Genomic DNA, 144179 nt, shown 5'->3' on the forward strand with positions numbered 1-144179 from the left:
GTAGTTAGGTGAATGTTCACAGGATTCTTTTTCTTTATTTTGCAGAGTGCTTCTATGGGAATGTGAGAAAGGGTCATAGAAACTGGGTCAACACTGCCACACCTGGAATTCAGATAATTTACTTAAAATAAAGTGTTATTTTCCATATACTCTTAGCTTCATGGATCCGCAGTTGGTTGAATTCACAGCTGTAGAACCCACAGATACAGAAGGCCGATTGATTACTGGTGAGATAAATCAAGGTTCAGAGGAATATGTAACTTAATGAAAATTTCAAGTTAGGAGCAGCAAAATCAAGACTGAAACCGAGATTCTTTGATTTTGTGTGTGCTGATCTTCCCACAATATCATATAAGTGTCTGATCTTACCAGCTAAATGAGATGAGTTCTAGCACTCTTGCACCCTTGATTTCTCTGATATATATGGTAAAACAAATAAATAAGCAAGCAGAACCCATGGAATTATTTGTTGCTCACTGCCTGACAAAGAAATTCAAACACTTTGCAGAGACTATATTTCTCTATGAACTAAATTAAAGAATATACAGATTCTTTTCTGAGGAGCACCAAATGACATAACAGATTAATAACTTTACAGATTTGCAAAACATGCAGAAAAACTGATCAAATGCACGATTCTCAATTTGTCATTTCCATAGGCTGAGCACATAATGATTCCATTTTTACTCAGTACAAGCATTTTTTGAGGAGTCTACAATAATAGGACCTACATATTTACCTTTAATGACTTACCTGAATGCAGAAATGGCACTTGGGCATTCTGGAAAATAACTTCTTCCAATATCAGGTTTATTACGTGAGCAACTTGCAGAAACTGATCAGTCCAACGGTGATGAAATTTTCTAGCATGTATTCATAGTGTTTGTGTGATTAAAGTGGGAATACTCTATGCTTTAGACATCATAGGTAGTGGAGGAGATTTTCCATAGCTCTGAAAATATAATTGCTTGGCTTGTGTTTTCATTACACATAAGTCCACCCAACTCACATTAGCAGCAATACTAGCACCTGACGGAATTTGTTAACCAGTTGAAAATTAAATCACAAAGTAGACCATTGCACTAGGAAATCTTGGTTCATGGCAAAATTAATCTTTCTTTCACATGAGGAATCTGATGCCTTAAATAGAAACTAAAAGTGAAAACTGCCATTTTCTCTCACAGAATAAAGAGGACACTTTAACTAGTCTATACCACTTGTAAAGATGCCACAGTTGAAATCCTCCTTTAAAGGGTATATTAACTTTGACAGTCTTAACGTTTCTATTTCAAATTAAGTGTCTGTATGGGGCAAACTTACACATGTTGAAATGTTTCCTAAACACAAAGTGTGATTATATTTATTTGACATTTTCTCAGCAATATGTTTAACATATATACAAATGAGAAAAAAATTTAAGTCAATTCACATAAGTTATATCACTAATAAAATTTTTCTAGCATTTAGCATGTCTGGAGAGTATCATCTCCAACATACTTTGTCAACTGAAATGATAAATAAAGCTTAATCCATTGTAACGATGCTATGCTAACTAAACATTGTGACTCATTTGTTTATACTGCATTAAATTTACTCTCTTGTAGTTGGGGAGCACTCCCCCACCAAAGGTCCAGCTTTGATTGTAGACCTTGTTTGGATCATTCTACTCTCTACACTCAAATTTCCAATTGCTTTAATTAAATTTAAATTCTTTAAAATGCCCAGAAATATGTGTTTCTCTCAGATATCTCCTCTCATGTACAAAGTTGAGACAGGCTTTGCCTAGTCCTTGATTGACACAGAAGGAATGAGAAGAGTTTAGATTCATTGGCACCACCTGTTGGAATTTCTTTGTATGCTGTTTAGTCCTGTTGTGGTTTCTTTCCTAGGCTAGAACATTACTGGTTAATTGGCTATAATAGTACAAATATTTCATATCCAGGTTAGATACAGTTAGATGCAAACTTGATATCTAAATATTGAATGATCCATTGATACATATTAAGATATCTTAAAAGGGGGAGGGGCAAGAATTCTGCTTCTGTACCTTCTGCTGTGAACTGGAAGTTTGTGTCCCCTCAAAATTCATGTGTTAAAATCTAATCCCCAATGCAATGGTGTTAGGAGGTGGGACATTTGGGAGGTCATGAGGGTGGAACCCTCATGAATGGGATTAATGTCCTTATAAAAGAGATCCCAGAGAGATCCCTCACCCCTTCTGCCACATGAGGACACAGTGAAAACACGGCTGCCTATAAACCAGGAAGTGGGCTCTCACCAGACACCAAATCTGCCAGCACATTGATCTTGGACTTCCCAGCCTTCAGAACTCTGAGAAATAAATTTCTTTTATTAATAAGTCATTGTTAACAAAACAATAGTATTTTGTTATATTAATCCAGGTGACTTAAGACACCCTCCCAACGTAAACAACTATAACACTGGTTGAAATATATTACAAAACCATTTCTGACATTAGATAACTGGCATCAAAGTACAGTGATCATTAAGAAAAGAAAAATATGAAAAGTTAATCCCACATTTGCTTTGGCATTCAGACTGCAAGCAGTTTTCTTATTATGGCATAGGGAAGTAGTACTCAAGCAAAACAAAATGAGAGTTTTGTTAACCTGAGAAGACAAAGATAAGAATTCTTAGCTGTTGATTCAGATGAAATTTTGTGTGTCAGGATACTTAGAAGGAGAAAGTGTACAGAGAGGAACCCTGAAGTCTGCACATTGGTTCTCTTGAGTCCTTAGCTGGGACTGAGCTGTACATGCACCAGGCAAGACTGTTGTCATGCATAGTGGAGTGTGGCTCCTGGAATGAGAGCTGCACAGAGTTACAGAGATCACACAGCTCAAATATATGGAAATTCCAGTTCAGCCAGAATAGAAAGAAATGACTGACCAACTTAGATATTTAGTGTAGACCCAAGAAAGGTGATGTTTTGGGAATCAGGAGCATGCCCTAGAAAAGGGAACAAACCCTAGGACAAAAGAAAAATCCAATCCAGGTCTGCTTTAACAAAGCATAATTCAATCCTGATAAGATCAAGAGGATGTTCCAGTAATTTAATGGCTGTCCAAAAATACTCAACACTCTTTAAAGGAAGACAACCTACCTCACACACTCTATAACAAAATATACACAGTGTTCTGTATATAGAAAAAAAAAGAATTAATCATGCAAATAAAAACCAGAAAAATTGACCAACAATCAAGAAAAACAAAAAGCCAAGCAACAGAAACAGACCCTGAAATGACCAAGATGTTGGAATTAGCAGACAGGATGTTAAAACTCTTACTGTAATACTATTCAAGAATTTAAAAGAAAATATTAACATAATGAGGGAACAAAAAGGAAGTATTATGAGAGGAATGGTAAGTATAAATAAGAACAAATGGAAGTGGTAGACTAGAATAGTATGATGTCTGAAAATGAAAAAGGTACTAGATAGGACTGGGTGGATTTTGGAAGTTCTAGTCTAGGATGGTAGCAAGAGGAGTCCTCTGGACCCCCTACCCAGAAAAACAAGCATAACTGATGAAAATTATTAGAAAAACCAAACCATTTAAAGCCTTGGGAAATTGTCCTAAGGCATATAGGAAATGAAAGGTTATCAAGAATATCTACTTAAACTCTATAGAACAGGGAGCGTATGTGGCATTTGAACTGCAACCCACACTTTTCTTCACTCTGCCCAGCTCAGCAAGATGGAAACTCCACTCCAGGTGGTTGCAGAACACAGGTCTTCATCTTCCTCTGGGTCCCTGTTGAGGGATATAGTATTGCTATGATCTGAATGTTTGTGTCCCCCTAAAATTCATATGTTAAAATCCTAATCCCCAAAGCTGATGGTAATAAGAGGTGAGACTTTTAGGAGACACTTAAATCATGAGGGTGGACTCCTCATGAATGGGATTAGAGTCTTTATAAAAGAGGTTCCAGAGGGATCCTTAACTCCCTTCCACTGTGTGAGGATACAATGAGAATTCTGCAGTCTGGAAGAGGGCCCTCACCTGATCATGTTGGAACCTGATCTCAAACTTCCAGCATCTAGAACATGAAAAATAAATTTCTGTTTTTATAAGCTATCCAGCCTGTGGTGTTTTGGATAGCAGCCCAATGGACTAAGACAAGTATCTTCCTGGCATGGGCAGGCCACTAGTACTTCTCATTACTTCCACATATATGTTGCAGAGACTAAATTCCAGAGGAGCACAGCTGCAAGGGGATCACTTCTTCCACCAACATCCCACTAACAAGACAGAGGCTCAACCTCAAGCCTGGCATGCTGAGAAAACTGAGACCCTCATGGCTTTCACCCCAGTTCATTTGTCGGGTGGGATCCAATGCCTGGAGAGGCTAGCCAAGAATACCAAAGGTTCCTCAACTCACCCAGCACCCTACTATTAATGCAAGACTGTGAGAGAAGTGAGCAACTATCCTTGCCCCAGATCCAGAGCCATGGCTCAGAAATTTTGCCCAGATGAAACAACAGACATAAAACAGAAAGCTTCAAAAATCTCCCCAAAGGAATTAAGCTTCTGGGGAACAGAGTGTGAGAAAGTTCAAGCCAAACAATGCTTTCAGAAGCAGTGGTGGTTTTGGTACTAACCAATTAAGAGGAGGCTGGTAGCTTCACGAAAGGTACAAGCTAAACTATAGGCCAGTTAGTTTGCCAGTGAGAAGAAGTAAAAGAGACAATGAAGAAGAGCCCTCTTAGGGTCAGAACAAACCTCAAACATTGACCTCAAAAACTACCCCTGCGAAGGAGTCTGAATCTAATTGGATCAATCTGTGGAGCAATGTATTCACCCGAGCATTGCCGAAATCAAAAAGGCAATCATCTGGAATTTAGTAGAGCATAACAGCTGGAAGCAATCAGGGAAAGAGAAAGTCAAAGAGAGCTTTGCTAAAACTACTCTCATCCCAGGGTGACTGTGCATGCCCCAAGGCTGCACTTTTTGAACAGCTACATCAGAAGCTTACACTGCAGAGCAAATAGAATTCACTAACATAGCCCAGTCAGTCACTAACAAATATTAATTCTAATAGTTTTTAGTAGATTCGGCAGGAATTTTTGTATAAAAATAGGTCTTGTACAAAGATAATTTTACTTGTTTGTACATAAACATAAAAAGTAAAAAAGCATGCAATTATCTCAATAGAAGGAGAAAAAATTGACAAAATGCAACATCCATTCATGGGAAAACTCTTAGCAATGTAGGAGTAGATGGAAAGTTCCACAATCTGATAAAGAGATCTATGAAAACCTGTAACATACATCATAATTAATGCTAAAATTGAACTCATTTCCCCTAATTTTAGGAAAAAAGCTACTTCGTATAACCAGAAAAGGGTACCAATGGGAAAAGAAAAATTAGAACCATTTTTATTCACAGATGACCTTTTGGTTTATGTGAAAGTCCAATGGGATCTAAAATTTTTACTACAAGTACAATTTAGCAAGGTGATAGGATAGAAGATTAATATACAAATGTCAATTGTGTTACTATATACTATGAAAAAATAATTAGAAAATTAATTTTTAAATGCTATTCAAAAGAGCATCAAAAAGATTTTCCAGGAGCATAAGGTGGAGTGCATAGGCTCCACAAATTGTTTTGTGCAGGTATGGCAAGATGCTACTGTCACTTAACCTGCAGTAGCAGGTGAAATTTGAGAAGTAAGGAGATGGGAGGTCCACCAGGGCACATCCAGCAAGGAGAACTTCCTTTTGGAGTAGTCTCTGTGGGTCATACACTTAGAGGGCTTTTTGAACCCCAGCTCCCAGCCTGACATCATTAAAACACTTTGCCCAGAAGTAAAAAAGGCTGGACATTACAAAGCCTGTGCCTTCTTTGAGTTTGAATATGAAGATATTGCCAAGATAGTGACTGAAACAATGAACAACTACCATTTTGGCAAAGAATCTTGAAGTGTAAGTTTATGTCATCTGAAAAATTACCCAAAGAAATTTTTAAAGACTGGGATGTTCTATTTTCAAAGACATCATATACTACCAGTGGAATAGTAGAAGAAGAAGTGAATACTTAAACAGAAGCTCAAAATGGAGAAGGAATTTAAAAACCAAGAAAAAATAGGAAAAAAAGAGCTAAATTAGGAATAAATTGTGATCTTCCTTCGCTGGTCTTATGGAAAAAGAAAAAAAAAATATCTCAAGGACTGGTTATCAGAGCTCTATGAATTGCCAGGTTTTATCAAAGATAAAGAGGTTTTAGGTATTCTGACCCTCTGAAGATGATTATGGATAGCCAGGGCCACACAACAGTTTGTACATCAACACTGATGGAGAAGTGAAAATTGCCAAGTGGATGAAACAGAAGGTGATGATGAAATAGTTTTCAAACAACCCATATCTGATATAAAAGAGGAAATGCCAGGGATATAATCACCTTACACATTCTGGAGCATAAAAGATGAAGAGAAGGCCACCAGTATACATTGATATGCATTCTGAATACATTATATATATTTCTTCTGAATATGTGATCATTTTGTTATTAGGACTGATTTCTTACATTTTGATATGTGCAATGAAATGAGACCATTGGCAAGATTCGGGGAATAGAAATATATTGTTGTTTTGAGTAAATAAGGGGAGTAGTAAGTAATTTTATCTTGCCCACCCTTGCTGAAATGCAAGGATGCATAACCGGCTCACAGTGGCTAGGCTCATGCTACCTCTTTGTTCTGTTGATCTCTTCTAGCTTCCTTTGCAGATTTCATAGCTATTCTTAGTTACTCCACTTAGATAGAAGCCGTACGTTAACTGTAGGCTTCTGTACTAAACTGCAGCCTCTGTTGTCACCACCAATCCTGTTTGACATCTTTACATCACATGGTCTATTAAGCAGTGTACACTTAACCATGAATGGTACTTAAGAGTCCAATATCCGATGGTTAATTTAGAAAGATAAATTAAGCTGGAGAGTGAAGAAGCATTTCAGTACTACTACAGATTCATTTATTGTATATGACTCATTTTTACTATTATGTTTTTGATGAGCTAGCATGGATCAATAAATACCATTTTATAATTGTAGTTACTACTATTTTGTAATAGTTACATCAATGTGGAATTACATTCCAAGATTTAAGCACTGCCCAACAAATAAAATTTTTTCTACAATTTATTTGAATGCAAGTGGGACTAAGAAATCTTGAAATAAGATAGTAGGATTTTGCCTTCTCAATTAAAAAATATAGCATCGAAAATACAATACAGGAATACTTCATTTTATTGTGCTTCACTTTATTGAGGTTGCCATGTATCACGTTTAAAAATATATATTTATTGATTTATTTGGTAGTGCTGGGTCTTAGTTGCAGCAGGTGGGCTCCTTAGTTGTGGCTTGCGAGCTCTTAGTTGCAGCATGCATGTGGGATCTAGTTCCCTGACCAGGGATCAAACCCGGGCCCCCTGCTTTGGGAGCACAGAGTCTTAACCACTGCACCACTAGGGAAGTCCCTGTACTATATTTTTTTACAAATTGAAGGTTTGTGGCAACCTATGTCAAGCAAGTATATTGGAGCCATTTTTCCAATAGTTTTTTTTAAGTTAAGGTATGTACCTTGTTTTTTTTCAGACATACACTATAGCACATTGAATAGACTTCAGTATAGTGTAAACATAACCATTATATGCACTGGGAAACTAAAAAAATTGTGTGACTTGCTTTACTGCAATGTTTGCTGTTTATTTTTTTTAAAAATATTCACCTTTTATTTAGGTTGAAATAAACTATACAAATTGATTTTCTTCACCAAAATAACAGCAATATTTTCTGTATTATTCCTAGATAAACTACAGAACACTTATTTTTGTAGGTTTTCTAGGTTTTGCTTGTAAATCAAGATGAGGCAGTAGATACAGTCATGGAAGAAGACAGAAGAAAACAGACAAATCAGCTGTCAGTATCCGTGGCCTCTGATCTTGCCTTGACCACGAAACAGAAGTGTCCAACATATACCTGCCAAGAATCTTATGAAGATGTAGGCTCAGTAAAAGACTGTAAACAGCAACAACAAGATGTGGAACAACAATGGCAGACTCTTCCATTCAAACTTTAAATATAACTTGTTCCTTTAACTTCATTTGGTAAAGACAACATTTACACTGAAATCTTTGTTTGGCGAGTTCACGTTTCTCAAAAATATAGAACGCTTCACGAATTTCTGTGTCATCCTTGTGCAGGGGCCATGCTAATCTTCTCTGTATCATTCCAATTTTAGCATATGTGCTGCTGAAGCGAGCACAGTGTTTGCTGTCTTGCGATGGTCTGGAACCAAACCCGCAATATCTCCAAAGGTATGCCTGTTTTTAGGAATAAATTTGCAAAAAAGATGCATAATCTCTTTCATGAAAATAACAAGACACTGCTGAGAGAAATGAAGATTTAAATGAAGGAGCAGAAAAAATTCCATGTTCATAGATTGGAAAGTAATATTGTTCACGTGTCTTTTGTCCTGACATTGATCTATAGATTCAATGAATTGCATGGTGTGACTTGTCAAGCGGATTCTAAAATTTATTTGGAAATGAAAAGGACCTAGAATAGCAAAAAGCTATTTGAAAGAGAAGAATACAACTGCAGGACTTATGCCCACTTGATTTAAAGACTTACCATAAACCTACAATAATCAAGACAGAGTGAGTTTGCTAAGACAATAGACAATACAATCAACAATACAAAATAGGGAGTACAGAAATAGACCTACCTGTATATAATGAATTGACTCTCAAAAATGATGTCAAATCTACTAAATGGAGAAAGAAAATCTTTTCCATAAGTAGATAATATTGCAACAATTAGATTAATATATGAAAAAACAATTAAGGTCAAGTCCTACCTCACACCATACAAAAAATTAACTTAAGTTGAAAAGAGCCCTAAACTTTAAAGCAAACTCTATAAAATTTCTCAAAAAAGACATAAAGAATATCTTAATGATGTGGGGGCTAGGCAAAGAGTACTTACAGACACAGAAAGTATTAACCATAAAAATTTTAAAAATGGATAAATTAGACTTTATCACAATTTAATATTTCTACTCATCAAGAAATACTAGGAAGATAATGAAAATATGTTCTCACATTCTGGGTAGAAATTTTAGATAGATAGATAGATGATAGATAGATAAATAGATGATAGATAGATAGATAGATATTTCATCTATCTCTCTGACAAAGACTTGTATCCAGAATTTATAAAGAACTCTGACAACTTAATAATAAAAAGTCACATATAGCTATAGAATATCTATACCCATAATAGAAGTACTATATAATTGCCACAATGGTGCTACTGTTTTATAAAGTGTTGAAATGCTAACAGACAGAGGCAGTTGAAAAACTAGAAGGCTACTGTAGCTATTTGAATGCCTGAAGTTATAGGTACTTTTCTCCAATTATTTTTAAAATGTGAATGATGTTCCCAAGGATATTAAGAGTATCACAGTGAAATATTTAAAAAAAAGGACCACAATCCCTCCAAGTAAAATTCCAAATTAGCCAGGAGTGAAAGGGTAGAAAGGACTCTGAATGGAGAGCTGAGATAACTGCGTTTCAGGACCAGCAACACTACTTTTCTACTGTGTGAGTTTGACCAAACCAAAGCCTCACTAAGCCTCATTTTCCTTTTGTGAAACACGGAATTTGGACAGTAAAACCCCTAATATTCCTTCCAAATCTAAAATCCTATGATTCATTCACTCATTTCATGTATTTCTCGACCATTTGTTGGTAACTACGAGCTATATTTGCTAAGCACCATTAATACACAAATGAATCAAAGAATCTCTACACTTACCAAACTCAATCCAGTTGAAAAGATACATATAAACCACTAAAGACATTTACAGGTGGCTAACGGGATTCAGATCCAAGCGTTGCTCAAGCAGGAGCTGAAAGTGTTGGTATGTCCTGGAGCAGCAAATGGTCACACATGGAAACGCTGTGGTGTGTGCCAGTCCACGGGGTGATGGAGCGTCAGTAGGGGGGAGTGATGCTCTCAGAGTGTGGGTTACACCAAGGAGCTTGCACTTCATCCCCTAAAGTCTTTTGAGAATCTTCAATATTTCTTTTCTTCTTTTTTAAACAAACATCTATTTTGAAATAATTTGCCTAGAAATATACTGGGCTGATTAAAAATTATTTGGCAGTTTTTTAAAAGTGAATATATTCTTTAAAACACTATTTTTAAAAAGTTTCTATAATGAATCTACTCCATTTTGAGATATTTGGTTTCCATCCTAGAAATATTTTTTCCTTTCTTTTAAATCGGCAGAGTGTCATTCAAAAAATGCTGACACACCGTTAGAAATACAAAGCTTTTCCAGGCAGTTTGACTAAAAGACATGGAGGAGAGTTAGCTTGTCTAACTAAAAAAAAATAAATACAGTCTTCTTTGCTGAAAGTAACTATCACTCTCCTTTCCCTTCCCCTTTGTGACACAGAAGAATATGCAGTTCAAGTAAGATAAAAATAAATTTTAAATAATAATGTTTTCAAAAAACATATGGTTGGATCTGTGATGATTTTCGCACAACGAAACCTGTTCTTCTATTTCCATTTATGCTGGCAAACTCACAGTAAGTTAAACTGGCAGAAACTTCAGCAGGGTAACATTTTGGGATACCAACATAATAAATATGAGTTGGCTAAATATTCAAGCAGACAAATTAAATGTATTTTGTTTTGACTATTACTGAACCACTTGAGCTATAATACACAATGTGCAGTATATTTAAATATACCATTTATGGGCTATCTTTGTATTGTAAGACAATGCTGCACGTAAGCACTTATTTAGGCCTACATTTTTTTTTTTTTTTTGCTATACGTGGGCCTCTCACCGTTGTGGCCTCTCCCGTTGCGGAGCACAGGCTCCGGACGCGCAGGCTCAGCAGCCATGGCTCACGGGCCTAGCCACTCCGCGGCATGTGGGATCCTCCCGGACCGGGGCACGAACCCGTGTCCCCTGCATCGGCAAGCGGACTCTCAACCACTGCGCCACCAGGGAAGCCCTATGCGTACATTTTGAAATATATTTGGAAATACATTTTCATTGTTCACCTCACATAGTGTTTTTTTTATAAGATTTTAAAAATATTTATTTATTATCATTTATTTTTGGCTGCATTGGGTTTTTGTTGCTGCGCGTGGGCTTTCACTAATCGCGGCGAGTGGGGGCTACTCTTTGTTGCGGTGCACAGGCTTCTCATTGTGCTGGCTTCTCTTGTTGCGGAGCACGGGCTCTAGGCGTGCGGGCTTCAGTAGTTGTGGCTCGTGGGCTCAGTAGTTGTGGCTCACAGGCTCTAGAGCGCAGTCTCAGTAGTTGTGGTGCATGAGCTTAGTTGCTCTGTGGCACGTGGGATCTTCCCGGACCAGGGCTCGAACCCATGCCCCCTGCATTGACAGGCGGATTCTTAACCACTGCACCACCAGGGAAGCCCCACACAGTCTTATAAAGTCTTCGTAGTAGCCAATGGCCAAATATAGGAATAAAGATACAATATATATATTAGGATTTGATCAGAGAAATAGAAACTATTGCTAGGTATTTTAAGGAGGAAGGGGTATAATACAGGGAATTATGGTCTTACACAATTATTGCAAGGTCAAGGAAACTAAAAATAACATCAAATAATCAGAAAGTAGAAGAATCCAAGTAAACCGCCACCAATGATGTATGCTGCCCACAGCATTGCAGAAGGACACCTGACAGCCACTGGCAAAACCCCATACCTGCCATCTGCAGATGCCCAGCTGCTCCTGGAGAATAGTGGCCTCTCTATTTTCTACTTCCAAATCTCACACAAATGGTTTCCGTTGGCAGAATTTAAACCAACCCCCCACTGGCCAGTAAATCTAGTTAATGTAGCTTCCAAACTGTCAAGCCCCATGTTACAAGACACAGTTTAAAAGAACAGGGATCATACTACATATCAAGACGCAATATCTAGTTGGTTCTCCGTATATCTGTGTTTAAATTTCCAAATAGCAGCGATGTTTTTCTTTTCACTGACCTGCTGCAGTCATTCCTCAGTCTAATGAAGATGTACTCACTCTCTCCCTCCAAAGGCAAGGCATGAAAATTCAAATGTCACTGTACCCATCTCTGGATATTTGTTCTTTTTCAGCTCAGTCACAATCCCTATTTAATATCCTATAACTTGCAGACTAAGCTAGAGATATAACCACAAACACTCCTTACATAAACTAGTAGGAGAAGATGAAGGAGAAAATTAACTTGGCTCATATAATATATACATAATATAGCAAGCAAGAATATAAGCACAATTACTGTAGTCCTTTCTGTGACTGATCATAATGCTATAATTGGTTTAGAACCTACTTTTTCTATTACCTATTTCATATTCACTTTGTCCTTAGTCAGCATTGAGGTGGTTATGGGCTTTTGCTGGGCAGAGTAACCCTAAACTTCATTCCTGATTGGTCCAAGCCATTAGTTGGGTAGCTCTGATTTTTCATTAACAATATTGGAAGTATTAACAGACCCACTCAGATAATTCCTGAATTTCGTGTACATTTTTCATTCCTTACGGTAGCATCAGTCCTATTTCCCCTTGTTAATCAGGATTAGTCATCCCAGTCAGTACAGTATTTCCTTCTTCTGTTGTTATTTCAATGACATTGGAAATCCAATACGGCCAGGTTGCAATCTGAGATTCAAGTTAAATATGCTCCCTGGTAGAAATTCTCCATTCTTAGGAACCAAGATCTCAGAATCTGCAGAGCCCGAGTTATGGGGACAGGAAACATAACTTTTGACAGAACTTTATTTATTTTTATTTATTTTAATTTTTTTGCAGTACGCGGGCCTCTCACTGTTGTGGCCTCTCCCGTTGCGGAGCACAGGCTCCGGACGTGCAGGTTCAGCGGCCATGGCTCATGGGCCTAGCCACTCCGCGGCATGTGGGATCCTCCCGGACCGAGGCATGAACCCGTGTCCCCTGCATCAGCAGGCGGACTCCCAACCACTGCACCACCAGGGAAGCCCCACGGTAACTTTTGATTAGCATTCCCACGGAAAACAAATATTTTCATACTTTCTGTGCATTCTGAGAGCTCCATTCTTATACCTTCTTGTCACCTAATTCCTTCTAAAGCTTTGACCATCTGGACAGATTGTTAGATATCACCCATGAATTAGTATAGATCATTATCTCTGGTCACTCTCCTCTCATGCACAATGGAAAGTAAGGCGACTGGAGTTCTTTGAAAGTATTTCTCTTCCCTTTTACCTCTTAGGGCATCCCCTGAGGGAGCTATGAATCTGCAACAGTCCAAATATGACCAGTGCTAGCATGTCTCTTGGAACCAGCTTAAACCAAGGGCAGTTATTTTATTCCTCAGTCAACTGGTTAGAGAAAACTCCACATGAGGATGTAGTGTGAGTTGAGGGAGAGGTAGCAATATATTAGGAATGGTTTCATGAGAATTTGAGTGATCAGCACATTAAATTTTTAGCCTTTGTAACCTACTGATGTTGTATGTATGTCGTTCCCAGTTGAATTGAAGTGTTTCCATACTGGCCCATCATTCAGTGCATTCTACAATATATCAAGTCATCTTGATATGTCAAATACATTATTTCATGCTCATGTGATCATGAGTTTCCTGTGATCAGACAATTAGTCCCTATGAGGGCCCAGTAGCAAACCAGGAATTGTTTCTGAAAAGGAGAAAGTTGTGTGCAAAGGAGGTTTTGTTTTTGCTCTAAAACCCTAGGAGTCTCTTCACAGTGGGTCTCCTATGGGAGTGCGCCAGTGACTCCTTAGAACATTCCTGTTTGCATCATAGACAGTTTAAGTTCCATTGGATCTATAGGTCATAAGCTGCAGTTGACAGAGTGGCCTGGACAAGTTGGCAGCCTTGAGGAATGCTTAGTAAATGCATCAGAGCAGCTCACTCAAATAGAGTATCCAAAATCCAAAGACGCTCCCAAGCATTTTATTTCTTTCTCAGGGATAAGGAGCAAAAGGTTCAGCAACTTGTCTTTCATATTGAATGTGATACATCAACGAGACCAGACCACTATGCCACTAAAAACCTCACTAAGGTGGCAGGTCACTGAACTTTAATGGGGTTATCCCTCATCATCTGTCATACAAGTGTCTTAGCAAGGCATCTATGGTATTGTCTACATCCTGCTCGTTAGATGTTATCATCAATAGAGTGGACAACCTTAATGTGCTGTGGGACAGTGACACAATGATTTTGTGGATTGGATTATGACAGATAACTACAAAACTGACATAGTTCTGAGATAGATCAGTTAAAGTGTACTACTGTCCCTATAAGGTGAAAGCTAATTGCCTCTAATTTTCTGAGTCAGTGTACGTAAAAAACATTTTATAGATCAATAGCTGAATACCAGGTTCCAGTAGTTGCTGTAATTAGAGTGAATATCAGCTTCCATTTAAAATAATCCCTTTATTCTCCAAGATTCATCTGTTTTTTCACAGGCTAATTAGGGAAATTAAGTGAGGGATGTAGTTAGACTGAACTCTCTGCCACCTTTCAATGCTTTGATGGTGATATTAGTCTTTGCAGTCTCCCCAGGGATGTGTTGTTGACTTTTGTTTGCTTTGATAGTGGTTGTAAGGTTTCCAATTGTCACTTCCTCCTAAAATAGCCCTGTCTCCGTGAAGGAATTCTGTCACTTACTATGTCTAAATCAAGTAGGTAGTCAGGAACAAGGAAAATAACCTCTGTGGTTTTGCAGTTCCGCTGGGACCTCCATAAGTCTCCTCTGACAGGTGGAACAGAGTTGAATTTCAGTTTCCCATTTCATCTCAGGGAAACTGTCCAATAAATCTCCAAATGTCCAGGTAACTCCATTTTTCAGTGCACAATCACTATGTTGAAAAACCAAATGTCTTGTGAGGAAGGCTAGAAGGCAGATTTACAGTGAACGTATGTGGCAGTGTCACAGGGTCTCCTCTCAAGAGAACATGGTCTTCCTTTAAGCAAAGCACTCTCGGTCCATGAATTGATTCACATCTGGGAATGGATTAGGGGTGAGGGTGCAGCATCACTTTCTACTGTGTTGAATTAAGACCTAGATTTTATTGGATTATATACTTTAAGTAACACTTTAGCAGGCTTCCCATTTTATTTTTCAGCCTTACAGACACCATAATCAATTAGCCACTGCCAAAAAATTTGCAAATCAAACAATTTTGATTACCGCCCCAACTTTGCAGCCAATTTCAGTAACAGTCCCCATTTGTTCCTGGTGCTTGAGTGTAGCCAGAAGCTTCTGCTACTCTGGGATGTCCTTATTTTTTTAAGTATAGCACTATTTCCTTGATAGTATCTCCCACCATCAGTCCTGATTTGTGAAGATCAGTCACTAAAGGCCTCAAGGATGTTTTGTTCTCCTCATCAGTATATTTTTCCAAAGTCTTTAGGAAACAATTATTATCTGGATCCTCACGGGACACATGGTAAGGGAGCTAATTAATTACTTGCACATGATAAATTCGTTCCAACATTCCTGCCTCCTTAAGCCTTTGGGTTCCTTCCTCTCCATTGTGTCAAGGAAGTTCTGATATCTCAACTTCATTTAGTGTAGGATGACTCTGAGTCTAGGTTTCAATCAATCAATCAATGAAACTGTAAGAGTCATTCCAAGCTATCTGAACCACATATTAAATCCAGAAACCCTTGTGTGTACAATGAATAACAATAAATTTGACCTATATCAATGTTATGTTCCTTATTCCCTGGTGTTAACGGCTTAGAATCCATTCCTCACACATATTCCCTGAGTTTCCCTTAATATAAATTAGCAAAAAGTTTACAGTTCTTTTGGTGTGTATGCTATCTCCTGTTGGCTCTCAATTTGTACTCAAATCCTTGCCAGTGGGCTCTAATTATGGGCTAGAGACAGGGGAGACATTGGGAGTAGGCTGCGAGGAGAATCCCATCTCTTTGTGCACGATGGTCTCGGGTTAAGTCATTGTAGGATCATCAGAGAAGGGGAGGAATGATTGAGGAAGCAGCTCGGCAGTGGCACTGGCTTCTAGAAAGGGGGGCTCAGTAATAACAGCGGATCAAAATATTCAAAATCATTAGAATCCATACAAAATCCATACATTCCAGTTCCTGGGATCCCACTCTTGCCTAATCCCTAATTTTCACAAAAGAGACATGATGAAACTGTGAAATCAATTGGTGTTTAATTTCTATGACCTATAGGATCAAATCTTAAGCCTGGTTTTTGGATACTTTGGTTCTATGACTGTAAGAGCTGAGAAATATCTTTTATTAAGGCTCTCTTCTTCTTTGAACCATAAACCTGTCATTATCTGACTCACCTTTCCATTGCAGTACGCAGCAATCAAATGATTCCAAAGTCAGGATAACAATCATTTCCACTATAATATTGTATTGGAATAGCTATTTCATCTCCCAGTGTCCTTCCTTTCAATAGTCATGGAGTTACAAGTGTCTTCAGATGTTACTTTAAGCAAATGTTTTGTCTCTGTATGCTGAGAACTACCAAAAGCCCAGTTTTCACTGACAATGAGATAATTACAGCCTTCAAATCTAACCCAGTCAGATAACCAATTCCAGATTCCCTTCTATGAGGTTCTGTAACTGTATCAAACTTTGGTATCAAATTCTTTGTCCAAGAGCTTCAGTCAGGAAACTGGAAACCATTGTTGATATGCGTAGGCATTAGAGGCTTGCACAGTCATTGGGAAAGTCAGAGGAGTGAAAATCAGGGAAGCTGCTACTAGCCAGAGATCAGAATGCTGGGATCCCAGAAAGCAGGCACTGGATGAGCTCAGATGCCAGCAGCATGGCAGCAGGTGATTCTAAGAGATCACCAAGAAGCCATTGGCAACATTCTGCCACTAGAGAATAGAAGCTTCTCTTCTTCTAACTCCCAAATCTCACCAAGAACCTCTAAACAGCAAAGTCTAAATGGAACCCTGACAAGGAAGTCTGGGCTTTCCACCCCTGCAATACATAAAAGTGTTTATAAAGTAGGGATGGTACTGAGTTTCAACATAGCGTTTCTGACACAATGACAGTGGAGAAAACATAAGGTCTCAGGTATTGAACTTCTTTTCAGAATGTCTCAAATCAAATGAACTAATCATAATCAAATGTGAATTCAATTCTATAATTCTAGATGGGTGAATTTGGTCAATATTCTTAATCCTTAAACTTTCATTTCCTCCCCTATAATTGGAGTTAATTATGTTGAATTTTCTTAATTTTGTTGAGAAGATTTAACATGCATACAAAGAGTCTGAAACAAATGTAAGCAATTATTATTGAATAATATGATATAATAATGTTTCACTTAAGTGAATGTTTTACATCTAAACACATTTCTATGCATATTATGTTTTGTATCTTAATAAAAAACACAGTTTTAGAGCTGGGAATAACTTATTATAAATGATATAGGCAGAAAAACTAATATATATATAAATAAGAAAATTCCAGGTAGAGTGAGACTAAATATCATATCTCTAACAATGTATAGCTAAACTTAAGCCATCTGCTTTGCAGTATCTTATTTTATTTATAAATATAGATTTTTGATGATATCAGAACTATGTTTTTGTGAGCAGTTTATGTACAATCTGGACTAAAGTAAAATAATTAATTTTGAATGCCTTGCCTTAGAAAAATAATACCATATGGATCATGAAAACATGACTTATATTAGTTTTAAAGCCAGAAATTAAGTAGACATTAACATTGATAATTCTGATTCAAGATGTGATATTTATTCCAATTTAAATCTCTTAAGAGATTCATTCAAGAGTTAAATGGGCAAGTTACATGATATCTTCAGGCTGTGTTATTGAAAGCAAGATTGATAAGTAAAATTTTATATTTTCTACCTCTATAAGGAAGACTTTAATTGATGTTAAATGTTTTGCTTTATTGGAAACTTTCCATTTTATCACCCATCTGATAATCTAAATTAGTCATCATTGAGTTGTAAACAGAACTACATGTTTTATAACTTTGTTCTTTTTTCTTGTGTTTAAAGTTTTTCTAATTATAACAGTAGTCTAAAATGAAAAATGAACAAGCATGTGCATGTAACTAATTGTATAATAAACTTTTACGGTCAGCTATTTAATTATCCCCCTTTCCTATTTTAAGCTTATTATCTCTAGTTACATGCTCCAAACTTTGATCAGGGGAACTATGTTTCAGTGTAATGGATTTTTTTTTCTTTAAGAAAATGGCAGCAAAATACAAAGGACATTTACTGTTTTCTGAAGGTGACTTTTTATTTATTTATTTATTTATTGCAGTACGCGGGCCTCTCACTGTTGTGGCCTCTCTTGTTGTGGAGCACAGGCCCCGGACGCGCAGCCTCAGCGGTCATGGCTCATGGGCCCAGCCGCTCCGCGGCATGTGGGATCTTCCCGGACTGGGGCACGAACCTGCGTCTCCTGCATCGGCAGGCGGACTCTCAACCACTGCACCACCAGGGAAGCCCTGAAGGTGACTTTTGAGTGGAGGAAATGTTGCTTACTGATGTACAAATTGCCCCTTATTTTTCTACTTCACACATGTATTCGTTCTCCAATGACATTAGAAGAGAATGTGTATTGGAAACATATCTGTCAATATGCATTTCCAGATCAAGTTGTACAGAGATAAACGTGTAACCCTGTGATTGGTTTGTTTCAGGATCTAATATAATGTCTAAAATATATGTCATCAGTGAATTAGAAATGGACATATACTCTCAGAGAAAAGAGTGCAATGCTAATAACTGACAGACAAAACTTCATTTTAAGATAAAAATCAGAAGAAAACATAAACAATACACTCTTTGAAATTGGTTTTAGCAGTATTTTTTTGGATCTGCCTCCTCAGGCAAGGGAGACAAATGCAAAAATAAACAAATGGGACCCGATCAAACTTAAAAGCTTTTGCACGGTGAAAACCACCAACAAAACGAAAAGGTAACCTACTGAATGGGAGAAGATATTTGTAAATGATATGACCAATAAGGGGTTAATATCCAAAATATATGAAGATCTCATACAAATCAACATCAGAAAAACCAAACAACTCAATTAAAAAGTGGGCAGAGGACTTGAATAGACATATTCCAAAACAGACAAACAGGTAGCCAACAGACACAAGAAATATGCTCAGCATCCCTCATTGTCAGGGAAATGCGAATCAAAACCACAATGAGGTACCACCTCACACCTGTCAGAATGGCTATAAGACCACAAATAAGTGCTGGCGAGGATGTGGAAAAAAGAGAACCCTCTTGCATTGTTAGTGAGATTGTAAACTGGGGCAGCCACTATGGGAAACAGTATGGAGATTCCTCAAAAAATTGAAAACAAAGCTGCCATATAATCCAACAATTTCACTTCTGGGTGTTTACCTGAATTAAACGAAACCACTAATTTGAAAAGATAATAGGCACTTCTATGTTCATTGCAGCATTATTTACAATAACCAAGGTATGGAAGCAACTTAAGTGTCCATCAATAGATGAATGGATGAAGATGTTTTATATATATATATATATATATATATATACACACATACACACACACACACATATGTATACATATATATTATTTATATATATAAATAATGGAATATTACTCAGCCATAAAAAATGCAATCTTACCATTTGCAACAACATGGATGGATCTTGAGGGTATCATGCTAAGTGAAATAAGTCAGACAGAGAAAGACAACATGTGATCTCATATGTGGAATCTAAAAAACAACACAAACAAACAAAACAAAATGAAAACAGACTCATAGAGACAGAGAAAAAATAGGTGGTTGCCAGAGGGTCGGGGGATGGGACTGGGGGTGAAATAGGTGAAGGGAATTAAGAGGTACAAATCTCTAGTACAAAATAAATAAGCCACGGGGATGTAATACACTGCATAAGAAACATGGTCAATAATATTGTAGTAGTTTTTTATGGGGACAGATGGTTACTAAACTTATCATGGTGATCATTTCACAATATATGCAAGTGTCAAATAATTAGGTAGTACTGAAACTAACATAATATTGTACAACTATACTTCAATTAAAAAAAAAAGTCATTCCTAAGAGGATCAAAATCTCTGTCCTCATATCACATAAATAGAAAGCTAATGATATGAATGAGTCCTGACATAAGGGATGAGTCCCTTGGAATTGACAATGATTCTTCTAATGATTCCAAGTTGATTGCATCTTGTTTCTCTAACTAGTCCATATATGCTCTAGAATTATAGAGAGCATTATTTTTTACTCCTTAGTATAATCTAAATAAGAGAGCCATTCTTCAGCCAAACTAGGGGCCACTGGAGCAATATATATTGTGCTTATTTCCAGCTCCTTACCCCTATTAATTTAAAACTAATGAAAAAGGCAACCTCCAAGTTGGGGGAGGGTGAGCATAGTTATAAAAGGCCCTTCTGAAGACGTGTTTCAAAGAGAGGCTTGGCAATTCTATCCTCTCACCTTAGTAATGATAGAGGTTGGGACTTATATTTGTCCAGGTAATCAACCCCAATTGCCACAACAGGTAAGTTTGAGGAACTTAACACACGAAAGGTTTAAATTTGCATCCATGAAGTCCAGGGCAGGTCCAGGGGCCCATCCTGTCCCTCTGCCACATTGATCTTCCCAAGTCACCATGGCAAGAAAGGAGAGAGCTGAAGAATCTTGAGGGGTATATTAATGGGCCAGGCTTAGAAATGACACAGCACTTCTGTCCATATCTCAATGGCCAGGACCAAATGCAATGGCAAGGGAGGCTGGGAAATGTGGAGGAGCAGAAGGGTCAATTATCAATTACCCAATTCTCATGCCTAAGAATAAATAGTGTTATAAATTGTGTTTTTTTTTCTCTCTCTCTCTGTCTTTCTCTCTGTCTCTTTCAAGTATCAAATAATGAGCATGCCATTTTACTTTGGATTTACACTTGGGAACTTTCAACCCGCTAAGTCCTTTCCTCCCACTAAGGGGAGGTAGGTGGTGGGATTCCTCAGGTATCACACAAACCACAGTCAGCCGCCGTGCGCAATTGTTAGATGTTTTCTATATATCTGCAGGCCTGGCTCTTCTGCTGCCCAGAGATGTCCTTATGCCATTATCTTCCTAGCCGAGGAGTAATGTCACTGGCTCACCCGTGCTTCTGGCACAGCCTGCCCAACTTTGTTTCTCCATAGCTCCTAAAAGGCTACCATTTCTTAAAGACATCTGTGCCACGCAATGAAACCTAGCTGCAGGGAACTATCTAGTTTTTTTTCCACAGCAGTGGTGCAAGAATGTGTCCCACTACAGCCTTGGCTTACTTTGATGGCCGTTCAATTTCAGTCCCCAAATGTGTGCAAGAATAAAGGATAAACTCGGTCCTCTTTCTTCCTCTCTTCTACGATGGGAGAGGAATAGTACTCTCTCTCAGAATCATAAGCTACACTCTGTTCTCCTCCCAGTCTTATAAAGCGACTCAGATTCTCTCAGGAATGCAGTCTTTTTCATGTCCACTTATTATCAACCACTTCTTATAGGGTTTGACAGCAAGTTTATCTCAAGTTTTGTGGGTATTTCCTAGGGAATTTGCTACAACGGCTGAAAAAATTGTGTTTACTAAATTTATAGCATAGTCTAGGACTTTTACATTTGCTTAAAAGCATTAATTTCTGCCATATTAAGAGGAGGTTTTCCAGAAAAGTCTTGTTGATGTTCAAAATGTTCTTCATTTCCTTTATTTTAGAATCTTCTAGCTTGATGTAGGCTAATTACACGGGAGAGTATGACAGAAGAAGTGCAATTTGGAAACTTTTGTTTTATAAAGATCTCACCTGCAGGACTGATATTTAATACTTAGCTTATCTTCTTTATCTTGGAATTGGTGAACCATTTTCACCAGATGGTGAAATCCTTAAGGGTAAGAACCATACCTTCTTTACCTTCATGGGACTCAACAGAACATAGCATTGTTCTGTGCAAATAATGGAAATTAGGTTAAAATCATAGAAATAATTAGAAAAATAATTTCCCAACTATTAACCATCTTCATGCCTTTAGTATTCCATAAAAAGACTTAGTAGCATGTGTGTGTGACAGAAAAGTAATGTTTTTGACATTGAGATTAGATGTCTTTTCTGTATTGTTTACTATTGTATCTCTATTACTCATACCACTGACTGGCATATATCGATAGCAAGCTCTCAAGGGTTAAATGAATAAATAAAAAGCAAAGGTTCATTATCGAATAAGAAACATTTTATTTTGGATGAAGAATATCTTAACATTGCCACCTAACTATTTGCATTTCTTTGAGTCATGCTTCACATGGTATCTTGATCTATATTTACTTAAAAAAATAAAAATGATATATGTTTAAAGATTTGTATAACTACTCTAAATAGGTTTTTAGGAAAACTGGTAATTATTGATGTATCATCTTTCTACTTCTCTTTTGACTCATACTTAAGGAGAAACTTCTAAATTTTTGTTTATTTCAAATCTAAAGACATGAAGCTGTAAAACAAAGGTATTGGGCTTACCCATTAACAGGAGTAAGAAATCACTCAGTCTTCCAAGAAAATAATTAAACATCCTTTCAGAAATTAAATCTTGTACCTGCAAATTATAATATGCAAATCAAATATCACACACTACTTTAATCATTTCACATATTAAAAAAACTGGAGCACAGAAATTTCTGGAACTTACCCTGGCTTTGTTTCCAGGCTTACAAACTCATTTTTTGACTCTGTCTTGGTAATTTCATAGATGAGTCCTTTGGTCACCTCTTCTGCCTAACCCAGGACCTCTCACTGGACCCTGAATTTTCAGCAGCCCCTAACTGCTCTGGGCACGGCACAACTCAGCACCCAGCCAGAGCCTTGCAGGGGATAGGAACTCAGTAAATGGCTTTTACTTGAATTGAGCTGCTGTGATTACTAGATCATTAATGATTGTACAGAGGAACTTCTATTTTCCTTCCTTTCCTTTCTGTCCACACTTTATAAAGGGAAGAATCAAGAAAGGTTGTTCATTCCATCCAGATAAACATATACATGCAAGGATCACACATATTTTAAAAATGTAAAATAAAATGAGAGGGGGGAACCAGTTCCCTTTTCATCATTCAGAGATTTTAAGAAGTATGATGTTTCATATTATAATGAATAACAAAATTGACCCTAAGTGGAATTACAATGGTTTAGGTTTCAGGGAGACAAAATAGTTCTCAAATTATTTTTCTTCTGGCCCTGTCAATCAACCGGAATCCGATTTATCCTTCACAGTTAATTTTTTAAATCAGGATGATAAGCAAGTGTAGATCCCGAAGTTATCTTAAATTTCCCCCTCTCCCTAACCCTGTTATCTAATCAATTCCCAGATACTGTAAATCTTCCTTAATATCTCTTAAGCCTTTCCCACTGCCACTGCTTTATCTCAGAACCTTATCGAATCTCAGTTGATTTCTAGCTCTTCTCCGTGAATCCAGTTTCATTTCTGTCCATTTCAGCCTCAAATCTACATCAAGAATGATTTCTCTAGACTCACAATCAATCATGTCGTCTTTGACTTAAAATTCCTCTGTGTCTCCAAGGAAACCATGCAATGAGTCCCCTGGTAAGACATGTCAAAAGAGGTTCCCTAGTAAGCCCTGGATAGCGGTGCTGTCTGAGGCTCTGCGGACAGAAAACGAACAGAGAAAAATGTTACGATGCACGAAAACTTTCAGTGCCCAAAGATAGGGATTACTTAAATAAATAGGGTACATCCTAAAGGTGGGTTGCCATGCTACCACTAAAATTCATTTTGAAAATGAATATTTGATAATCTATGGAAATATATTCTTAAGCTAGTCTTATGAGAAAAGAAAGCATGTTATTACTTCAAGGTATTTTCAAATTCAATTTATGAGCTTGATAGTACACAACTTGGTAATAGGTTATAGGTTTTAGGAAGAGGAAACTTTCTGAATTGAGCAACTAGGTCATTATAAGTGCCATTTTGCTGAGAAAAAAAAGAGAGGAGTAGCAAGCATCTAAGGGAAATGTTAAGTTCCATTACTGAATCCCTGACATTTCTTTTAAGACTTTGAAGTGGGTCACAGAGAGACTACAGCTACAATATCCCCCCTTTAGAGTAATTGTGTCATTCAAAGGGTGAAAGTCACCAGCACCTTTCAGCTATAGAAGCATGGTAGAGTTCAGACAGACTGGACCAGAATGTCTTGGTCCCAGTGAACTGTCCAAGTGAAACCATTAACGTTTCAAGTCCCAACTCTGCCTCTTTTTAGCTTCCTGACATGGGGCTACTTCACTAACCAGCCCCCACCTCATTGCCCTCATCTACCCAATGCAGATGATAATAGTACCTACTCAGAGAATTACTGTGGCAAAGCACACAGACCAGTGATTTTCAAAGGGGGCAATTATATCCTCTGGGGCCGTTTGGCCTTATCTGTATACATTTTTGGTTGTTGCAACTGGGGTGGGATATTCTACTGGAATTTAGTGGGTAGAGGCCAAGGATGCTGTTAAACAAGCTACCATGCACAAGGCTGTCCCCTCCTGCAACTCCACCCAAAGTCAATAGTGCCTAGCATTGACAGAACTTGTCATATAATAAACTCAAACAGGATTAGCTATTATTATTATGTTCTTAGCTCATGTACCTCTGGATTTTCTTTTTATCTCTGCTGACATTAACAAAGCAGAATTCTTATAATGTGAATACTTCCTTTGAAACAGTTTCCATTTCTTGGTCAGCAAATAATTTCATTCTTCTTCCAACATATAAAGCACACTCACTGCCATCTCCCAGGAAGAAAACACAAAATTCCATCTTGTCACTATGTGCAGTTCAATGTCCAGGATCTGTGGGTATCATGCAGTCCTACCCAGATGTGTCACTGGTCCCCTGGAGACTAAAGAAGCATGCCCACCACACACCCCAAGACTGAAACCTGACTCAGTGCTTCTCAGGCTGTCTGTGAGGAAGAACTAACCTTGCTCCCTTGTTAATTTTTTACCCTAATCCATCACAGACTGATACTTTAAAATCTTAACATAAATGAATTACTGGAAAATATAAAATGAAAAAAAGACATGCAAAATACATCTTGATCTTTTATTATTTGATTCAACAGTCATAAAATTACATTTCAGTAGCTATAACTATAATAAATGTAGCACAAAGAAATCAAAAAGCTTGCAAAATTATACCCACTGCTCATTGAAAGTATATACATAGGAGATTAATGTATGTAATTACTATTATACTAAGTAAAACAGTGATTTCTATATTAAACATTTTTATACAAACTTTGAATAAACACTGTACATATCAACATACAAAGTTTTTAAGTGTGAAAAATGAGCTTGTTTCTGGTTTGTTAATTCACATGATCTAGGTCAGATTGACAATAACACCTCTCAGGGGACAATGTGTATCTAAAGTGCTACTATGTTTTGTGTCATATTTTCAATATTCGTTTTCAAGTCTTCAAAATTAACCACTGCCAATAATTTATCCTGCAAAGTTATGGTAAAATTTAAATCCGTTTTTGATAAAAGAAATGGACTTTCGATGTATTTTCCTTGGATGGGAAGCTGTAGTCAAAATGTTCTATCATGCAGGCTATTCTCAGCCTGTGGGCTACACAGTCACTGAGGATAGAGGAGAAGAGAGAACACTTGTGTGAAGCAAGATTACAGGCCAGATTAGTTGCCCACATTCTGTTGATGAGAATGAACCACATCAGCCCACCCAGATAAGCACTGTTAGACATTCTCAGTTATTTGGATCCACTGTTACAAGCAATCTGATCAGAGAGAGATCCAGATGCTCTCCCAAATCAAAATGAGAAGTCAGGAAAGCTTTCTTGAAGGAGGTCGCATCGGAAGGAATTCATTGCTGGTTGTTACGGACTGAATGTTTGAGTCCCCCAGTAATTGACATGTTGCAGCCCTAACTCCCCGATTGTGATGGTTTGAGGAGAAGGGGCCTTTGAGAGGTGATTAGGACCAGGTAAGGTCATGAAGGTAGAGCCCCTATGATGGGATTAGTGTCCTTCTAAGAAGAGGAAGAGAGACCAAAACCCTTCTTCTCTCCACCTTGTGTACCAGGCAAGAAGGCATCAGGCTGACAACGAGGAAGAGGGTCCTCACCGGGTACAGAATCAGCAGGCACGTTCATCTTGGCCTTCCAGCCTCCAGAACCGTGAGAAGTAAATGTCTGCTGTTTAAGCCACCTGGTCTATGGTACTTTGTTGCAGCAGCCAGAGCTGACGAAGGTACCGGTTGGGTGAAGGAAATGGGCAGAGGAATGTGCGGGGGTAGTGTGAGTAGCAACTATCCCCTGTGGCCCTGGGCTCTGAGATTCCATTTCCATAGTCACAAACGTCCTCTAAGAATCAAGTGAGAAAACGTATTTAAGAGTTCTCAGGGAGGGAATTCCCTGGCCATCCAATGGTTAGGACTTAGCGCTTTCACTGGCCCAGGTTTGATCCCTGGTTGGGGAATTAAGATCCCATATGCTGCGCAGTGTGGCAAAAAAAAAAGTGGAAAAAAGAAACAAAAAAATGGAACAAACAAACACACAGAGTTCTCAGGAGGTAGAAGGCATGAAAATATAAGAATTATTAAGAAATCGGTATGACCTCTATCATCCCATGTGCAATCGATGTTCTGACTCTCCCTGCACCACTAAGCAAACTGCATTCTCTTTTTCTCCATGGGGATAAATGTGACTGGCAGCTGCAAAACCAGGTAACCAACAGCTTTATCCTAAAATAGAGTCCATTCCCATTGCAAAATATTCACACATTCAGGTCAAATGTCATTAAGCCAGTGTCCTAATTGGGGGACCTAAATCTGCACAAGGGATTAAGGCTCTTGACTCTTATCTAAGATGTTTATGTAACTTTGCAGGTGCAAATCTTTCATCTGCCTCTGGTAAGCGGCCCATGGTTTATTGGGTTATTTGGCAGTTTTTTCCTCAAGGAGGTAAAAGCTGAACATTAACCATATGAAGATAAATCACATGCCAGTCAACCCTTTTGAAACTTGGTGAACAACTCTGATAAGTCTAAACTCTATCTGACATGTCTTGCTTTTTCATTTTGCACTGAAGTTCCTACCGACTTTCTCTTCTTATGCTGTTTCCAACTCTAGAAACCATGTTCTGTTAAGTGAATTTGTAAGAAGAGTGAGTAAACACTGAGAGATAGATTTGAATTAGATACAAGGACTCCTCTAAACGCTTTTGCTGATAGAAAGAAAAGGTTATTTCACTCAAAATATAGAGTTTTCTGGAATTAATGAAATTTCTGTCACCACATTCAAATTATGCTTACCAAGAAGTGAATAACGGGTCTGAAAGTTCCTGAACAACTGACTTCTCAGTAATGCATAGACTCAATATTCAGTTTCTTCGTTTCCAGATTCATGGTTTAATTGGGTCACCTTAAAAGAGCAAGTTCTGTATTTAACTACATAGAGATAGTAAAATCTTTTTACAGTTTAAGATTTGGGTTTAGAACATTATTTTCCCAGTAACTCATTTTACGCTTGACTTCTAAAAAGCTGTATTTGAAAGTTTAGGTATTAGATACTTAGCAAATTCTACTTATGCTTCAAATTGTGTCCATGAACTGATATCAAATATATCTCCCCACACAAAAAAATAGCCTTACAGGAAATTTGTGGCAAAGTTTGAACAGTCCATAAATTGGATAGTAGGATTGTAGTAATGTTAAGTTCTTGGTTTTGGTAATTATATTGTGGTTACACAAGAAACCATCTTACCTAAGTGATCAAAGTTATTATCACCAGTAAATTGGACAACTAGTTATCATTTACCCCTTGACAGGGGTACACTGGGAAGGACACAGCATCACTTCTGGGTGTTGATGCCAAAAATGCACAGCCTGAATCTAACTATGAGGAAACAGCCAAACCCAAGATTAGGGATATTCTACAAAGTAACAGCCTTGTACTCTTCTAAAATGCCAAGGTCATGAAAGACAGAAGACGTGAGAAACTACTTCAGCTTAAAAGAGACTAAAGAGACATGAGAGTTAAATGCAATGTGTGATCTAGATTGGATCCTGGACCAACCCCTCCCCCCCATCCCTGACTCTTTTGCTATAAAGGAAATTTGTGGCAAAACAAAACAAAACAAAACAAAACAAATATAGCTTCCCAAGAGAAAATTCTGCGAAGGATGGTGTTCACGTTATTATATTTCCTACTGTAAACGTGAGAATCTTAATTCATACATAATCCACCAAGACCAGGAATATTCATATTAATAACACCATATAGTTGCCTGAACTTACAACTTTATGAAGATGAATGAAGGAACCTGCAGAATATGACCAAACTCAGATTTTGTGAAAATCATAATCAGTTTCTTAAATACAGTTTCTAGGTGTGCTGACATTTTGAAATATTAATGATGTTTTTTTATGGAGAAGACTCTTTTCTTTATTCTCTGCACGACAATTTTATAACTTAATAGCAAAATTTTCTGACTTTCTTCTCTAATTCTCTTGTTAATATGTGTCCTTTTCTTCCTTTTCTACTAGATCTTTATTTTTATTTATTTTTTTATATCTTTATTGGAGAATAATTGCTTTACAATGGTGTGTTAGTTTCTGCGGTATAACAAAGGAATCAGCTATACATATACATATATCCCCATATCCCCTCCGTCTTGCTTCTCCTTCCCACCATCCCTAACCCATCCCTCTAGGTGGTCACAAAGCACCAAGCTGATCTCCCTCTGCTATGCAACTGCTTCCCACTAGCTATCTAGTTTACATTTGGTAGTGCATATATGTCAGTGTCCTTCTAATGAATGTATTGTTGATTGCTTATATTCCCTCTCCTCCTCTGCCCCCCTTACATCCAGATAGGCACTTTGCACCTTTGTCTCCCAGAAGTGGAGCTGCCGCAGGAAGCAGGGCTATCACAGAAGATGTTTCTGGTTTTAAAATTTCCAAACTCAGAGAAAATCAGTAGATTTGAGAGAATGTCTGTTGAAGAAAAGCACATCTTCTGCTCTATGCTCTCCCCTCCTCCCTTTCTACAAACTAGGAAAAAATCTTCCTAATCTTTGGAGATAGAAGAGATGGAGAGGGACAGAAATGAGAAGCTTGTGGGTCTCCATGGAGGGGCATGGACTTTGCCTTTCCCTCTACCTCCCAGCTATGCAGAGCAGAGAGAGTCCACATGGCCATTCCCAGAGGGATATAAGGAGGCAGCAAGACCCCCAGGTAATAACCGCTGTAGGTGCATTCAAGCAGATAGTGTCCTAGACAAACACAGCGTGTCCACAGTCTAGGGTGGAGCATAAACAACTGAAAAATTCCCAAGGATGGGCAGTGGAAGCAGCTTCGAGTGATGTCCTATCTGGTAGCATGCAAAGAATGACCCTGAAATAGCAAGGAGAAGGACAGAGCTGAGGGACCTTGAGGTGAGCTTGAGGCGTGAGTCAGTAGGACCCTTAGATGGACCTTTAAGGAAAGGATGGGCAATAGAGCAGAGGACACTATGACAACCAAATTAATGGAAAACCAGTTCCTTCCCCCCGGCCTAGTGAGGAACATAACACAGTCCCCTCAGTATGTAGACATACACTTATGGAGAAAGGGATAGAAGTGGTGAGATAAACTTCAGTTGTCTGAGATTAAATTTCTGCCGTGTGATGGAATGAGAGCTCCAAACAGAATTAAGTTCAGTTTTTAAAAAGTAATGGAAGTTGTATTATAGAGCACTTGAGTTTGTGACCTGAAATTCATACCTTGCTACTTAAGAGTATATTTTGAGTCTTCTGAAATCAGTCTATAGTTCCTCTTCATGATGGAGCATAACACAACTTTTATTAGGACTAAAGAAATCATGCTGGTTGAGTATGGACCCTATTCAAGGTGCGCTGGGGTGTTCACATCACCCATGAGGTGGTGTGGGGTGGCCATATCTAGCTTTGAACCTCTGTTACTAAATCTTAGTAAACATATTCCAACATGTATACTTAAAGTATACCATTTAAGGACTGAACCTTTGCCAATATATTCAATACAAGGCTTCGATTTCATCCAAAATTCTATGCAAAATCACAGCTCTGGCTATGTTTCCTCACTGCATTTCTCTCTAATCTCAGGATTCTGTGTCTGCCAGCAGCTTCATTCAGTCTCCTTGTGGGAACCAGTGCTTTCTCTCTCTCTGGCAGCTGTGTTCTCTCTGTAGGATCATCAGTCTTCTGCAGGCTGTGCAGAGAGGATGGGTTTTTAAACTCTTTTGGCAGAAAAAGGCACTTCCTGCTCTAAGAGAAAGATGAACATGAACCCCACACTGTGCAGAAACGTAGACACCATGACACTTCACGCACAACACAGTTTAGCTCCCACCGCCGGTCACACTCGCTCAGAGCTTAACTGCCTCCACCCTCCTTGACCTGCACCACATGAGCTACATCGACTTCTCAGCTGATGTCACATCCATTCGAGCAAAGGTTATTTCCAAATACTTGGATACTCAGCTTTATTGCATTAAAAATTCAGATTAGTACCTGCATTTCCCATTGTCGTCTGCATATGCATTAATATAAGACACCCTCAGTCTTTGAAATATGAAGTGAGAGAGTGGCATGGACATATATGCACTACCAAATGTAAACTAGATAGAGCTAGTGGGAAGCAGCCGCATAGCACAGGGAGATCAGCTCCGTGCTTTGTGACCACCTAGAGGGGTGGGATAGGGAGGGTGGAGGGAGACGCAAGAGGGAGGAGATATGGGGATATATGTATAGCTGATACACTTTGTTATAAAGGAGAAACTAACACACCACTGTATAGCAATTATACTCCAATAAAGATGTTTAAAAAAAAAACTGCCATCAAATCTCTAGTGAAGATTATTTCCTGTAGCTACATTATAAAAAAGGTGTTAAGTTATAGTTACTGATTATTAGAATGCAAAGACACCTATATTCCTAATTCCCCTCTGTGACTTGCCATTTTATTTATTAAAAAAAATTATTGGAGTTTAGGTGCTTTACAATGTTGTGTTAGTTTCTACTGTATAGAAAAGTGAATCAGTTATACGTATACATATATCCCCTCTTTTTTGGATTTCCTTCCCATTTAAGTCACCACAGGGCATTGAGTAGAGTTCCCTGAGCTATATCGTAGGTTCTCATTAGTTATCTATTTTATACATAGTATCAATAGTGTATATATGTCAATCCCAATCTCCCAATTCATCCCACCACCCTTTCCCTCTTGGTGTCTGTGTCTCTATTTCTGCTTTGTAAATAAGGTCGTCATTACCAATTTTTTCAGATTCCACATATATGCGTTAATATACGATATTTGTTTTTCTCTTTCTTGCTTACTTCACTCTGTATGACAGTCTCTAGGTCCATCCACGTCTCTACAAATGACCCAGTTTGGTTCCTTTTTATGGCTGAGTAATATTCCATTGTATATATGTACCACATCTTCTTTATCCAGTCTTCTGTTGTTGGACATTTAGGTTGTTTCCATGTCCTGGCTATGTGATTTGACTTTAAGTCAATACAAATTATGGAGGCAGTTTGGAATCTGTCTCCTGTTGTCTCCATATATAGAAAACAGCCCATGGAAGATCTTTGACATGGTTTGGATAATCAAAGAAGCAACTTGTGACTCTGAAAAGAGTCCTAGGGAGAAATAAGGACCTCTACGTTTCATGCCAGAGCAGCCCATGTGGACCTTCCTTTCTCCTGCCTTCTTGCACACCTACAGGGATTTGGGAGTTATCACTAGGTAGTTTCATTTCTTTGGAGACTTTATCCAATTCCTCCCAAAGCCAGGAGCTTGAGGGGAGCAAGTAGACCCCACTCTCAGATCACTGGTGCTCTTATTCAGTGAGCATGCAGTCTGGAGAGGGGAGAGCCCTACATAGGAGGGGTTCCTTTAACCAGTGGATATGACGCATGTCTCAGATGGTAAGAACGTCTCACACTGCTGTACAGCAGAAGCCCCCAGCTGCTTGCTCTCTGTCATCCCTTAGTGAGAGCCCATGGTGATCTAGGGGGACTGGGAAGACAGATTCACCACACTAAATGGAAGGTGAGAGAAGAGCGCAGACAGCTGGTTTCCACTGAAGGTCATTCCTTCGTTTAAACTCAGTTGGCTTCTGAGGCTCCCAACTTAAACCAGAAGGTAATATAGATGCAACTAAAGCTAGATTTAGAGGTAGCCAGCCAGGGGGTTGCTGGAACCATAAACCTAAAAGAAATGTATTCAGATAGAGAAAATAATATCTACTGAACCCTTCTCAGAGAACATGAGATTAAAAAGAAACATTCCTAGTCTCTACTGTAAATCCAGTTCACTTCAGAGAGTCACACAACCTAGGGACCAGGGATGAATTGGTCTGAACTATAGAAAAGAAATGAAGTGCAGCTACAGTTTTCTCCCTTGGAGGGTTTGGTCTCTATTCCAAATACACGTTAATAATTTTTTCTTTTTGTTCTGTTTCAAAGGCACCAATTTATTAACCAACCAGAGTCAGCATGCCCAGGGCACCCACATGCCCGTCCCTGCCATGACCTCACAAAGGTTATCTTTAAATTGTTAACACTTTGGTCACCATAGTTGTCTTTTTTGTGTTTATTTTGATTTTTAAAAAAATATTACATCAAAATATTATCTTGATTACTGACTTTTCTGGCACCCTTTTAAAGTTTTTGTGCCTGTATGAGTCTCCTAGGGCTGCTGTAACAAATGACCACAAACTGGGCAGCTGAAAACAATATTCTCTCACAGTTCTTGGGGGCCAGAAATCTGAAATTATGGTGTCACCAGGGCCATGCTTCCTCTGGAGCCCCTAGGAGAGAATGCTTCCTTGTCTCCTCCAGTTTCTGGGGCCAGAAATCTGAAATTATGGTGTCACCAGGGCCATGCTTCCTCTGAAGCCCCTAGGAGAGAATGCTTCCTTGCCTCCTCCAGTTTCTGGTGTCTCTAGATGTGCCTTGGCTTACGGCTGCATCACTACAACCTCTGTTTCTGTCTCCACAAGGCCTTTTCCCCCTGTGTCTCTGTGTGTCAAATTGCCCTCTGCCTTTCTCTAGTAAGGACACCTGTCATTGGATTTAGGGTGGGATTTCATCTGGAGATTCTTAATTACATTTGCAAAAGATACTTTAGCCAAATAAGATCACGTTCACAGGTTCTGCGGGTAGGACTTGGACATTATTTGGGGGGGGCCATTATCCAACCCTCTAGAGCACCCAAAGCAAGTGCCTTATTTGCCTCACCCTGGTCTCAGTCCAGCCACAGAGATGTGTGTCCCTCCCACATCCTTTATCTCATCATTAGAGGTCATGGCTGGTTCTTTCAGGTAGTGTGGAATGAGTGGGTTGAAAAATCAAACAGTGATCAGCACACACAGAAAGAGTAGGGACTTCAATGTAGTCCACACCATCTGCACAGAAAGAGTATGGCAAGGAAGAGAGAAATGACTTTTTTTTACGTTGAAGTCTTTCATAGGAAGCTTGAAAGTTGTACAGAAGTCACCAAACTTCTGTCGTTACAATAATATACCTTTTGGGGTTTGTTTCACATAATTTTATTTGTCCCTTGCCTTATATTCTTTCAATATTTACTTCATATATATATAGATATATAGATATATAAATGATTGATTTTTTTAAAAAAAGCCACAGCTGCCTGGCTGTTGTAAACTGAAATTCTTAGAGCATGATCTTCTTCCTATGATCGTGGGAAAGAACAAAGCTACTTTAAAAACACACATGCGCACACACTTCTTGAAGCCATATGGAGATTTTATTCATGCAAATAGAAGCCTGGTTTTCTCCTCATTTCCCACAAGGCACTCATTACTCTCAGTAGGACTTATTAGGGGGACCCTCTCTGACTAGAAGTCATCCCTTGCTTTGGCTTTTGAATATGTACATTCCTCATTATGACCACAGTGGTGTCAAGGAAATATGAAATGGGAATAAGGGTCACAATCAGTTCTGTTGAGCGACTTACATTCTTTACCTAAAATAAAATTTTGGATGAATCTATACGTGTGTCTCTATAATATTAGACAAGCCATTACTGTTATCGCAAAAAAAGTGTACAAATTCTGTGTGTGTGGGTAAACGTCTCATATTTAACACATTTAAAAGTTGGCATCATGTGAGCAAATTATTTGCAGACTGTGGGACAGGATGAATAACCTGACACCAGGTGGAGACTATTTATGAACAAGAGCAATTTATACACTGTTGATCATATGAAAGATAAACAATGCAACCGAAGAGAATTATTAGTTTTCCATTATTTTCTGGGTATAGTACACTTAATGTTTAAGTCAAGAGAGCAGTTTTTGAGAGAATCTCTTATACATGTCTCACTATTCATTAGTTAAGGCTAATTTCCTTAAGGTTAATGCTAGGTGACTGTATGTTCTGGTTTCCCTGGGGCAGTCCTGGCTTATGCTGGTTATCCCAGCATAACTTATTAAGTACTCTTAAATGTGTCTTGCTGTCCATATGTGGTCACCCTGGTAAGTCACTCCCCAACCCCAGGTCATCTCAAAGTTCCTAGAGGCTTACATGTTTTGGTGTAGGAGAAGGGGACAGGGGTCTGATCATTAAATTATACAAGTTTTCTCAGAAATGCCCATCATTTGGCCTGTGTAGGTAAGCAGGTTTGGGGACTGGGACTTTCTGCCACCTTTCTGCTATGCTTGGGGATTAGCATCTTTTCAAATATGCCCATGTCCTCTTGGGGAATTCACCTGCCCTAGCCACCCCAGGGCCAGGTACCAGGCAATTAGGGACAGCTCCTATGCCCCAGAGACCAATAATGTTATTTAAACTAGCCAGTCCTAAACCTGCTTGCCCTGCTTTACCCGTTTTTCCCAGGAAACTACAATAAATGTTCTTACCCTGTTTTTCCCACCTCCCTGTGCTCCCTGACTGACCCTGGCGGTTCCCTGTGTGGCCCCCCATGGTGTGATGTGACCCTCCCCTTCGGAACTGTGAGTAACAAACTGTCTTTTCAGTAGCCATAGTCTCCTAATCTGTTGGCTTTATTATAGCTCAAAGTTTCTATTAACACACTAGATATACTCCTTTTGTCTTCCTTCCAACCAGGGGCATCTTTTGTAGTTAAGTAGGTTTAGAAGGAAGTTCCACTTTCCTCCTGCTTCTGGTGAAATATTTTGCCTGAATACCATGCCCCAACCATTAAATGTCAAAGACCACGGGCCTTTCTTGCTCTCAGCCTTGTCTATAGGCCTAATCTCTTATGAATTTAAAGGGGGAAAAAAGGAAATACTAGGTGAAAAATGCAGAAGTTAATACCACATATATTCTGCCATAGCTTTGCATTTGCTTTCATGACTGTGAAGCTTTTCAAAAGACAGTTCTGAAGAAAGAGGATCCCAGGAAAGAGCTGCACAGGTAATGGACATAAGATGAACTTAAAGTTTATAAGAAAGTAAAGGTTCAGAGGTAGCAGGCTGTGGCTGAAGGTAACCTTACAGATTTACATGGCAAAGAGGACCATCAAAAGTTCAGTAAATTGATCAAAATGCACACGTAATGGGATTTCTGCATGGAGACTGCTTTTAAGAGAAGTAATTTCTCCTAGGCTCCAGCTCTAAGAAGAAGTCTATAATTGAAAGTAAATTCTGCCACTAATGTTGACTTCTGAAAAAAGTTCTTGAGTATAAAATTAGAAGAAAGAAGCACAAAAAGGGCTATTCTTAGTATGGGTATGCTTTTCCATCCCCTGTCACTCCACCCCAGTAAACTTATATCGAGTAGTTCGTTTAATAGAAGCTTTCTTGAAAACCGCAGCCCATGTGGTAAGGTTTGTTTTACATGGGTCACTAATATGGAAAGCTTTGATACCTTACGTTGAAAGTAGAGCAGTCAGTTAATTCCATGAGTGTGAACTTGGCATCATATCCCATTTACCCTTAGGGGAAAGCTGCCTGCTTTCCAAATACTGGTTTCTAAATAAAATATTTAGTTCTCTGACTGGAAGTCAAACCATGTTGCTTTAGTTCATGAAGCATGAGCTAAAACTTCTATTTTCTGTCCTCTTATTTCCCCTAAAGGAATCCTGGACAAAATTTGGCTTCAGAAGGGTAGGAGCTCTAACCCTCTGCAAAGAGATGCATGCCTATCTTGCTCAGACTTTGTGTTAGTCAGGATATGATGGGTTCTGCTGCAGTAACAAATAATGCAAAATCTTAGTGGCTCAAAGCAACAACAAATTTATTTCTCCCTCATCCAATATTCCCATCAGGGATTGGCAGCAGAGTTCTATTCCTCATGATTTCTCAGTGATCTGTGGTGATGGAAAAGATGCATTTAAAATCTTGCTTCTTTCCATGCCAGAAAGAGAATATTCTGCAGGACCTTGAACCTGCTAGTACAGGCTCCAATCCACACCTCATTGGCCAGTGCTGATCTCATGACCCCACTAAAGCAGGACAGGGCCAGAAAGTCAAACTTTATGAGTCCAAAAGGAGAGGATAACTGGATTTGGGGGAGTTGTCCCAATGACTACCAGAAGTCTCTTTAAGAGAACTAACTTGAACTACACAAATGCACACCAGGCCCTGCTGTCCTGCCAGCAGGGTATATCCCATAGCTCTGCCAAGGGTCCAAACCACTTTTATTTCACCCTCATTAGTCAATCCTTATTTCCTCGTTTCTTCATTTTAGAATCTTCTCTCTAAGGGTTGAATTTTGGATGTTGCTGTCCACCTAGTCAAGAGGTTTGTACACATAAATGCACATTATAAACACCTGGGAAACTTTTTAAAACTATTAATATTCAAGCACCATCCAAAAATCAATGTCATCAGAATATTTGGGGTATAGGAGCACCACACAATCATCAGTATTTTTTAAAGTCCCCCAGGTGAATCAAACGTGTAACAGAAGAAGCTCGTTGCAATGGCTTGAATTAATGGCCTCTGTGTCTGTCTCGGCATCAACGTTCCAGAGGCCTCAAGAATGAAACACTAAGTCTCCAAACTCAGGTTTCAACTGTTTGAGAAAGAGGAACTCTGCCTTCAGATCTTACACTGCATTTCTAAGCTGAAGAAGATCACACATACAAACATATTCCATCAGATGTCAACCGTTGTTCTTCCTGCCACCATGATACCAAGTTGCCAGAAAACATCAGTTATAGAAGTAAGACAAGATAGCCAATTACTTGAATTTAGAAACTTGAAGTCATCCTATTCCAGTTAACTATCGTTGGGTCAAATATCACTCCCAAATTTAGAAGCTTGGAGTAACAGCAATCACTTATTTTGCTGAAAAATCTGCATACAACCTGCTGTAGGTGGTGTGTCATCTGTGGCTCACCTGAGCTGTACTAACAACCTATAAAATACCTCCCGCACATTGCTGGCGAGCTGGTGCTGGCTTCTGTTCCTCTCCATATGGGCCTCTACATGATGCAGCTTTGTGCTTCCCCACAACATGGCTAGATTCCAAGGGAAAGAAACTTAAGGGAGAGAATCTCAAGAGAATCAGGTCAAAGCCTTTTATAACCTACAAGTCACTTTCCAGTCACAGGTCCACCCAGATTCCAATGGAGGGAAGAGAGACCCTCACCTCTCAATGGAATTTCAAAATCATATTGTAAGCATAGCACGTACATGCGAGATATTATTGCAACTGTTTCTGAAAATACATTCTCCCACATATTCTCAACCATTCTCCAAATGATTGGCAGAATTCTACAGTGATTTTAAAATCAGTAGCTCTAGGACAAAACTTATAAGCTCTTTTTACTGGAGACATGAACTTGGTTGGGTTTCTTTCCTACCCACTCCCCATCATCCATGGCTTAATTTTCCATTGTAAAATGGGAATGAACGTAATAAGAATAGTACCTACCTCACGTGCAAGATGATTATAGATCCTGTTACATTCCCACTTTATACCAATTATCTGACATCCTATACAGTTTAGCATTTGCCCTGAGTTTTCATACTTTAACTAAAGTTTATTATTGATATTTATATTAAAATAAGCCAGAATATGTTTAGTAGACATCTACTTCATACTTTTAATTTCTTGTATTATTACTTGCCTAGTAATGTGTGATACGCACATGTAATGAATCTGGTTCTCCCAATGATGTGTGTTTAAATCTGTTACTTGATCACCAATATCTCATCTCTGTATGCTAAACCTTTCCTACAACTAATACCTCCATTTCAAATACACTAAGTGAAGTAAGTCAGACAGAGAAAGAAAAATACATGATATCACTTATATGTGGAATCTAAAAAGAAAAGGACACAAATCAACTTATTTACAAAACAGAAACAGACTCACAGACTTAGAAAACAACTTTACAGTTACCAAAAGCAGGGAAGGATAAATTAGGAGGTTGGGATTAACATATGCACACTACTATATATAAAATAGATAATCAACAAGGACCTAATGTATAGCACTGGGAACTCTACTCAATACTCTGTAATAACCTATATGGGAAAAGAATCTGAAAAAGAATAGATGCAAGTATATGTACAACTAAATCACTTTGCTGTACACCTGAAACTAACACAACATTGTAAATCAAATATACTTCAATATAAAATTGAAAAAATATTATTTTAAATAGACAAAATAATAGCCTCCCAAAGATGCGTATGCCCTAATCCCCAGAACCTGTGAATATTTTATATTTCATGGCAAAGGGGAATTAAGGTTGCAGATGGAATTAAGGTTGCTAATCGGCTGACCACAAAATAGGAAGATATCCAGGATTATCTGGGTGGGTCCGAGTGATCATAAGGATCCTTAAAAGTAAAGGTGGGAAGCCGAGGTAGAGTCAGAATGATGCCATGTGAGTATGATTCAACCAGCCATTGCTGGCTTTGAAAATGGAAGGGATCACCAGCTAAGGAATGTGGGTGCCTCTAGAAGCTGGAAAGGCAAGGAATGGATTTTCCTCCAAGACCTCCAGAAGGAATGCAGCCCTGCCAACATCTTGACTTTAGCCCCATGAAACCCTCATTGAACAGCTGACCTCCAAAACTGTAAGATAATAAATTTGTGTTGTTTGAAGCCATTAAATTTGTGGTAATTTGCTACAGCAAAAATAGGAGAACTAATACAGTGGTCTAATTTAGATAGGTTACAGTTGAACTTCAGAATAACTTGATTTTAGATTTTCCATGCTTCGATGGAGTTATTTTTATTTTATTTTTATTATTTACTTATTTATTTATTTTTGGCTGTGTTGGGTCTTCGTTGCTGCACACAGGTTTCTCTCTAGTTGCAGCGAGTGGGTGCTAATCTTTGTTGTGGTGCGCGGGCTTCTTATTGCAGTGGCTTCTCTTGTTTCAGAGCACGGGCTCTAGGCACACAGGCTTCAGTAGTTGTGGCACACGGGCTTCAGTAGTTGTGGCTCACAGGCTCTAGAGCACAGGCTCAGTAGTTGTGGTGCATGGGCTTTGTTGCTCCACGGCATGTGGAATCTTCCCGGACCAGGGCTCAAACCCCTGTCCCCTACATTGTCAGGTGGATTCTTAACCACTGCACCATGAGGGCAGTCCCGGAGTTCTTCTTTTTAATTAGATAATTGAATATTCTGTATCAAAATGGAGTAATATTGAAAAGCCTATGATTTCACATCATCTACATACAGTAAAACATTCAAAGGAATCAGAAAAAATTTAGACTTGTTTTGTCTTGTAAAAATATCCATCAAGTAAACGTACTATGAATGGAAGTAAAAAGACAGTACTCATGAAAATATTGGGGCTGAACTATTTGTAGACTTCAATGTGAGAATTGTTAATGCTTACTTTTAGCAACTTTGCGTGAATTACCAGATACCCTTGAAGGGAGAGGGTTCTTAAACTAACGATATTATGGGGTACAGAAAAGTGTCAGTTGAATGTGTCAACATTTATATATTTATTGGCCACAAAATGCAACCTTAAAGAAGATGATATGCAATTTATGCAAAAAATAAGCCTACAGTGAGTGAAATTAAAAATTCTTTAGAAAAATTACCGGTAACACGGTGTTAAAGAGAGAATCCCTGAAAAACCGATTGAGGTATGGGACTGTGCTCCATAAATGACTACTCGACTTATGTTATTTTAAATCTTCAGATGATCAATATAATGTTTTCTTTGAATATAATGTACATGGTTATTTGTTACTTTTAAAAAATATTTTGTTAAATAGCCTTGTGACTAGGACTGTATAACTGTCCAATATAATAAAACCAACTTATAGCTCAATAAATAAGTACTTCAAAGGATTTAAATTATTTTAGTACCCCCTTTTAACACTCAGAATATCTGTTTATATGATAAATTACATGGTCACAGAGTGATTCCTAATTATAATTTATTATTTTTTTAAATTGGTGACTAAATCCTGTCCATTGGAATTGGTGCGATACATGCATAATTCGTAATGCATCCAAATAAATGGTGATACTCTATCACTCAAAAAGGAAGCTGCAGTTGCCAAAATGTATGAATATTTATACATTAGAGTTGGAACAACTGAGATACCAGGATATTTCCTCTCAGTTCAAAAAAGTTTCAATTTTTTTTTCTTTTTCCTAATTTCAGACTTTCTCCTTTTTCTCCTGGGCCGACACACTGCCTCTCAGTTCCCAGGGGTCAGAGTGCATCACAGTCACCCACCATATTTGCAAAAATGCCAGTTCCTGGGCTCTATCAGGACTTCTAATTCTGTAAATTTGGAAGGAACCCAGGAATCTGCATTTTCATAGTCCCCTTAGATGATTCTGATGCACTTCTTTCATTGGAGAGTAGGGAGCTCAATTTGAGGGAAAAAAACACCATTTCACATCCTTTCCATGTCCCACATGACTACAAGAGTGATATTTCCAAAATCAAAGCAGCATCTTTAGCGGTGTGTAAGAACGTTCAATGAGGTGACAAGTGACTGGCTCTCCCACCTCCTCTGCACGTGTGTTCAGCCTCCATCTGCCTGGATGTGTGGCTGCTTGCATCTCTGCTGTGCGTGCCTACAGCCTCTGGTCCACCGGGGATATAGCAAGGCTTAGCAAACTGCCAAGGCTGTCTCTCATCCTAAAAATTCCTGCTGAATCTCTGACTGATCCATTCAAATATTGCTTGCCCCAAATATTCTTGCTGCTGGCCCTCCCTGCTGGTTTAGCCACCAAGTTGCCGCTGCAACTGACAATCAAGTGAACACCTTTCTCCAGGGACAGTTAAGCTGATGGGTTTTAAGGCTGCCCTGCCTGCCCTGGATGAACTACCACAGACAGAGCTGGGGGGTTAGCAACAGCCCCTGAAGATGAGGCCACAGACCCACACCATTCTTAACCAAGGTTCAGTAGTTTTCATGAATAAACCCTTCTCATGATGCGGCATGCTTTTGATCAGATCCCATCCCTGAAAAATGGTTGGTTTTGAGCATTTTGTCTAGCTTGAGAGCTGCTTTGGGGGAGCGAGATTTGCATTGCCAGAGTCAGAACCACTCCCATAGCAGATGTAAACCCCCAAGAACTCTTCAGAAGAGCTTTCACGCACACACACACCCTGCACTCCCTTGTGCATGACTATGTAAGACTACTGATCACCAGGAAAGCATGTATTTGGAATTCATGTTTCCCCAGTAGAGGGCTGGGCCACACATGAACATTCACCCTCTTCTTGTGACCACCAGAACCCATTTCACGTGGCTGGCCAGGGCGAGAAGCAGCATTTCTCCAGGCATCTAATTTTTCAAAACAAAATTCAAAGACCCTTTGCCCCTCCACCTAATTATAACTAGTAGCACATTCAAATGACAGAGCTGAAGAGTGCCTCCAGCCTATGTGTAAATTTAAGGACACTAAAACCTACCTGCAGATTTCAAAGTGTAGTGGAACCCACTGCAACATTGCGAGAGCTTCCCAGGGGCTTGAAATATTTTCCCTCCAAAACATTTCACAAGCTCACACTGAAAACATTCTGAGAAAGCTTCAACAACAACAAAAAGATAAAGGATTATTTAGATATAAAATATGCAACTCTTTTTCATGTCTTGTCTAAGCTGATCTGATTAGCTCATGAGGGTAACGCCAAAGCCCTGCCAGAAGGTAACAGGTTTTCTGCATAGGTCTAGTTGGAAAGAGAGAGAAAAACTATATACAGCTGTTCCAAGGCTGGGAAATGCTGTGTAGATCTGACAGCAGCTGTTTGCATGCCAAATGGTTCCAGCAATTTCTAATTAAATCCAGCTCAAGAGAAATTTTATCATCTGCATCACGATTTCTGTCTGTTTCTGGGATGTTTTCGCTCCCTGTTTCGAAAGCCCCCTCCAGCGAAGTCTATTTTATTCATCTTAAAGGCCTAATTAATCCAGAGGCAGACATGTCATTTTATTTCTGAGCTTAGAACACCCACAGGAATCAACCACCAAAGTTCTAAGGAAGGGGGGTCCCCCAATCCCTTAATGCTAAGGAATAAGCAGATGGGATAAGGTGAAAGAGCCTAATGCACCCGCTTCTTATAGCACCCCCATAGGGTTCTCATGTCTACTAAGTGAATGGCTTGCACGTTTGTGCTTTTTCAACTTTGGTTCATGACTCCCTAACTAAGAATCCTAAGTTAGTTACAATAACACATTGGTATAACACTTTATAAAGCACTTTCATGCATGTTACCTCATTTATAACTTAAAGCAAGCATGTGAAATAGGCTGGGAAGGTATTATTATCTCCATCTTACAAATTAAAACGCTGAGGCTCTCAAAGACTAAATGATTCCTGATACATGTCAAGGTCACAGCCATAACTGTCAGAAAAGAACTTGGCAGCTGACTTTCTAGCCCCAAAGCCATTGCTTCTTGCCCTTGGCCCAGTCCCTCCCTTACCTCATTAGCTGGACAGACATATCAATTTGTTCCTGGATTTAAAAGTGCCATTTTGGGCTTCCCTGGTGGTGCAGTGGTTGAGAGTCTGCCTGCTGATGCAGGGGACACGGGTTCATGCCCCGGTCCGGGAAGATCCCACATGTCGCGGAGTGGCTGGACCCGTGAGCCATGGCCGCTGAGCCTGCGCGTCCGGAGCCTGTGCTCCGCAACGGGAGAGGCCACAACAGTGAGAGGCCCGCGTACCGCAAAAAAAAAAAAAAAAAGTGCCATTTTGCTCAAGTGTATCTGTTTATTCTACAGGAAGATTATCCATATTTTTGATAACCTGCAGGTGGTTTCAAACTACATTTTTCCATCTCTCAACAGAAATACAACATATAGATCAACTCTACATAAGGCTAACTGAAATGGAAGCATGCGGCAGGTCTGCATATGCATTAGTGACTACTTAAAAGTATACTTGCCTGAGTTGTACAGGAGTCTCATCTCTCTGGGACACAATTCCTAGAAATCAACCTATAATATACATTTGCAAAATCCCTGAGGCCAAAGACCAAAAAGAATTTATTTCATGATGAAATAGAAGTGTGGCTGTGAATAAGACTTCCATTAGGGTAAACAATATAACAACCTATGGCCCTTTTACACTCTTTTTCAGGCTATTAATGCTTGTTTCCATGTGATACTACATTCCTAGACTATTGGTAAATGTTTGAGGTGCCTGTGAACGCTTTGTCCCATTACTAACGAGTTCAACCCACATGAACATATTCAATGGGACCAAATCTGATGGAAGTACTTGACTGCCACCCTATTTGATTATTTTCTGAGTTTATTACTCAGGGTAGTCACTGCTAGTTGTTGCAAAAGGTAAGCCCCCAAATCAGTGACACAATACAAAAAAAAAGTCTATTTCTCACTCACACAAAGTATGATGGAATGGGCAGCTCTGGATGGATGGTTCAGGGATCTGGATGGCTCTCATGGGGTGCTTTTGAACAACAGACCTGGAAGTAGCATACGTCATTTCTGTGCACATTACATAGGCCAGTTTCATAGCCCCAATCCCACGGCAAGAGATTTTGAGGAATGTAGTCTTCCTAAATCCAATGAAAAGCAAAAGGCATGGGAAACACCGAGTATTATTCCTGTCCACACTGAAAGAGAAATTTCTATGCATCTGGGCTTGTTCTGCAACCACACCATTCCAGAAGCACCAGATACTTTATTTTGGACAAATAATCTAAGAAGAGAAAATCTGTAACCTTGGCAACAGGAATTTACCAACTTTAGAGGAGTTGCTCTGTTGAAGAGGTACTCTCAAAGCCTCAAAGGCTCCTGCTTATAAGGGCTGGGAGGAGGGAGGTGATTGCAGGGAGGAGGTGTCATGATTAGTGGGGATGAAGCTGGAGGAGGCTTAGCTCTTCAGACCTGTCATGTCAATTTCATAATCCAAATAAATATGTTCTACCAAAGAAAATATATATGCGGAACTTCCCTGGTGGTCCAGTGGTAAAGAATCAATCCCTGGTCAGGAAACTAAGATCCCACATGCAGCAGGGCAACTAAGTATGCACACCACGACTACTGAGCCCACACGCCACAACTAGAGAGAAGCCCTCGCACTTCGCAACACAACGAAGAGCCCGCGCCTCAACGAAGACCCCGTGTGCTGCAACTGAGACCCAACACAGCCAAAAATAAAAATAAATAAATAATTAATAAATCTTTTAAAAAAAGAAAATATATGTGCACTTATACATATATATTTTGTATATACATATATATGTATACATATATACCCATATATGTATGTATAATATATATACACCTGTAATTATATACATGTATGTATATGTACATATATGCATTTGTGTGCATATACCTATATGTAGAGAGATATAGATATAAATGTAGTTATAATTAAGTATTTCTGCTGAGCTGACCAGGGCAAGCTTTGCCATATGATTTGGATGACCATCTTGGAATCATAGTTGACTAGGGAACTCTGGATTCCCACAGAGGACTCATGTTCAACAGCGTCCAAGTGTGTGTTACAAATAAATGTTACAAGAAAACTCCTATCATATAGTGTCATTCATGCTTTTTTGTAAAGCAGTAACAGTGGATCCACTCATGTTCTTTTGTTATATGCAGTCATATATCTTTAACTGCTTTTCTCAGGCTGGAACAAGGAAAGATATCAGGGTGATAATGCCTGATTTTAGTTGTCTCTTGGTCCATTTAGATGCTTTTCCTCAGTGTCTATGCAGTCGTCATTCTGCAGACATTAGAATCCATGATCTTAGGAATTCATTTTTTTCAAACCTTAGGAAATCAAGCTGCACAGATTAGTTCCAGACCTTACACAGTCAAATTGTATTGTGCATTTTTTAAAATCCTTCTTGAGGAAGACACAGTCAGGCTTAGACATCAATATCCTGCTCTGTGTTATCCCAATTTCCATTAAAAAAAAAGAGACTTAAAATAATTTTACTAACCTTCCAGAACACATCTAAGGGGAAGTGTAGATAAAACATGCGACACTGACTTCCCAACTATATGTAGTTCTGTTGCAATTTAGCTGCTCAACCTTTAAAAGGTGGGTGCATCAAACTCTTTAGGAATAGAGTATGCATTTGGATTTTGAAATAAATTAAATAAGTTCTGTTGGTTCTCAATAGCTCTGTTCATATGTTTACTACACATATTTCTTTCCCCAAGAGTGGAACAACTTTTGTGAACCTAATAGAAACAGAATTTCAGTTTCTTATAAAGTGAAGTCCATACCATGTTGACACAGACAATATCAACTTTTCTCTCATCTCGAAAACATTTCATATTCTATGGCATGTAAGCATGTCAAGAGACAATTTTCTGCCAATACCAGACTTGTACATTTTGTGTTCAAAGCAGAATTAGTTCTAGATGAACACAATGCAGTATACCATTGGGAATTTTGAATTTATCGCAGACAAAATGAAAATAGTCACTAAAATGGTCAGTTGTATCTATTTCCCCACTTTTCAAAGAGTATCTTTTGGCTTAGAAAAATATACATTAGAAACCAAAGAGCTCCATTGGGCCATTTAACTACTCCTCATATATTTTTACATACTTTAGAGGTTATTGTATATTTTAAAGAAATAAAGAGAACTCTTACAAGCAACAGAAAGGAAATGATGCTCAAATTTCTTTTTCATGATTGTTCAATTTGATTTAGAATATATTAAGAATTAGCACAAGGATATAAACATAGGTCAGGGCAGCATTTTCTAAGTCGCTTGTATGGAGCATGTAATATTGTTAGAAATAGATCCCTTAGTCTAAAAATTGGGAGTGCTTGAGTAAATGAAATTGGACAGATTTCTTTTATTGAAGAACTTTTCAGAGTCCTTAATAAACTAATACACATTGAGACTCTCCCAGATTTATGAGTACCAAATGCCGTATTTCCTAAACTTACTTGGCCACCATAAGTTTTTCTTGACAGACCTCTATTAACATCTTGGGTTATATTAGTGTTCTACAGAACAGAGTTTAGGAAAGTTGTGGTAGGGACTAAAGCCCCCTCTTGGATTTCCTAGAAAAATACTTTCCTGCTTTATCTACACCGTGTTGAAGGAATTCAGCAGCTAAGTGGGAAAAGAAATCAGAACCAATTAGTTCGACATGGAAGAGCTGTGTCGACACAGCAAAAAATATACTGAGTTACTACAGTGAGGTATCAGTGCCATCTAAAGATAAGTATCTAATTATGAAAATAATCTAATTGAAACATAACCAAACTTTAAAAAATAACAATATGGTTATATGCAAACTAATGTGTATCTCTCAGACACACCCACCATTTATTCATTTTGCAAATAATGAAGGAGTCTTCTATATAAGCCAGGCATTGGGCTAGTCACCAAGGGCATAGCAACGAGCAGACACCCTCAGTCCCACCTGCACAAAGGTTTTGGAGATCCCTGGTAGAACCATCCAGGCATTATATATATCTTTGCTCCTGATATGTAAGACTGATACGTATCAGTCTTATTTGAGGTTTACCACGATAGAGAAGCAATTACAATGACCTACAATAAGAGAATACCAGACATGTGTTAACACTGAGCATTTCCTACTAAAAAGTTGCAGATATAATTCAGTATGTAGATGATTAAATATTTTATTCTTAAATCTTTAAAAATAAACATACGGTACTAAGCAATTATTGCAGTTAGAGCCAAAAATGACATTTTTATCTCAAGTTTTTGTTAAGTTTACAAAACAATTTTTTGCAGGTTTCCTCTAGACACTTTCCATCCCAAGGAACCATTAAGGCGAGGCTATTATGTTTAGGAAATGTCACAATATTCCCCCCACACCATAAAGGAATTGCATTACTATACTATCTCCAAGCAGAGCCATACATTTTCCAAACAAAACATGAGCTAATCTAAAAGTCTTTTTTCAGTATATAAACTTTCCATGTTCTCCATGCTTGCCAGGTTACGGATGGAGCCAAGAAGATTACGACATTAAGGGAATGTGATTTACTTTTGTAATATAGGAAACTGCCATCCTTTTCATCAGGTCGAAGTGTGGGATAATGTGGGGAAAGGGGATGAAATTGGATTGAACTCTTTTTTTTCTATTTCCAGTTTAAACCACTCCCTTTTGTCCATCCCACACTTCAGGCTTTGGTAACAGGGAACAGAGGGGGAACAAAGAGCAGCAGAGGTAATGCAGGAAGATGCCTAGATATGTTTGGAATGGGCAGTGTGTCAGCATGTGCAAGAGTGCCTGGGCATGCACCTGTCAGGGCAGGGTAGAGACTGAAAGTATTTTTAGAAGATAAAGGATGACACTGGCTTTCTTCTTACTTCCACTGAAGACTTCATTTACAGCAACTGTAAAAATCCACCTTTAGAGCTACAACTGAGTCAGATAGTTCATAGTCTACTGACCCCTGATCATGTGTCCCTGATTATGTGTTTGCCTTACTGGTTCAGTGACTGTTGCTCCTTTGACCAAGCTCAGACGATGTCTGCTTCTTGTTTCAGGATCTCTATCATTCCAGTGCACTCTTTGCTCTGATAGTAGAGGTTACAATCTAGTGGTCCATGGGCCAAGTCTGGCTTGCAGATGGGTGTTTGTTAGGCTTGGCTTTTCTTTCCCCCCTTAAACGTAGACCAAAATAAAATCAAGGTACTTCACATAAAGACCAAGCTTCTGGCTTCTTTTGAAGAACTGGAATGTCTCATAACCCTGGCTTTAATACTCCTACAAGGTACAACTGGCTGGGGCTGATGGGCCTGAGTGCACCAATTCCATCTAAACCCCACTACTCCTGTAACACCTGCAGAGATGCTTAAGGCAGGCCAACTTCATTCATGTAGACCACCTGCTGGACCCCTGGAGGCAGTGACCACTCACCTCAGTGAAACCCGAAATTCAGCGAACAGAGATGACCTAGTCAAGATAATTCTTCCATCCTTGCTGACTGAGGTTCTCTTCAAAGCTCATCCAGCCAGAATACTCTGGTCCTCATGTCCCCAGCAGTCTTCTGGACCTCAATCCGTCAAGTATTCCTTCTTTCCTGTTTCTCCCATTTTCCCCTCCACTGATTCTCTCCTATCCACATGGAAAACAGTTTTTTACCACTGTAAAAGAAAACACTTTCCTTACACTTTGTCTCCCTCAAGCTATTCCCCCTTCTCTTACAGAAAAAAAAAATCCTGAAAGAGTAAGTATGCCTTGTTCTTTGGAATTGTTCACCCATCATTTACCTTTCAAACTATTGCAATCTGGCCCCAGAAGACCCTGGACGCTACTTTCACTAAAGTCAACAATGGCTTCCTATCTACCAACCCAACAGACAGTTTTCATTCCTCACTGTATGAACCTCCCTGCAATGCCTGCCACGGATGACTACTGACTATCTTGAAATTCTGTTATTTCCCAAATTCCATAGCAGGACTATCTCCTTGTTTTTATTCTCATCTTTAAGCTCTCACTTTCTCATTTTATTGAAGATTTAAAACATTTTTCAATTTTATAACATAAAACGCTAAGTGCTTTGTAGCCTTCAAACTTTATTTTCCTAATTCTTTCAATACCTCTTTGAGTCAGACCTAATAACAACTATTTTTCAGATGATAAAATATCCTTAAAGAGGTTGACTAAGTTTTACGAGGTCGTTCATCTAGCAGAGACAGAGTTGGGACTCAAATCCTGGTCTTTCTTGCAACAAATCCCATGGCGTTAAGTGCTGCTCTGTCCTGCTTCCCTTTTCTCAAGCTTCTTGGTGATCCCCAGGTTCAGACCTCAGTTCTATTCTCATCTTACATGTTTCCATGTGCAATTCCAATGATGCCCTTGGGTTCACCAATCACCTTCATCACCTTCATGTTAATGTTCTCAAACAAAGTGCCTCCATTCCAGGCTTTCCTTGCAATAATTGAATTCATTTGGATAAAGAAGATGTGGTATATATACACAGTGGAATATTAGTCAGCCATAAAAAAGTGAAAATTTGTCATTTGCAGCCATATGGATGGGCCTGGAGGGTATATACTTCCTGAAATAAGTCAGACAGAGAAAGACAAATACTCTATGTTATCATTTATATGTGAAATCTAAAAAATAAAACAAGTGATGGATATAACAAAACAGAAACAGACACATAGATAAAGAGAACAAACTAGTGATTACCAGTGGGAGAGCGGTATGGGGAGGGGTGAGATAGGAGAAGGGAATTAAGAGGTATAGACTATTAGTTATAAAATAAATAAAAGGGATGTAATGTACAGCACAGGGAATATATATTTTATAACTTTAAATGAAGTATAATCTATAAAATATTGAATCACTATATTGTACACTTGAAACTAATATAACATTGTAAATCAGTTATACTTCAATTTAAATAAAGAATTGAATTTATCTATTACCAACCAAGTTCTGTATCTACCTTTATCTTAACATTTATAATGGCTTCGTTCAGCTTACATGGATATATAACCGTTCTCTTATGGGGCAAGAAAATCCTTGAGGGAACCATGTCTTATCACCTTACACCCCCTCTGCCCAGCCTGTGCCTGGTCCATAGGTGTTTAATGAATGTTAAGTAACTAGGCAAATGAAAGGATATCTAACTGTTTGAATATCTCCACTTAGATCATACATAGACCTCTCTCCTACCTTGTCTATATTTCCAATTCAGCATGCTTCTAACTTTACTCTTGACTTATCCCCACCCCCAACTCTGACTCTGTCTCCTAAATTTCCTATCTTAGGAGTGGTACTAACATCCACCCATTCATCTTAAGCCAAAGATCTGGTTATCAATCAGTTTCCTCCCTTCCCCTTTGACATAATTGATTAAAATAGTTAATTTACCTCCTAAATATACCTCCAACCCACCCACCCACTACCAGATATATTTATGGTGTAGGTTCTGTCATTCCATGTTGGACAATTGCAGAGACCTGATCACTGGCTTCCCAGCCTCTTCCAACCCAATTCTACACAATGTAATAGGAGCTTTCATTTTCTCCTTGCCCACTCTCTGTTCTTTACCTTCCTTAAGGTTTTTCAGCTCTCCTATGGCCTACACAATACAATATGCTTCCTTAATCAGGCATATAAAGTTCTCTGTGATTTGGCTTTAGTTTTCTTGTCTATCCTTATGTCCATCACACTCTCCTAATCTCTTGTGTTTGGTAATTCTGAACCAGTAGTAGTTCTTCGTGCTTGCCTTCCTTCCCCAAATTCCCTCACATATCTTATCCTCCTAGAAGATGTTATATGTTCTTACAAGTCTCAGTTCAAGGATTGCATTCTCTGAGCAGCCTTTCCTATTTCAGATTTAAATACTTTTTGCAACTACTCTTTCACCTGTGGCTGTATATTTCCATTTTAGTGATGATCATATTATAAAGCAACTATGTCTTTGCCTGTTTCTCTGTGAAATTGGTGGAATGCTGAATGTTAATTTTCTTTAAGTATAACAGAGTTGCAGGATGAACTTCTTCTCAATTCTTATAACAATCAAGTGGTGTGGGTAGTGATGTTCCCTTTCTTGTTTTGACAGATAATAAAATTGATGAGATTCATAGAGGCAAGACCTTGAATCCAGATCTTGTGATCCTTAATCTCATACACTTTTTATTATATCACACCATGTTTGAAGAATTAAGCAGTCAGACTAGTGCTATACTGTAAGAATTAAGACCCAAGTGCACTAGAGGGGGCTTATAAGTATATAATACTAGAAGAGAATTCATTTATAGCCACTTTCATCAATGCAAAGAGCAGTCCATGGGTTAAACTCAATTGGTTGACAACATGCATTCCATTGTATATGACCATCATCAGTAAATGGCATTGTAGTTTGAGAACAGAAAGTAACCACATTAACGGTCTATTGGATCAATCTCTCTCTTTCTCCTCTCTCTCTTTCCCCCTCTATCTCCCCATCTCCCTCTCTGTTGTAAGATCATATGTATGTATTAGAACAGAGGAAATGGAAGGCACCTTGCTTCAGTTTCAAGAGAACATCTGGCCGGATTAAAATGTAGAGCAATGGAAATACAGATATAATTCAAAACTGCACTCTTTCAGTTAACCTTCATATTCCCTCATTGAATTGTGTCTTGTTCACTTTTACTATGATTGGATGTTTTTTTCTTAGCTTATGGTTCCTTACATTTAAGTCTTTATATTTTTTCACAAAGACAAGATGGGTAATGATTACTCAGAATTTAAATGTGTGTTAGGTTCCTCCACTAAAGAGCCTGAAAATATTCAAGTTTTCACGACTATTAACAGTTGGAAATAACCACCTGACAGTTCTGGACAATCACATGTTCATGGAAGTCAGTGGAGGAAATATCCAAGAAAGATTTTTCAAACTGACAGACTTAGTAGCTATGACCCATTTTGCCTCTTCAGCTTTTTCCCCCTTCCCCCTTTTGCTGCTTGAAATGGAGATGCAATGCTAAGCATGGCTGTCATCCTGCAACAATGAGAACAAATGCTTATTGAAATGATGGCAAAGAAATGAGGAAGAAGAAGCCTAGGTCCCTGGTGGCTTTTGTATGCAGCTACACCAACACTGAACTTACCTATTTAGGGTTTTTTGTGAGATGATAGGTCTCCTACTGTTTAAGCCACCAAGTTGGGTTTTCTGTCCTTGCAGATGAAGTCATTCCTGATACAAATGGAAGAAACACTCTTCGTCTGTGCAGCTGAATAGAAGAGGGTGAATTTGGGGACTCATCACCAAGGTGTCCATTTTATACTGCTTTGATAACAAAAGTATGGAACAGAACAACCTAAAGAATCATCAGAACCACTTTATGTTTGAATTTAGGAAATTCGAACCCAGAATGGCTTAGGAATTTGTTCAGGACCACTCTGCAGTCGAAGCTTGACCTAGGGTCCTGCTATACTGAATTCCACCCTGGATGCTTCCTTGTATCTCTGAAATTAAAGAGAACTTTTACATATGAGACCACTGAAATCTTGACCAGAGCTTTGCACAGGCTCATCATTAACATACTTTGACAGACTCAGGGTTACAAAGTCTGTGTTAAGGAGCCTTAGGAGAAAAGTAAGAATTACTAAAGGGTAAAAAACTAACCACATAAGGAGAATTGCAAGTGATCTCAATATTTTCATAGCCTATAAAAGAAAGAGGCAAGGCTTAATCATCTAACTTAGAAGATAAGCTCTATTAGAGGACAGGTTTTCTCTTTTTTTTTTTTGTCCTCCATTTCTAGTACCTAGAACAATTCTACATATGTAGAGGATAGTCAATAAATACTAATTAAATAAATAATAAAGAAATGGTGAATAACCATATCTAATATAATTTTTGTAAGGATAAGACTAAGAAAAATGATCTTTCTAACACAGAAAAGATTTTAGGCTAGTTATAATGGAAGGGATTTATGGCAGTGAGTGATTACATATATTGATCGTGAGATGATCATCACAAAAAAGAATCAGAGAGAATAGGGAGATTAATCACAATAATCAAACAGGCAGTTGATTTCTCAATAGTAGCAATGGAAGATATAACACAGTGGATTACTATCTTCAAAATGCTGTGAAAAAAACCCCATAAACTAAGAATTCCACATGTGGCTAAACTGTCATTCAAGAATGAAGAGAAAATAAAGATATCTTCAAACAAAAATAAATAAATAAAAACAAGAGAATAGGCAATAACATACGTTACAGCAAAAGAATTAAATCATGAACAAATAAAATGGTCTCAGAAGGGATCCACTAAGGAGGGGAGAGCAAAGAAAATGATAAACACGTGGTTAGATCTAAACAAACACAAACTGCTCCAAACAATAATAATAACATTTGATTTTAGAAAGTTAAAAAGATTAAAATAATAATATAATATAATATATAATAATTATATATAATATAATAATTATATATAATTATATATATAAAAATTATATAATATTATTATATAATTATATATTATATAATATTATAATATATAAATAATATAATATTATTATATATTATATATAATATATATATAATATAATATATATAATATTATATAATTATATATATAATAATTATATATAATATAATATATAATAATATAATATAATATAATAATATAAAATATAATATAAATAATAAAATAATTGGATAGAAATAACATTTAAGAGACACTTGGTTAGTTTTAAACTGTTCTGAGGTCCTGCATTATGTGAGAAGAGAAAAAAGGTAATGGTTAACTTTAGACTGTGTTAAATCTATTATTCATGTTACTACTTTAAGGGTAACCACTAAAATGATAAAAATATAATGTATAACCTCCAGGCAAATAAAGAGAAAAAATGAACTTAACAATCAATCAATTAAAAAGGCAGGAAAAGAGAGAAACAAAATCAGGTGTATGTGTTGCAGTAGACAAACTGAACTCCTTAAGACTCAGGCAGGTTGAAGTCAAGGCAGAGGGAAAAGGTACACCAGGCAAAACCAATTAAAAGGAAGCCAGTATGGCTATATAAGCAACAGGCAAAATAGACTTTTATGCCACGAAGCATTATTAGTGATAAAGATTTACCATGAAAATGTGATATAAATATAGATATACTATTGTATGCAGCTAATGGTTTAAGCTCAACGTAGATACAAAAATTGAAAGACAGGGAAAATCTAACACCAGCATGGTGGGAGAATTTAACATACTTTTAGTAATTAATAGATAAAACAGACAAAACTGAATATAGATACAGGAGAATTGAACAATATAAGAAAACAGCAATCAAAAAAAAAAAAAAGCTTGAACTGAAGGACAACCTCTGTAGAATGAACATGTTTCTCAAGCAAACATGGAACTTTTATTATTATGAAAACTGACCAGGTATTCGGCCATAAGTCAAGAGCTAATAAATTTCAAAATATAAATTTCTTATTGACCACATTCTTACACTGATAAAATTAAATTAGAAATTAGCATTAAACATAAAATTAACTCTATCTCCATATCTGAAAATTTTAAAAACAAAATTCTGAGTGGTTCATAACTCAAAGAAAAAATTATAATAGAAATGTTGTGTAAAACTTTGTAATAATGAAATTCAGCACAACAAAACTTGTGGGATAGGGCTAAGCTGTTAAGTAAAATGTAAATATTAGATAAGAAAAAGAAAGACCAAAATAAGAAGCTAATGGTTCACAACTTCGAAATGTTAGAAAAAGAACAGAACACATCTAAGGAATTTAGGAGGAAGAAAATAATAAAGATAGGAGAAATTTTTGTAATAGTAAATAAAAATTTAGTAGAAACAGTCAAAAAAGCCAACATGGGGTCTCTGAAAAGACTAAAAAAATAGTCAAATTTCTGGTAAGATTCACAAATAAAAAGGAGAGAAGTTACAAATAAACCGTTCAAATAAAACATGGTACATAGCTCCTGTAAGGTATAGCTTAAAAAATAGAAAATATTATGAATGTATATTGGCCTATACATTTGAATACTTGATAAAAACATACAAATTCTTGGGAAAATATAACTTAAAAAAAGAAGCAAGAAAAAAGAAAACCCAACTAGCCTTATAACTTTTAAATAAATTGAATCAATAGTAAGAAATATACTTGTCAAAATACCACCAGATCTCAAAGCAAGCAAGTTCTCCCAAATATTTAAGATGGAATAATTCCAGTCTTACAAAATCTCTTCCAATAAAACAGAAAATTAGAGAATGCCCCTCAACTGACTTAATGAGATTTGTAAAACCTCGACACCAAAACTAAATAAGACAAGCACAAGCTACAAAATTACACTGAAAGTAAAAGCAAGAATAAAATATTAGAAGCTGTATCAACCATGTATTACAGATGAATACTGTTACTCTAGCCCAGCCAATCCAGGGGAGCAGACAGCCAAGGTTTTCACCTGCGCCTGGGGGGCTGTGAGTGGTGGGAAAGACTGAATGAGCAGGGCTTGGGAACCCCGGTCACTTTCATGTGTTTTAGCTGAAACTACCCTTTGTGACAGATTTCCTCCTTTCCACTTTAAAATGAAGGAAATTTTGACTTGGAAATATGAAATGATCTTCTTCCCAAATTAAAGAATTGGTAAGTAGTAGGGGTGGGATTCAAATTTAAATCCCCTGATTCCAAATTTCATTGTTTCCCTTACATAGTCATGTACTGATAAATGTTTAATAACCAACTCTCCATGAGTAAAAGCATCCTCATGAGTAGCATTTGCAGATTTTTGTGGTGTAAATGCTCCCAGGGCTGATTTTAAGCTACTGCATGATGTCACTGAATACAGAGTTGGGAAGATATACTCACAATTGGCTCTGCGAGCTGGGGCACGATGGTTCCAGCACATACTGCCCCTATAGGACTAGCCCTGGTAGCTTAATTCCTTTATTTATTCATTCTTATTTGTTCCTTGAACACAACTTTCTAGCTTTTTTTGCCCATAATAATCCACAAGCTTCATTCACTTCATAGTTATTTATCAGTCATCTACCATATTCTGGTCATTTCTCTTAGCACTAAAAAAGAGTAATAAAAAAATAAAAAGAATAAACCTTCTCAGGGCACATACATAGTAGGGAGGACTCATAGAACTAAAATGAAAAGTAAATTACATAACATATTAGCAGGTGGTAATTGCTATGGAGAAAATCAAGCAGGGAAATAGTACAGAAAGATCTGGGTATTATATGTCAGTTTTAACAGGGTGGGCAGGGTAAGCCTTATCAGGAAGGTGATATTTGAACAAGGACTTCATGGGGATAAAGAATTCAGGCATGTGTATATCTGATGAGGAGACTTCTGCACATAAAAGTCATGAAGCATTAGCAGACTACCCCAGTGTATGCAATGGCAGTGAGGAAGCAAGTATAGCCAGTGCAGAGATGCTGTTGCCAAGAATAAGCAGGAGATGGAGTCGGAGAGAAAATGGAGACACATGTCACACAAAGCCTTGAGGCAACTGAAGGTTTTTGGCTTTTACAGTTGACCCTTGAACAATGCGGGGAGGGGTTAGGAATGCCGACCCTCCACGAACAGTGGAAAATTCTAGTATAACTTACAGTTGGACCTTCCTATACCTGGTTCCTCCATACCCTTGGTTCTGCATCCACAGGTTCTACCAACTGGGATCATGTAGTGTATCGTATTTACTATTGAAGAATCTTCACGTATCCTGGACCTTCACAGTTCAAACCCATGTTGTTTAAGGATCAACTGTATTTAGATTGAGGTTTCCACCTAAACTCTTCTGTATCAGTTTTTCCTTGTATACCACATGCCATTTCAATCTACAGTTTATTTCTTCCTTTATTCAGAGGAAAGTTTCCTGCATTGCACCGCTATGCTTTTTTCTGTTCCATTAGTTCAGTTCTCTAATTAAATGAAACCAAGTATTCCTATACTGATAAAATTTCAAAAGATTGTGTTGATTATCATTCTTTCCTTAGTACTGCTATGGCTGTTGGTCTGGCTGTTGCTTAAACCTATCAGAACCATTTGTAGTTCTTTCCTTGACTAACACTTTTTGAGATTTTTACCATAAAATTACATATGTTTCCTATTTTGGTTTCTACTAGTAAATTTTAGCTATTTTAAAAACTATTAAAAATTTGTTTTCATAGATATTTGGAAAAGGTTTGTGATACCAAATGATTCAGCCACCTTACCTAGATATTTCTTTTTAATTAATGCTTGGTAAAAATATTTAGCCCAGAAGTGATAATAACATCCTACACAATGACTGGCATGCATATCAGCAGATAATCCAATGGTTGTTGGAGATGATACCTGCACAATTACTTTTATAACCACAATAGAAGAATTTGAGTGATAAGGAATAAAGTAATTCCTCTAAATACCTTGAATCCAAAATTTAAAAAAAAGTCTTGTTCTCCCAGAAGTCAATATCATCTCCATTTATTTCATAAGAAGTTATTGTGCTCAGGACAGGGAATGGGCATATTCTGGGCTCCTATAATTCACAAAAGAATTAAGTAACTATTTTGCACATAGGCTCCACCTCCCTCTCTCCATCCCCTTCAATTATGGGTGTTATGATATTTGTCATGACAATAACCCTCATTTCCAAGAAGTATAATATTATATATTAATAATATTATATATAATATTACAACAGATGTTGCCTATCTGTCTTAGCTAGCTGACGGACTCTAAGATCTAATGTATTGGTCTGCTTGACTTCTCAAAGATTTATCTTTCACAGTTTATGAGAAGAGACAAAGGTAATAGGAAAGTGTAAGTAGCCCACATCGAAGTAAAGGAAGTGTTTCTTGAATTCAATTTATTGAATAATTTTTCTCAGTATCACTCTAAAACATGACGGGCTTTTCCATGGGGTCTTGGATGGCATACCCATTTGTCAGCCCTGGTTAATAAGTGGTCTTTGGGTGTCATGTTCTGAGCACTTTTATTTTGAGTATGAGTCAATTGAATTTATAGTATTTGGTGAATGTCTAGTTAGTATTCTTGGCATTATTAGGCATCTTTCCGGGATAAGAGTTGCAAAATGGGCAATTTTCTAATTAGATACATACTGCAATAACTCCAGTTCTAAGAGCTCAATATCAAGTCATAAGCTAAGTGACAGGCTGACACCTCTCCTTAGCACATCTGATACAGGGTTGAATGGAGATCAGAAATGCAAATCAAACTGGGTTCCAGAAAGTTCTGAACTGTGCCATTCAAGGTGGGAGTATTTGCTTCTCTGGTTAGCAGTCGAAAGATTCTCTATGGATTAAGACCTTTAGTTTCTCTTAAAGGATGAATGGATATTATAAATCCCAAAGATTCAATAAAACCTTTATAGCTTTAGTGTAGCAGAGCGTCCATCAGCCAATTCTGTGATTTTACTGTGTTTGTCTTTTGCAGAAATCCATGTGAAACCTCAAATGTTCCTTTTACGAGTTCTTTTGTTACACACACATGTTTTTGGTTAAATTAGTGGTGGTTCAATCTGGAAAAGATATCTGTAATTAGAGTCTGATTTTTGAAGTAAAAAAAGGGGGGATGGTTTAATACATTTTCTACCAAATTTTCCTCACAAACAACTTTCTCTACCTTCAGGAATGATGGGCCACCACAACAGCTACGGAGATCCTCCAGAAGGAAAATTGTCACTTACAGTCATACTGTTAGAAAGAGACTTCTAAAAGTTTTAAAGATCTTTGTCTCCTCAAATTCATTATATAATAATTTATATCATTCTTATGGTGCATTCGCTTTCAAAAAACCATTATAAATAATTAAGCATGATCCTTAAACAAGTAGTTTCACTTATGAAGGATAAGTATTAGTATTAGCATTTGTATTAGTGTTAGCATTATCCTCATTTTTTTAAAGAAGAAAAAGGACTAGAAAAATTATGCCTTTTGTCAAGCTGAGAGAGATGAGGTGAAAACTTGCCTCCCGACATAGAAAACTAATTCCTATTCCTTTCCCCTCTGTGATCTCAGTGTCAAAAGATACAACAGGACAATATCTTAGCAGGAAGATAGCAGAAATGTCACAACTCTAGCATTCCCTGGAACTCTACTGAATTACATTGCTGTGTAGTCCAAGTAAAGTATCTTTACAGGTTGTGCCACCCCTTAACAGTGGAGAAGGAAGGTGATAGTGAAAAAGGGAATAGAGAATAAGGTCTTTTTCTGGTTTGGAGTCTTGCCACAGTTTCTTCTCAGATTCCCAAACTAACATTCCTGCCACTTCTTTCCCATTGCCATAGCTTGCCTAAGATTGATGAAGTAGTAATTGGCTATCTCAGGTCTTAAGCAAAAATAAAGAGTATTTTCCCCTATTTCTTTATCCTTAGCATGCCCTTTACATTTAATTCCTCACTTGCAAAATAATATTTGAATAATAAAGAATTAAATATACTCACAGGAATATTTTATTCTATGATTATACTTCTAAAAGTTAAACACTGGCTGTTGAAAACATTCACACTACTTTTTAAAAATATATGCAGAGTTGGGATCTCTTTGCCATTTTTTTATGAAATATTAAACTAAATTTTTAAAGCAAGTGAAGTATTACACTATTGAACTTACACTGTAAGCTGAGATGAACTATGAGTATAATAAAAATTCATACCAGAACGAAAAAAAAATCCTAGAAAAATTCTTAAAACAAAGCTTTCAGAAATCCCCCAAGATGTCAGAGTTGTTTTTCTGATGAAATGTTGGACCTATTTAAGTGATACTTACTTCATATTTCTGGTTATTATTAGCAGCACAAGCCTATTTTGGCCCAGATAGCTATTCTTGTAGATAATCTTTTTGGTTTAAAGCAGGATTTCTCAACCTCATCACTCCTGGCATTTAGACTGAATAATTCTTTGTTGTAGCACATTGAACAGCATCCCTGGACTCCATCCACTAAACTCCATAGCACTCCCTCAAACCCCCGAGCTGGGACAATGAAAAAGTCTTCACATATTACCAAATGTCCCTTTAGGGAAAAAAATCACCCCTGGGTGAGAACTACTGGCTTAAATTATAGAAAAATGCTGGAGTTCTAACATTCACTAATTCTAATGATTCAATCACCGAATATGAGCTTTTTATATATTCTAAGCAGTGTGAGGGTTGCCATGATGAGGATGACATGGTCCCAGCCCAGGAGCACATAATCCAATGGGCAAGAGTCGAATATATGAACAACAGTGACAAAAGCAAAATATGGTAAAAGACATAAACATATTTTTTCTGCCACTCAACAAAAATAAAGTAGCTGTACATGCCTAGAAAGAGAACAGTCCATATAAAGAAAAATTGTTCAAGGACAGCAAACAATGGCATATTTACAAAATGCTGCGATCTACAAACTCCTTTCCCATGTTTTTTTTTTCTATTTATTCCTCACTAGTTCATTAAGTGGTTTATTATTAAATCTGCTTTTAAAATAAGTTAAATGTCTTATCTGTGGTCACACATTAGAGAAGTGGTAGAGCCAGGAATCTATGTCAGATGGATTAGCAATAAATACAAAAGGCTTCCTTTGGTTACAGAGGAGATAGCCTCAGCCTCTTCTGTGGTGTTATAACAGAGGTAAGGACCAACACCTTTGGAATGAAAGACTGAGAGAAGACAAAGCCCATATTCTATCTAGGTTTTTTATTGGACCAGTACTCTGTAATCAGACTGAGAAAACTGAAGTCATTCCAAGTGAAGGAAGAGCTAAGGAGTCAAAAAAGATTCTGACGTACTTGACTTGGTGTAGAGGAAGACCTTGTAGAAAACAAAGCTGGCCAAGTAAACTGGAGTCAGAGTCTGTAAGTTCTCATGTGATCTTTATCTCATAAGATAAAGTCTTGACTTTATCTTAGGATTTAGAGTGACTGAAAGCCACTGTAATATTTTTAGGTAGTAATATCATTTTTTTCTCTTTTAAAAAAATTTTTATTGAAGTATAGTTAATTTAAAATACTTCAGGTATACAGAAAAGTGATTTAGCTAGTGATTCAGTGATTCACAACATGTATAGACTCTTTTCCATTGTAAGTTATTAAAAGATATTGAATATAGTTCTCTGTGCTATACAGCAGGTCTTTGTTGTTTATCTATTTTATATATAATAGTATGCATCTGTTAATCCCAAATTCCCAATTTATCCCTCCCCCCCCACCTTTCCCCTTTGGTAAACATCAGTTTGTTTTCTATGTCTGTGAGTGCGTTTCTGTTTTATGAATAAGTTCATCTGTAACATTTTTTTAGATTCCACATATAAGTGATATTACATGATATTTCTCTTTCTCTGTCTGACTTACTTCACTTAGTATGATAATCTCTAGGTCCATCCACGTTGCTGCAAATGGCATTTCATTCTTTTCTATGGCTGAGTAATATTCCATTGTACATATATATACTGCACCTTCTTTATCCATTCATCTGTCCATGGACATTTAGGTAGGGTCCATGTCTTGGTTATTGTAAGTAGTGCTGCTATATATTGGGGTGCAATATCATTTTTCCATTAAAAAATAGGTTATTACTTATTGGATAAGATTTGGAGAAGAAAGAACCCAGGGAGAGGGAGGAGGAGGCAAGAGACAATTTCAATGGCCCGATGACAGGTGAAGAATGGTCATGAAGGTAAAGAAAACAGATCGAGCAGCTATTTAAGAAGTAGATCTGACAAAGAATCTGAGGATGATTGGATATGGAGGATGATGGTGTGAAAGAAGACACTGAGGCAACATGATTCTATTTTCTGGGCAGTTTATGCAGGAGAAGACACAGTTTTGAGGAAGGAAGGGGAAGGGGAGTAAAAGACTAAAAGTAAAAGACTAAAACCTGTTAAGTTTAAGGTGCTCAAAGGATAAGAAAGTTGAGATTTGCCTTGGGAAAATGGAAATGTGGGTCTTGAGCTCATAGCCTGTGGGCAGAAGTAGGGGCATAAGGGTGGATGTGCTGTGGCAAAGAGACAACTGACACCAGGTCCTGGAGAATTCTGTCACTGAAGGTGAAATGAAACTAGATGAGCTAAGAAGGAGACTGAGAAGGAAAATGTGGACAGAAACAAGGCCCTGCTGTGAGAAAGTCAGTGGGGGTGTTGAGGCATGGGAGAAGGCTGCCAGATAAAGGTAGGGGACAAGAGTGTGGGAAAATGCAGAAATATCAAGTAAGATGAGATCTGAGAATAAGCCATTGGATTGTCACTTTCCACTGTCTCTTTTCTAAGTTTTGCCAAAGAGACTTAAGCTTCTTCAGTAAAATTATATTTCTTTGGAATACCACTGCTTGTTCTCTGGGACAGAGACAGAGTTCAAGGCATGGAATTTTCTCCATCTTGCAGAAGGTGTTTTCTTCCTTTTTCAAAAAAGGAAGAAATTAATTAAGCATTTTCTTTTTGACTTGACATCAGTGGGCAGGCAGTTGTTCAAAATGGGAAGCTATTTAGCCATTAAATCTATCTTAAAGGGAAATTTTTTTAAATTTCTTTTGGGTTTTTGTTGGTTTTTTTCCCAGAGGTTAATGTGTGGGTGGAAGAGTGAAAGAAGTCAGACTATAATGAATGGAGAGTGAATGGGAAATGAGGGAATAGAGCTTTCAGGAATTTTGTTAGGGAAATGAAGAAGTAATAATTTGTCAGTAGCTATAAAGTATGGCAGACCAAATGAGGTGCATGCTCATTAAAGCAAGGAGGAAAAATGGCAGAAAGATATACACGGTCATGAAAAGAGCCTTCTTAGAAAGGAAAACATCTCTAGCAAGACTCCAAGTTCAGAGTTCAGAATGTCCCTGTTGAAGACCATGTTGACTATGTTGATCTAGTTCCTATGTGACTACTAAATTTGCTGATCTATTTAGACAGTTTTCTTCCACCTTATAATTTATCCCACAGCAAAAAAGACTGACCACCTTCTATTTTCTTCACTTAGCATTAACAAAAGAAAATATTCCACTTAAGGGATTTTCTTTTGTGTAGATAACTAAATTTAAGCCTTTTAGATTGAGAGGTACTCTGTAGAACTATAATAAACAAAATCCCCAAGGCCACTCTGAGTACTGTAAAAAGAGCTGTTGCTTCTCCTAGGATGAGTCAGTTAAGTGGCTTTTTAAAATGGGTTTCAGGGCTTCCCTGGTGGCGCAGTGGTTGGGAGTCCGCCTGCCGATGTAGGGCACACAGGTTCGTGCCCCGGTCTGGGAGGATCCCACGTGCCGCGGAGCGTGAGCCATGGTCGCTGGGCCTACGCGTCCCGAACCTGTGCTCCACGGCAGGAGAGGTCACAACGGTGAGAGGCCCACGTACTGAAAAAAATAAAAATAAAAAAATAATGTGTTTCAACAACCTTCTCCAAAGAGCTAGAGATGATCTTTCTGCCAAATCACAAACAGAACAGTGCTGAGGAAATAAGCAACTTTATTTCATAAAAACAAAAAATGTTTCTTTGAAAAATAATAAAAAGAAATTTCGGCCCAAGACTGCAGGAAACATACAGATTTAACAAACCCACTGAGAATGGTAGAGATTGGTTTCCTCTGCTTACTTATTCGTAGATTCCCTAGCTTGCTTACTCTTTGAGTTTTGGTTCAAATTTGAGGACTACGTACAATTATTCCTAAAGCATATTACTGGTGCTTATAAGAGACAAGAGAGAGGTTGAGAGAGAGAGAGAGAGAGAGAGAGAAAGAGAGAGATTTTTCCCGTCTGTAGTTCCATCAACTTGTCTCCAAGACTTGAGATTCAAAATCTCACTTACCCATGGTTGCTATATTTTTCTACTCATATAATGTAGAAGATTAAAGACTGAACCTGTGGGAAATGTGAAAATTAATCTTACTCGAAAAACAGTGAATTAAAAAAAACACTCTGCTGAGCATTTCTAACATGTAAAAACCTGTCTAGAACAATGAAACAAAAGTAGAAGGAATTGAACTCTTGGGAAATGTGGGTAAAGTAATGAAAATAACTGAAAATAGATGGAGGATGGAAACAGAAGAATCATATAGCCCTTAACCTTCTGTCAAAACATTCTGAATTCAATATGTCTCAACAACAAGCCTATGGGACAGCAGTTTATGGTCTGTTGCCTTTTAACATTTTATTGTGTGGAATTCATTCAGTAAGCATAAGTTGAATATCCACCAAACATACTCCAGTTGCTTTGGGAATTCAAAATAAGAATATGGGGATTTTTTTTGTCTTCAAAAATCACTTCAGGGGCTTGCTTGGTGGCACACTGGTTAAGAATCTGCCTGCCAATTTAGGGGACATGGGTTCAAGCCCTGGTCCAGGAAGATCCCACATGCCATGGAGCAACTAAGCCAGTGCACCACAACTACTGAGCCTACATGCCATAACTACTGAAGCCCATATACCTAGAGCCTGTGTTCTGCAACAAAAGAAGTCACCACAATGAGAAGCCTGTGCACCACAGTGAAGACCCAACACAGCCAAAAATAAAACAAATAAATTTATTTTTAAAAATCACTTCAGGATTTATTTACATTTTTATTTTCCTCCTTGATTTACTGTGCTAATCCTTCTGACCTTAAGTGTGTGTTTCAAATCCTTTTAGTGTTATTTATATATGTTTTATAGTAAATCATTCATCAACAACCTTTCTAAACAGTGGGCTCCTCAACAGCAGGGATAGGATGGTCTTTGTTCTATCCAAGGGCAGAATACAAGGAAAATAATGAATGGATGAACTAATGAAAAATTGAGCCTGCTATACAATATATAGTATACCAAAGACCATTCAAAAATCAATATTAGAAATTCTAAGAATAAAGCTAAAAAATTAAGCATAGTTTATTGCCAGTGAAAGAAGCTTAAATTGACTTGGTAAATAAAATCTTGCAACCAACAAACTTGCCTGAACCTAAATAATATATGCTTAACAAATAGCTTTGTGTGCATTCTTCTTTCCATATGATGCTATGTAACCATCTAGAGGGTTTCTGGCTCTCCTTAACAAATATTTTCTTGTGTGAGTGAATTTCCAAAGTTGTAAAATTAACAGAACCTCTAATATGTTCAAAATATACTTAACTGCCACAGCAATCAGACAGGAAAAAGAAATAAAAGGAATCCAAATTGGGAAGGAAGGAGTAAAAGTGTCACTGTTTGCAGATGACATGAAACTACGCACAGAAAATCCTAAACACTGAACCAGAAAACCAGTACAGCTCATAAATAAATTCAGTAAAGTTGCAGGGTACAAAAATTAATATACAGAAATCTGTTGCAAATCTATTGTTCTATTAACTTATTTTTAATTATAGTCTATGCCAGTGAATATTCACTGAGAAATACACTGTCAGTTCAATGGTTTGCACCCTGATGTTTATAGCAGCATTGTTTACAATAGCCAAGATAAGTTGCAACCTAAGCAACGTATATATATATATATATATATATATATATATATATATACAATGAAATACTGCTCAGTCATAGAAAAGAATGAAATTTTGCCATTTGCAACAACATGAATTGACCTGGAGGGTATTATGCTTAGTGAAATAAGTCAGACAGAGAAAGACAAATACTATATGTTATCACTTACATGCGGAATCTAAAAAAATAAAACAAATGAGTGAATATAACAAAACCAAATCAGACTCACAGATATAGAGAACAAACTAGTGGTTACCAGTGGGGAGAGGGAAATAGTATAGGGAAATAGTATAGGGAAATAGTATAGGGAAATAGTATACATTATACTATGTATAAAATAACTAAGCTACAATGATATACTGTACAGCACAGGGAATGTAACCAATATTTTATAATAACTTTAAATGGCATATAATTTCTAAAAATTTTGAACCACTAAAGCATATACCTGAAACTAATATACTATAAATCACTATACCTCAATAAAAACGATGGCTAACTGAAACTGTAGCTTCTGGAAATCACTGCAGTGGTACATGACATTATTTTGAATATTCTGGGAACACTACTTTTCTTACACAAATGAAACCGAAGAGCAACCACCTTCTCTCTATTTCCAAGATGTTGTTCATCTTAATGTGAGGTGACCATCTCACCTTGGAGGCCTTGATTTCCATAACTCTACCTGGGCATGGGAAGTAATTAAGAATTCTTCCCTCTTCCCTTGGGGAGGATTTCTGTCTCCACTTGGCCCCTATTAACTTACTCAGGTTGCAACATTGAGAAAACTCACTCCAAGTGAATCACATATAAGTAAGGACTGAAGATATTACTTGACTTACTGTGAAAATTGTCTCCTAGTATTATTTTGTGTGAGTTCATGTAAGATTAGTTATTACATTTTAGCAACACATTCTTCAAACAGGTTTGAGTTTTAAAAATGGGTAGAGAGATAGACAAATGGAACTGTAGGTACTTGACGATCTTTTCAAAAGCTTGATTGATTGAGTCTGGTTTAAATACATTTAATTATTTATTACTATTTAAATACTTTTAAGATGACAAACTTTATAATTCTGTCTCATTGAGCTGTATGTTTTGGTTCACCATGGTCTGAGTTTTTGTCAGAAAACAGGCACCAAACTAGTAGTGCTGGAGGCTCACTTGGTTGTAGAAACAAGAGGTCAGAAATCTGGGACTAGGACTTCTAGACTTTTCAGGCTTTACTCCTAGATTGCAATCCCATATCTCCAGCAAAACTCCTTGGTCTGCTGCCTGCTCCTTCACCCTCCCCACTGCCAAACACACAACCTCTTGAGGCCAGGAAACCACAGGTATCAAAACATTGCTATGGCTGAGAACATAGCTGGGTCAGCAGGAGTTGGGAGCAGCCTCTCCTCCTACAGAGCAGTGAGGAGAGAGATCAAAGACTGTGCAACATGCAAGTTAAGGTTCCCACTAGGGGGTTTCCTGCACATAACCTTCTCGTTTTAAAATAACTCACCTAGGACCTGTAAAATAGCATTGCTTTTCCTATACTGCTTCTCTGAATATGAGGAACAAAACATTTATCGTCAAAGAAAGAAATGGGAAAAATTCTTAGGGTAGATGGATCTGAGTATTGATAGAAAACTATGAAGGTTTATTAATTAAAGATAAATTTCCTTTAACAGACGTACTTCAGGCAGTAAACAGGGCTTGAGAAACTTGTTATGAAAACTTCTTTTTGGGGAAGCAAAAATGTTTGGATTAAAAGCATTGTAAGTCTTTCTTATCCCTCAGCCCCAGGAAACTGCCTGGGGAGGGGAGGTGGAAGGATTATTGAGTATGCTATTGGGTTGGCCAAAAAGTTCATTCGGGGTTTTCTGTAAGATGTTATGGAATAGTATCCCAATGCATATGATTGAAATAATGAAGTAGTTACAATCAGGAGTGAAACACTCCCTGCTAAAGGTCGCTGACTTCCCTTTGCAAAATGGAAGAGACAGTCTTCCTGATTTTTGCAAGGAAACTGTTGTTTATTTTTTCACTCTGATGTGTTCTCTGCATGTTTAGCTATTGCAGTGATGACTGCACTCACCAGCGAAAAGGGCTTGCCCTTAGGGACATCAAAATAAAACAATTTTTCAAGAGGTGGTTGGGGTTAATATGGTTTGTCCTAAAACTGACACACGCAACACTCTCTGTCCGCCAACAGCTGCATGTGTTCAGGGTTCCTTTCAAACAGAGAGATTTCTGATTATAATCTGGGATTGTTATGCATGACTGATGCAAAAGGATATTTATTTTTATCTGTATAGTAGTTTTTAAAAAAAATATTTCCAAAGAAAACTCTGATTTATAATGTGTTTCACTATGACTAATATGTAGCATTTAGAAATTTCTATTTTAAAAACTCATTAAAAATAAAGAAATTATTCATTGTACTTCTTTCATCCCTTATTCCATCCACTCCTTTAAGAAAGTAAGTGTTAGTGAGAAGAAAAAAATACTCCCATTTCAATTAAAAGGTTGTCAAAGCAAGATTACCACCATATGTACTTATACATAGTACCTCCTTCAGAAAGCGTGTTTGTTGATGAGTGCATTTAAATATCAGTTGTTTTATTTATCAGGCTGTCCCCTTTTTCCAATTTGTGTGTCCCTTTACTTTCTTTAGGTCACACAGGGGGTCAGTATAAGAACACGATAATAATTTAATAATCCCGTGCTGTTTAGCCTGTTTCAAAAGCAATAAACCTGTCTCTTTCTTTCCTTAAACATAAAGAGTCATTAGATAAAGTCCCACAACATAGGTAGTAACTATAAAATAGTGCACAAGATTTCTTTAAATCCTATAAGAAAATAGTTCCACAACTTTATCGTGATGACACATTCTTACTGAGTGCCCTAGAAAAATACAAAATGGAAAGATAGAAACCAGAAACAGAAATTTTAAATTAACATCAGTTTTCAAATGGACTACTATACAGGTGTTAGTTTTTACCAGAATCCATGAATGTAACAGGAAGAGGAGGCCAACTGTGCAAAACCAGGAGAAACAGAAGGCATATAACAATGGTAATCAGTGATTATCATTTCTAATGAGCCTGTGTACACAGTCATTTTATAAGTCTGAGCAGTATAAGCTAATCTGCAATAAGGGAACTTCAAGGTCAAGAGCTTACTTGTTTAGATGTTCCATTAGTTAACAACACACAATGTTGTCTTCCTTTTCTGACATTCTTTAGCAGACTTATGGCATTCTCAGTTCCCTGTCACAAAAGCAAATTAATGTCTATCCTTTCTCAGAGGTGAATAAAAGCATCAGAGGTGAGTTAAATAAAAAAAAGATTCCTGAACATAACTGCCTCTAGTGAATTGACATGAAAAGAAATTGGTCATTAAAAGCCAATTTCTTGGGGCAGAAGGTCTCTGCTGAAACAGCTTCCCTTTCTGGGTCACCTCAATTGAAAGTTAATTCCTCTGCAATACACCTAGTAGGCAATAATCCACTCTGGTTTGTAAATTGACATAAATCTGAACCGATGGTCCTACTTCCTGTGTTCAGGAAAAGGTCAAAGGGACGATTGCAATGGCAGCCAACTTTGTCTAATCTTTCCCTCTTTGGCAGGAAGTCTGAAGTAAATGTTAATTGGGAAAATAGAGTGCCTGACCTGTAGTCTTCCAAGACTTATAGTTTGAAGAAAGTCTCCTTACTGACAAAGAAAGGCTTGAAACTGGTTGCCTCTGCCCTTCCAATTCTCAGAGGCTCCTATGGGAATGCATATTAATTCAAAGGAGGAATTGCAATGTCCCACTAATGTGCTGAGAATCCATTCCAGTTTCTAGCCCAGGTGAGAGCTCACTTTGGCAAGAATGCATATCAGTTCTCAGACGGCACAGGTTGTGGTCCTAGTTCCCATTATATTTTTAAAAGGGAGAGAAGAGTGATATCAACAAGATGGTAGACTAAGAAATTCCAGACCCTCATTTTTGAAACATTAAATAAACTAGAAACTGACTAACATAACTTTATAGGTGCTCTGGAAATCAGTAAAAGAGCTACAAAAACCAAACAAGTGTCCAGTCAAGAAAAAGTCACATTCAAAATGGTAGGAAACTTCATGAAATTTTATTTGCCCTTCCCCTCTTTCCCCATCTCCTACCTGGCATGGCACAGCACAGTTTGGGAGAAGCAGTGGCTTGATTCCCATTTACTTTCCACTAGCCAGAGAGATAATAGAGCAGAGTGAATTTTCAATGTGCTAACCTGTCGGCACGCTGCCTGAGAGACTGGTTTCTGGGTCATCTAACTTTGAGTTCAGATGCTCAAAAACAGCTGAGATCTCCAACAAACTAAGGGAAACTGGGAAGTATCAGGCACAGCTTATGGAAACTGTAAGAAGATGACCAACCCTAGATGCCTATGGTAAGAGATTTCTGAGTGAAGGATGAAATAGAACAGCTAAGGCCCCCAAGAAGAAACAGGGGTGAGACTCTAAGGGAAATCAAGACACTTAAAAACAGCTGTGCATATGGGAGAATTGGAAAACACACACACACACACACACACACACACACACACACACACGCCCAGAAAAGATGCACACCGTGAAAAGTCTTAAGAAGACCTTAAGTATTTATGCTGGGCTGATTAGTGAAGGTTTTCCCCTGCACAGAGCCAGTCTGTAAAAACTGGGAAAGGTAGCTATTTTTTCAAATGCCCAATTAAAAAAAAAATCACAAAGCATACAGAGAAACAGGAAAACATGGCTCAATCAAAGGAACAAAACAAATCTACAGAAACCATCTCTGAGAAAACAAAGGTCTTAGATTTATTTGACAAAGGCTTTAAAGCAACTGCCTCATATATGCTCAAAGAGCTAAAGGAAAACATGAACAAAGAACTAAAGGAAATTGGGAAAATGATAGGTAAAAAAAATGAGAATATCAGCAGAGATAGAAGTAATAAAACACCAAACAGAAATTCTAGAATTGAAAAATTCACTAGAGGGGTTCAACAGCAGACTTGAACAGGCAGAAAAATCAATAAACTTGAAGAAAGTTAATTTAAATTATTGAGACTGGGGAGCAAAAAGGAAAAAGAATGAAGAAAAATGAAGAGAGCCTAAAGGGCTTATGGGACTCCATCAAACAGACCAATGTACATATTACATTATGAGTGGGGGTGAGGGGGTGAGGGGGAGAGGAGTCCCAGGGGGAGAAGAGAGAAAGAAGCAGAGAATTTACTTGAAGAAAGAGTGGCCAAAAACTTCCCAAATTTGAGGAAATACAAGGATATACAAATAAAAGAAGACTAACACACTCCATAGAGGAGGAACCCAAAGAGAGTCACACTGAGATACCTTATAATCAAACTGTGGAATGCCAAAGACAAAGATAGAATCTTGAAAGCAGCAAGAGAAAAGGAAATGGTCACATACAAGGACTCCTCAAAAACATTATCAGTATATTTCTCAGCAGAAATCTTACAGGCCAGAAGACATTGGAAAGATATATTTAAAGAGCTAAAAGAAAAGCAGAACTCTGTCAACTGAAGAGTCTATAACTGGCAAAACTGTTCTTCAAAAATGAGGAAGAAATTAAGATATCCCAGATGAACCAAAACCTGAGGTAGTTCATTACCACTAGACCTGTCCCACAAGAAGTACTAAAGAGAGTCCTTCAAGTAGAAATTAAAAGACACCAGATGGTAACTGAAAGCCATACAAAAATACAGAGTTCTGGTAAAAGAAAATATGTGGATGAATACAAAAATCAGTATTATTTTAATTTTGGTTCATAACTCCACTTTTTATTCTTCTATAAGATTTAAAAGGCAAAAGCATAAAAAATTATTATAAATCTATGTTAATGTGTACATAATATATAAAGTGTAATCATTACATCAATAACACCAAGAGGGGTACAGAACTGTAAAGGAGTAGAGTTTTTGTATGCAACTGAAATTAAGCTGGTATCAGTTTAAAATAGATTGCTATAACATTATATTTTATAATTCCATAATTATAATTCCATAGTAACCACAAAAAGAATATCTGTAGAATATATACACAAAAAAATGAGAAGGGAATCAAAAGTGTCACTATAAAAAATTGACTAAACACAAAGGAAGTCAGTAAGAGGAAATGAGGGTAAAAAGCTACAAGACAAACAGAAAACAAAATGGCAATAGTTAAGTCTTTTCCTATCATAATTAATTTAAATGTAAATGGATTAAACTCCCCAATCAAAATACATAGATTAGCAAAATGGATTTTTTATAAAACAGGATTTAATTATACGCTGTTTATAAGAGATTCACTGTGGATATAAGGACACACATAGAAGTTTGGGATCCTAATCAATAGGATTGGTGTCTTTATAAGAAGAGAAATAGACACGAGATGCATGCATAGAAAAAAGGCCACATGAGGACACAGTGAGAAGACACCCATCTGCAAGCCAAGGAGAGACGCCTCTGGAGAAACTAAATCTGCCATAGCTTTTAGCTTGGACTTCCTGTCTCCAGACTGTGGGAAAATAAATTTCTGTTGTTTAAGAAACCCATTCTGTGGTATTTTGTTATAGCAGCACTAGCAAACTAATACACAACTCTGCTCCTAGGGTTTAGGTAGCAATGATCCTCCCCTTACCCCTGCAATCCCAGCTGTGGGCAGGTGACCTGAGCCCATCCAATCACAAGGTTCCACTCCAGATCTCAGAAATTGGCTCAGGGTCAAGCATTCCACCCAAGCCAGACCAATCAGATTGAGCCCCAGGTTGGGTGCTGGAACTCTGGGAAAAGGGACATTCTTTTCTCCTCTGAGGTTGCTTAGCTAATGGAATGCAGACCTGGGGCTGCTGGGATTCATCTTGTCCCATGAAGGAAAGGGATGTTTGAGAATGAAGCCAACACAGAAAAAGCAGGGCCAGGAGATGAGGAGAGACAGGTGTCAGACATCATTGTGTGAGTGCCTGGCTTTGGCCTTGCCTGGTATTACCTATCCTAGCCCTGGTGTTCTGTGAGCCAGCAAAGCCCCTCCCACAGTTAAGCCCCTTGGGGTTAACTTTCCTTCACACACCACTGAAAAAATCCTGACAAAAGCAGGGACCTGAGTCTTGTCTTACCAGTAAATGTTTAACTATGACTTGATACTCTTCTAGATATACAGCTATATGTTATTTAAATATTTCTAGCAATGACATGCCTTTAAGTTAAAAATTCTTTAAAATTTATTGTAAACATTTCCTTTTAAAATCGCTCATGGAATACCAAGTGTTTTGCCTAAAATATGGTATAACTATCCTATTCATGAAAACACAACACATTCTAAAGATGAGGTGCTCAATTTTCCAGAAATCCTCTGATCACATGTCAGAGTTCATCAGCCTCCAGCACCACCTTTCTTTTTTTTTTTTTTTTTAATATCTTCATTGGAGTATGTTGCTTTACAATGTTGCATTAATCTCTGTTTTGTAAAAAAATGAATTAGCTATATGTATACATATATACCCATATCTCCTCCCTTTTGTGTCTCCCTCCCACCCTCCCTATCCTACCCCTCTAGGTGGTCACAAAGCACCGAGCTGATCTCCCTGTACTATGCAGCTGCTTCCCACTAGCTATCTATTTTACATTTGGTAGTGTATATATGTCAGTGCCACTCTCTCACTTTGTCCCAGCTTACCCTTCACCCTCCCCATGTCCTCAAGTCCTTTCTCTATGTCTGCGTCTTTATTCCTGTCTTGCCCCTAGGTTCTTCAGAACCACTTTTTTTTTAGATTCCATATACATGTGTTAGCATACGGTATTTGTTTTTCTCTTTCTGACTGACTTCACTCTGTATGACAGACTCTAGGTCCATCCACCTCACTACAAATAACTCAATTTTGTTTCTTTTTATGGTTGAGTAATATTCCATTGTATATATGTGCCACATCTTCTTTGTCCATTCATGGACACTTAGGTTGCTTCCGTGTCCTGGCTATTGTAAATAGAGCTGCAATGAACATTGTGGTACACGGCTCTTTTTGAATTATAGTTTTCTCAGGGTATATTCCCAGTAGCAGCACTACCTTTCTTGCAGCTGCTTCCTCTGAGCGGCATAAAAAAGTGTTAGGCCACTTGGTTTTCTGAAAGAAAATGTCAAAGATGAGCTAAGATTGCAAAATAAAACCATCATCATTTCTCTCTCACTGGTGACTTAACCAACTTCTTATTAAAGTGGTGATGCTCTTTTTCTTATTTTAAGAAAGATGTTTCACTTTGGATTGACTTGAAACAAAGAAGGGACACATTTTCAGGAAAAGCTTCAGGATGGCAATTAGCTGTGTTTCTCCTGCCCCTTACCATGGTGGAATGAACACATTTCTTGGATCAGATAAATGACCTTTTAGCTTCAACTCTGCAACGTTTTGTGAGTATCTATGGAGTCTTCTCTGAATATAGAGCAGACAATCCTTTGGCACATAATAGATTCCCCAGTCCTTCACTAAAGGGACATTTGAAGTAGGAATGCTTCTTCTAGAAGATAACGTATAGAAGTATAGACTTTCTCAAACAAGGAGGAGCACGTGCAATTAAAAATTTTATTTGTACCAAAATATGTCAATCTGAAATATGTAAAGGATGCTGATTTTACCAGGAAATCACCAACTACCAATTGAAGGCTGAATCCCACAGGGCCTAGGTCTGTACTATTATATTCAGTATTTAAATTCTGCTACATATTCCGAAACCAAATTCCAATCCCAACCAAGTCACAAGCCATGCCTGCCATTAAGCAAAAGAAATACTGGAATAAAAGAATGGAGTATATCTAATTCACTTATATCCATTTATATCCAAAAAACCTATTCAATTACTCCACTTTTAGGTCTAATGTCCATCTCAAACTCAACATGTCAAAAATTGAACTCCTGATTCTCTCTGGCAAAAAAAAAAAAGAAAAAAAAAAGAACTTTCATTCTTTCTTATCTCACTAAATGAAAAACAACATCCTTTTTCATTCTTCCTCTTCCTTCTTCCTTTCTTCCCTCTTACTTTCCCATTTCCTTCCTTCCTCCATGTTCTTTTTCTTTCCTTATAGTTAATAAGTAGGTGTTTATTATAGGAAATATAAACAGGTATTCCAGACGTTGACTTGTTGAACTTGTATGCTTTTAAATTTATTGATACTATTGGTAGATCACTTTCTGATCTACTGTGCCACTTTACCCCCTCACCAGCAATACTTGAGAGAGTCTATTTTTCTGCACTCACAGCAGCACCAGACATTCATTTCTTTTACCTTCATTATCTCAATGAGCAAAAATTAAAATAATGTTGCTTTGAAATTTTCATTTCCTTGATGACCAGTGGGGTACAACTTTCCTGGCTAAAAGGAACGTTACACACCCCGCTCTTAGAATTCTCTTAGAATTCTGTTTTATGGTTCACAGGATGCTAGAACTAGCAAGAGGTTGATTCTTCCATTTACAGAGCAGAAGATTGAGGCCAGCAAGCCAAAATGTCTTTCCCTAAGTCACTCTCCTAATCTGTACCAGGACTGAGACCAGAATAAGGAGTGACTTGTTCCAAGAGCAGCTCTCTGTGCATTACACCAATTGAAAAGGGGTTATTATTTTAAAGTTCTCATCATGGGAGAATGGTTTAGAAAATACTTGCAGTACTAGTCAGGGTCCTTACAAATAGCAGCTCTTTGGACTTCCCTGGTGGCACAGTTGTTAAGAATCCGCCTGCCAATGCAGGGGACACGGGTTTGAGCCCTGGTCCAGGAAGGTCCCACATGCCGCGGAGCAACTAAGCCCACGCGCCACAACTACTGAGACCGTGTACCACAACTACTGAAGCCCATGCGCCTAGAGCCTGTGCTCTGCAACAATAGAAGCCACCGTAATGTGAAGCCTGTGCACTGCAATGAAGAGTAGGCTCTGCTCGCTGCAACTAAAGAAAGCTCGCGCACAGCAACGAAGACCCAATGCAGCCAAAACTAAATAAATTAATTAAAAAAAAAACCCAAACGAAAAAAAACAAATAGCAGCTCTGAGAAACTGAGTAAATGCGGTTGGGTCCTTTGGGTGGCACCAGTGGGGACTCAAGGACATTAAGTTTCAGGATTATGGTCACAGGTCAGGGGCATGGCCTTTTCAAGACACACATGATAGTATAAGATTTTCCTCTCCTGAAACACACAGAAGAAAGTTTGCCCAGCTACGCCACTTGGCCATGCGCCCTAGGACTGTGTGATATGAGATTAGCAGCACGGAAGCAAGGTTACTGCCTGTTTCAAGACCAGCTCCTAGGCTTTTGTCATTTCCCTTCCATTACCATTTCTTTACTTCTCCCAGACGAGGAAGGAATTCTCCACCCAGAGATTATCTTCCTGGCTGACTTGCCTCCGCTTTTTTTTTAACACTTTCTTTCACTGATTCTTGTTGGCCTTGAGCAAAAAATTATTTACCCCAGCCTCTGTCTGAAAGAGGTTAAGATGCAAATAAACTAGACTGAAGAGGCCCTTGTTTCCTCAGGGAAAGGATCTCTGAGAGAGTGATATTTCGCAGGGAATTCTGGAGTGAGGTTGTGCAGTGTGCCCTAGAGGGAGGGACCTGACAGACAGCTCCATGTATGGAGATCTGGAGAGAGTGAAGCTCTGTCTTTCCAAAGGTTCAAATTTCTCAAGATTTGTCAATAACTTTTGTCATTTGGTGCTCTGGAAATACATGGAGAGGAAGAGAGCAGAGGCCCTTTCAAAGCTACTTATGCCAGGTGAGATAGTCAATCCAGGGTCTGTGACACCACTCTTCTATAGAAAACAAGAGACCCAACAATCCCATGTTCTTGGCTCCCTAAGAGATCAGCCCTCTGCAGAGTTTTGCACCCATCTCCCAAGCTACCCCTGCACACCACAGGAACCTGCAGTAATTACATCTGTGGCTCCAGACCTTCCAGGTTGAACGGATTTCCTGCCTTCCCCCAAGGTGTCCGGATCAAATCTACCTGCATCCCATCAGTCAAAGAAGCTTGAGTCTCCCAGGTCCTTCCTTATCCCCAGGGCCTCTGTACCTCCCTGAACCTGATCCATCTTTCTGACCTCCCTTACTTTTGGCCCTTGAATTGTGCCATCTGAACACTCTGTCATCCACAAACCCCTATGACCTTCAACTTCTCTGAAAATTTCCTTCACCTTCTTGCCTATAATACTGATTCCTGTTGCCTTCTTCAGTGGATGCTTTTCCATAGCTGTTTGTGTCTTTCAAGCCCTGGAAGTGGGGTAAATTTCCTCCATGCTCTTCACTGTCACTTCCAAATCATCTCACTTCTTATTTCAAACTTTGCACTTTCTGGGAAGTTCATGCCAAATGATTTTGCCGCTCAATAAACTTTCTTCAGTCATCATCTACCGATATCTCAATCGCATCCTTCATTCTCTGATGATGACTATAGCACCTGCATCACTGCCTTTATTTTCACTCCTACTCCTTTATCATTTTACTTGGCTACAGCTTCTAAATAAATGATCCTCCCAAAATTCACCTCTCTGCCTCTGAGCTCCTCACCTTCAGGGATCTTATTTTTCACCTCCCATTAGCAATCTCACAGTCATCTACTTGACTTCATGATCTCTCATTCTTGCATTATGTTGAAATCCTCAGTTTCAAGCTTCTCACTCAGCAATAACCACATTCTATTATTCCAGCTCATTACTTAATACCGTCATTTCATTTTTCTAAACAAAATATTGGCCGTACAACCCTTTCCCTATCCATATTCATATGAGTGTCTTCATCTCTCCTTTTACCCAACTTAAACTTCACAGTCAAGCATTATAATCTTTTTCTTGCAAACATTCTTAACTCCCCTGACTTCACTCCTTTCACTCACATTCACCTGGAAAAACCTCAAATCTGCTGATTCCTTCCACGAACATGAGTAGCTGAATGTTAACTAAAGAAAATGCCAAAACTATGCTACCTGGTCTCACTTTAAATTTATTACCACAAATCTCGAGTAGCAGTTTACCATTACTCATCACTCCTACTGCATTTGCTAATTATGCTTGCTTTCTCGCTTTCCAAAATGGCTATTTCTCACTTTCTTCTTCCACTTTAAAGACTCTTTGCCCCTTATTCCCACTCATACCTCTCAGCTGATGACCATACCTCATATTGTACAGAGAAACTATAAAAAAAAAAAAACTGGAAACGTCCTCATTCCTCCTTCCAAATGTACTAATCTTCCATAATATGGGCCTGACTTGTTGCCTGCTCTCTTGTTAGAAGCAGAAGGAATGTCTCCACTTTTATCCCAGGCCAATCCCTCCAATGCTATGGATTCCACCACCTCTCACCTCCCCAAGGGCTTCAATTCTGCCCCACCAAGTTTTGCCTTGCTCCTGAACAATTCTCACCAGTATACAGTCAAGCCCTAGTAAATCCAATCTAAAAACAGATTCCTTCTTTGTCTTTACATGTCTTTCCAACTATCTCCATTTCTACCCACCATTTAGCCATGTCCTTTTAAACAAAACTCCTCAAAAGATTTGTCTATTGTCACTGTTTCTAATCCCTCATCTCCCATTCTCTCCTCAATCCACTGCAATGTAGCTACTATAGTCATTACTTCAGTGACATTACTCTTGTCAAGATCATCAATAACCTCACTGCTGCAAATCCAGTGGTTGGTTATCCACCCTCATTTTACTTAACATCTCAGCAAATTCATCACAGTTGACCCACTCCATTGGCCACAAAATTCTTTCTTCCTTTAACTTAATGACATCACACTCCCTTAATTTACTAGTTTTTCATCTACCAAAAAAAGTTTCTTCTTTTTCAGTCTCCTTTGATGATTTCTCCTGCTCTGAAAGATCTAGAGATGCTAGAATAGCCTGGGCCTGGTTCGAAAAACTTTCTTCTTGTCAATCTACTTTGTCCTTATATGTAATATAATTTTCTTTTGTGGTTCAAAATGACATCTACATGCCAGGGAGTCACAAATTCCATATTATATACATTTAAAATAGTCTATTCACAATGATAAATTAATGCAGAAGTAACAAATTTGTATAGGACATAAAGCAACCATCTGGGAATATCTTTTACTCATCTCTCAAGAATACCAAGTGGAATAATAAGAATAATTAATAGTCCAGTGTGCATATTTTCTACCAACCCAGGGTTCTTAATCAAAGACTTCTCTAATATTCTATGTGATAATGTATATGAAATTGTGTACATGTGTGTGTGTTCATTTGCTCAGAGAATATTTGTAACTTTTATCAGGTTCTCTTTGGAAGTTGAAGTAGGCTTGTGTTCTGAAGTTTAAGAACCATTTTACATTTTGCAGCTGATGCCATTGTAAGTTTATTTTTACAACCACTGTTTATACCAAGTAAGAATTTCCTGAGTCAAATATATCAGATCTAAATTTTACTATGTGTGGTTTACTGCCTATATTTCATGCCTATATCTACTAATTATTATTCATTATATAAGTTGAATAAAATAGAAATAGTTTTGTTACTGCTTAACTAATATCATTCCAACAAATTAAAAACCATTGATTGCATATTGCTCTTATATCCAGACACCTTAAAAATTATTTTGTTTGTTCTAATACATTTTCAATAATGGATAATTTTACTGTTGATAAAAAATATTTTTTGCTGATATTTTTGCCCAAACTCATTTTAAGCCTTCAGATAAATGTGCTAAAATACAGAAATAGACTCACAGACAGAAAAGCTTATGGTTACCAAAGGGGAAAGTTGGGGGAGGGATAAATTAGGAGTTTGGGATTAACAGATACACACTACTATATATAAAATAGATAACCAACAGTTACCTACTGTATAGCACAGGGAACTACATTTAATATGTTGTAACAACCTATAATGGAAAAGAATCTTAAAAAGAATATATATATATAACTGAATATATATATATATATATATATGAATCACTTTGCTGTACACCAGAAACTGGCATAACAGGGTAAATCAACTATACTTCAATAGAAAAAGAGGAAAAAAATGTGTTAAAATACTTGCAAAGGGACTTCCTTGATGGCGCAGTGACTGAGAATCTGCCTGCCAATGCAGGGGACATGGGCTCAAGCCCTGGTCTGGGAAGATCCCACATGCTGCGGAGGCAACTGGGTCCGTGAGCCACAACTACTGAGCCTGCGCGTCTGGAGCCTGTGCTCCGCAACAAGAGAAGCCGCGACAGTGAGCGGCCCGTGCACTGCGATGAAGAGTGGCCCCTGCTCACCGCAACTAGAGAAAGCCCTTGCACAGAAACGAAGACCCAACACAGCCAAAAATAAATTAATTAATTAATTTAAAAAAAACTTGCAAAAGTATTTCCTAACTAAAATCAGAAATTAGAAATTGAAACAATGAGATCATTCTTGCTCATAATTGGCATTTATTTTTAAATTTGGTAATATCTCATGTTGACCATGGTGTAAACAGTCTTATATACTTTTGGTCGGAATGTAAATTGGTCTAACCTTTTGTGAGGGCAATATGGCAGAGTGAATCAACATTAAAATGCATAACCCCTTTGATTCAATTATCTTACATAAAGTATCTATTACACAGAATTTCTGGCAGATGTACATGAAATGATATATGTGTTTTCATGAAGGACATGACACTTGAATGGAGACTTGAAGAACAACAAAATTTTGCAGGCTGAGTGATGTAAATAAATAAATAAATAAGTTTTGTTTTGCTTTGTTTTTCAGTTTGGTTAATTAGCATGTTTGAAAGTTTGGAAAATCTAAAAAGAACTGGAAAAACTAAAGGAACATGATAACTTTGGTTAAAAAATAAAATAGCAAGTGTATGATTTTTTACTCATTATAAATTATATATATACATAAATTATAAATGTATTATATTTATACTTATACACACACACCCACAGCATTCTATTGGTTAAAATGGTCACAAACTGACCCAGATCCATGGGACTAAGGTAAAGTTCTACCTCTTGATTGGATGGAATGTCATATAATTTGGGACCATATTTTAAAATCGCCATAGTACCTGTCCTCATTCTTCTAGTGAAAGAGACCGATGATAAACAAATAAATACAAGCTACATCCTTATTTGCTCATTTAATCCTCTCAACAACATTATGGATCCAATTTTAGAGATGTGGAAACAGTTCAGAGAGATTAGGTAGATTGTGCAAGGTCACGAGGCAGTAAATCAAAGCTAGCATCATTCTATTCTTGAAAGGGAGAGAGTATGTCAAGACACATTTCAAATCAACTTAGGCAAAAAGGGGAGCTCACACCACTGGGAAAGACCAACTAGAGCTGCATAGAGTGGGAATTAGGGTCTTGAGGCTGTGAGCCATCCCTGCATCTGGCTGCTGCTTCGTACTGACTGTCAGCTTTATCACCTCCTATGGCAGACTGGCTTTCACCAAAAGGCTGCTAGCAGCTCCCTGACTCATGCCTTGGTTTTGCCACTTGAGAGTAAGAGTTACTCTTCTCTAGGTCACACCTGGAAAACCCTAAAGGAAAGACTAACTGGCCAAGTTTGTATTTGTGCCCCCCTTTGTGTCTTCAGCAGAAGAGGGGTAGTTTTGGCAGACAGGGTACTATCATTGACCAAAGAGTAAGCAGTTCCCCTAAAATAGCTGAGTTATCCTCAAAAGGAGAAGAAAAGGATGCTGGGAAATTCAACAATAAGTGCCCATTTTTAAAAATTGAGGAGAGGTGCTTTAGTCATATGCACTTCCTCTGGCCCATCTACAGCAGAACCATAAGCTGCTTCCACAAAATTTCCTAGTAAGTGCTTTGGGACCTTGTATTTTAATGTTTCTCCTTTACTGCTTCTCCTAGAGTCATGCCAGAGGATTTTCAAAAGTAAGCTAAGTCTTTTTGCTACATATGGGTCTTTTTATTGAAAAAGAAATATTTGCATAGAGCATAGACTCTAATAATAGTGCAGCAATGTTGGAACTTTTTTATGGGTGGCAGAGTTTGGCAGTAGTCAGCAGCTGCTATGGCATTAATTACATATTTTCTTTCAGCTCTGGTGTTTATTAGTATGTGGAATGTGTTTAGAACCTTGTACAATCATCATTAATTTCTGTTATAATATGCTCTTAATATCATGAAAATTGAATCTGGTCTCTTTTGCTCAGCTGTACCAGACCCATGCAAATTTCATTTTAAGGTGCCATGATGCTGGAAGGGGTTTCAAGGCCACAGAGACTGGGTGTCCACTCTCCCCACAGCAGGGTTCTCCTTTTGCTTTCCAAAATTAATGTAAGGTTTATTGCAGATCATAAACAAGTTCTCAGTGCTACAGAGTTCCCTGATGCATACACCTTCTTGGAAATATACTTCCTTTAGAGCAAAGCCACTTGAAGATTATCTCTCTTTCAAGGACATTTCTTGACACTCTGGAAATTAATTCAGAATTATGTATTGAAACTTCTAGTTACCTAGAATTTAAATGACATTTAAATCAAATAACAAATGACCAGATTTTGTACATGGTGCCATGCAGTGTTTATTACTGAAAAATAAGGAACTTAAGGAATGAGATTCCACAAGGAATCCTTGTGGATTATCAGAAATTCACTAAATCATTTTTAGCTATTTTTTTAGCTAAATAGCTAAAAATAGCTATTTAGCTATTTTTATTTGATGTATGCATTCCAAATGCATAATACTCAAACAACCAAAATAATTGGTTTACCAGTTAAATTTAATATTCCAGATAAGTGAACTTTTTCTATACTTTTATTTAAATACACTTAATACAATTCTTTTTGTTGTATTATATCGTCTGTTAAAAAAATGTTACTATATAACAATGAGTACATGTCTTATCAAGGACCAAAATGGTGGAAACATTTGTATAGAGCACAGAATGCACTGTCTACTCAACAGACTTTTTATTCGCTAAACCTGAGTGAGGTGCACGTTTGACCCTACAGATCAGAAAATGTAGATTTCGTAGACATTATCCAAGTGCTTGACAGCATCTGTTCAGTGTGAAGCAAGGCAGGATTGTATGTCATATGCCATCATTAATTCAATTCCATGCATTCACTATTTCTTTAGTATCTACTATGTGTACTTAATTCATTCGTTGTTGTTGTTCTATTGGATAATCCACCCCTATTATCTTAACTTGCTCATGCCAATTTTTCTCCAAACACATCTCTTTTTAAAGGGAAATTGGAGAAAAATTTGGAGAAAAGCAAGGGATTGTGTCAGTGTAGACTCATAGCTAGACTTTGCTTTCCATTGCTACTCTCCTATTCAGGAGTTCATATCTAAAACCAAAGAAAAGATTTAATTAAGCGTCTAGAATCAATCAGATAAGAAGCCATGGGTGTTTATTCTGAGGTATTTGTAACTTTGTAAGATCATCACTAAAACATGTGCTTGGCAGAATAAAGAAAAGACAAGAGGCAAAATTGTTCCAATTATCCATTTTACATTAGCTTTGGAGGTTTGGTCTTGGTGGTTATGACACCTTTTTTTCTGTTGTGGGATTTGACCCCTGTTGCAACCTAACAGCCGACTTTTTTTTTTTTGGACACCTGTTTTATTTCCTGGCCAGGGTCAGTAATCCCCTCCACTGGGTTCACTTCTCCAGCATCCTCCCCTGGGCACATGACTCCACTTCAGGCAATATTGCAAGATCTTTGTCTCTTCCAATGTTTCCCTAGCACTACCTCTGATCACTTTCCCTGCCAATGTGCCTATTTGTTCCCACTCAGAATCCAAGTAGAGACACAATCTTAATTATTTTCAGATGATTTTTAATGATGTCATTTTATTTTAGTACATGGCAAAGAGTAAAAGTGAACCGTCATACACCCATGCTTGAAATAAGCACTTAAAATGAATAAATTTCCACGTCCCTGTAACAGCAAACTATATGTTGTATTTACTGCTGCTTTCGAGAGTATAAACTTCCCCATGTGCCCTTCACCCAAAGGAGACATTTTCAAAAGTAGTAGAGCTGCATTTGAGTGAGCCAAAAATGCTCTGGAAATGAACACTCAACCATATGTCACATATTTAATATTTCAGGTACCGAGATCTTGCCCCATGAAGATATTAGTGTCTTATGGAATTCAGCAATTTCCCATTCATGATGAGTTTCCTTTTAAAGAAGTGAGTTGCCTCATAATTATGGTTTGTTGAATAAACACAACTACAGCACTTTATTCAACAATTCTAATCCAAAACAATAATTTGGAGTATTAAATGATTTATAGTTGGTTTCAACAGACTCGTACCATTTGCTATAAAGGTTTAAAAGTTTTAAAACTATCACTGTCAATATTGTCTGTATTTCCTGCCAATACACTAAGCAAAAGGGGAAAGGTATTATTCTTGGAAAGTAATTATTATTTGCAAATTATATGATTTATCCATCTAGAATACTCCCCCAAATAATGAAAACTGTTGAAACCCCTAAGATCTATATAATAATTGTCTAATACAAGATAAATACATCAAAATAATAGTTTTCTTTTATATTAGCAATAACCTGTTCCATAATATAATGAAAAAATACATTTATATTAGCAACAGTTAATATAAAGTGTATAGGAATTAACTTTACGAGAAATGTGCAAGCTTGATATAAAGAAAAAATTTAACTTTATTGAAGGTCATAAAAGAAAAATGGAAAAGATAGACAAGCATATCATGTTCCAACCTGGACAATCTTAATAATATGATCTTGCCAACTCATCTAAAATGTATTCTATAAATTTAATATAATATTAATCAAAGTTCCAAAGGATTTGTTCCATTGGCAAATTGAACTTAAATTTCATCAGAAAGATTTAATATTGAGAATCAATGATAACTGTAAGCAAATTGCTTTGGGACCATGATGACAGGATTCTTAGATTTTAACTGCCCCATGTAGCCATTTTTGTTAAAATTATGTAAGGTAAAACTTAAAATATTTTAATGAGACATTCAGGAGTATAGGGAGAACAGATGTGGAAATCTAACTTCATCTTTGTCTCTTCTCAACTTCCCTTTCTTCTGTCCCTCTAAGTAATCAATGAATCATCCTAAAAGATGGTTTTGATCCTCATGCTGTGGATTGCTGATCCAACTTCTTCAAAAGTCTCCACGTCTCCATTCTCTCAGTTCTCCAAAACATTCAAAAGACTGCTCTCTTAAACTTGCACAAGAGCTTCAGAATTTGCAAAGATCTGCAGTCAACTATCAAATCAAATTTAAATAACCGCATACACAGTCTTAGGATGCTATAACCATGAAGTTAGGCAGACTCCCCACTAACAGTGTAATCTTGGGTGTATTTCTAAAACCTCACTAAGCCTCAACTTCCTCCTCCTTAATGAGCATTATAATATTACCTCATAGGGTTGTTATGACAGTGAAATGTGCCAAGATAATCAATTGAAATATCAACTTAGGTTTTTGTGCTCATAGACCTAGAGCACTAAAAGGAATAAAAGTCTTCTCATGTCCCAAGAAGCTAGACAGACATTGTGTTTTGAGCTCTGAATTTCTTGCCTCAGGATTTTGAATCATAGAGAAGAAAATAGAAATTTACAAGCACCCCCTAATATCCCTGGACCAGAATGGTCTCATTGTCTCAGAGGGCAGAAGTAGATCAGCTTAGAAATGAGAGATTTTGAGAGCCCTTCCCTAGACATAGAAGGTAGTTAACTGGGACATCAGGTTCATGAACAGTGGGACCAGTGCCTGGTTTCCCCAACTGGCTTGAGGAAGCCTTAGAACTTTAAGTGGGAAAAGCTGCTAGGTGCTTACTTATGTGCCCAGACATGACACAGAGCCACTTGCCTTCAAGGAACCCCACGAACTTAGAAACTAAGCATATCAAGGTAAAATCAGAGCCAGTGGCCTCATCTCTAAAATGTTCTGGCCTGGGACTCAGCATGGTCTAATGGAGAGAAACAATCCGCATTAAACAAAATCAAGAGAGAATATCCCGTCAGCTGAGTGAGTAAGAATGGAGATCTAGCTTGAGTGTTCTAGTACTAATTCCAATGTTGCGGGGAGCAGTTCCCTCACATCTCCAAGCAATTCTCAGATACCAGCTGGGTGTCTTCCAGTTCAACTCACTTCTATCCAGAGATAGCATTAGGTGCCACAGGTTAAGCGTTCAGTCCTACAAGACTGCCCCATCCTCCATACTTTGGATGCCAGTCATAAGCCCAGGTGCTTCTGAGACACTGACTGTACATTAGAGGTTCCAGGAATGCCCTCCTTGGACTTCACACACCAGTCACAAGCCCAGGTTGTCACCTGTACTTCAGAATGAATAGCTATAAATCAGAGGTTCCTAAAACCCCCTCGTTGGGTTTGATTAATTTGCTAGAGCAGCGCACAGAACTTGGAGAAACATTTCGCTTACTGATTACTGATTGATTATTAATATAAGAGGATGTAACTCAGGAACAGCCAGATGGAGGAGATGCATAGGGCAAGCTGTGAAGAAGGAGTGCAGAGCTTCCAGGCTGTCTCCAGGCACTACCACTCTCCCAACACCTCCACGTGTTCACCAGTCTGGAAGCTCTTTGAACCCAGTCCTTTCGGTTTTTTATGAAGACTTAATTACATAGACATGATTGGTTAAATCATTGGCCATTGGCAGTTCCATCTCCTCTCCCCTCTCCGGAGGTGGAGGGAGGAGTGAGACTGAAAGTTCTAACCCTCTAATCACAGGGTTGGTTTTCCTGGCAACCAGCTCCAATCCTTAGGTGGGGTCCAAAAGTCACCTCATAAATATGCCTTTAGGTCTCTTATCAATTAGGAAATTCCAAGAGTTTTAGGAGCTCTGTGCCAGAAAAAAAAAATCAAGTATATATTTTTTATTATAAATCACAATATCACAGGAACAAATTTAAATTGATTTGGAATTTGTCTTTTTTTTAACCTGGAATTTCTTATACCAGGATGTTATGGAATAAAGTTTCATGCATGTTACATAATAAAAGATAATAAAATGAAAATACAGTGCTGAGCACAGTAATAAACATATAAATTCCTACTACATGTCTGCAATTATAATCATATTTTATTATTTATCTTTCATTCATGACATCTTCAATCAGTACTGTAAAAAATTAATAAACGGAAACTTCAATTAAGTACAGCTAGGTGGCCAGAAGGGGGAGCTCTCACACCCTGCAGAGCCCAATAAGAAGAAGAAAGACCTTTCCTGGCAAGGATGCAGCCAATAAAAAGCCATGGACTCTTTGTTTACTATAGCCCTCCCAAATTCCTTTGCTCCAAAAGCATTCTTCCTTTGCCACAGGGACTTGCACATGGCTCACCATGGTTGCAGACCCCAAAATTGCAATTCTCTGCTGATCTCAAATCAACCCATCTTCGCTGGAGAAATATCTGGCAGTCTGTTTTAGGTCAACAGTACCAAGCAAGCCCCCCCGGTTCCCCACTACGGCACCTCTCTTCCAGGCAAGCTCTCCTTTGTAGATGCCACACTGTGTTTATTCACTAGAGGGTCTTTGTCCTTATTGATTTCACTACCTCTGCCTAGGATTCGTGAAATAAAACTCATATTTTATGGCAAGACAAGAAAAACTTAAACATAAAAATTTTCTCTGCCCTTTGACCTCTCTCCCCACACTGTGCATTGTGTGTCTGCGTTATGCATCGCCTAAACCTCCCCCACCGACAGGAATAGCTGCTTAATCATAAAGAGCAACATTCTCCTAACATCAATAAGACAACTCCTTAAAGATGGCATTCCTTCTTGGTAAGGGGTCACATGGCACTTAGAACTGGATTGTGTAAACTGTCAATAATACATCATATGAGCTTCCCTGGTGGCGCAGTGGTTGAGAGTCCGCCTGCCGATGCAGGGGACACGGGTTCGTGCCCCGGTCCGGGAAGATCCCACATGCCGCGGAGTGGCTGGGCCCATGAGCCATGGCCGCTGAGCCTGCTCATCCAGAGCCTGTGCTCCACAACGGGAGAGGCCACAACAGTGAGAGGCCCGCGTACCACACACAAAAAACAAAACAAAACAAAAAAAACACATCATATGATGTATAGCCCTCTGTCTCAAAAATCTTATATAACTGTGCCTTGACTTCTAACGGGTGGAACAGTTCTCAGAGCTTTCTGAGATGCTCTTCCCAGGTTATAATCCTCAAGTTTGGCTTGAATAAAATTTTCCATTTCTTTCTTAGATCGATGGATTAATTTTTTGTTGACAGGTGCTAGGTCCCCTTCTCTCTGACATTTTATTTGTACCCATCCTTTATAGCCCCATTCAAAATAAACTTCCTCCAAGAAAACTTCCTTGAATAATGCTTGATAGCCTCCTGTCTCTAGGGCTTATTTATATTTATGGTTATTAATTATCTAGGGTTATTTACGTATTTATACATGACAGCAGCAGACGCTGGCCATGCCCCACCCATATCCTTTCAGTCCTCACCATTCCCTTACACACTTTTGGCTTTGTGTTACAAAAACCTGTGACTCTGCCTGAAGGTTTTCTCTGGTCAACAGAACATACCAGCATGTGTGGAGCATGAGAAAGGGCCCGAATGCCCCAGAAACAAAGCAACCTTCAACCGGTGACCTTTGGAAGTTAAATTCTCCCAGTTTCTCACTGTCTTGTGTAAGACAACTCAGTCCCTGCACAATCTAAGGGCTCCAGCAGGATTCATCTCAGTCTCCATAGCAACAACCTGCTCATGAAGGCACTCTGTACTGGCATCTTTCCTTTCCCTTCCTCATATCCCCACACCTGTAAAAGTACTTCCTGAGATCATTTCCCCATGACCGACCTCCACTTAAATTCTTGTCTACAGGTCTGTTCATTGGAGATACAGCACTCATACTTTCTTTTATGCTGTCTTAGAATAATGACTTCCCTTCCTCAACTGTTACCCTCCCCACAAGATGATCAGTTCCCCTGGTACAGAGCATATCTTTTCTCTCGTTGTTGTCAGTCTGTGATCTATTTGTCACTGCAGTGAGATAAGCACAGAAATCAAGAGTAAGTACTTAGAAATTTTTATAGCAATTTTCCATTGCCAGATCATCCAAGTACATGATCAGTGAGATCACCTTGTGAATCGGTATGGGGTATTCTGGGGATGGTCAGACTCTTGTGATGAATCCTGTGTGGCATGAGCTGCCCACTAGTCCTGTGCAGTATGACCATGTATCAGATGGGGACACGTCGGAAATTTCAAAAAAGAACCTCTACCCCAGAACCACTGCTCTAGAACATCTCAGACAATTCTGGATATACAATTGATGTGCACACTAATTACACTTAACATTTTGCTTTTTTAGACACCTTAGGATAAATATGTAGTCAGCTCAGTAGACATACACCCACTTTTATGCAGCACAGATTCTTATACAAATTAATCCCAAGAAGGATCATATTCATATTTACTTTGTTTCAATCATGCACCAGGATTTAGAAGTGTAAGCTTTACATGGTGGAGACTAAAAGAAGAAACTGACAAAATTCTGCAGTGTTAAAAGAATCTGGAGACACTGACAAATATCCCCTAACCCTTCCTTTCCAATTTAAACCATCTATATCACACAAGTCTTTTTCAGATTTGATCTCTGAGTAAGTTTCAAAATACTGCTCCTGCTCGCTTGTCCCTTTCCTTTACTACAAATCTCAGACGGAAATAAAACATTTTGAAATCCTAATCAGCTATCATGGGCATATCCCCAGGACAGGGATGAGAGCAAATTGAAATAAAGCCAAATAGAGAATCATTAAACTCATTTTTTAAGTCATCATGTCTCAGACCTAGTTATGACACAGTAGTTCTATGTACAGGCATACCTTATTTTATTGCACTTCACAGATATTGTGTTTTCTACAAATTGAAGGTTTATGGCAACCCAGCATCAAGCAAGTTTATGAGCACCATTTTCCAACAGCATTTCCTCACTTTGTGTCTCTGTGTCACACTTTGGTAATTCTCACAATATTTCAAACTTTATTTCACCTTAATGAGGAAGGCATGTCGAAAGTCAATATAGGCTGAAAGCTAGGCCTCTTGCACCCAACAGTTAGCCAAATTGTGGATGCAAAAGAACAGTGCTTGGGACTTCCCTGGTGGCTCAGTGGTTAAGAATCCTCCTGCCAAGGCAGGGGACACTGGTTCGAGCTCTGGTCTGCGAAGATTCCACATGCCACGGAGCAACAAAGCCCATGCATCACAACTACTGAGCCTGCGCTCTAGAGCCCACAAGCCACAACTACTGAAGCCCGTGCACCTAGACCCCGTGCTCCGCAATGAGAAGCCACAGCAATGAGAAGCCTGTGCACCTCAACGAAGAGTAGCCCCCACTCGCCACAACTAGAGAAAGCCCGCACCCAGCAATGAAAACCCAATGCAGCCAAAATTAGAAAAAAAAAAAAAAAGAACAGTGCTTGAAAGAAAGTAAAAATGTTACTACCCCAGTGGACACATGAATGATAAGAAAGCAAAACAGCCTTGCTGCTGATGTAGAGAAAGTTTTAGAGGTCTGAATAGGAGATAAAAATGAGCCACAACATTCCCTTAAGCCAAAGCCAATCCAGAACAAGGCCCTACCTCTCTTCAATTCTATGAAGGCTGAGAGAGGTAAGGAAGATGTAGAAGAAAAGTCTGAAGCTGGCAGAGATTGGTTCATGAGGTTTAAGGAAAGAAGTTGTCTCCATAATGTAAAAGTGCAAGGTGAAGCAGAAAGTGCTGATTTAGAAGCTGTAACAAGTTATCCAGAAGATCTAACTAAGATAATGAAGGTGGCTACACTAAACAACAGACTTTCAATGTAGATGAAACAGCCTTCTCTTGGAAGATGTCACCTAGGACTTTCATAGCTAGAGAGGAGAAGTCAATATCTGGCTTCAAGACTTCATAGGATAGCCTGAATGTCTTATTAGGGGCTAATGCAGCTGGTGACATTAAGCTAAAGCCAATGCTCATTTACCATTCTGGAAGTCCTAGGGTCCTTAAAAATTATGCTAAATCTACTCTGCCTGTGCTCTCTAAAAGGAACAACAAAGCCTGGATAGCGGCACATCTGTTTACAACATGGTTTACTGAATATTTTCAGCCCACTGTTGAGACCTACTTCTCAGAAAGAAAGATTCCTTTCAAAATATTACTGCTAATTGTCAACGCACTGACAGAGATATACAATGAGATTAATGTTGTTTTCGTGACTGCTAACACAACATCCATTCTGCAGCCTGTGAATCAAGGAGTAATTTTGACTGTCGAATCTTATTATTTAATACATTTTGTAAGGCTGTAGTTGTTGTAGATAATGACTCCTCTCATGGATCTGAGCAAAGTAAATTGAAAACCTTCTGGAAAGGATTCATCATTCTAGATGCCATTAAGAACATTTGTGATTTATGGGAAGAGGTCAAAATACCAACATTAACAGGAGTTTGTAAGAAGTTGATTCCAATTCTTGTGGATAACACTGAGGGGTTCAAGACTTCAGAGGAGGAAGCAACTGCAGATGTGATGGAAGTAGCAATAAAGCTAGAAGTGGAGCCTAAAGATGTAAATGAATCAGTGCAATCTCATTATTAAGCAGATGAGGAATTGCTTCTTATGGATGAGCAAAGCAAGTCGTTTCTTGAGAAGGAAACTACTCCTGGTGAAAATGCTATGATGATTATTTTTTTAAACATCTTTATTGGAGTATAATTGCTTTACAATGGTGTGTTAGTTTCTGCTGTATAACAAAGTGAATCAGCTATACATATACATATGTCCTCATATCTCCTCCCTCTTACGTCTCCTTTCCACCCTCCCTATCTCACCCCTCTAGGAGGTCACAAAGCACCGAGCTGATCTCCCTGTGCTATGTGGCTGCTTCCCACTAGGTATCTATTTTACATCTGGTAGTGTAAATATCTCCATGCCACTCTCTCACTTTGTCCCAGCTTACCTTTTCCCTTCCCCGTGTCCTCAAGTCCAATCTCTACATCTGCATCTTTATTCCTGTCCTGCCCCTAGGTTCTTCAGAACCTTTTTTTTTTTTTGATTCCATATATATGTGTTAGCATATGGAATTTGTTTTTCTCTTTCTGACTTACTTCACTCTGTATGACAGACTCTAGGTCCATCCACTTCACTACAAATAACTCAATTTTACTTCTTTTTATGGCTAATATTCCATTGTATATATGTGCTACATAACAACAAAGGATTTAGAATATTACATAATCTTAGTTGATAAAGCAACAGGAGGGTGTGAGAGGATTAACTCCAGTTTTGGAAGAAGTTCTTCTGTGGGTAAAATGCTGTCAAACAGCATTGTATGCTACAGAGAATTCATTGCTGAAAGGAAACGTCTTATTTTAAGAGATAAGGCTTCAGCTGGAATGATCAGTCAGCAGCCATCAACATCAAGGCAAGATGCTCCACCAGCAAAAAGATTACAATAATTCAGGCACCCCAAAGTGAAGAGACGTATATGAAAATGCCCAGGCATGGAGAACAGCATGCATGATTTGAAATGGTACCCAGGGCCATCAGAGATGAAACCTGCCATTCTGGCCCTAACCTCCTCTCCACAGAAGTGTCCCTGCAACCTTGGAGGGTACATGCACAGCTAAAGGGTTTCTTTCTTTGTAATGTTCTTTTCTCTCCTGGAAGCTAAGGCTTTTCTGTTGGTGACGTGTCTCTTTCATCCTGGGCATAAGCAGAAATATGCAGATCCTTACCTGCTTACTTGGGGCCGTCCTACCACCAGTCTCAACTCACCCAACCTGGGCTGGCTCACAGAAAGCTATGATAAAATTTCTCGTTTCTTCTGCTACTTAAAATCTTTGACTTTTGCTTTTTTTTCCTACGAGAGAGGTTCCTGAGTCAACGGTCTTAAAGACTTCCATTATAGAATTAGAGATTTGTTAAAACTCTTGAAAAAATATAAAGACAGCACTTCTAAAGCTTTATATTTAATATCCCACTTAAAGGGATGCTCAGTCATGGAAAAAAATGATCTCATTACATCAACCACACAAATTCCAGGGTCAATACAGAGTCTAGAATTATCAGAAAACTTAAATCTCAATAAAATCCCTAATATTAAATATGTATGCACATGTGTATGTTACACATATATGGGTGTGTGTATGTTCATATATCATATCTAAATACATATATGAGTTTTTAGGAAAGAGCTGGAAATTGTTGACACATGTTTAACTAAATACAACAGAATCTTTAATAATCTAAAATCTGCCAATACAAACTCAGAATTCCCAGAAAAGTTAAATTTTCATTAACTTCACCTCCCATGATAGCCAAAGCTATCCATGATCTTCATGGATTTTGCAAGTAAGGATTTTCCTCCATTGAAGCTTGTTATTTAAACTTAGTAATTGATATAAATATATTAAATATATTAGCAATCAGAAGACCTGGTACTAATATAATTTTCTCCTAAAAACTATGCCTTCCAAGTGGAGAATTTAAAAACTCAATTGAAGGATAAAATATTTATTTAAAAATGATGTATTGCAAATGCACGAAGTTGCTAGATGCACCGCCCATAACTTTGGAGAGTTTGAGCTCTTCAACAAGTTAAAGTTTGGAATTTGCACCAGATAAAATATTAATGGGTAGGTTGTCGAGATTTTCTATTCCTTAGGGCCCTCCAGTGGCAAGATTTTATCAAGATTTAAGTTTTCTGATGATTCTAGACTCGGTATTGGCCCTGGAATTTGTGTGGTTGATGTAACTGTGTGTTAAATAATGTTGGGTTACAATTATTTTAACGTATTATTGAAATGTATCAGAATCTGCTCTTTTCATTAATTCATTCAAGAAATATTTGTTGAACACCTATTATATAAAAGGCCCTGTCCTGGGGTTTTAGCGCTGAGAAAAACAATAATCCCTGCTCTTTGGAGCTTATCATCGAGACAAACAATTTTAAAATAAACAAAATAAAAAAATAAAAAATACAGTACATAAGAAGGTAAAACGTACTATGAAAAAACAGAGGAAATAGTGTAGCATAGAAGGTAAGGAGGGTGAAGGGGGTAAAAGGAGTCATATTGCAATTTTCACATAGGATAGCCATTAAGAAAAGGTGACGGTTAAGCAAAAACTTGGAGATAAGACAGTCATGCAGATATCTGTGAGATGAGCATTTACAGATGCCCTTGAACCCCACTGCCAGGGACATTACCAAAACTCACTGATTGCTAATGCTGCCCTCAATGGGTCTAAACTCTCTACAACTTTGCCCACATCTATTTACCAGCTTCTTAGCTCTTGGATTCAGGAGCTGATAAACCAGTCCTGTGGCAGTCCACGAGGACACCCTGTAGACTCAAGCCACACAAACCTAGTTGGTAACTCTTGAGCTTCAGCTATAATTTGTAGATAGTGAAATCTACCTCCTGGGGCAAGAGTTGTCAATCAATGCCCTTGACTGCTCCAAGGGGACTCAGCCCCTCAAGTGACACAGAAAATAATCTCCAAAGGATTTCCACTTGACTTGTGTCAACAATAAAACTGTTTCCATCTAAGTTTGAATATCTCATATATGTTATAGGTGATCATTGTCATCTTAAAATAATTTTATTGTTGGCTACCTTTAGACAAAATCAAGGGACAGCACATTTGGAGACAGAACTGATGCACTGATATTCTATTTCCTGCACGATGTGATTTAATCACTTTTCTCAATGCGTGATCCATCCCTACTCTGGGTCTGTCACACCACCCGTTGCTAGCCATTGTCACAGCACCATTGCTAGTTGTCCCTTATCCACTAAAGAAAGTCCATAACTAAGGATAATGTGTAGAGCAGTGAGCATACACCCCAGGAGCTGCTCATCATTCCTCTGCTCCTAATCTCTCTGATGTGGTCAAAAGTCTAAACTGTAGGATAAAGAGGATTCATTGTCTTGGGCTAATTAAAAATGGCCCCTGCTGAAAACTGTGGGCCTGTATTTTTCTGTTACTACATTTTGTCTATTGGAGCACAAGGACCTAAGAACAATATGGTCCTTCATCTGTTATTTCAAGATATGAAAGACATGTAGGTTTCTACATGCTGAACTTCTTTCATGTGCCACACAACACTGAAGAGATATCATTTCACCTGGATTGAAACGTATGACAATTAAACATCAAGGGATGAAACTCTCCCCAAAGTTTCTGCATATGGCAAAACCTTACTTTAAAAATCTGGAATTTCCCTACACTCTCACAGTGGAAAAAGGACAGAGGCACTTATCCTTCAATTAACAACTCTAGTCCCTAGATTACTATGCTATTCTAATAATGATACTGGTATCTTAGAAATAGTATCTTGGGCTGGGCTCAAAAAGTAACATTTTCAAGGGGTAAGATCACTCTGAAGAAAAAAAATGTAGTTTTATGAAAGAAGGTATGATAGATATGGTACTTATTAAGAAACCAAGAGGTATAAGTTGCTTCAGGTATTCTGATAATACTGAGGATTAAAATCTTGTTAGATCTAAGAGTGATATTGATAAGTGATGTTAAAGTTGAGAGAGTGGCATGGACATATATACACTACCAAATGTAAAATAGATAGCTAGTGGGAAGCAGCCCCATAGCACAGGGAGATCAGCTCGGTGCTTTGTGATCATCTAGACAGGTAGGATAGGGAGGGTGGGAGGGAGACACAAGAGGGAAGAGATATGGGGATATATGTATATGTATAGCTGATTCACTTTGTTTTAAAGCAGAAACTAACACACCACTGTATAGCAATTATACTCCAATAAACATGTTTAGAAAAAAAGTTGTGCCTTTTAAAAATGGCAGATATCTCTAAGATATTAAACACAATACATGTATACAAATTTAGGGGTGAAAGGATTTTAAAATCTGAAAGTAGATCTTATTCAGATCTAACTTTGAAATAATATGGTGCCAAAAGAGGCATCAAGAAGGATAACTATAGAAGAATATTAAACTTCCTTATCTTTTCCTAAAGACTGATTTCTGTAGTCTTTTGTTAAGTGTCAGTTTCCTTGAGAACATGTATTTCTGATTCCATTTTTACCAAACGAAATCTGTCTATAGCCACGGATATATAGGCCTTCCTAATAAGATATGTTGGTATAAGGAATTCTGAAAATACGGGATGGGGTATTTAAGTAGGTATAAGAAAGAATTCCAAAGAATAAAATGGTTTAGAAGAAATTTGGTATTGATAGATAAAGTTGAAGGCTGTGAATATTCACAAGAATTAAATTCTTTTCAGATTTGATAACCAAGCATGCATTCTTTTAAACTTGTCTATAAAAATCCCCCTTGAATCCAGGTGGATTTCAAAGGTTCAATGTTATCTCCCATGGAATGTAAAAATATTATATGCTAATTGATTACCATGGTACCCATATTGAAATTGGCATCTGTAGCTCCAAAAATTTTGATCGGCAGTAGAGCTCAGACACATTCCAGTTCTTCTCCATGTGGCCAAAGGAAAAGTTAATAAATCAATGACTCTGCAAGGTAATGCATAGAGAATTTGTATTACCACTCCCAAAGCAGAATTACCCTTTAATAAGTAACAGGAGACAGCTTGCTAATACTCCAAATCCATGCCTCAGGTAAGACAACAGCTGGACTTTTGTGGTCTTATCTTCAAAATGGGCATCATCTCACTTTACATTCCTGAGGGCAGGGCATGGTGTCAGAACTTCCCCTAAGAGTCTGTACAGCTGTAGAACCCTTTATTCTATACTTTTAAAATTTCAAAATTCTCCCATTGGCTTCAGAAAAGTCAAAAAATGCTGATCCCTGCAACCAAGAGTCTTCATAATATGGTTTCCCCACTGCACCTCTTGGCAATCCATTCTCTCAGTACCTCCTAACATAAGACTCTAAACCAGCCAGACAGCTTCTTCACTGCCCTGAAACATATTGCATTCATTTTTTTTTGTGATATGGAAAATGATTCCTCTCTAGCTATCCCAATTATACCCAGCTGTAATAAGCAGAATAATACCCCCAATTCCTGGAAGCTGTTATTAATTTACTTGACATGGCTAAAGGGCTTTTGCAGTTGTTGTTAAATTCATTATCTTGAGATGGGAAGATTATTCTGGATAATCTTGATAGGCCTCTGTAATCATAAGGGTCCTTATTAGTGAAAGAGGAGGACAGGAGAAGCAGAGTCAAAGAAAGAGATGTACAGACAGATGCAGAGATCAGAACAATGTGATTTCTGACTTTGAAGATGGAAGGGGGCCATGAGCCATGGAAAGCCAGCAGCTCTTAGAGGCTGGAAAAGGCAGGGAGATGGATTCTCCCTTAGAGCCTACAGAAGATGTACAATCCCGCTGACACTTTGATGTTAGCCCATTTTGGATTTCTACCCTCCAGAGCTATAAGAATAAATTTGCGTTTTAAGCCTCTAAGTTTGTGGTAATTTGTTACAGCAGCAATGGGAAACTAATATATAAGGCTCCAAGGTTCACTTCAAGTCTCACTTCCTTGGAAGTTCTATCCAAGCACTCTAACATGTTTTGCACAGCTTTCTTTAAAGTACCATGTATATCTCCTTGTTTTACAATTATGCCTCCAGTGCAAGATGTCTGGTAGCAATAAAATTGCATTTTGACATATAAGAGAGAAGTATGGGCTGAAGAGCCATATAAAGACAATAGAAGACAAACCATAAAAAATGGATAATATCTTATAGGGTTTGTAGCATGAGACTAGAAGTGAAGACATGTCCTTCACTTTCTGAAATGTTCTTGAATTATTTTTTGGTGATTTCTTCCCTATACATATCCTCCCTTCTAGAACTACTCTTATTCAAATATTAAGCCTCCTTGGCTGGTTCTGAAATTTTCTTACCTTTTCTCTCCTATTGTCCGTCTCTTTTCTCTACTTTCTGTAAGAGTCTCTCAACTTCATCTTTTAACTCTTCCAAATATTTTTTATTTCTGCTGTCAAGTTTTCAATTACCAAGAGCAACATTTTGTTATCTGATTTTTTTCTTGTTTTTATTTTTATTTTTAATGCATCCTGTTCTTATTTTGTGGATGCAAGATACTCTCTCACCCTTCAGGATGTTAAGGTTAAAGTTGGTTTGAAGTTTTCCTTTTTATTTTCTGTATCTCTAGGTTGCTTTTATTTTCTATTTTATTGTTGGATCTCTACCTTTAGTGGCCTTCCTTAGATGTCTGCTCATGATTTGTTGTTTGCTCCTGATTCACAGTGGGGAAATGAAAATGTACTTGGAACCCCTGAACATGTAGATGGAGTTTGTCAACCTGGAACATTATTGTAGAGTGGTGCTGGTGCGCCTATTGTTGGGAATCTACTAATGTCAGTAAATTTACATATTTGCTCTTCCCATTCTTTCACAATTATGTATAATACAAATGTATATGTATCATATAGTACATACATGTACTATGTATAATGTCATTTATAGATATTACATGTATGTGCTCTATTGGATTAAGATAGTTCTCTTCAATTCCTGCCTTGCTGAGAGGTTTTGTTGTTGTAATTCTGAATGTGTATTGAATTTTGTCACACTTTCATTGTGTATACAAACATTTTTGTATGTTTTTGTTTTTCTATATTTATTAATGTGGTAAATTACATTTAATGATTTTTCATATATTAAACCAACCTTGCATTCCTGGGGTAAAACTCACTTGGTGATAATGAATTGTTCATTTGCTAACATTGCTGGATTTGACTTGTAACTTAGTGAGAAGTTTTAGTCTAACTTCAAGAGAGAGACTGGTCTAAAATTTTGTTTTCCTGTAATGTCTTTGTCGGGTTTTGGTAACAGGGGTACACTGACCTCATAAAAAGAGTTAAGGAATGTTCTTTCTCCTCTATTTTCTAAAATAATTTGTGTAAGATAAGTATTATTTCTTCCTTAAATATTTTATAGAATTGATCAGTAATGCTATATGGGCCTGGCAATTTTTCTAGAATTATTTTTAATTAAAAATTCAATTTCTTTAAGAAACAGAGCTATAAAATTTTCTTGTATTTGTTTTGGAATATTTCCCATTTCATTTAAGTTGTTGAACTTACTTCACAAAGGTATACATAATACTCATTTATTCTTTTTATATTGGTTGTAGGATTAGTTGTGAGGTATCCTCTTTATTCCTGATATTGGTAATTTTTATTCTCTCTCTTTGTTTTGTGGGATTTTTTTTTTGGGGGGGTGAAGAGTGAATATAGCTAGGAGATTATAACTTTCACTATTCTTTTCATATGAAATTCATTGATTTGCTTCATTGTTTTCCATTTTATTTATTTCTACATTCATGTTTATTATTTCTTTTCTCCTATAACTTTGCTTTTAATTTCTTATTTTTAAGATATTTTTCTTCTCTTTATAGCTTCTTTTTATAGTTTTTTAAATGTAAATATTTATAGCCATGAATTTGCCACTAAGCTGTGCTTTGGCTGCACTGCATAAATTTTGACATGTTTAAAAATTATTTAATTCACACCCAGGGCAGGGCAGGCTGCAAGGGGCACTGGGGCACTTTTTGATCCTGGAATGGGAAGGGCAAAAATTTACTGACATCAGTAGTTACCAAAAAAATGGCTCACCAACCTTAACTTTGCCATGACTATTCATAACCCTGACATCTCAGGGAGACACAATATTACATTACAGGCTATGGAAGTTGAGGCATCTGTGAGGTGAATTACTGGTTTACCCAGGATCTGCTGAGAGCAGAGGAGAACCCCAATTCCCAGATTTGTGACTTGCACCAGCTTACAACACAAATATTGATGAAGATAATACTGTTGCCCTGCTGTCAAGTGGGAAATCAATATTATCACTGGACAAAGAAACTTATGAAGCAACTGGACTTCAAGATCATGCATCTCAGTATTCTGGCAAATATATCTCATATATATATACATATGGTATATACCATATATATATGAGATATATACCATAAAATTTAAAATAATGAGTCTAATAATGTCATATCAACTGACTGCTATCCTCAGCCAAGGACAATGTTGACCAAAGCTGATTTGTATATACTAATCACTGGCTTCATACTTCTAGAGAAGGCATCTCCTATTGCAATAGCTGTGTCATTGCTTTGATTTGCCAAAGTTAATGTTGTGGGTTATGTTGTGGTTCAAGGCTTTCCAGACAGACCTGTTCATGGGGAGAAAATGAACATCATTTTCAAAAAGGAAGAGAACATTTATACAACTTCATGATTTTGTAAATTAAGACTATTAGCTTCAGATGGCTGTTGGGGCAAATGATGATTATCTACCATTAAAAAGTTAAAATCTATAATAAACAATTATTTAATTAGAAGAAATTTTCTAATTCATCCTGTAATTTCTTTCTTTAATCCATTAGTTGTTTGTAGATGCATTATTTCCCATATTTGGTGATTTTCTGGATATACTACATTGTTGATTCCTAACTTAATTCTCTTATGTTAAGAATAACACACTGGATATTTCAATCCTTTGATATTTATCAAGATATGCTTTATACCTACTTTGATAAATGTTTCATATGTATTTGGAAAGAGTGTGTATTCTATAGTTGTTGGGTATAATGTTCTAAATGATTGTGTTTTGGGTGTTAGAATTTTTAGTCAATCTGAATTTTCTTTTTTTTGGTGGGGGGGGGGTTATGTGTTCTATTTATTATTCAGAATGTGGTGTTGATATCTCCAATTAGTACTGTGGACTTTTTCATTTCTTTCTTAGTTCTATAATTTTTACTCCATGTATTTTGAAGCTCTGCCATAATGAGTACACTTTTAGTATTGCTTTATGTTTTTGATGAATTGACCCTTTTTTCACTATGAAATCACCTTCTCTACTTCCAGTAACACACACCTTACCTTGAAGTCTACTTTGTGTGGTGATATATGGCACAATTCATGCTTAGAACTTGTCATTTTCCATTCAATCTGTGTGTTTGTATTTATTGGGAATCTCTTATAAACAGAGGTTGAATATTGCTTTTTTATCTAGTCTGACAATCTGCCTTCTACACAGAATTTTTAGCATATTTAGATTTAACACAATTATTGATAGAAATGTGTTTACCATTTTGCTAGATGTCTTCTAGTCATTCTTTCTGTTTGTGTTGTTTTATTATTTGATCTTCATCTCTGCTTTCTTTTGGATTGTTAAGTGTTTTTTAAGTATTCCATTCTATTTCTTCTATTGACCTTGTATTGACACTCTCTCTCTCTCTCTCTCTCTCTCTCTCTCTCTCTCTCTCTCTCTCCATATATATATATATATATATATATATGATTTTTAGTGATTGCTCCAAGGATCATACTATGCATCTTTAACTTACTTAACACAGTCAACTTTGAATTAATACTACATGACTTCCCATATAATTTACAAATCTCTTAACAGTTTAATTCCATAACCCTCTTGCATCTTTGTGCTGTTATTGTTGTATATTTTATTTCTACAATATCACATGCCCCTCAGTACACTGTTAGTATTTTTGCTGTAAAAAGTCAATTGACTTTATAAGAATTTGAGTTGTTTAAGATTTAAAGTAACTGTAGTGAATATATTAGAAGAAAAAAATATTCTTTTGCTAAGTTGGAATTTGAAGTCAAAAATATGTTTTCTTTTTTAGTAAGTACAGTCTTAACTAAGAATGTAGTAGAGGTAAAACAGGGAGTTATTCTAAGGATCACATGGGCGTAGAGTAACATGTCACTTTTTCACCATTTGGTCTGTTGTACAGGTTGATTCTTAGGATACGATTTTTACCACAGAGCATAAAGTTTATACTGTTTTTAGAGGGATATCTTCTTCCTAAATATGATTTTAATGCAGTTTGTGATATATTCCTTCCTTGTTTCCTATGAAGTTTATTGGCCTCATTTCAATATATCCTGTACACACAAGGGGGCAGAGTTAAACTAGTGGTGAGAACAGATTCTGTACTTCCTGGTTTGCAAATAGTTCAGGTTTCAGATTTGATTTACAACAATCATTTCCTGTGTAGAATGTTTTACCTTTCCACTGAAACATATTTGCCTATCAGAAACAGTCTAGTTAATGAGATAATAGTTGTGCCTTAGAAACAAATGGTCTGTATTTACAGTTTCATTCTTGTTTTTGAATGTTTCTCATTTAAATATTACCTAAATCTCATTCAGCGATTTGGTCTCTGGGAAAAATGAGCATGTAAGTATGACTTTTTCAATAAAATAAGCAACTAATAAGAATGCAGACCTTGGCTTTTTTTCTGTCAAAAGAAGGATAAAATTCAAAAGAGAACAAGACCTCAGAGGAAGCTTGAGAGTTGCAACCAGGCTGAATAAGCTGATTTCTCAAAGATTTTCAAACACTTTTTCAAATATGCCTCTGGTTTCTCAAAGGCAAAATTCTTCACATATCTACTCTCTTTATCCCACAGGTGTTTTTGAATTGGAATGTTTGTTCCTGTCCTGGTCATCATGACCCATCTTAAGCATTAAATGTATAATCACTGAAGGACTAAAGAGACTTGCTTTTCTGCTTTAAAATATACTTCCCCCTCCTGTTAAGAATTGAAATGTACATTACCAGGAAGAAAGCATTTTCTTTGGCATTTATTGCTAAGACTTAAAATGCAAATAACCGTGGGAGAATGATTCTCTGGTTTCAATTCACTTAGAGAAAAATTGAATGAAATCAAATCCCTTCCTTAGCGCATGCTTTGATAAAACACACAGGGAGGAAAGGAAAATTCCACCTACCAAAGGGGAGTTGAGGAATAAACCAAGAAAATGGGAAACAATCCAAAAACAGAAATGGGCTGATGCCGAGATGAAATGGAGCAGGACGCTATGGTCCTTCCCCTCCGTGTTCTCCACCTAACTTTTGTCTGCAGGAAAACTTTAGTCAACAAATAAATTTAATCAGAGAAGTGAGAAAATGCAGAAGCAAAGGAAAACAGTCAAACAAGACCACATAATAATAGTTTAGCAATTAAACAAAGTCAAGGACCTTTGGTTCCTTCTCAAGGGCTAGAGAGGATTTTCTGAGTCACATCCTTTGAGCTGTTTTGTAGATACTGAAACCTTCACTGGGTGGAGGAAGTTACCTACTTGATGACCAGAGTGTGGCCATGACATAAGCTGCCACAATTCCGAGAACTGGCCTTAAAGAAATGGGAACAAACTGACCCCGGAACTGAAAATTAACTGTACTCAAAACAATCAAGATGACTGTCAGAGCTGACTGCTATTTCTGCCTGTAGCCCCTTCCCTCTGTCTATTCAGCCCTGAAACTCCCCTTTAAAAGCTCTTGCACACTGATTGTCAGGGGGGAGGTGGCCTTTGGACATGAGTCTGCCCTCTCCCCTGCTTGCCAGTCTCTGAAATAAAGCAAACTTTCCTTTCCACCAACCTTGCCTCTCATGTATTGGCTTTCGAGGAGCAGCGAGCAGCCGGACCCAACTTTCTGTAACAAAGACAACTTACTTGCCTCACAATTTAACCTTGGGAACAACCCACAAAGCAACCTGTTTTATTATCATTTATTTCAGCCCTCCTTTTAGAGCATCTTTCATTGAAAACTGATACAGAAATGTAATGTGTCTGATGTTTGACACGATCGAAGAAAACTGATATTTACTTCTCTTAATTCAAACTTTCTTGTGCAAATTTTTGTTAAGCACCAGTAACCTGATTTATAAAGGCTACTAATTTTTAAAAATTGTAAACAGCACACACAAAAAGATAATGAACATACCACTGAAAACTAAGACTATAAATATATAAAAGGATGCCATACTATATTCTGCACTTTGTAATTTTAAACATATTTCCTTTGTTCAATTAAAATAGCATTTTCACAGGGATAATAATCCCAAAACAGCTAACATTCTGTTACTAGCTCAGGGGAACTATTAGAAACCAAGCCTCATAATTCTATGTTGTGGGTTGAAGAGCTGAAAATCAACAGTACCTTAAAAGATGGAATAAATGAGGCATAAATGAATAAAGTGCCTGGAGAAAATTTGAATGGAGCTGAAAAGCAAGTGTCATGGCTTCTGATTCTCAACTATCCACTAGTTACCAAAGATCATTTCCTGTCCCATTTTTTCATTTTAAAATGTAACCACAAGGAAAAGTTTCACAATTACTAGACTCTTTCAGGATGTTTAAATTTTTTTTAAAAAAATTATTTATTTATTTATTTTTGGCTGTGTTGGGTCTTCGTTTCTGTGCGTGGGCTTTCTCTAGTTGCGGCAAGTGGGAGCCACTCTTCATCCCGGTGCACGGGCTCACTGTTGCGGCCTCTCTCGTTGCGGAGCACAAGCTCCGGAAGCGCAGGCTCAGTAGTTGTGGTTCATAGGCCTAGTTGCTCCGCGGCATGTGGGATCTACCCAGACCAGGGCTCAAACCCGTGTCCCCTGCATTGGCAGGCAGATTCTCAGCCACTGTGCCACCAGGGAAGCCCAGGATGTTTAATTTTAACATTAAAAAAAATCCATCCAACCACTTAAGAAAAGCAAACTGATTAAATCCATCAGTATACCAGGAAAACTGCCTGAATGGGTACTTTTCCCTAATTATTTTAGGAAGGTCTTGTTTGATATAAAATAATTTTTTAGGTCACACCCTTTAGACTTTTAATATATGGTCTTTAATAGCATCTTTTTTCCTTTCCTTCCATATGAAAACAAGCTGCTCTCTTTTAATTCTTTCAGCTATCATAGCAATAACTATGTAAACATTGAGATTAAAAATGTATTCAGATAAGGCATTTGAGGAAAGAATAATACAGAGAGGACATGGAAATAAGAATTTATGAAAAGCAATTCTCACTTTCAGAATTTTCGCACTTATTTTTCTCATCTAATCTTCGTGCATATTATCACCATAAAGTCAGCAGGTAAAGTATTATGACCCCAGTTTATAGTGAAGAAACTGAAACTCGGAAAACTTCAGTGACTTGCTAAGTTTATAGGGCTAGAGGAAGAGCTAGGACATCAGCCTGGGTTCTGGCTTTATTATTAAAAATTACTAATAAAAATATCTAGCATTCATTAAGCTCTTACTCCTTGCCAAGCACTATTCTAAACACTTCCTGTGTGTGATTACACACAATTCTCAAAACAAGCCCATTACTTTTATCCCTATTTTGCAGAAAAGGAAACAGAGGCAGGGAGAGTTAAGGTAACATGTTCAGTGGTGAAGGCGGGGTTTGCTTCACACGCTTTGGCCATGCTGCTCACTGAAACACTTTTACTATCACATACTGCAGAAAACTGGCCTTGTTCCTTTCTTTCCTGATTTTCTCTTCTCCTCTAAATCTACACTATCATGAAGGTTATCAGCCGTAGGCATTGATCTATCTTCCTTTTCTCTTTTCTCAGCTGGCGACTAGGACCCCAGCATCAGGAGGAAGGCTGGAATTCTAGGCCAGCCTGTGGCAGCCAGCTGTTACCTTGAGTAGGTCATCCAAACTTCTCGAGACCTTAGCCTTCTCTAAAGTGAAGATCTGGTTAGCTCTAAAGGGAAGGGGTTAAAATCCATGATTTATAAAGTCTCTTTCCATTCTCACATTCACAGAGTAGTGCTTTTGGAATCCACTCTTTCCATCTTTGAAAGAAAGATTGTTTTTTGTTTTTGTTTTAATGGTACTGGGTCGTGTCCCACTTTAAAAACTGTATAATTACTGTACCAAGTAGGAATATGAAATGTATTTGATTCAACAAAACTTTGTCAAGCACCTAACCAAAAATATTTTAGAATAGCAACTGCATAAGACAATATACAATAAGCCAATCATAAGTTATCCATTCCCAAAATGGAAATAGGAAGAACATCAATAAGATACCATTAGATAAAACTTTCAAGGTGTATCTAACTCCATTTTAATGAAGTACAGAATTCAATCTGTAACTAATGAAGTTAACTTTGATTATCTCAAGTGAAAACTTATTTCTGATGTTCAACATATGGTTGAAGTGACAATGTAGGCAATTATGGAAGGTCAGAGAAGAAGTCATGTGTCTATATAATAATTAAAATTTAGATTATTTTAGTTACTACATCTTTCAAAGGGGTACAGTGAGAAAGAGAACAGGTTAGAATCAGTTTGTATTGATCAAACTCTTCCTAGTAACAGAAAATTTTACATGGGGAGACACTCACTGCATGTATTAGAAACAAGAAAGAATTTGGAAGTAAAAAAAATCCAATTTGAAATTCTGGAATGATTTCTAATTACTTCTCTTTGGGCAAGTTTCTTAATTTTTCTGAGTCTCAGTTTTCTTGTTTTTAACATGTGATACCTGTCTTGTCTACCTCGCAAGTCTCAATTCTGGACTTACTTTTGTTTTCATTATATATTTGTCACCTAAGTGATCTTACTGAGTTTCATGCTTTTAAATGCCATCTGTAGGCTAACAACTCAAAACTTTATTTTCCCACCTGGAGTTTTCCTTGTCCTCCAAACACATATATCTGATTCTGAGTTTGCCATCTCTGTACTGATGTTTATTAGACATCTCATATTTAAAAACCAAATTTCTGAATCAAGACCTTCCCCCCTACCTGGAATAGCTTTTATCAATATTTTAGTACATAGTAACTCCAGTTGCTTGGACCAAAAACCTAGAGTCATCCTGGACTCCTGTCTTCTTACACTTCACATTCTATCCATCAGAAAATCTGGTTGGTTCTAGCTTCATAATACATACAGAATCCAACCACTTCTCACCAACTCCATTTCTAGCAGGCTGGTTTGAGCCATCAGCATCTCTCATGTGGCCCTTGCAGGAGTCTGCTGACTGGTCTGCCCTCTTTTGTCCTTGCCAACCTTATCTGTTTCCTGTGGATGCCTAACAAAGTACCACCAGCTGAGTGGCGAGACACAATAGAAATTTATTGACTCACAGTTCCGGAGGCTAGAAGTCCAAACTCAAGGTATCGGCAGGGCCATGCTCCCTCTGAGGCTCTGAGTAGAACCCTTCCTTGCCTCTTCCTAGCTTCTGGTTGGTTGCCTGCAATCCTTAGAATTCCTTGGCTTATAGCAGCATCACTCCTGTCTCTGTCACTGTCCTCACATGGCATTCTCCCTGTGTGTCTTTGCCCATGTTTCCATCTTCACATAGAACACCAGGCATATTGGATCTAATCCAAAAGTGCTAAATCCAATGACTTTATCTTACCTTGATTACCTCTGCAAAGGTCCAATTTCCAAATGTCATATTCGCAGGTATTGGGGATTAGATCTTCAGTATATCTTTTGGGAGGGGAGACAAAATTTACCCCATAACACCAACCTGCAGAATATCCTCAATGCATCAGTTAGAGTGGCCTCCACATCACCTGCCTTATTAGTCTCCTTAGCTCTTATCATCACAATATATTCTCTATTTATGTTTATTTGTTTCTCTCACTTGACTATAAGAACAGGAACACTGCCCTATCCATTTGTATTTTCTGGAAGCATAATAGGCACTCAATAAATAGCTATTGAAAACATAAATAAATGAATCTGAACAAGCGTAAAGTGAGAGTTTTTTAAAGTTTCCTAGCTTAGGCAAAGAATGATGTTCTTGTAGTCATGATAATAAATAACCATAAGAATCATTTTTAAACCTGCTTAATTGATCAAGGACCACTTACCTCCCATAAACACAGTTTTGCACATCAACCAGTCATCATCAGCCCATTGCTTCTGAAAAAGTTTAGCCAGTCAGAGATGCACTCTTCCAATGGCCACGTCCCTAAATGCCCACCAATCAGCAACAGTGTTTCCTGAGTAACCACACTTCTGCTGGTGACAAGAGCCCACTTATACCTCTGAAAATCACCAATCCCAGAAGGGGAGATGGTCTCTGACCAGCATAGCTCTCTTTCCCTATAGTCAGCAATAAGCAACATGTCTTTTTTTAACTTCAGATATTAAGTGGTGTTCTCATCATCCTTTGACAAATATACATAGCAAAAGTATGAGAACTCTTTGAGGAAATATAAGGAGCTTTATAAACGTCATTTAACATTTGACATTTTTATTATTATGCCTTAAGAATGCTTAATTATTAAAAAAATAGACATCTTATTTACATATTAAATTATTCAGTAAGTACATTTCCATCAAGCAATCTTATTTTATTATTCATTTATTATACTAACCCATCAGGCTGGTTATTCATTCATTCCGTCCTTCATTTTTTCCAACAACTTAAATATTCCAGGCCTATACTTATTGCATCAGCAAGTTTCATAGTGTGTCTGTTTCATTTTTTCACAGATGAACATCACTGAGATGCATGCACTTGAGAAGCATTTATTCCTTTTAACACTCCAATGACTGAATGACTACTGTGTACCAAGTGTTATCCTGGGTCCTGGGTTATTGCAGTCTCTACCGCAGGAAGCTCAGGGCTCGGGGGAAACAGAGATTAGGCTGCTGACATGATACAACTATACATTCACACTGTGTGTTGAGTAAGTACAGTGTGCCCTGAGAGAGGATGCCAGGAGCCTGGAGTGAACAGAGAGCAGGGAAGCCTACCCACGACACTTCAGTGGAGAAGGAGGAGGAGTGCAGTGTTCAAAAGGAAGATATTTCTTGGGGTTATCAAAGCATTTTCATGTAGAGTGTCTATTTTGATACTTACAACATCCTGGGTATCAAGAGCAAATCATCTCATTTTAAAGACTGTTGACACTCAGGAAAGGAAAGCATGTAAAGGCAAGAAACTGGTAAGTGATAGACCCTGAAGGACATTCCAAGTCTTGATGCCTGTGTGTTCTCCATGTGCCCAACCACCTCAGCTTGTTGTCCTTACAGCTAACAACCATCGTACATTACTCACTGCCTGGCCCGGTCTCCAATTTTTTTTTTAAGCATCTTTATTGGAGTATAATTGCTTTACAATGTTGTGCTAGCTTCGGCTGTACAACAAAGTGAATCAGCTATATGTATACATATATCCCCATTTCCCCTCCTTCTTGCATCTCCCTCCCACTCTCCCTATCCCACCCCTCTAAGTGGTCACAAAGCACCGAGCTGATCTCTCTATACTATGCGGCTGCTTCCCACTAGCTACCTATTTTACACTTTAACTGCACGCATTTGTTCTCTGAAAACAAAATGTTGCTTACATGCCAAGTATCATGCGATTAAAACATAATATACAAACATATGTGTATAGTAGCCCCCTGCCAGAAGATATATCCATGTCCTAAACCCTGGAACCTGTGAATGTTACTTTATTTGGAAAAAGGTTCTTTGTGGACATAATTAGGTTAATCATTTTGCGATGAGGAGATCATCTTGGATTATCAGGTTGGCCCTAAATCCAAAGACAAGTGTCCTCATAAGAGGCACACAGAGGAAAAGACAGAGATGAGGAGGAAGGATGTGGCCAGAGAGACAGCAATTGGAATGATGAGGCCACAAGTCAAAGAACACCTGAAGCCACGAAAAGCTGGAAGAGACAAAGAACAGAATCTCCCCTACAGCCTTGGGAGGGAACACAGCCCTACTGGCATGTTGATTTCTGATCTGTGCCCTCCAGAACTTTAGAATAAAGTTCCATTGTTTTAAGCCATCCAGTTTGTTGTCATTTGTTACCACAGCCCTAGGAAATGAATATACATTTGTCCTTCAAGTTATCCCAACAGATTTCAGATTGGCAGTAGATATCTAACCCAAATGGACATACTGCACTCTCTTTTCCTTCTGTGTTTTTCAATAAAGTCAAAATTGTACTATCACTACTAATAATTATAATAATATTATATCATAAATAACGATAACTATTTTTATTATTATAACATATTTATTAAGTGGCAATTCTTCTAAGTACTCTACATGTTTTACATCATTTAACCCTCACAACAATGTTATGAATTAGGTGCTCTTATCAAGCCAGTTTTCTTCACTAAACTAGACCAAAGCTCAGTTTAATTTCATGTGACTGCACAGTTAGTACATGATGGAAATGGCTTTGAATTCAGATTTTATTCCCAGATTTTCCTACTATACGACAGTGCCTCTTTAGAAAGGGATCAACTGTTTAATTCCTTTAATTTCTTTTTCATCAGTGATGAGGATGAGGCTTCTCTTGATGTTCAACTACTTTCTTTCTCTCTCTGTCTCTGTCTCTCTATCTCTCTCTCCTCTTCCTCCCTCCCTCCGTTCCTTCCTCCTTCTCCCTTTCTCTATCTCCCTTCCTTCCTCCCTTGTTTGAATTCTTTCCAGCTAAAAGAACACATGTGTCCTGACACTTTGTCCAGTTGAACTATTTGTAGCTCCAATCACAAGAAACTGGCAATTTTGATACAGTCCAAAACTGCTCAGTCTTCTAAGGGTTCAAGACTGGACTTCGTGGAGAAGATTTCCTGGAAGAAATGTCACGTCCATTATTTTCAGTTTTAGCTTTGGAAAGGTTGCCTGGAGAATGTCACTGAACACCAAATTTAACCTTTCAGTGATATTTGATATAAGAATAAATGAAACAGTCTATAAAGCTTAGACCTCCCTAAAATAAAGATGTTAAAAAAATCCAGCAAATATGCTGGAAATGTTTGGGAGTTTTCATGACTAACTTAATGTGTTGGAAGCAAAGTGTTCAACTGTTCCAAATACACAATTCACTGCTATGATATAGCTGTTGAATTTGTGGATGGAATAAATCTGGTCCAAGAGTGGTTGGAAAGAGTTTTAGGTGACTTAAAAGTGACCCTTAACCTTAAGGAAGCTGGCATAAGGTAGTCTGGGAAACTCTTAGACATCCCTGAGGAATCAGCTCAAGTGTAACACCTCTTCCAGACAGTCTTACAGACCCATCCTCACTCCCTCCCCAGGGATGAGTTATGGGCCTCTCCTTGGGGCTACCTGCAATGCCATCTCAATATATTGAAATGTGCTGTTCTTTGGTGTCTTCCTTAAAGGACTGCAAGCTTCTCAAGGCAGGAGTGTTTCAAGGTCTTTGCATCCCCAGTGGCTAATCTAGCACCACTGTGAGTCTTCATAAAACTGTCTTCTTGACCAGAGGGCAGACAGCAGAAGAAAGAAGAACTACAATCCTGCAGCCTGTGGAACAAAACCACATCCACAGAAAGATAGACAAGAACATACATATCGATAATTACATTAAATGTGAATGGATTAAAGGCTCCAACCAAAAGACACAGGCTTGCTGAATGTATACAAAAACAAGACCCATATATATGCTGTCTACAAGAGACCCACTTCAGACCCAGGGACACATACAGACTGAAAGTGAGGGAATGGAAAAAGATATTCCATACAAATGGAAATCAAAAGAAAGCTGGAGTAGCTATACTCATATCAGATAAAATAGACTTTAAAATAAAGAATGTTACAAGAAACAAGGAAAGACACTACAAAATGATCAGGGTTCAATCCAAAAAGACGATATAGCAATTATAAATATATATGCACCCAACATAGGAGCACCTCAATACATAAGGCAACTGCTAACAGCTCTAAAAGAGGAAATCGACAGTAACACAATAATAGTGGGGGACTTTAACACCTCACTTACACCAATGGACAGATCATCCAAAATGAAAATAAATAAGGAAACAGAAGCTTTAAATGACACAATAGACCAGATAGATTTAATTGATATTTATAGGACATTCCATCCAAAAACAGCAGATTACACTTTCTTCTCAAGTGTGCACGGAACATTCTCCAGGATAGATCATATCTTGGGTCACAAATCAAGCCTCAGTAAATTTAAGAAAATTGAAATCATATCAAGCATCTTTTCTGACCACAATGCTATGAGATTAGAAATGAATTACAGGGAAAAGAACGTAAAAAACACAAACACATGGAGGCTAAACAATACACTACTAAGTAACCAAGAGATCACTGAAGAAATCAAAGAGGAAATCAAAACATACCTAGAGACAAATGACAATGAAAACACAATGATCCAAAACTTATGGGATGCAGCAAAAGCAGTTCTAAGAGGGAAGTTTATAGCTATACAAGCCTACCTAAAGAAACAAGAAAAATCTCAAGTAAACACTCTAACCTAAACCTAAAGGAACTAGAAAATGAAGGCAAACAAAACCCAAAGTTAGCAGAAGGAAAGAAATCATAAAGATCAGAGCAGAAATAAATGAAATAGAAACAAAGAAAACAATAGCAAAGATCAATAAAACTAAAAGCTGGTTCTCTGAGAAGATAAACAAAATTGATAAACCATTAGCCAGACTCATCAAGAAAAAGAGGGAGAGGACTCAAATCAATAAAATTAGAAATGGAAAAGGAGAAGTTACAACAGACACCGCAGAAATAAAAAGCATCCTAAGAGACTACTAGAAGCAACTCTATGCTAATAAAATGGACAAACTGGAAGAAATGGACAAATTCTTAGAAAGGTATAACCTTCCAATACTGAACCAGGAAGAAACAGAAAATATGAACAGACCAATCACAAGTAATGAAATTGAAACTGTGATTAAAAATCTTCCAACAAACAAAAGACCAGGAGCAGATGACTTCACAAGTGAATTCTATCAAACATTTAGAGAAGAGCTAACACCCATCCTTCTGAAACTCTTCCAAAATATAGCAGAGGAAGGAACACTCCCAAACTCATTCTATGAGGCCACCATCACCCTGATACCAAAATCAGACAAAGATACTACAAAAAAAGAAAATTACAGACCAATATCACTGATGAATATAGATGCAAAAATCCTCAACAAAATACTAGCAAACAGAATCCAACAACACATTAAAAGGATCATACACCACGATCAAGTGGGATTTATCCCAGGGATGCAAGTATTCTTCAATATATGCAAATCAAGCAATGTGATACACCATGTTAACAAACTGAAGAATAAAAACCATATGATCATCTCAATAGATGCAGAAAAAGCTTTTGACAAAATTCAGCACCCATTTATGATAAAAACTCTCCAGAAAGTGGGCCTAGAGGGAACCTACCTCAACATAATAAAGGCCATATATGACAAACCCACAGCAAACATCATTCTCAATGGTGAAAATCTAAAAGCATTTCCTCTAAATCAGGAATGAGACAAAGATGTCCACTCTCACCACTATTATTCAACATAGTTTTGGAAGTCCTAGCCACGGCAATCAGAGAAGAAAAAGAAATAAAGGGAATACAAATTGGAAAAGAAGAAGTAAAACTGTCACTGTTTGCAGATGACATGATACTATACATAGAGAATCCTAAAGATGCCGCCAGAAAGCTACTAGAGCTAATCAATGAATTTGGTAAAGTTGCAGGATACAAAATTAATGCCCAGAAATCTCTTGCATTCCTATACACTAATGATGAAAAATCTGAAAGAGAAATTAAGGAAACACTCCCATTTACTATTGCAACAAAAAGAATAAAACACCTAGGAATAAACCTACCTAAGGAGACAAAAGACCTGTATGCAGAAAACTATAAGACACTGATGAAAGAAATTAAAGATGATACAAACAGATGGAGAGATATACCATGTTCTTGGATTAGAAGAATCAACATTGTGAAAATGACTATACTACTCAAAGCAATCTACAGATTCAATGGAATCCCTATCAAATTAGCAATGGCATTTTTTACAGAACTAGAACAAATCATCTTAAAATTTGTATAGAGGCACAGAAGACCCCAAATAGTCAAAGTAATCTTGAGGGGAAAAAAACGGAGCTGGAGGAATCAGACTCCTTGACTTCAGACTATACTACAAAGATACAGTAATCAAGAAAATATGGTACTGGCACAAAAACAGAAACATAGATCAATGGAACAAGACAGAAAGCCCAGAGGTAAACTCATGCACCTATCGTCAACTTATCTATGACAAAGGAGGCAAGGATATACAATGGAGAAAAGACAGTCTCTTCAATAAGTGGTGCTGGGAAAACTGGACAGCTACATGTAAAAGAATGAAATTGGAACACTCCCTAACACCATACACAAAAATAAACTCAAAATGGATTCGAGATCTAAATGTAAGAGTGGACACTATAAAACTCTTAGAGGAAAACATAGGAAGAATACTCTTTGACATAAATCACAGCAAGATCTTTTTTGATCCACCTCCTATAGTAATGGAAATAAAAACAAAAATAAACAAATGGGAGCTAATAAAACTTCAAAGCTTTTGCACAGCAAAGGAAACCATAAACAAGACGAAAAGACAACCCTCTGAATGGGAGAAAATATTTGCAAACAAATCAATGGACAAAGGATTAATCTCCAAAATATATAAACAGCTCATTCAGCTCAATGTTAAAGAAACAAAAAACCCAATCCAAAAATGGGCAGAAGACCTAAATAGACATTTCTCTAAAGAAGACATACAGATGGCCAAGAAGCAAATGAAAAGCTGCTCAACATCACTAATTATTAGAGAAATGCAAATCAAAACTACAATGAGGTATCACCTCACACCAGTTAGAATGGGCATCATCAGAAAATCTACAAACAACAAATGCTGGAGAGGGTGTGGAGAAAAGGGAACCCTCCTGCACTGTTGGTGGGAATGTAAATTGATACAGCCACTATGGAGAACAGTATGGATGTTCCTTTAAAAACTAAAAATAGTATTACCATATGATCCAGCAATCCCACTACTGGGCAAATACCTAGAGAAAACCACAATTCAAAAAGACACATGCACCCCAATGTTCATTGCAGCACTATTTACAATAGCCAGGTCATGAAAGCAACCCAAATGCCCATTGGCAGACAAATGGATAAAGAAGATGTGGTACATATATACAATGAAATATTACTCAGCCATAAAAAGGAACAAAATTGAGTCATTTGTTGAGATGTGGATGGATCTAGAGACTGTCATATAGAGTGAAGTAAGTCAAAAGAGAAAAACAAATATAGCATATTAACACATGTATGTGGAACCTAGAAAAATGGTGCAGATGAACCGGTTTGCAGGGCAGAAGTTGAAACACAGATGTAGAGAACAAACGTATGGGCACCAAGGGGGGGAAACTGCTGTGGGGTGGGGATGGTGGTGTGCTGAATTGGGCGATTGGGGTTGACATGTATACACTGATGTGTATAAAATTGACGACTAATAAGAGCCTGCAGTATAAACAAACAAACAAACAATAAAAACAACTAATACTAAACTTTATTTGGGTTATTTGTATGGAAATATGTTAATACCAATGTTTCAGACATTACATGAAATTTCTAAAAATCTTAAACAAAAAAGTATGTTCTTGATGCACCTCCTAAACCTACACAATTGAGAAGACCTGACTTAAAGGTAAGCAGAGTAGCATGATCCTTTGAATAAATACAAGGCCTGGTAATGCTCACTGTGTGCTTTTGCAATCCTTCTCCATTTGGAGAGGGGAAAAAGGGTGAAAGTAGAAACTGAAGAAGAAAAATGAAAACAAACATCACAGTATTAATCTGATGAGCAGTGACTTTTGAGACCTCCTGGCTGGATTTCCATTTAATGCTAATCCCAACTGATGATCCCTTTTTGGCTTGAAGATTCCACAAGCTCTTCTCCTCTCAAGACCAGAGTCTCCTGGAATATTCTACTGCTCCATCAACAAGAGAACTAGAGTGGCTGATTTGAGCATAGACTGAAATCTAAGTTAATGAAACTCCCAGCAAGTGAACTGACCTGAGAACACCTTTATGGGGAATCTGATTTTTCTGGAGAAAACATGCTAACATGCCAGGTAATAGAGACTTTGGGCATCAGAGTTGAGTAGAAATTAGAATTCAGTGTATGGCACAGACTCACTGGAACTCAAGGCCCACCTTATATCTAAGGCATTTCTCTATGGAAGTGGTTTTCTACCAGGCAGCATTTTGGAAATTATAGATGAAGTCTTTGGTCGTGGGCATCTTTGTGAGAAGGAGATGCTATTGGCATTTAGTGGGTGGGACAAAGGATGCTAGATGGCCTGCAATTCGTGGGACAATCCTGCACAACAAGAATTGTCCCAAATTGCACATGATTTTCAAAAGTCCTACCAGACAGTTATGAGGCAAAATTCCTCTTTATTCTGGACATCTCCATTTTACCTATATAGTTGATTCTCATAATTTGTGGTAGTTGTGTTCTATACAGTCAGCATAAAGACTGAATTAGCAACTACTAAGCCATTGCTCCTAAGGGAAACACAGAGTTAGGTTGCTGTGAGCCTCTGGTCACTACATTTTCATCAACCCATCAATACATAACCTTGTTTTATGTCTATTTCTGTTTGAAGAGATTCATTGTTGATTTGTTAACATCAAACTTACAGCCTACAGCACTATAACTCATGCCTGGATGAAGCTTACGAACCCACATGTTCTCTCCATAAGGCACATCACAGCCTCCTTTTGCTTAAGAGCATTAAACAAGACTTCAGCACTGTGCTTTGAGGGCATCTTAAACAGCAAAATCACCCAAAAAAAGCACAAAAATGTGAAAAGCATTGCACTAAATAGACCACAAAAGGATCCCTGTTTTCAGTATAAGAGCTGAAGGAGTGAGACAAGGCCATGTTGTCCCACCCATGCTGGGAACAAGCACGCTGGTGACTCAGGTTTTTTTCTGCTCTGCACACTCCCAACAAAGATGGCAAGAGTAGTGCCAATATCAATTTTAAGGTTACAAATAAATTCTGGCAAGTAGAAAAATTCACAAATGCAGAATCCATGAATAATGAGGATTGATTGTATATACAAAGTATTTTTGCACAGTTTTAATTTATACAGAATTTTTCAGAAATGCACAATGGAAACCAAAGGAAAATGACACTTTGGCTCAGGATTTTACCAAAAGTTTGTCAATATTTTGGAACTCATGTTACTGAAGGCAACACTGCTAATCATATTTGAGTCACCAGAAAAACACACCAATATCACTCTGCATTTGTAGCAGTAGCACTCATATAATTCTCTGTAGGGGCAAGCAGCTGTTAATTTCTTTACGTTATCTAGCACAGCTGCAAATGAGCATTAGTATATTGAAATACACTGAACACAAATTCAGTGTAAATCAGTGTCCTTTCAAGTTAATTGGTGTATCTATTCTTCCCCACTAAATTCGAGACAAATACACACAATTCGCCTAGTGATTGCATGGCTGCCATCATATATTTTATTTCATATAGAACTCTTTTTTGTTGCATTTGTAAACATAAAAATTAGAGTTCTTTTTGCAGTCAAAACTTAATTTAATTTACCTAGAATTTTCTCTTCATGAGTGTTTGCTTTGTTTTACATCCTACTTCTTTTCTGAGTTACCTTATGCCCTTAATTAGTTCTTCCAGTGGAGAACTCTGGCAGGCACACTCTAGATTCTTGGGAATGTCTTCATTTAACCCTGATGTGCGAAGCATATCTTAATCGAATATAGTAATCCAGGTCAAGATATATTTTCCCTCAACACTCTGAGGATATTATTTCACTGTCTTTTTCTTTTTTTAACACCTTTATTGGAGTATAATTGCTTTACAATGTTATGTTGGTTTCTGCTGTATAACAAAGTGAATTAGCTATATGTATACATATATCCCCATATCCTCTCCCTCTTGTGTCTCCCTCCCACTCTCCCTATCCCACCCCTCTACATCATCACAGAGCACCGAGCTGATCTCCCTGTGCTATGCAGCTGCTTCCTGATAGCTATCTATTTCACATTTGGTAATGTTTATATGTCATTGCCACTCTCTCACTTTCTCCTAGCTTACCCTTCCCTCTCTCCGTGTCCTCAAGTCCATTCTCTACATCTGAGTCTTTATTCCTGTCCTGCCCCTAGGTTCATTAGAACCATTTTTTTTTAGATTCCATATATATGTGTTAGCATATGGTATTTGTTTTTCTCTTTCTAACTTACTTCACTCTGTATGACGGACTCTAGGTCCATCCACATCACTACAAATAGTTCAATTTCATTTCTTTTTATGGTTGAGTAATATTCCATTATATATATGTGCCACATCTTCTTTATCCATTGATCTCTCGATGGACACTTAGGTTGCCTCCATGTCCTGGCTATTGTAAACAGTGTTGCAATGAACATTGTGGTACATGTCTCTTTTTTAATTATGGTTTTTCTCAGGGTATATGCTGAGTAGTGGGATTGCTGGGTCATATGGTAGTTCTATTTTTAGCTCTTTAAGGAACCTCCACACTGTTCTCCATAGTGACTGTATCAATTTACATTCCCACCAACAGTGCAAGAGGGTTCCCTTTTCTCCACACCCTCTCCAGCATTTATTGTTTGTAGATTTTTTGCTAATGGCCATTCTGACCTGCGTGAGGTGATATCTCATTGTGGTTTTGATTTGCATTTCTCTAATGATTAATGATGTTGAGCATATTATGTGTTTGTTGGCAATCTGTTTATCTTCTTTGGAGAAATGTCTATTTAGGTCTTCTGGATTGGGTTTTTGTTTTATTAATATTGAGCTCATGAGCTTCTTGTATATTTTGGAGACTAAACCTTTTTCCGTTTAAATTGCAAATATTTTCTCCCATTCTGAGGGTTATCTTTTTGTCTTGTTTATGGCTTCCTTTGCTGTCCAAAAGCTTTTAAGTTTCATTAGGTTCCATTTGTTGTTGTTTTTTTTTTTCCATTTCTCTAGGAGGTGGGTCAAAAAGGATCTTGCTGTGATTATGTCATACAGTGTTCTGCCTATGTTTTCCTCGAAGAGTTTTATAGTGTCTGGCCTTACATTTAGGTCTTTAATCCATTTGGAGTTTATTTTTGTGTGTCGTGTTAGGGAGTGTTCTATTTTCATTCTTTTACATGTAGCTGTGCAGTTTTCCCAGCACCACTTATTGAAGAGGCTGCCTTTTCTCCATTGTATATTCTTGTCTCCTTTATCAAAGATAAGGTGACCATATGGTGTGGGTTTATCACTGGACTTTCTATCCTGTTCCACGGATCTATATTTCTGTTTTTTTGCCAGTACCATACTCTCTTGATTACTGTTGCTTTGTAGTATAGTCTGAAGTGAGGGAGCCTGATTCCTCCAGCTCCGTTTTTCTTTCTCAAGATTTCTTTGGCTATTCAGAGTCTTTTGTGTTTCCATACAAATTGTGAAATTTTTTGTTCTAGTTATGTGAAAAATGCCATTGTTGGTTTAATAAGGATTGCATTGAATCTGTAGACCGCTTTGGGTAGTAGAGTCATTTTCACAATGTTGATTCTTCCAATCGAAGAACATGGTATATCTCTCCATCTGTTTGTATCATCTTTAATTTCTTTCATCAGTGTCTTATAGTTTTCTGCATACAGGTCTTTTGTCTCCTTAGGTAGGTTTATTCCTAGGTATTTTATTCTTTTTATTGCAATGGTAAATGGGAGTGTTTCCTTAATTTCTCTTTCAGATTTTTCATCATTAGTGTATAGGAATGCAAGAGATTTCTGTGCATTAATTCTGTATCCTGCTACTTTACCAAATTCATTGATTAGCTCTAGTAATTTCTGGTAGCATCTTTAGGATTCTCTATGTATAGTATTATGTCATCTGCAAACAGTGACAGTTTTACTTCTTCTGTTCTGATTTGGATTCCTTTTGTTTCATTTTTCTTCTCTGATTGCTGTGGCTAAAACTTCCAAAACTATGTTGAATAATAGTGGTGAGAGTGGGCACCCTTGTCTTGTTCCTGATCTTAGTGAAAATGGTTTCAGTTTTGAACACTGAGAACAATGTTGGCTATGGGTTTATCATATATGGCCTTTATTATGTGGAGGTACGTTCCCTCTATGCCTACTTTCTGGAGAGTTTTTATCACAAATGGGTGTTGAATTTTGTCCAAAGCTTTTTCTGCATCTATTGAGATTATCATATGGTTTTTATCTTTCAATTTGTTAATATGGTGTATCACATTGATTGATTTGTGTATACTGAAGAATCATTGCATTCCTGGGATAAACGCCACTTAATCATGGTGTATGATCCTTTTGATGTGCTGTTTGATTCTGTTTGCTAGTATTTTGTTGAGGATTTTTGCATCTATGTTCATCAATGATATTGGCCTGTAGTTTTCTTTTTTGTGTGACGTCTCTGTCTGGTTTTGGTGTATGGGTGATGATGGCCTTTTAGAATGAGTTTGGGAGTGTTCCTCCCTCTGCTATAATTTGGAAGATTTTGAGAAGTATAGGTGTTAGCTCTTCTCTAAAAGTTTGATAGAATTCGCCTGTGAAGCCATCTGGTTCTTGGCTCTTGATTTTCTGGAAGATTTTTAAATCATAGTTTCAATTTCAGTGCTTATGATTGGTCTCTTCATATTTTCTATTTCTTTCTGGTTCAGGTTTGGAAGGTTGTGCTTTTCTAAGATTTTGTCAGTATCTTCCAGGTTATCCATTTTACTGACACATAGTTGCTTATAGTAATCTCTCATGATCCTTTGTATTTTGGCAATGTCAGTTGTTACTTCTCCCTTTTCATTTCTAATTCTGTTGATTTGAGTCTTCTCCCCTTTTTTCTTGATAATTCTGGCTAATGGTTTATCAATTTTGTTTATCTTCTCAAAGAACCAGCTTTTTGTTTTATTGATCTTTGTTATCGTTTCCTTCATTTCTTTTTCATTTATTTCTTATCTGATATTTATGATTTCTTTCCTTCTGCTAACTTTGGAGTTTTTTTGTTCTTCTTTCTATATTTGCTTTAGGTGTAAGTTTAGGTTGTTTATTTGAGATGTTTCTTGTTTCTTGAGGTAGGGTTGTATTGCTATAAACTTCCCTCCTAGATCTGCTTTTGCTGCATCCCATAGGTTTGGGGTCATTGTGTTTTCATTGACATTTGTTTCTAGGTATTCTTTTATTTCTTCTTTGATTTCTTCAGTGATCTCTTTGTTATTAAATAGTGTATTGTTTAGCCTCCATGTGTTGGTATTTTTACATATTTTTTCCTGTAATTGATATCTAGTCTTACAGCGTTGTGGTCAGAAATGAAACTTGATACAATTTCAAAATTCTTAAATTTACCAAGCCTTGATTTGTGACCCAAGATATGATCTATCCTGGAGAATGTTCCATGAGCACTTGAGAAGAAAATGTATTCTGTTGTTTGGGGTGGAATGTACTATAAATATCAATTAAGTCCATCTTGATTAATGTATCATTTAAAGCTTGTGTTTCCTTATTTATTTTCATTTTGGATAATATGTCCATTGGTGAAGGTGGGCTGTTAAAATCCCCTACTATCATTGTGTTACTGTTGATTTCCCCTTTTATGATTGTTAGCATTTGCCTTATGTATTGAGGTGCTCCCATGTTGGGTGCATAAATATTTACAATTGTTATATCTTCTTCTTGGATTGATCCCTTGATCATTATGTAGTATCCTTTTTTGTCTCTTGTAATAGTCTTTATTTTAAAGTCTATTTTTTCTGATATGAGAATTGCTGCTCCACCTTTCTTTTGATTTCCATTTGCATGGAATATCTTTTTCCATCCCCTCACTTCATTCTGTATGTGTCTTTAGTTCTGAAATGGGCCTCTTGTAGAAAGCATATATATGGGTCTTGTTTTTGTGTCCATTCAGCCAGTCTATGTCTTTTGTTTGGCGTTTAATCCATTTACGTTTAAGATAAGTGTCAATATGTATGTTCCTATTACCATTTTCTTAATTGCTTTTGTTTTGTTATCGTAGGTCTTTTCCTTCTCTTGTGTTTCCTGCCTAGAGAAGTTCCTTTAGCATTTGTTGTAAAGCTGGTTTGGTGGTGCTGAATTCTCTTAGCTCTTGCTTGTCTGTAAAGGTTTTAGTTTCTCCATCGAATCTGAATGAGATCCTTGCCGGGTAGAGTAATCTTTGTTGTAGGTGTTTTCCCTTTCATCACTTTAAATATATCTTGCCATTCCCTTCTGGCTTACAGAGTTTCACCTGAAAGATAAGCTGTTTACCTTATGGGGATTCCCTTGTATGTTATTTGTTGTTTTTCCTTTGCTGCTTTAAAATTTTTTCTTTTTATTTAATTTTTGATAGTTTGATTAATATGTGTCTTGGCATGTTTCTCCTTGGATTTATTCTGTGTGGGTCTCTGCCCTTCCTGGACTTGATTGACTATTTCCTTTCCCATACTAGGGAAGTTTTCAACTATAATCTCTTCAAATATTTTCTCAGACCCTATCTTTTTCTCTTCTTCTGGGACCCCTATAATTCGAATGTTGTCCCAGAGGGCTCTAAGACTGTCCTCAATCCTTTTCATTCTTTTTTCTTTATTCTGGTCTGCAGTCGTTATTTCCACTATTTTGTCTTCCAGGTCACTTGTCCATTCTTCTGCCTAAATTATTCTGCTATTGGTTCCTTCTAGATAATTTTTAATTTCATTTATTTTCTTGTTCATCATTGTTTGTTTGCTCTTTAGTTCTTCTAGGTCCTTTTTAAACGTTTCTTGTATTTTCTCCATTCTATTTCCAAGATTTTGCATCATCTTTACTATCATTACTCTGAATTCTTTTTCAGGTAGACTGCCTATTTCCTCTTTATTTGATTGGTCTGGTGGGTTTTTACCTTCTCCTTCAACTGCTGTGTATTTCTTTGTCTTCTCATTTCGTTTAACTTACTGTGTTTGGGGTCTCCTTTTTGCAGGCTGCAAGTTTGTAGTTCCCTTTTGTTTTGGTGTCTGCTCCCAGTGGGTAATGTTGGTTCAGTGTGTTGTGTAGGCTTTCTGGTGGAGGGGACTGGTGTCTGTGTTCTGGTGGATGAGGCTGTATCTTGTCTTTCTGGTGGGTAGGACCACATCTGGTGTTGTGTTTTGGGGTGTCTGTGAACTTATGATTTTAGGCAGTTGCTCCCCTAATGGGTGGGATTGTATTCCTTTCTTGGTAATTGTTTGGCATGGGGAGTCCAGCACTGGAGCTTGCTGGCCATTGGGTGGAAGTGGGTCTTACTGTTTAGTTGGGGATCTTTGGGATAGCCTTCGCCAATTGATTTTACTTGGGGCTGGGAGGTTTCTGGTGGTTCAATGTTGTGGACTCAGCTCTCCCACCTTAGAGGCTCAGGCCTGACATCTGGCCAGAACACCAAGACCCTCCTCCCATGCCCGGGTCTTCTCAGTCTTCTCCCCACCTCTCTCTTCGGTCCTCCACTACCTTTTTATCATTTAAAAAGGTAGTGGAGGACTACCTCCACTACCTTTTTGGAGAAAATTGCTGTCAGTCTAACTGTTGTTCATTTGCGGGTAATCTGTATTTGTTGTCAAATCAGTTTAAGATTTTAAGATTGATTCTTTTCCTTTGGTGGGTCTTAGGATTTCCTCCTAATGCTTATAATATCATTTTGATGTGTCTGGTGTGAATTGATTTTTATTTATCCTGCTCAGCATTCAGTTTATACTTTGAATCTGAGGGCCCATAGAGTTTCTTCATTTCTGGAAGTTTCTTGGACCTTTTGTTTTCAAATAGTGATTCTTCAATCACTGTAAGATACTTATATAATAATATATACTAAATATTATATATAATAATAGATAATATATTATAATATATTTATATAATAAAATAAATCTACCTGATTATAGGAGCTGTCAGGTCTGAAACCTGGGCTGGTCAGCAGGTTGGCAGCTGAGGTGACAGTTGATGTTGGAGTCTCAAGTCCAAATTGCTTCTTCTGTTTGAGTAGGATATTGTTCACTTCTTTGATTGTTTTTTATCTCTGGCTCTGAGCTCATCCTTTTCCATGGAGCAGTTTTGCCTCTATCCAGCTGCTCAAGGATCTGTCCTGAGGTGATATCGAGGGCATTATTTTCATGGAATCTGAGCCAATGGCAGTTTGGCCCACATCCTGCTGGTGAGGCAGGTGTTGCCTCTCTCTCTTTCCCTAAGATGTGGGCCACAGGCAGAAGCTAGTCACAGGTTTTTCATCTGCCTTTCACAGGCTTTATAGCAGTAAACTGACCACAGTCACCCACCTCACACAGAGCACTTTTATTTTCCATTAACACACAGGAGTAGAACTCCCAGGTACCTCTGCCCATTTCCTTGACTGGAGTCGACAGCTCCACCCCACTGTAGTCCTGTGAGTGCTGCATTGTCACATTCGGCTCAGCTTCATTTCTAGAGATGCATAACTTGATTTTAGAGTGTGGCTATGACTTTGATTTTTATTTTCTCTTTTTAAATGTTTAACTCTCATTGATATATATATTATATACATCAATTATATATAAATATAAATTATATATTTATCAATATATATTCTATCATTGTTTTTATTTGAAGAAGAAAGAGTCTCAAAATATACACACACCTACTGTGCCAGCTTGACTAATTTGCTCTTGACAACTTTACTAAAAAGCCAGTTTGGTCATTGTCTGTTTTCCTTCAGAGCTGGTTTGATTAATAACTTTCCATTATTAAGAAACAGAAACATATTTTCTTAAGGTAATGAGAGTTTATTGAAATGATACATAAGCAATTTAAGATAACACATGCAGTAAGCAAAGAGCCATCATGGAGAGCTGGATACTTTCCATGAAACTAAAACAAGACCGGCATCCCCACCATACATTATTACCCAACAACTTTTTTTTTGGCCTTCCCTTTCTTCCTTTTTCCTGAGGCCACTCTAATTGCCTCTCTCTACTTGCCACTCTACCTCCTGGTTTCTGCCAGTTCACAGCTTCTACTGCCTCATTGCTTTATGCTTGTATCCTACTCTTTCAGTATCTCTTGAATTCTGTTTTATTCTACTACCTATTTTGGTCTTTCTTATATTACTTTCAAATTTCTCAAAAGAGAAGATATAATTGATTTGTTAAAGTTACCACCAACAGGAGAAGAATGACCCTACAATTGTCATTTGCTCATGCAAAACCACATTTTAAACCACTTACCTTTCTCATACCCAGACATTTTCCCTGGTCCCATCAGTAGTAGCCAAATATATGATTATTTTTAATCTAAAGCATGGAAATCTAGATAGAAAATAGGTTATTGCTTCTTTGCTCAGAAACAGAGAGTGAATGTGGCAGGCTCCTGGGAAAGAATAAACCATGCAGTACAGACCTAGTCTAAGTCCTTTCTGTCCCTAGCCCAAAGTATCTACAATTATATTCAAGGTAATTGAAGGTTTTTTGCAAATGTCATTATAAGATTTCTTTTATCTATTAGTAAGTTCTAATTTTGTGGGTAGTATTTTTTCTTGTGAAATTATACTCTTGGGAAATGTGTATTTCTTAAGACTGTAAAATACACATAAGCATTCTTCAAAATCATGAACACTGACTCCAGAGTGAGATGTACAATTGTGAGAAATTGAAAAAATTAAGGTAAATTTGTGCCTGGTTAGTTCTTTAAACACTTGTACTCTAAAACAAATCTAATTTTCTTTACAGTATTTTAACTTACCATCTAATTTTCTTATCTGTTGGCAATCCCTTATGGGTTTAAATTTAACAGATAAAGTCCATCTAACAAGCCTCCTGTACTTTTAGTGGACCATCCTACCACAAGTGAACAGTTGCCCTACATAGCATTTAGAATTCCTATGCCAGCAAATGAACAAATAACCACAGTTGGAGACCTATTCTTTCAATCTCTAATCAAAAGCTGAAGACTATTGAAGGCTAGTCATATGGCATTTAAATTCTACTTTCTGATTAAACATACCGTGTGTGTAAAAGAAGACAACATAATGTTGGTTACTCTGCTAGAAACTCCCTCAATTTCCAAAATTATTTTTGCTAATTCCATTTCCCCCATCATGGGGTGGTGATAGAAGCAGATCCCATCTGTTCTGTCAAAGGGACTAGGGAATCTTTAGTCCATACTCCATGTTTGGTCATTGGATTAAATTCATGTTTGTAAAATCCACATGGAACAAGGCCCAAAGGACTTAAATCGTGCCTGAAAGTATGGAGAAGGCCTGACTGTGCCATACAAGGTGAAAGGCATTTCTGGTAATATGATGGCCTGGGTATTAGAATAAGTTTTCTCATGAAAAATAATTTAAAATGCAGGTAAAAGTAAACCCAAAAAATATATCTTCCTAAAAGCATTGGTGAGCTACAAGGTAGTAAGAAAGTCCGAGGCTGAAATCTAAGTGAAAGCTAGAAGCTATAACAGGAAATCTGGGCCTTAGCCTCTTTGGGGTGAGGGCATTTGCCAAAGTGGAAACTTGAGAGGTGATTTTCAAGGTCTCATTTAGGTATATAGAACAGAAGCAAACTGGGTGGTCTAATAACAAGTCTTCTTTTCATGAAGTTGGGACCCCAAAGGATTCCATTTTTGGTTTAAGGACTAACTGGAAGAAAATTTATCACCCTCTTCACTGAAGACTGCAAGGAAAGTTACTTTGTTGCTCTGGCAATAAGAAAAGCAGAGGGGGAAAAAAAAGAAAGAGAGAGAGAGAAAGAAAGAAAGAGAGGGAGGGAGGGAGGAAAGAAGGAAGGAAGGAAGGAAGAGAAAGAAAAGGAGGGAGGGTGGGAAGCAGAGAGAGAGAGAGAAAGAGAGAGAGAGAGAGGGAGGGAGAAATGGTAACGACAAGCTTTTTTGTCCAAATTCACATAAGCAAATTCAAGCAGTGCATTTAGTTTAAAGAGTATTCCAATTGGGATGGCTCCCAGGGACCTGGCAAATTCTATCTGGAGGAATTTGCCCTCACTCTAGACCTCAGAAAATTCTCACAATTAATCCTCCAAGGAATAAGAAACCATGAACAATAACCAAAAACTAAGAGTAAAAATTGAAAGATAGGTTTGAAAATATCTGCAAAGTAAAGGAAACTACAAAGAATTACAATGTACATTTCTGCCAGAAGAAAATAAAGCTTTTATATAGAAATTTTAAAATGTAATTGAAAGTAAAATGTCAATGGACAGGCTTAATAGCATATTGGATACAACTGAGGAGACATGGAAATTAGCATATCTGGAAAATTTTCAGCCATTATCACTTGAAATGCTTCCTGTGTTCCATTCTTCTCCTTTCCTGAAACTCTAAATGTTTGATTTTTGTAACTAGCAAATATTCACTAACATCCAAATATACATAGTTCCAGATGAAGAGGACAGAGGATGGAATACAGTCAATATCTGAAACTTTTCCAGATATGGTCAAAGATCTAAGTGTAGTTTCAAGAAGTCAAATGAATCCCAAGCAAGGTAGATATAAATAAATTGACACCTAGATACATCAGAATGCAACTGAAAGACACAAAAGGCAAAGTATACTCTTAATAGAAGCACAAAGACCGAGAATAAGAACATTATTTAAATTGACAGATGCGTTCTGAAAAGTAACAGTAGAAGCTAGAATAGAGTCATATAATGTATTGATATAATCAAGTTTCAGTTAGTTATTGTTGGAGAAGAAACCAACTCAAGAGTTACTGACTTAGAACAACAATGGTCATTCATTGTACTCCAGAATCTGTGATTTGGGCAGGGTGTAGCAGGAATGTCTCACCTCTGTCCCATGAAGCATCAGACAAGGGTTCTCAACTGGGGGCTGATCTACCTACAGTGTTGCTCACTCACATGGTAGGCAGGTTCCTCTAACACAGGACTCTCCACCGGCTGTTTGGGCTTCCTTACAGTATGGTGATTGAGTTCCAATAGCTAGCACCCCAAGAGAAAAAAGTAGAAGTATATGACATTTTTATGACTTTATCTGAAAAGTCATATAACAAGACTTCCACCACATTTTGTTGGTCAAGCCAGTCACAAACACTGCACAGATTCAATGAAAGCGGATAGACTTGATTTCCAATGGAAAAGTGTCAAAGTTCCACAAGTACATGCAGAATGGGAGGTACTTTTTCAGCCATCTTTGGAACACAAGATTTGTCACTACCTTCATTTGATACAGCAATTCACATCCTTCCCACATACAAAATATACTCTCTTCCTCCCCCAAGACCTCAAACTCACCACGCAGCATAAGGCTTGGGCTTGAGGTTCAGGATATTGTCTCCTAAATCATATCCAGGTATGGGCGAGGCTCCTCAAATGCAGTTCCTCAGGTGCAGCTCTTTGAGAATTATTCTTCTCTTTCTGAAAATATAAGAACTAAACACACACATACAGTGGTGGGACTAGCATAGAGTAAGAACTTTAGACATTCCAGTTCAAAACTAAGAAGTATCCAGTTGTCACTGATCCAAAGCAATTCTAAAATCCAGCCAGAAAAACTTTTTCACTTGCTTGGTGAATGCTAAATCCTATTCCTTGGGGTAGTCTTCCAAAGTTCTTGGCTCCTTTGGAACCATCTTTCTTTTTATATTAAAAGTAGCCCATTTTGAAGGTAGGTGGTTTTCTCAGCCTAACTAATAGAATTTTTGTGGTAAAAGGTTTCTTTTTATTTTGTAGTATGTCTGGGTTTCTTTAGCCCACTCTGAAAGTATTTATTTTGGGAAATTCTCTTAAAAACACTGTGGATTTTCTATCAAACTTATTGGGCTTTTCTCTGTTAGACAAAAGCCACAACCACAAAATTCTTCACAATAAGACTTGTCTATCTCTTGTTGATGATGATGCTGGACTAAGCCCTTAGTATTCTTATAAGCCCTGTTGTTAAGTGGAGAGAATCTATGACCTAAGCGTGTCCTCAAGATTCTTAGAGACCCTAAGAATCATAGAAAGAATCTAAAAGGTATGGCATTAGATTTTTTTTATGTCTGTTAAAAAGACCTTACAATTCTACCCTGGATTTATCTTTAGCCTGAGGCTCTTTCTTACTTTGAGAATTGTTTGAGGTCTAGAGAAACTGGTAAAGTCCTGGCTCCTTTATATAAACATTTCAGATCTTTAGCTTGTCTCTCTCCTCTTGACTTTTCTCATAGACAACAAAAGGGAAACATTTCAATATTGTACCTGGAAATCTACTTATCTAAATCTTTGAGTTCATTAGGTGTATTTATTATTTTCTGTATTACTGCAGATGACAGCATTGCAAAACTTCCCACCACTAATTACCAAGGATTTCCCTTCCTCTCACTTCCAATAACATTTTTCTCATATTCTTCTAAGTCCTCACTGTCAGCATCACTTTAGGCTTCTTTGACATTCTCCTGAGGTCTTCTGGGCTCTCATTAAGAGTCTCCCTATGGAAGACAGTAGGAGGTTCCTTAAAAAAGTAAAAATAGAGCTACCATATGATCTAGCAGTCCCACTCTTTGGCATATATCCAGAGAAAAACATGGTTCAAAAGGATACATGCATCCCAACGTTCATTGCAGCACCATTTACAATAGCCAAGGCGTGGAAGCAACCTAAATGACCATCAACAGATGAATGAACAAAGAAGATGTGGTATATATATACAATGGAATATTACTCAGCCACTAAAAGGAATGAAATAATGCCATTTGAAGCAACTTGGATGGACCTGGAGATTATCATACTAAGTGAAATAAGTCAGCCAGGGAAAGACAAATATCATATGATATCGCTTGTATGCAGAATCTAAAAAAATGATACAAATGAACTTATTTATAAAACAGAAACAGACTCATAGACTTTGAGAATGAACTTATGGTTAACGGGGGGGGAAGGTTGAGGGTAGGGATAGATTGGGGGTTTGAGATTGACATGTACTCACTGCTATATTTAAAATAAAATGACTTTTGATAAAAAAAAACCTTTAAAAATTATAATGTTAAGAAAAAACAACAGTCTTCCTAAAGCGTTTCCAACTTCTACATATTACTCAGTCCCAAAGCCAATATCAAAAATTTTAGGAATTTTATGGATGTACTTCACTCCTAGGTATATGTTGCATTTTCCAATTTTTGTATAACCACCTCAAAACTTAGTGGCTTAAAATAACAATTGTTTATTTTACTCATGAATCTGATATTTGGTTATAGCTTGACAGGGATGGCTTGTCTCTATTCCACACAGAACCAGCTAGCAAGGCTCAAGTAGGGGATGTACGATCCACTTTTAAGATGGCTTATTCAATAACTGGCAAGTTGACAGCTCAGTCACCACTATGGGCCAGTGTTTTCAGTTCTTCTCTACATGGACCTCTCCACAGACCACTTGGGCTTCCTCACAATATGGTGGTTGGATTCCAAGATGTAACATCCCAAGAAATGCATGGCTTTTTTATGGTAGACTACATTTTATATATACATATATGTATATGTATATGTGTATATATATATATATATATATATATATATATATATATAAAGAGAGAGAGCTTACCTATAGTTATATCTATTTCCATATCTTAAAAGCAGTCCAAAGGAAAAAGATGCATTATTATTTTTTTTTTGCGGTACGCAGGCCTCTCACTGTTGTGGCCTCTCCCGTTGCAGAGCACAGGCTCCAGACACGCAGGCTCAGCAGCCATGGCTCACAGGCCTAGCCGCTCTGCGGCATGTGGGATCTTCCCAGACCAGGGCACGAACCCACGTCCCCTGCATCGGCAGGTGGACTCTCAACCACTGCGCCACCAAGGAAGCCCCTAAGATGCATTATTTTTAAAGGAGAAATAGTTTGACTAATGGTCTATTGATGTTTCAGAAGGGAATCAATAGAAGCTGTATCAGAGTGGAATGACTCTTTAATATAATGATCAATTATTACAAATGTCTCCTTTTTTTCTGCTATCCACTACCTTATCACCCTTGCATTTGATGTATACATTGAGCTAAACTCCAATTCTCATTAAATCCAAATCTCTGCATGTTCCAAGTCTGCAACCACAGCGGCATCCATACAACTAGAGAAAAAACCCACAACTGTGCTGACTGGTCTCACTTTCAACTCATAATCACAGTATCATGCATTAAGCTAAGCTGCTATAACCAAGAAACACAGTAATCATTGGATTAAGTATCATAGAAATGTGTTCTCTCAATCCAGTTTGGCGGAGTGTCACTGCCTCATATGGTCATTCAGACACTCACCGACCCCCCATCTTGTTCTGACACCTCCTGGGGTCTTCTTGTTGTCTGTGTTGACAAAGCTGGGAAGCTTCCATATCAAAAGTCCAGCTGGAAAACAGGGGAAAAGAGTGTGGACTAGTCCATGTCCAATGTTTCTGGCCCAGACTTGGCTGTGGTACACATCTCTTCTCAGCGTTTGTTTCTAAAAACTTAGTAAAATAGCCATATAAAACTAGGAAGGAAGCCATGAACATAGGCCTGGCTGGGTAGCCAAGTCCTTAGATAAGATTCTGTGACTATGGAGGAAAGTGAGAAACTGTTTTGATTGACAGTTTTTAGTCATTGCCACAATTATTAACCTCATATGTATCCTCCATGTTGCCCGACAAGCCTGCATTTTCTCTCCCACTGTTTTGGACCATTATGTCACACCTTCATCCTCTCATCACAAATGGACACTCACTCTCAACTCATGGGCTTGCTTCCTACTCTGCTGAGAAATTTGCAGTAGTCAGAAAGGAATTTGCTAAGCCTCCCACTGTTGCATCTGCACACCTATCTTCATGTCTGCCCCCAAGTCACTAGCTTCTCTCCTGCATGAATGATCTGTATTCCCAGCTAATGAAAACTTGTTCCACTTTCCACCAGACACCACGCTCTATCACCTACTCAAGGACATCAGTCCAACCATGGTCCCATGTCTCCCCCACATCATCAGCTTTTCTCTCTTCTAGATCATTACCAAGCATGCTATTATTTCTCCCATAATATAAAAGTTCCTTTGATATCCTTTCCTCTTCCAACTACCATCAAATTCCTGTCCTTCATTTTACAGCAAAAATGTTAGCTATAATTATACCACCAATTTCTCTCTTCCCATTCTCATTTGAATCAAGTCCAGCCTGGCTCTCACTACACTGCACAAAAACTTCTCTTCTCGGGATCACTAAGCAATTCCATAATATTAAATTCTACAGTTGTTCTCAATCCTCATCTTGCTTGACCGTCAATATTCTATGATCTACCTGATAACATTTTACTCCCCCAAACACTGTCTTCACTAGATTTCCAGGTCTCTACACTCATCTGATTTTCCTGCTACCTCTCAGACCACCCTTAACTGGTTCTTCCCTTCTGCCTGTCATCTATCCCAGTGTTGAATCCTTCACCTTTTCTCATATCTATATACTCTCAATCTCTTGTGATTCTCTTCCAATCTTGTGGAATTATTATCTATGTGCAAAATCTTTCCAATTTATGTCTGTAACTTAGATCACTCCTTTGAATTCTAGATTCATATATCTACCATCTTACCTAAACTTTACTTAAACATCAATAAGTATCTCAGTCTTTACTTGTTCAAACCAAGCTTCTAATATTGATATTTCCCCTAAATCTGCTCTTTCCCCACTCTACTATCCCAGAAAGTGACAACTGCATTCTTCCATTTGTTCAGGCCAAAATACCTTAGTTACCATTGATTACTCCAAGAATCCTGCTGAATCTGCCTTCAAAATAATCAATATATCCGTTCACTTTTCATTACCTCTGTTACTACCAGTCAAGTTCAAGCCATTATGATTTCTTGACTAGATTATTTTAATATCAATATCAATCAAAATCTATCAATTTTGTTTTTCCTCTTGACCCACTACAATCTCTTATCAACACAGCAGCCAGAGCCTTCCTATTGAAATGAAACTCAAATTATGTCATACCTCTGCTCAAAATCTGCCCATGGCTTTCTATTTCCAAATATACTTGCATGGCAGTTCCATCCCTTCCTTTTAGATTTTACTTATTATGTTCCTAGTGAGGACTTACCCCAGGCTGAGAGAGGACGTTTTCACCACATCTAAAATTGGATGAAACAAAACCATAAGCTACATAGATGTCACATCCTCTTTCCCTGCTTTACTTTCCACCTTAGCACCTAACAAGTGCACACTGTAGATCAATAAATCTCGGACACTGATATGCCTACAAATTGCCTACAATTGCTAAATTGAAGATTTTGATTCAGCAGGACTGGGTGGAACCAGATATTCTGCACTTCTAAGAAGCTTCCAGCTGAAGCTAAGGCTGCTAGAATGTAGGCCACACAGTGTGAGTTTAAATTTTCTAGTAGCTGCATTTAAAAACTAAATCAGAGACATTAATTTTAGTAACATATTTTAGCTAACCCCATATATCTTAATTATTATTATCATTTCATTTCAACTTGGACTGGCCACATTTAAAGTGCTTGATAGGCATATGTGGCTAGATGCTACCGTATTGAAGAGTACAGGTCTAGACTTTACTTAATTTTCCTGCATTTGTCCTTCTCTCCTTCCAGAATGAAAACTACCTAAGGACATAATTTTTTGTTTCGTTTACTAATGTATCACCCCTGGGCCTGGAAGAGTGTCTGGCCTTAGTGACCCTCAGAAATATTTGTTGAATAAATGGATCGATGAATATCTTAGTGTGCTGGGAGAAAACTAGATTGGCTCTGTTTTATGTCATTTCCCAGAATCTCCCAGAAAAAATAAACCCGTCACCCACAGTGGTAGCTTATCTTATTGGCCACCTTCCCTTCATTGGCCACATCTTTACTTTGTTCCAAGTAAATTACTTGCACCAGAATCCTTATGTCGGGGTCTGCTTTGGGGGAAACTCAAACCAACACATTGGCTTCAACCTGAACTCATTCCTCTAAGATTCAGCTGGATGTGGGGCCGTCTTTCTTAGGTTCCCTCCACTGCTGGATGAGGGCCATGATTCTTTTGCAAAAGAGACATGAGACCAAGTTTAATGCTCAGCATAGCTCCACGTCCAGTTGACAATTCCCCATTCTCCTTTTCTACCCGCCACCAGATTCAAAGAAAGCAATTTGTTTGCTTTGCCAATAAGTTTGTTAGATAGAAATGACCAAAATATTACCCAAAGCCCATGAACATGCCCGGAAAAGTTAAATGTGAGCTATAGCCCAGAAATTCCTGAGGAGTGACAAGGCTTTCTTTATATTTTGCTTTGGTGTTGACAACTGAGAGAAAATGCACACAAAACAATCCTTGCAATAATTCAGCCTCAGGCTAGCTGGGGCTGGATAGTACCATTTCTTCTTGAGGGACAGAAACAAAAGGCCTTTTATTGAGGATTACTTCTCCAAAATCAGCATTTTTGAAATGGTGCCCATTCTCATAGTCTCCTTCTCTGAAGCATAAACATTGTAACCACCTCTTTGAATCTCAAGAATTAGGCCATAGGGTCTGGGTACAAATACTGTGTTCCAGTATTAAATGCTAGATCAGATATCGGCTGTAAACCCTGGGGTCTTTCAGTACAGTACAGTATAGGTGTCTGAAGGGGAAGCATTTTTTTACCAATGTAACAAATTCTGCAGCTCTGAAATTCTGAGTTCTGGATCAGGTTTGTTTTGATAATGCATACCTCAGCGTCTCCCAAGAAAGTTCCTCCCAGTAGTGAAATGGAAGCTTCAACTGGACTCAGCTACACCAGTCAAAGCCTGCGACTGTGATTCAGTGGACTGTCCATGTTTTATTCCGCCACCTTTGACATAAATTGTTTTCTGTCTGTGGTTCAGCTCCAGCTCTGTTCCATAGAAGCCATCCATGTGGGTAAAATGTGCCCCTTGCACAACAGAGCTGTTCATGCCTTCCGAATTGTGCTGTGCCCGTATCCCTCTTTCTACCGGCAGATTCCTCTCTTAAAGTACAGCCAATCATCCCACTTTCTCTCTACAAAAGTAAGTTATGCATCATTGTTGAGTGCTAGGATAAGCCAGGTGACACTGAAAGCCTAGGAAAAGGCAGATGCAAGCTGACTTCTCATGATGGTGCCTGAAATAGTAGGAAAGTGCAGAAACAGAGAAAACTTGAACTTTAAAAATGTAAGCAACAAGTGTCATGTTCCTGCTATTCTTTCAGAAGCAGAAAAGATATTATCTTTGTGAGATGTTTTAGATAAAAACATTTCAACTCACAGGAATAATTCCTCTCCTCATTTTCTCATTTCCAAAATCCTCTCCTCCTACTATATATAAAATAAATAACTAATAAGGACCTACTCTATAGCACAGGGAACTCTACTCAATACTGTGTAATGACCTATATGGGAAAAGAATCTAAAAAAAAAGAGTGGAGATATATATGCATAACTGATTCACTTTGCTGTACACCTGAAACTAACACAACATTGTAAATCAACTATAATCCAATAAAATTTTTTAAAAAATCCCCTCCCTCACTTCCATCAAGTGTTTGCTCAAATATCCATATGTTATCTTCTCAATGAGGTCTACACTGACCATTTGATTTAAAATTACAAAACCGATTCCTCTCCCTCACCATGCTCTCTCTTTTGTTATACTATTTATCATCTTCTAATATTCTATATAATTTACTTATTATGCATATTATATATCATATTTTAAGCAAGCACCATGAGAAAAGGAATCCTTGTCAGTTTTGTTCAAGCACCTAGAAGAGCATCTGTCCAGATCGGCACTGACTTGATATCCTTGAATGAATATATAAACGAATTAGTGAATTGAGGAATTACAGTGTAGCGGCCACTAATGGAGGCCCTATGGATACAAGGATAACATCATATTAGATCATTCTGGATGGGGGATTGTGAACTCAGATACCTTCAGGGTCCAGGGAGATGCAATCCATGAGTGAAGTAGGCGAGGTATAAAACAATAGAAAATGATGGGATTGAGGGATACCCACCCTTCCTAAAGGCATCACATTCAATTTAGAAAAATTCTCTGCCAAACAAAACACATCTGCAGAGGGTCTGAGCTTCCGCATTACAATCTCTATAATTCTAGGTCTTTTCTAACATACCCATATTTTCTCCCTCCTGCTTTTAATTCTTTCCAAACTTCCTATCTCAGAAAGTCAAAATACTAGAAAATCAGACTCAACTCTAATAAAATTGATGTTCCATTTTAAAGTTATTCCATTTCTGGTTCTAATTAAAAAGAGTTATGATCAAGTATTATTCAAGAGATTTTAAATCTATTTCATGTGTAAAAAACAATAGTTACTTCCCAGTATCTGCTTTATTGACAAGAGAGGTATATGTGGCGACCCAGTCTAGTCTAACTTCATTTTTCATTTCTAAATTAATGTGTGAACTGGGACCTTTCATTTAACCTCTCTAGATCCCAGTTTACTCATCTATATAAGAAATACTGTGTTCCTTTAATTTTATGATTCTGTATACATTTTACTTTCCCTTATTGCCCTAAGAATAGAAATCTAATATTTTTAGTTTATGATGCTCAGGAATACTTTTTATTAAGCTTTATATTAAGATTTTATATTAATGCTTTGTATTAAGCCATTGTATCAGCCAGCTGTTGCCATGTGAGAAACAACCACAAAATCTCAGAGGTGTACACTATTGACTCTGCTGGTTAGTGGGCGAGGTTCTGCTCCACCTGTCTCATGCTGGCTACAAGGGATTGGCAATGACAGCAATATCAGATGGCAAGTCCACCAAGCAAGCATTTTGTGAGCCTCTGTCCACATCACATTTAATAACATGTCTCTGCCCAGGGGAGGCATAAGAATGCACTGCTCAGATATCTTGCTGCAGGGAAATTAACCGACTGAAGGTGTCAGTCGTTGCTGTTGTGCGTTCACCTCCATATTCGTGATGGGGCCACATTTCCCTTGGGCTACTCCCGGCCAATGACTGAGATCAGGAATAAAGTGTGCCAATGCAGCTCCATTCCTGCAAGACGCAGCACTCCTTAACTGGGTGACTTTGGCTTGAAGATTTCCCATGAGTCTGGCCAAAGCTCTCCTTGGACTGCCCTGCAGTCCGTCTCCTCTCCAACCTTCTTCTTTCTCCCTGTCCTGCTCCAGCCAGGTCTGCACTTGGGTCTACAATCTTCCCACCTTCTCAGCTCCATACCCTTTATTCTTCCAAGCACATCACCTGGTCAATGTCAAAAGCAAGGGCTGGAAAATTAACTTCTCTCCACTGTAAAGCTATGTCAGGTATGCAGATGTGTAATGCTCCAACAGAGGAATGAAACGTGGGAACCAATTGTTCAATTTACTACAGTAAAAAAATGAAGGTGCTATGTTTAAAAAAAGAAAGGCAATTATAAAAAAGTGTTGTAGGTAGAATCCAAAAACACCCCCAAGATTCCCACCTCCTGATATACACACCCTGAAACATCCCCTGCCCTTTAAGTGCTGTTAGGACTTTTGAATGTGATGGGATTTCATTTCCATGATTAGGTTGCTAATCAGTGACTTTGAGTTAATCAAAAGACAGATTATCCTGGATGCTCCTGACCTAAACAAGCGAGTCCTAACAAGAGGAACTCAGAGAGATTGTCCTGCTGGCTTTGAAGAAGTAAGCGGCCATGTGGGAGAGGGCCACGTGGCAATGACTTGAGAGTGGTCCCCATCAATAACCAGCTGAAAAACCAGTATCTCAACCCTACAGCTGCAAGAAACTGAATTCTACCAACAACTCATGAGCTTAGAAGAAGAACCCACACCTCACACAAGTTTGCAGCTCCAGCCAGAACCTTGATTTAAGCCTGTTTAGACACCAAGCTGAGGGCCCAGTTTAACCTGCACCCAGCCTCCTGATACATGGAGACTGTGAGATAGTAAATGGCTGTTGTTTTAAGCAGCTAAGTTTGTAATAATTCATTATGCAGCAATAGAACTTTAATACAAAAAGACATTATGAACTCAATGGGCATGGCATGGCAACATTTATCAAAATTACAGAAGCCCTTCAAAAATTAGTAAATGATTTGTATCTTAAAGCACCTTGACGCAAAAGGAAACGGTAGTTGATGAATCACACCTTGATCTCCTGTATGCCCTGCCTCCACTGAGCCCTCCTGTTAGCTGTGACTCCTTTTCCCTAGCTGGCTCCCCTTCCCATCATCTTTAGCAGCCCCCCTGCTCCCCTCACAACATACAGTCTCACCGTGTCCCCTTCAGTTTCAGATGACATCACCATCTAATTTCAGCCACATGGAGCAATAAACTCCGTTTGCGTTTATGCCACTTTGATTTAGGTTTTCCCTTTCTTGGAATAACAGATTCCTACTGAACAAATCTCTTCCAGCAGTTATCCTTTCTCTCTCTATTTCCCTTTGCAGTCAGTGTCTGGAAAACTTTGCTCCATTTTCCTATGCTTTCATACATTCTTAGCTCAGTGGGGTCTGAGGCCCTCCCCACCCCTCCAGAGGCACTGCTGCTGTCAAATTCCCTAAATACCTCTATTCTTGGTGCAATGGTCACCGCTCAAACTCACTTTGCTTGATATTTCAGCAGCATTTGACCACTCTGTTCTATGGAAATATGCTCTGTAGGCTTTTATTTTTCTTCTCTGATAATTCTCTCTTTGTAAAGTTTTTGGACCTTTCATTCTCTGCTCTTCCCTGAAACGATGATATTCTGGGGTGATGGCTTGGGCCAGAACCCTGAAAGTTATGCTTGATTCTATCCTCTTCCTCGTTCCTCGAAACTAATCATTTATCAAGTTCTGTGAAGCCTACTTCCAAAATATCTCCTCAATCTGCCTATTTATTTCCCTTCTAAATGCCACCACCACCATCCAGGCCATCACCATCCTTGTGCATAGTCAAATAGCAGTCCCCTCTCAGGCCTAGCTGCTGCCTCTGTTCTTACCTCTTTCCTTCCCTTCCCACAAACCCATTCTCCTCTCTGCAGATTGATCCATCTTTCTAAAGTGCAAATCTGGCTCTATCACTGCACTGCTTGAAACACTTCAGCAACTCCCCACTGCTCTCACAGGAAACGTCACACAGCTCTCAGTGTCTCTGGTGATCTGATTTCCCTTACCGCCCCTTACCTTTCCAGCTTTACTCCTTGCTTTGTTGTCCTTCCCATAGTCTAAACACCAGCCATTCTCTGGTTTCCAGAATATGCTATTCTCTCTCCTGCTTTATTTCTTGCAGGAGGAATCATTTTCTACCCTTGCTCCTACTAGCTTCCTCCTCCGGGGTTTATTCCTAATCTCTACACTCTGGGTGTGTGCCCCTCTGGTGTGCCCTAACATGGTGACAACCCTCTCTCAGCACTTCTCATTCTCTCTTAACTGATAATTACTTACCTCCATCCTCCACCAGAGTGTCACCTCCATGAGAGCAAGCACCATGAGAGTCTTCCCCGCCACTGCGCCCCCAGCATCCAGCACAGTGCCTGGTACATGATAGATGCTCAAGACATTATTGTTGACTGAATATTGAATGAATGAGTGACTGCTATGTGAGTGGGACACATACATTTGTACTAGTTTTACTCCTCTGAGTTCCTGTATCTCTATCCTAGAAACTATGCCCTGCTTGTTGTGTGGTGAGGGACCTCTGTTGGCATTGGCTGGACACCCCGCAGCTCCTGAGGATGCCAGACAGAGCTCCTTCGGCAGAGGCAGCGCAGATCCAGGTGCTGAAACCCTTATTACCATTCTCTGTCATTGAATTCCTCAAGCCCTGATCCCCTCCCACAAAGCAGAAAGGTCCAGCTTTCTACCCACCCTCTATTGTATGTAAATTAACTTTATGTCCTGTTCCACTAAAATTTTGCCTTTAGATCAAGAGTTCTTACAGATACCCATGACCACGTATAAAATTGGTAAACAACAAGGATTTACTGTATAGCACAGGGAACTATATTCAATATCTTGCAGTAACCTGTAAAGGAAAATAATATTTTAAAAGAATATATATAAAAAAACCAAATCACGGCTGGCTGCACACCTGAAACTAACACAATATTGTAAATCAACCATACTTCAAAAAAAAAAAAACCCCAAAAAACGAAAACAGCAAAAACCCAATTAAAAATGTTTCTTTTTTTTTTAATTAAAAAAAAAAAGAATTTTTAACCTGGGTCTGCAGATTTAAAGAATTCAGGGATTCTATGAATTTAAATGTGGGAAAATCTTTATTTTCACCAATGTTTAACTGGAATCTAACATTTCCTGCAGGATAAATGCAGGAAACAAACCACAGTCGTATTTGAAAAATGTGTGGCATTGTTACCAAAAATAATCACATATGCTTTTATATCACATTATAGATGTTCCAGATATCTCAATATCAATATCTATACTCATCACTATTTTAAAATGACAATGTCACTAGACCCACCATTAGATCTTGTCATCTAATTCATTAATAAAGAAACATACATACTATTCTGTAAGACATATGTCATTCCTTACATTTTTGGTAACTGTATTTCAAGAAAGTTGTAATTTTATAATAAATGTATTACATTTTATGCTTTAAAAGTATTCTTAGAAGTTGTCCATGGTCTTCTCCAGACTGTCAAGGGGGGTCCATGGCATAAAACATAGTTAAGCACTCTGACTTTATATTCTAAAAACAAACAAACAAACAAAAGCACTTAATATTTCTCTCAAAAAGCCCTTGAAAACAGGCTTTGCCTTTCTGTTTCACAACTATTGTCTCTGAAAGTGACTTTGAGTCTATTTTGGAATTGTAAAGCTTTTAACTCATTCTCTTTGCACTTTTGCTATAATCATAATCTCCCATGTGCAGTGGAGGTCTCTGGCTGAATTGGGAGAGGGTCAAGTATAACAAAATATGAAAAAGACAAGTGTGTCCGTTAGCATCATGGAATATTATTTGCCTAAAAGTGCTCGGTAATGAAGGATAAGAGGATGCTTGGCACTTGAAATATGATCCAAAAGACTAGTTCTCCCTGGGACCCACATCCCCTCCTAGTCAGGGATGAAAACCTGCCATGTGTCTGAGCAATGAGGTTTAGCAGGAATAGGAAAGACTCCATGGCTATTGCAACATTACAGTCTTCAGTGACCTGGAGTGGACACCACAGGTACACTCCAGCCACCCTCCCAGCAGAACTCAGACTACAAATGATCACACATCTGTCATGGCATCACCCTGGAAACTCAACTTCCAGGTGAGTTTGTCCCCTGGTGAGAGATGTCCCCTTCCTACCTTCCCTGTCCAGCCAACCACTTCCCAAAAGCTCAACTGTCTTATCAATGGTCATGATCACAATCATTAAGTAGGTGATACTCCACAGTTACAGTCACTATGCCACACCATCCCCTCTGCCCCTGCTTGGCTAATGAGAGAAATTCGGTAGTTATTTCAGGTTTTTGCAGGAAACAACTGAAGAGCCAGAATGTGATGCCCTTCAAACCATTTTACTTTTCATTTTTCTCTCTTTGTGTTATTTCCCATTCAGACATCTGCAGTGGTCCTAGAAACTCATGCATTTATGATATCATTCATGTTTTGAAAAGCAAGTACATCTTTTCCCAGATGTCATTTTGTATAAAGATTGTTCTTCTTCTGTACCAGTTCAAATAAACCAAGTCATGGGTCTAATTTGAATGAAGGCACAGACCTCACTCTGTCATATGCCAGCTGTTGTGAATAAATATTGTGACAGCCTGGACACACGATATGTCTTGAGGCTGGTAGGACCAAGGCAGACTTCCACCCAAGAAGGCAGAGCCCAAACCATAGTGTTGGCACACTGCCTTGCTCTTCCCCCAAGACCTCTGTCAAACCATTTGGAGGAAACATTAATTTGCAATCTATCACAGGAACTTGGAATCAAACGAAGGGCCCATGTAAATACCCATGATTATGCATAATCATCTAATTCAAAACCCTGAGATGTACAAAAGTGTCTACAGCACACCCTGGGGATTATCATTTTACCTAGAAAGCCCTAGTATGTTATTCTGGCCTCTGAAATCATAGGTGGGGTAACTTGACTATCAGGATTCATCTTAGAAGTAGAAAAACTTTATCATAAAATAATAAATTCTTGGAGTAGAATTGAGAGATCACAGTGGGGGTGTTTTTCCACAGAACTACCTTGCCATTCCTTGTATTACAAAATGTAGTCAAAAGTCTATTTCTTCTCCTTAAAATGAGCTATTATGTCCACCCTATCCAATTGCTCGGCATCTATGAAGACAAGTCTGCCCTGACCACACTGAACCTCAGCATCCTTCTCAACATCATGCTCCTGGAAGCTACTATTTTGATTCAGAGCTGGCACAGGAGAGAAAACTTCTCTTCTCTGCATTAGGATTTTGTAAGTGAGAGGAAACTGAATGTAGAAAAAGGTCAAAGAAAGAAGCTTTTCCCCATCACCATTTATCAAAGTCCTGATGGCCTGAAGACCATCTCAATATTTATACTTTCTTTAAAATTTTTCTTGAGCTTCTCAGCTTAAGAACTCAGTCCCAAAATATGTAACATTCTGTAATGTTTGGCCCATACCATTCAATGGCACATATGCAAAATGCCAATTTGTAGAGTAATTATGTGAGCATTTTCTTTGGAGCATTTATTATGTACCAGGCTCTGGGTGTACAAAAATGCAATGTCAAAATCCCTGTCCTTGGGTTGCTCACAGACATAACTAACTAAATATCAAAAAATGTCTTAAGTATAACAATGTGTTTCCTAAACAATCCATTTCTTTATACTACCATAACTATACATGGTTATATATATAGACAGAAATTTAAAATCAGAACCAGAGAAAATATATACATGAAAATAGGTCAATCAAGATCTGGGGGATGGAGATGAAGGAGAATAAAATAAAATATATAACTCCACATGAAAAGCACCCAGATTAGGGCAAGAGTAAAAAGGCATTTAAGCAGCTAGATAATGTGTGAAGGTTATATTTTGAAGGCAATGAAGCGTCATAGAAGTTTTGATGTATGAAATTAGGAGGATCACTTTTTATTTCGAAGTTTGGCAGCATACTATAAATTCTGACTTAATCAAGGGATGAGGTAAAGATAGCAGAGTAGGAGGACACCGAACTCACCTGCCTCTAAAAACACATCAAAAATACATCTACATGTGGACCAATCCTCACTGGAAACTAACTGGAGAAGCAGAAAGGCTACTGTACAACCAAAGCTGTAAGAAATATCTGCAAGGCATCAGGTACAAAGGGAAGAGAAGTGATCAGGTTGGGACTTGTGCCCCTGGGAGGGAACTCAGAAGAGGAGGGGCATTACATGGGCAGAGACCCTCCCTTGGGAGTGAGTGGTTCAAGCCCTATATTGGGTGTCCCAGCCCTTGAGCTCAACATCAGGAAGACAAGTCCCCTTGGCTGGTTAAAGGGCCTGTGGGACTAATAGGGAAACCTAGGCTCCACCCATGAGGAATGCACACATGCTTGCTTACCCCTGAAACAGGGTGGAGAGGGCAGATTGAAACTGCATGAGACACTGGCCAGTTTCCTGAGACTACCCTGGTATGAACCCCAGCCTGAACTGATTGCTAACTCTGGCCCTTCTGGCTTCACAGCATAACTCCACATTGGGCGAGGGCTGCAGTGGCTGAGGGTAGAGCTCTGATGTGAAGGACAAAGGTGGCTCAGACCCAAAGTGAAAAATGGAAATCACAAAATTAGAATAGCTAAAAGAAAAACAAATTTTAAAAATGAGAACAGTTTAAGACACCTCTAGAACAATATCAAGTGTACCAACATTCACATTATAGGGGTCCCAGAAGGAGAAGACAGAGAGAAAAGGGTTGAAAATTTTATATTATAAAATTATGGATGGAAACTTTCTGAACCTGGAGAAGGAAACAGATATCCAGGTACAGCAATAACAGAGGGTCCCAAAAGAGATGAATCCAAACAGACCCATGTCAAGATATAGCATAATTAAAATGGTAAAATTTAAAGATAAAAAGAGAAGTCTAAAGGTGGCAAGAGAAAAACAAAGAGTCATATACAAGGAAATCCCCATAAGGCTATCAGCTGATTTCTCTGCAGAAATTTTGCAGGCCAGAAAGGAGTGGCATAATATATTTAAAGTACTGAAAGGGAAAAACCTGCAACCTAGGATACTCTACCCAGCAAGATTATCATTTAGAATTAAAGGAGAGATAAAAAAAACTTCTCAGAAAAGCAAAAACTAAAAGAATTCATCAATACAAAACCCATCCTAAAAGAAATATTAAAGGGTTTTCTCTAAGTGAAAAAGAAAAGGCTATAACAAGAAGTAAGTATCTCTGAGAAAGTAAAAACCCCACTGATAAAGGTAAATACATAGTAAAGGCTGATGATCAACCACTTAAATAAGCTACTATAAAGATTAAGGACAAAAAATTGTAAAATCACCTGTAACTACAATAATCAGTAAAAGGATAAACATGAAGATGTAAAAATATGGCATCAAAAACACAAAATGAAGGGGAGGGGAGTAAAAGATTTGGATCTTTTAGAATGTGTTTGAACTTAAATGACTACCAGTTTAAACAAATACATATAGTTATAGGTCAACATATATGAACCACATGGTAACCACAAATCAAAAACCTACAATAAATACACAAAAACTAGACAGAAAGAAACACAAGTATACCACTAAAGAAACTCATCAAACCACAGGGAAGAAACTAAAAGAAAAAGAACAAACAGAGGAGAACTACAAAAACAACCAGAAAAAAAGTAACAAAATGGCAGTAAGTGCATACCTATCAAGAATCACTTTTAATTACAGTACACTAAATGCTCCAATGAAAAGACATAGGGTGGTTTATTGTATACGTAAAACAAGACTTATCTATTTGCTGGTTACACAAGACTCACTTCAGAGCTAAAGACATAAACAGACTGAAAATCAGGAAATGGAAAAATATATCATGCAAACAGCAATAACAAGAAAGCAGGGGTAGCAATATTGACATCAGACAAAATAGACTTTAAAATAAGTATGAAAGACAAATAAGGGCATAATAATATTGATGAAGAGATCAATACAAGAAAAGAATATAATACTCATTAACATATATGCACCTAACACAAGAATACCTAAATATATTAAGGAAATATTAACAGATATAAAGGGAGAAACAGACAGTGGTACAATAATAGTAAAGGACTTTAACAGTTGACTCACATCAATGGACAGATCATCCAGACAGAAAATTAATAAGGAAACAGCGGTCTTAAATGACACATTAGACCATTTGAACTACAAGACATT

This window comes from Leucopleurus acutus, assembly GCF_964270905.1.
Source record: "Leucopleurus acutus genome assembly, chromosome: 3".
NCBI lineage: Eukaryota > Metazoa > Chordata > Mammalia > Artiodactyla > Delphinidae > Leucopleurus > Leucopleurus acutus.